Below are 128,986 nucleotides of genomic sequence, written 5' to 3' on the forward strand. Positions count from 1 at the left end.
AGACAGAAAGAAAAAGAAGCAACGCATCAGAGCCAGAGACAAAAATGATATATTCTAGCAAGTATCGACATCCAGAAAAATCATGACATTTATCCACTCATCATCAATCGGAATTGGACCTTTTTGAAATACAGCCTACCCAAACAAGTGTAGAAAAGAGCATGTATGTGGAAGTACAACCGCTATCCGACCATCAACGATACAGCTCCATTGGAATTCTATATAGCTGGTAGCGGTGAACATTACCTGGATCTCAACAATACCTTACTCTATGTTACATGTAGAATACTAAAAAGCAACAACACAGCACCCGCTGATGGAGCCCGTGTGAGCCTCATCAATTATCCTATTGCAACCTTATTTAAAGGGCATGTAAAGTCTAAAATAGAATAAGGCTAGAAATGCTGTATTTTGTATACTAAATATAAACATGAACTTACTGCACCACAAGCCTAATCAAACAAATGATTTATGCTTTCAAAGTTGGCTACAGGGGGTCACCATCTTGTAACTTTGTTAAACATCTTTGCAAGACTAAGACTGTGCACATGCTCAGTGTGGTCTGGGTTGCTTAGGGATCGTCATAAACAAAGCTGCTTGAGTTCTGCTTGGCTGGGAAGTAAGGCAGGGGCTCCCCCTGCTGTTCATAAGTATGATTGTTTCCCTGCTCAGCAGTTAGGGACCATCTGACAATTCCTATTCACAGCAGCAAATGAAGGAAGAATTTCACTGCATACAGTCAGGTTTCCTATAAAAACGGTACACATTTTTTAATTAAAGTATATTGGAGATAGGTTTCTTTTTCATTAAAGAAAGTAAAAATGGGATTTTATTTTTTTGCCTTTACATGCCCTTTAACCAGTTAGATGTTACACTGGGTGATAGACTACAGGGCTTACATTGAGACTATTCTAAATTATAGCTCTGACGTATTATCATCACAATTCACAGCCAGAATGTTTTATAAGGATACAGCCGGACATCATCATACTGGTGTTCTAGGGGGTGATAATGAAGGTTTCACAAAATGTGCGCGCCTAACTGAACATGGGCGGATCTTTGAGTTGCACGGTCCACTACACACAGACTTGTTCTATCAGGATAAATTATTATTAAGTGGTTTAAATTTGAAAATAAAACTTACCAGGAATAAGGACCAATTTTGCTTAATATCTGCCGAAGCTGAACCATTCAAGGTTCAAATACTTAACGCGTCACTTTTTGTTAAAAGAGTACAGGTATCACCCGCTGTGCGCGAAAACCTCTTTTTGGTGCTGGTTATCGTTGATTTTTATCGAAAATGACGTATTTCCGGCTCGCTACATTTAAATCCGTTATGCTTCCATCATAACAACATCAATTTCATTGCCCGATACAGCGACGGAACCCAAATTCCCAGCAAAGCTTTTCAGCCTGTTTTTGAAAATGGAAACGCCATCAGAGAGTACATGGCTCTTGTACAAATTGCGGGAAAAAAGAACATTGATTCTGGTTTTGTAATAGACCGTGAATCGTTTCTTGGAGGCTATACATTATTCAGCTTTGATTTAACTCTGGATCAAGAACGTGGTTGTCATTTTTCATTGATACGTAGTGGTAATCTAAGAGCTGAAATAATTTTCAAGAGCGCTGGACAGAACTGTAAATATGATTGTATATGGGGTGTTTGACAACATTATTGAGATAAATCAGAGACGTGAAGTACTGTATGATTTTCTATAAGTAAAAACAAAATGAATACACTGAAGATTACACCCATTCTAAGATCCGACCCTGCACACAACATGTATTCGTTGGAGTTTTCCTGTGCAATCTCTTACCTGTTCGTAAATTGGAACACTTACCGGCCGCGTATATTATAAACACTCATAATTCTAGACTACCTGGTGAACATTGGTTAGCCGTTTTCATCGATAATAAAAGACGTGTCCTATTTTTTTATTTATATGAAATGTCGCCTCTGAGTGGGTTTTACCCTGTTGAAATTTTACAGTTCATTAATACGAAAGCTGATCAAATTACTTATCATAATGATCAGTTACAAAGTACAAAGTATCATCTGTGTGTGGGGAATTCTGTATTTTTTTTATTCATCAAATTTGTAGTGGTTTGACATTTAAAAATGTATTGAACTACTTCACTGAAGATTTAAAACTAAATGATCATTTGGTTTCCAGATTTGTATGGAAACACATGCGTAGCTTAAGAATTAGAAATATACATTGTAAAAATATACAGAAATGTACCAAATACTGTATTCACTAATACGCATTTATATAAACGGGTTTGTTGTGTATTTTAATATTGTGTATTTTACAATTTAATAAAAACAAACAAAAAAACTTTGAACTATGTATACTGCTAGCTGTTATAAATATATATAAATAAAGGTCGAATTTTTAAAATAGAATTTACTACTCCTATGTATTATTTCGATAATAGGCATTACAGCTGTTCAAATAAGTGACAACTGGCTAAACACAGGTCACCAAAACAGTTTCATGACTAAGGGCTGATTTAATGAATAAGGACAAAGGATTGTGTGTAAATGTAGCTAATAAATGTGAAGGACATTTCAGGTAAACAAATAGGTGACAACTGTCTAAACACAGGTCAACAAGACAGTTTCATGACTAAGGTCGCTAAGGTCGAATTTAATTAATAATGACAATGGACTATGTCTAAATCTAACTAATAAGTGTAAAGGGCATTTCAGGTATACAAATAAGTGACAGCTGACTAAACACAGGCCACCAGTACAGCTTTTTCAATGCTGGGAATGGATCACCATCTGTAATTATAGCTAAGGTTGTTTGAGATAGTAGTCATATATATAAATGGCAGTTGTGGAATGGATTCAGTACATCTACAGTAACAGGAAGACATTACACTTTTGATGGACACTAGAAAAGAAGTTTGCGACATGTCAAAGGTAAAGTATGGTTTTATATATTATTTGGCTTTGTTTTTTTTATTATGTGTGTCATGAAGATCTGTAAAGTATAAATGTTAAGATCAATAGTAACCTGATTGGAACTGGAAATGACGCTTTTTTTTACGTCACAAATAATTTAAATTACTGTGTCGCTACAGACTCGCACAGTTCAGGCGGTGGATCATAATCGAGATGATCAGCTCGTTGGTGATGTACAGCTATGTAAGTGTTTATTTCATTATATATAGATTTTACATAACTATTTATTTTTAAGGATAAATAGATATAAATGTTGTTTATTGTAATTATTCATTTGGTTGATTGTTTAAGTTATAATGCTAAGCTAACTTTGTACATTTGTAAAATCATGGTTGCGGTTTAATTAGTTCTTACGTTCGTTGGCGATGTACTACTATATAAGTGTATATTTCATTATATGTAGAGTTTAGAGAACTAGTGATTTTAATTTAATTTTAACTTAAATAGATATAAATGTTTTGTTTACTGTATTTATTCATTTGTTTGATTGTTTAAGTTATAATGCTAAGATTACTTTATATAATTGTACAATCATATATATATATATATATATATATATATATATATATATATATATATATATATATATATATATATAAAAAGAAGATCAGCACTCTCTGTAGTTTGGTGAAATTGTGTTGATTTATTAATCAAAAATCACATCTTATCCGATGTTTCGGTCCCACATGGGGACCTTTCTCAAGGATCATCCTTGAGAAAGACATCCTTGAGAAAGGTCCCCATGTGGGACCGAAACGTCGGATAAGATGTGATTTTTGATTAATAAATCAACACAATTTTACCAAACTACAGAGAGTGCTGATCTTCTTTTCATATATCAATTACATTTGGATCGTGCACCTCTGGCTTCATCCTTTGGATTGAGTGCAGGCACTGTGGGACTCTATTTATATATATATAAATATATATATATATATATATATATATATATATATATATATATATATATATATATAACAAGGGAAAGTTGTGCTCACCACTAATTTTTAAAACCATTAGGCGGGGGTGCAATGAGGCTGTGACCACAAAATACATATAGACAAATACAAGAGTCCTCTGCACTCAACCCATTATCAATATATTTAAGACAGCGACATTTTGTGCATACTGCTACTGAAAAATGCCTTACCCTTTAAACAAAACAGGGATTGTTTGTCCATATATTGCAATATATTTAAGCTGGCCAACTACGTCAAAGTCATCCCATATCTGGCCAGTCCTACGCTTAATTTTCATTTGTGTCTATATGTATTTTGTGGTCACAGCCTCATTGCACCCCCGCCTAATGGTTTTAAAAATTAGTGGTGAGCACAACTTTCCCTTGTTTGTTATAGTTATACAGGAGCAGTGAACAGCTCCATGTTGTAGCTCCTACCCTTCCCAGCTATAGTCAGGTGATCCCACTGGTGTCTAATAAAAGGGCAGCCAAGTTTGGGAGTTTTACTTTGAAAGCAGCTAGTAAGTTGCAGGTAAAACTTAGTCCCTTTTGTAAAATGTACAATGACGCAATAGAATTCTGAATGAATCAGATGAAAATTGAGTGTAGGACTGGCCAGATATGGGATGACTTTGACGTAGTTGGCCAGCTTAAATATATTGCAATATATGGACAAACAATCCGTTTTGTTTAAAGGGTAAGGCATTTTTCAGTAGCAGTATGCACAAAATGTCGCTGTCTTAAATATATTGATAATGGGTTGAGTGCAGAGGACCTCTTGTATTTGTCTATATATATATATATATATATATATATATATATATATATATATATATATATATATATATATATATATATATATATAAATATATATTTTAAAAAATGATATGACTAAAAAACAATAATTATAATGTATTGTAATTTTATTATGTATTTTTACTGCAGTATCAAAGTTATCATTAACAAAAAGGCGTGCTGCAAAATTACAGGATTCAAAAAACAACAGTACCATTCAAGTAACCACTAGTTCAGCCGATGTTAGCACCTATGTTGAAAGAACTAAAGTATCCACAACACAACTCCTAGATCCTCAAGACACTGGTACGTAGAAACAATATTTAGAATGTGCGCATATAATGGATATAAGACATATGTTTAATGCTTCATGCATTTTTTTTTCAATTCATTTAATTAATTAATTAATTTATTTATTTATTTGCAGCATCAATTCAGTCTCCCACTCAGCAGCCATCTGAACATATTGATGAAATCGAGATACTGCCGCCATTAAATGTGGATCCTACGAATCAGTGCAACAGACAAACTCCGCTGAATATTGATGATTCTGTATCTGGTGAGTCAGCAAACATAAAACCAACACATCAGTGTCCTGTGCAACAAAGTAATCACAGTTTTCCTAGAGTAAAACGGCCTTTAGTGCGTAAAACATTGAATGTCTGGTCTAAAAAACACAGACCGGCTAGTGTTGTAACACCTACTATAGACTCTAGGGACTCAATAACGACCAAATCATCTAACAGTCATAAGTATGATAACAGATCGGATAAGTTGAACACATGGTATACATGTGAAACTGATTTCTGGTATGAACTAAGAGAAGAAGTTCAGACTGCTATAACAGAAATTTCTATTTTATTGGGGTCATCATGTGAAGATGAAATATTAACCAAAGGCATCCCACTTAGTAATAAACTTTATATTACAAATAAAATATTTGGTCGCGGGCTGCAACTTCTTCCTCATGATACGGTTTCAAATTTAGATCTCAGTACCAGTGCATGTAACCCGGTGCCCACTGATCATGCTAGAGATTTACTACTGTGGCTTTTACAACAGTGTAGATTCTGGTATGATTTAAGATCTGTTACTGATACTGTGTTGGATGAATTTCAACGTTTAGTGACACTGACTGATGAAAAAATGAAGGCTGCTGCGGCTTTAGGCCTTAAAAACATGTATGCCGCATCAAGCAAGTTTTTCCGTAGAGGTCTCAGACTTCTGACTGGTCAGGGTTTAAAAAATAAACGAGTCAGTAGACCGTATCTTAGACCCAATGTAAATCAGCGGACTAAAGTTGTAAAAAAGCTATAAAGATGTTGTCATCAAAAAAACACACAACGCAGGCTAAAAAACAGCGTTGCTTAGCTCATCAGAGTGTTACAGGACATACAATAACCACAACTACACCCTGTATTGATACGGACATGCCAATCCCTATTGAGACATCGAACATTGTTGCAGATGAAATACCCCAGTCATATTTGTCCACCTCCCATACTGTACACCAAAACACTAACCATAACTCAAATAATGAAAGACCTGTACAGGCTGAAACGTCGAACAACCATATTTTTGGAACGTATAAATCAATATCATAAGCAACATCCTAAATTTAATTCCACTGAATATTAGAACCACTTTAGATTTGTAAATATAGAGAAAGTATCATCATTTAAGGATGCTGTTCAGTCTGTACAGAGGGGCTATCCAAGGTTTATTAAACGAAATGATGCCTGACATAGGTCATAATGATTTGGTTCAGTTACGACTGGATGGTGACGGCCTCAACAAACCACTGTATTCAATTAAAAGATCTAAGGCCAGCTTAAATGCTGAGTCCTTTTTAAATGATATGAATTTGTTGCAGAGTAATGCTGATCTTATTGGGAATGGATCTTTAAGACTTGTTGTAACTGTTGTGAAAAACAGAGAAGGGGGTGTATTAGCTAGACGGCACATTAGGTCTACACCCTATAGTCGTATTATAGCCACGAAACAGCGCTGGTTATTTGATTTAAATAATGATGACAACAATTTATGCCTAGCTGGTAGTATCTGTGCTGTTTTAGCAGAGCAAGACAAACCCGACAGTGTAATGCTGGAAAAGGCCCGTGATATACATAAATCATTGGGTATCCCTGATGATCACTTGGGGGCACATTTACTAAGCTTGAGTGAAGGATTCGAATAAAAAAAACTTCGAATTTCTAAGTTTTTTTTGGCTACTTTGACCATCGAATTGGCTACTTCGACCTTCGACTACGACTTTGAATCGAACGATTCGAACCAAAAATCGTTCGACTATTCAACTATTCGATAGTCTGTCTCTAAAAAAAACTTTGATTACCTACTTCGCAACCTAAAACCTACCGAGCACCAATGTTAGACTATGGGGAAGGTCCCCATAAGCTTTCTAAGCTTTTTTTGATCAAAGGAAAATCGGTCGATCGATGGATTAAAATCCTTCGAATCGTTCGATTCGAAGAATTTAATCGTTCAATGGAACGATTTTTCCTTTGATCGTTCGATCGTACTAAATGCGGTAAATCCTTTGACTACGATATTCGAAGTCGAAGGATTTAAAGGAAAACTATACCCCCCAAACAATGTAGGTCTCTATTAAAAGATACTGAGTAAAACAGCTTATATGTAAAACCCTGCTTCATGTAAATGAACCATTATCATAATAATATACTTTTTTAGTAGTATGTGCCATTGGGTAATAATAAATAGAAAATTGCCATTTTAAAAAATAAGGGCCGCCCCCTGAGATCGTACGATTCACTGTGCACACATACAAACCACATGTAAGGTCACATGAGCCAATTAACAGACAGAGTTCTGCCTTTTGCTTCCTCACTTCTTCCTGTTACAGTTACAGTTGTAGTATTTCTGGTCAGGTGATCTCTGAGGCAGCACAGATAGAGTCACGAAATGGTGGTTCAAGGCAAGAGATGTAAAAGGGCAATATTTATGTAAATATATATTCCAGTTTGGTAAGATTCTTTAATATGACATTCAATTTGATATAAACTATCTGTTGCTTAAGTATTCATTTTGGGGGTATAGTTTTCCTTTAACTTTGAGGGTCGAATATCGAGGGTTAATTAACCCTCGATAGTCGACCAATAGTAAATGTGCCCCTTAGTAAGTTTTAGTGATATACCCGCTTTTGAGAAACACCGTAACATTACTATTAAGGTGTATTACTACAATCAAGGTTCATCCAGACACCTGAACCTTGTAAAGAAAAGGTCATATTCATATATCATGAAGGCCGCCATTATTATGGTATCAAAAAAATGAATTATTTTCTAGGGTACCCATACTTCTGTTTTTACTGTCACACTCCGTTTACCCACAAAAATGAACATACCTGCCGTTATTTTTGTAGAGCGTGTCTCAGGCGTGAATGTGGTGAGACAGCTTCTGAAATTTCTAGATGCCCCAGCTGTCGTGTTTTTTGTCGATCTAATGAGTGTTTAACTTTAAACCATCACAAGATGCTTGCTCGATCGGGCAAATTACAGTGTCGATCTAAAATTTATTGTGATTCATGTGGGCGTTTAGTAGTTGCTGACAACCACACTAAGGGGCAGATGTATGAAGGGTCGAATATCGAGGGTTAATTAACCCTCGATATTCGACTAGGAACTAAAATCGTTCGACTTCGAATATCGAAGTCGAACGTTTTAGCGCAAATCCTCCGATCGAACGATCGAAGGATTATTCGTTCGATCGAACGATTAAATCCTTCGAATCGAACGATTCGAAGGATTTTAATACAACGATCAAAGGAATATCCTTCGATCAAAAAATCTCAGGCAAGCCTATGGGGACCTTCCCCATAGGCTAACATTGACTTCGGTAGCTTTTAGCTGCCGAAGTAGGGGGTCGAAGTTTTTCTTAAAGAGACAGTACTTCGACTATCGAATGGTCGAATAGTCGAACGATTTTTAGTTCGAATCGTTCGATTCGAAGTCGAAGTAGTAGTCGAAGGTCGAAGTAGTCCATTCGATGGTCGAAGTAGCCCAAAAAACACTTCGAAATTCGAAGTTTTTTTAATTCGAATCCTTCACTCGAGCTTTGTAAATGTGCCCCTAAATGTGATGGTCTCAAATGTCGGGTATGTAATGAGAACATTGAAACTTATGATGGCCATATTTGCTATCTGAGACGTATCAAACCTGAGAATGATCCTTCTGATAAATAAATATTTTATGATTTTTAGTGTATGCAAGAGACAGGCATGCACATCCCAAATTATATATATACCTTAACAATGAACGGTGAAGAACATTGGGAATTTCAGGGTTCTAAGGGGCACATTTACTATTGATCGAATATCGAGGGTTAATTAACCCTCGATATCCGACTATCGAAGTTAAATCCTTCGACTTCGAATATCAAAGTCGAAGGATTTACCGCTATTTATTCGATCGAACGATCGAAGGAACAATCATTCGATCGAACGATTAAATCCTTCGAATCGAACGATTCGAAGGATTTTAATCCATCGAACGTACGAAATTCCTTCGATCAGAAATTTTCTAGAAAGCCTATGGGGACCTTCCCCATAGGCTAACATTGATGCTCAGTAGGTTTTAGATGACGAAGTAGGAGGTCGAAGTTTTTTTTAAAGAGACAGTACTTCGACTAATGGTCGAATAGTCGAAGGTCGAAGTAGCCAATTCGATGGTCGAAGTAGCCAAAAAACCACTTCGAAATTTGAAGTATTTTTTATTCTATTCCTTCACTCGAGCTAAGTAAATGTGTCCCCAAGTATATGGTGCTTTTTAAGAGTCCACGTGATAAACTCCAAATTACGACTCTGACTAGACAGATGTACCCTGGCAAATCACATTTCTTTTTAGAGGCTTTTGAGGATGCTACAGGTAGGCCATATGGCTATTTACTGGTAGATTTACGTTCTGCAACCCCTGATAATTATAGGTTAAGAACAGCTGTTAACATGTCTACACGTTTGAGGCATAATTGCCATACTTTAAAAATATTAATGAATGATAAGCCGAATGTATATCTATGTATATTTATGTATATCTGTATATATGTGTAGAATTGTAAAAAAACAAAATAAATATGTCTGTTGTGTTTTTCTCAATATATATTATTTGGATTTCCAAATTAGTTTTTTGTATATATTTCAAGCATATTTCACATTATGTATGTTGTGTATTTTTTATTGGTTTGTCTTTAATAAAAATATGTTATGTTTCATTACAATATGTATGCTGTGCTTTATTTATTTATAAGTCATTTTTATACATATGATCCACACTGTTCTGGCGGCTACGCAGTGGGCGGGGAATGCTTTGCCGCTGGCTAGCTAGGGTTTATGGGTTTTACACAAAATGGCGGCTTAATTTCACAAAATGGCGGCTGCACAGTGGAGCGGGGAATGCTTTGCTGCAGTGGGCGTGGCTATATCAGGTCAGAAAGACCAGATCAAACCTAGCTCCGCCCATTAGGGGCCATAACACCTGTCAGGGGTGGGGACCTGTCAAGTTGATACTGTAGGGATATACTATTGCCTGTGCATCATGTTTCCCATACATACACACTGCATTTCTGCAACCTGTGCATTGCATTTCCCATAAATACACACTGCATCTCTATAACCTGTGCATCATGTTTCCCATACATACACACTGCATTTCTGCAACCTGTGCATTGCATTTCCCATTAATACACACTGCATCTCTATAACCTGTGCATCATGTTTTCCATACACACACATGGCATCTCTGCAACCTGTGCATCACATTTCCCATAAATGCAACCCTGCATTTCTGCAACCTGTGCATCATGTTTCCCATACATACACACTACATTTCTGCAACCTGTGCATCATGTTTCCCATCCATACACACTGCATTTCTGTAACCTGTGCATTGCATTTCCCATAAATACACACTGCATCTCTATAACCTGTGCATCATGTTTCCCATACACACACATGGCATTTCTGCAACCTGTGCATCACATTTCCCATAAATGCAACCCTGCATTTCTGCGACCTGTGTATCACATTTCCCATACATACACACTGCATTTCTGTAACCTGTGCATTGCATTTCTCATACATGTATGTACAATGTATTTATGTAACCTGTGTATCACATTTCCCACATACAAACACTTTAATTATGGATCCTGTGCATCACATCACACCCAGGAGATCTACGTACATAATCTGTTCATCACATCTGCCAACATACAAATTTCTATGACCAGTGCTTCACATCAGCCTAATATACATTTGTGCATACTGTGCAAATTATATAAATAACACACTATAAGGGTCATTTATAACGCAGGACATCGTTTTCAAAGTGCAAACAAAAAAAGTGTTGCAGGCGTGTTGTCTTTTGGATAGAGTGTTGTCTGAGCTATAACGTCCTACATATCATGTTTTTTTCCATGGCAGGAAGAGAGATTTAGCGCAAATAAAGTCATTCATAACCACCGCCTGCTCTGGCATGGCACCAACATAGTGGTGGTAGTTGCTATCTTAAAAAGTTATCTGCACATTATGTCGCATTTGGGTGGTCGTGTCGTGGAAGGGAATCTACTTTACTTTGCCTCTGAGAACATTAAATCTGCTGGATACGGTAAGTTAGCAATATAAACTGTGTTGTGTTACAATATGGGAGTTTGTCCTTGTTAAAGTTTGAAAAACACAGTCAAGTGAGATACTGTGCACTTATCATTAGTACTGGTTGTCTTTTATGAACAGAATGGTTTCTAAGGGAGTTTCTGTCTTTGCAGTTGGTTGTACTTCTAAGAACCTTGGCATCATGTTTCTAAATGAAGTGGCTTTGGGGAATGAGCAGCACATCACAATGAATGATTGTTTCTTGCGATCCCCACCAAAGGGTTGTGACAGTGTTGTGGCATGTGGGTGTACTCAACCGGGTAATGAAGATGCACAGTATAAATGATGCAGTCGTTTTAAAGGGGTAGTTCAGCTTTCAATTAACTTTTATTACGATGTAGAGAGTGATATTCTGAGGCAGTTTGCAATTGGTTTTCATTATTTGTGTTTTAGCGATAGCAATACATTTGTACATTTACATTTAAAAACTAGAGAAAGTCAGAAGAAGGAGTTAAATAATAAAAAACAAAAGTCAATTGCAAAGTTGCTTAGACTCAGGAGCCATTCTATAACATAGTAAAAGTTAGCTGAAAGGCTAATCTTCAGCTTTGTTACAGCCCAAGTTAATATGTCTGCACCCCTCATTCATTGGTCTTTCAGTTAGTATTAGTTCTGTTTCCTGGCAGCAATCTATTCTGCTTTCAGATTGGCCCTGTCTCCATATACCCAGTGACCACTGTATGGGGAAAATAGGTTTAGAGAATAAATATGCACCTTATTCAGATTATATTCAGTTTATATGTTGCTGAATGCATTAGGCAACCCAAATTCAAGCCTTAGTTCCCCATTACTTGTATAATTCAGGATTCCTGAGGATGAGCACATCACTCACAGCAACTGATATAGAGGCGATTAATATACATTCACCCTTTAGGCTTTTCATGCTCAGTTTTTACACATACATATTTAGGGGCAGATTTACTAAGGTTTGAATAGAAATTCGAATGCGAATTTTTGAAATTAAAATTTAAAACCACCAACTCGAATTTGAATTCGAATATGAGATTTATCACAGCTCGACCCTGGAAAAAGTTCTAATTCCACTATTCTCCACCTAAAACCTGCTGAGTTCATGTAGAAGTCAATGGCAGAGGTCCCTTGAACTATTTGAAGATGTTAATAGTAGTGATGAGCCAAATTTTTTTCAAGTTTTGCTTCAAAAATTACACCCCGTGGACTCCAATGGGAGAAAAAACATGTTGTGCGGCAAAAAAAAAATTGACACACAAAAGCCGTGGGTTTTTTTTTTGAGGAAAACTCGATTAAAAATCGTTTTCGGGTTGGGACTGTACGATCGAATTTTAGACATTTTTCATGAATAACATACCATTCAAATTGTGAATAAAATCAAATTTATTACACTTTATTACAGTTTTGACCTTTGATAAATAATCCCCTTCGTTTTGGATTGATAGTATTTTATGTAGGATTCAGTATTACGAGGAACTGTCTTCTTGTTCTGGGCTGAGAGATCCAAATAGTGTCTCTGGGGTAAATTTATCAAAGAGTGAAGTTCCGCCACTAGAGTGAAATTCCGCAGCTCTCAATTCATTTTTATGGGATTTTGCAAGGCGTATTTATCAATGGGTGAAAGTGAAAGTTCACCCTTTGATAAATACGCCTATAAAAATCCCATAGAAATGAATGGAGAGTGGCGGAATTTCACTCGTGGCAGAACTTCACTATTAACTTCACTCTTTGATAAATATACCCCTATGTCTGAACCCATCTACTCAACACTGATTCCATAATGGCCATTGAAACGTTATAACCATATGTTTGACATAGAATCCCTCTCTATACCAACCATGTTCACACTTTGAATAGCTAAGCCAAGCAAGGTGCTCCTAAACTGTGTCGGATAAAGGTAGTTTCCAATAGAAGTGATTCTAGATGCCTGTTACCAGTCTTCATGTGTTTATCATAAAGGTTCTGCTTACAGACCCTGCTAAGGACCACAGGCTGGTTTTAGATGGGCACAAGATAACTGTATCACAAGGATGTCCTATCAATGGAGAAATACAATGACACATCCTTTAGTCAGAGCGAGTACTTGGTATATAAAGAGAGCCAGGCCCATCTGCGCTTCCTTCTGCTGCTCCAGATCTAAAGGAATTTCCCAAACTTAGTCTCACTTTTTGCTCCTTTGCAGCTACAATGGTATATAGAATTGGATTTTCAGAGGCACTTTATCATGTACTGTAAATACAAAGCAACTATTAAAAATCTTATATCAATATAATACACAAAAGCCATGAATATCCTGTAAATTATATCCTTATAAACGGTGAGTAGTGATGTCATCAGTTATAAACGGTGAGTAGTGATGTCATTTCTGTCACATGACTCACTAAAATTTGTGTATTATAATAAATAAAGTACCCCCAGTTGTAAAATATGAGGATATTAGAAGTTACCTCGGAGTTCCATGACCTGTATAAAAACACTCGGCCTTCGGCCTCGTGTTTTTATATGGTCATGAAACTCCTCGGTAACTAATAATATCCTTATATTTTACAAGAGGGGGTACTTTATTCACTATATTATGCACTAAACTTCTATAATGTTAGAAGCAATAAAGTGCATGTGATATACAGTTCCTCCACTTATTACAGAACAGTTCTGATATATATATATATATTTTGATTACATGAAGGTTTTCATTGGGCTATTTTAAATTGTTTTTTATTGTAAATATTATTTTAATGGACATGAGACTATTACTGTAATATGTTAACTAGATTATCCAAAACCTCCCAAAAGCACTGCAGGTGTCAGAAGTTGCTGTAGCTACATGGCACTGTGTACATAATATGCTGCGGGGATCACGAGGATTCTGTTAGAATAAATAAATAGTATATGACTTTAACTGCAAGATGGAATATAATCAATGTACACAACCTGCTGTTTCTAAGTGTAGTGCCCGCTCCCCGGCTGTAGTATATGTTACTTGCTGCTCTTTTATGCTACCCAGTAGTACTTGTTTTCCTAATCAAGTTTTCCTAATCAAATATGATATAACCCAGTTTTTTTTAAAAAAAAAAATCACATTACTCTGAAATTCGACCTTTGATAAATAACCCCCTAAGTCTCAACAATACCTCCTTTGCCCCTACATGTGTGATTGAAATGCAGACCTAAAGGGTTTTAAAGTGGGGCTTTAGTTATGCTTTTATTCAGATTCATAAAATTGACTCTGTGTCAGTGGGGCTCATTTATCAACACTGGACAAATTTGCCCATGGGCAGTAACCCATGGCAACCAATCAGATTGCTGCATTAATTGTTCTACTTGCAGCTGGTTTCAAAAAGGTAATCACCGATTGGTTGCTATAGGACACTGCCCATGGGCAAATTTGCCCAGTGTTGATAAATGAGCCCCAGTGTGTCCTGCACGGAATCCATAGGTTTTCCCTACCAGTCTGGTGTTTAACATTAGGCTTACACTGGATAAAGTCCACAACAAAAAATGAGCACTACAAGAATCCACATTGTTAGTGTAGGGATCCATAGCATATCTCCCGAAGGTCCCATTTTTAGCGGGACAGTCCCTCTTTTGACAGCTCAACCGCAGTCCTGGATTGTTACTGAAATGCCCCGACTTTCTCTTTGATCTCCTGCACTGAACAGCCAGAAAAAACATACAAAGTTTCTAACTTAATTGGCTTTTGGCAGAGAGCCCAGAACTGCTACCAGATACTGCCTGGTAACCAATCATTGGAAACAAAGAGAGCTGAAAAGCAGGAAGTAGTGTTCTGTTCTGTTACACATCCACTCACTCCAGTCTTTATACATTACATTTCTGGCTAAATAACTATATCAGAATTTTTTTTCATTTTGCATAGACTATCTATTATCCAGTTTTTATTCATACACTGAACAATTCCTTTAAATGATTTCAGTTAACTGTGTCTTTGCTGAAATGTAATCTCTCACTTCTTCAGCATTTCTTCTCCGCAGGGTTAAGGTTAAGGTACAGCCACCGACAGTCTCATATGGAGCAACGTGAGTTTTGTAGGCGCAGCTCCACCGTCGCACAGCACTGCCATCTAGCGTTCAACAGCAGGAAGCGCTTCAGCACGTTTTATAAGGGCTCAACCAATAGCCGGCTGGGGAGGAGTCAGAGGAAGAGAGGCGGTGAGAGAAGGAAACTTACAGCTGGGCGGGGTTAAGCCAATAGAGTGACAGTCGTGTCACAGGGACAGATCCAGGGCACACATAGTCAATATACACACATAGACCAGCTAGACAGCAATGGGTCTGGGCCGGCACAAATTGACTTTGCTGGTTCTGATCTTGTCAGTGTCGGTGCTGCTGTATCTGCTGTTGCCCTCCGGCCAGTCCGACCCAGCGACGGAGCGAGAAAGCGAGTCCCTTTCCTCCGACCCCCAGAGCAACATCACCGTGCGCAGCGCGACCCTCTCAGGGGACTGGCCGACTTTCTACAGGGAGGCGGTGCCGCGCAACGGGGTCGGCTCGGAGAGGTTTGATTTGATCCATTGCTGCTCTATTTGGGCTTCACCTGCTGCTCCCAATATCCCCCTTTGTTTGTAGCTTGGGATTCTGGGAGTTGTAGTTCTTATATGAGCTCCTGGTTCCATAGTAGCACTCATGGATTTCATTCCACTACCTCTGCCTTCTGTAGATTCTAATGAGCAGGACCCACTTTAAATGGACCCACCATCACTCTCCATTCTCACCCACCCCCCACCCATCGTTGGATCTCCCTCTGGGTTTTTAGTTTTAGGGTTAGTCCACACGAGGAGATTCGGGGAGATTTTGTCCCCTGGTGACTAATCGCCTCGTCTTCTGAGCGACTTCTCAGTGAGGCAACTTCGGGCGACTATAGAAAACGCATTAGCGCAGGCGACTTTTCATTGTAGCCTATGGGAAAACACGCTGAGGCAGTTCGGGGACATAGTCGCTCAGAAGACGAGGCGATAAGTCGCCAGGCGACAAAATCTCCCTGAATCTCCTTGTGTGGCCTTACCCTTATCTGTTTGACTGAGACTCCCAGGTTTCACGTGTGACTGTTGTCTCCTCAGGTTTGCGGTGCTGCTGCTTCACGGTCGCTCCTTCACCTCCAAAACATGGCAGGATCTGGCCACTCTGAGCAGCCTAGCGGAACATGGGTACCGAGCTGTGGCCATAGACCTTCCAGGTAATATAAACTACACTGCCACTTATTATATGAAATGATTGTTATTATATGAATTTATTATATGAAATCTGAGAAGGATTGTTAAAGGTATACTGTTATGCGAAAAAATGTTTTTTGTTTTTTAAAAAAACACATCAGTTAATAGTGCTGCTCCAGCAGAATTCTGCACTGAAATCCATTTCTCAAAAGAGCAAACAGATTTTTTTTTAATTTTGAAAATGTGGGGCTAGACATATTGTCAGTTTCCCAGCTGCCCCCAGTCATGTGACTTGTGCTCTGATAAACTTCAGTCACTCTTAACTGCTGTACTGCAAGTAAGGGTCATGGCACACGCTCAGATTAGGGGAGATTAGTCGCCCGGCGACAAATCTCCTCTTCTTCGAGGCGACTAATCTCCCCGAACTGCCTCCCACCGGCAGGATGGCACTCAGAGTGTTGTGTTTTCCCAAAGTCGCCCCGAGGTTTCCTCGTGAGGCAACTTCTGGCGACTTTGGAAACAAAGCGCTCCAAGTGCTATCCCACCAGTGATTTACATTCTAGCCGGCGGAAGGAAGTTCGGGGAAGTCGCCCCAAAGAAGAGGAGATTTGTCTCTTCTTCGCCGGACGACTAATCTCCCCGATGTGTGTGCCCTATATCACCCCCCTCCCTTCCCCCCCCCCCCCAGCAGCCTAACAACAGAACAATGGGAAGGTGACCTGATAACTGCTCCCTAACACAAGCTGCCTGGTAGATGTAAGAAAAAAACTCAATAGTAAAATCCAGGTCCCACTGCGACACATTCAGTTACATTGAGTAGGAGAAACAACAGCCTGCCAGAAAGCAGTTCCATCCTAAAGTGCTGTCTCTTTCTGAAAGCACATGACCAGGCAAAATGACCTGAGATGGCGACTACACATCATTATTACAACTAAAAAAAATACACTTGCTGGTTCAGGAATGAAATTTGATATGGTAGAGTGAATTATTTGCAGTGTAAACAGTGTCATTTAGAAATAAAAAACATCATAAAAATCATGACAATCCCTTTAAGCAGTTCAGTGAGCACCAATCATCACTTACCTGGGACAGGTAACACATTATTCTCTTTTTCTCCTTCTTCATGATCCTCTCCTCTGGTTAACCCATTCCGCTACCCAGATGTGAGTGATACCTGCACTGCATTATGGGGGTTGTAGTCTGTTTCCAGAGTACATGGTGAATGCAGTCTGGGTGGATGAATTGGGCTGAGTGCATAGGATAATGTGGTGCTACTTGTTCTTCTAGGCTACGGAGAATCTCTACGTGCTCAGCCCATGTCTTCAGATAAAGGGCGCACTGATTACCTTCTTCATGTTATGGAGAATCTGGGGACACGTCAGCCAGTGTTGGTCTGTCCTTCTATGAGTGGGCTTTTCTGTCTGCCGCTCCTCATGCAGCACCCTGACCGACTGAGAGGCTTCGTCCCCATTGCACCAGTGGGCACCAAGAGCTTCAAACAGGAGCAGTATCAGCAGATACAGGTGTGAAAAACTTTGAATTTAATTCGATCGAATGCGCTATTCCTTCAATTTGTACGATTCGAATTTGGCCGAATACGGACCTATTCGACCAAAAAATACCTTCAACTTAATTTTGGTTGGTCTTTTCGAATTTCAAAGTTTTTTCAATTTGAAATTCGACCCTTGATAAATATGCCCCTAACGATAAAGTTTAGTATCACAATAGCCTTTGATATTATGTCTGTCCAATAAATCATCCAAGCCATTCTTAAAGGCATTAACTGAATCAGCCATCACAACATCACCCGGCAGTGCATTCCACAACCTCACTGTCCTGACTGTGAAGAACCCCCTACGTTGCTTTAAAGGAACAGTAACACCAAAAAAGTAAAATGCTTTAACAGAATTAAAATATAGTGTAGTGTTTCTCTGCACTGGTAAAACTGGTGTGTTTCCTTCAGGAAAACGACTATAGTTTATATAAACAAGCCATTGCGCTCTAGGCAGGTGCCACATCTGCCTATGCCTAGTTCCGGCCCTGGCTGTGCTGAACATTGTTTTTTTCTTCTGTTTTAATCAGGAAAAATCTCTTTAGTTCCAGAAGAGATCACATGTTCGGCATGTCCAGGTACAATCACATCCCTGGTAGGGTTTCCACCTCACCCCTATTCAAATCAAGCATGGTTGCTAGGGCAATTTGGACCCAGGCAACCAGATGAAGCTGAAATTGCAAACTGGAGAGCTGCTTAATAAAAAGCTTAATAAAACCACAAATAATAAAATATAAAAAACCAAATTGCCTCAGAATATCACTCGCTACATCATACTAAAAGTTAGCTGAAGGGTGAACAAACCCATTTTTTCTATACATTAAACCTCCATATTATACCTACATTTTTTTTGTAATTTACAGGTTCCCACCCTCATTGTATATGGGACTCTGGATACCAACTTAGGAAGCCAGTCCCTGGAGAGCCTTCGGCTACTGCCTCTTCACCGGCTGGTTCCACTGGAGGGAGCTGGCCATGCATGTTACCTGGATAGACCAGAAGAATTTCATGCCACTCTAATTCAATATCTGAGTAATCTTTGATCACCTCACTGCTACAAGAAAACATGGACAGGCAGAGTTGTTGGTGGGTGCAGAAGTGGAAGACGGTTTCAGAGGTATTTTAGCCAGAGAATCGGGCCTACTGGAACGCATAGATATGCAATGGCAAATGCCAAAGAGTTATGGAAGTAGGATTAATGCCCTGTTGACCCAAAGGAGTCTGTGAGTCTAGGGTCTTGCCTAACTAAACAGGAACATTATGGACAATAAGGAAAGCTTGAGAAAGATGTGTATAGAAGGGGTGTATGTAGGTTCTCGTAGGAGTGTACATTATTGTGTCTAACAGCCTAGCCTTTAGTACTTTAGTATTTATGGTGTGGAGATATACAACACCCAGAGTTCATATAGGTAAAAAATTATGTTTTCTGTAGGATGTAAAAAGAATGTATTAAAATCGAGAAGTATTTTTATTGCAATCTTCTGATTCAAAGCGATACCGACACGTTCCTATAAAAATCATAGGAACGTGTCAGTATCAAGTAGTTGCTGCACCCTGAATATTTTCCCTCAAAGCCCCCTTCAAATCCGCCCCCAGCCCCGCGAACCTGCTTTAACCCGACCCTCCGACACTTCTAAAAGATCTTCTGTGCAGTTTCAGTGACACTGGGCTGGGGGGCAGCTAGATCCTTCCATAGGCTAATTACAAATGAAAACAGGACTTGCTCCTCCCCCAGCCCAGTGTCATAAAAGCTAGGCATAAGATCCGTTGGTAGTGTGAGCAGGTCGGCTACGCAAAGGTTTGTGGGGCTGGGAGGCGGCTTTCAGGAAAAATATTCCGGGTGCAGCAAGTACTTGATACTGACGTATTCCTATGATTTGTTTAGGAATGTGTTAGTATTGCTTTAAGGGATGGGGAGAAGTGTACTTTTTTGCACATTGCTCTGTGAAAATATTAGAAGTAGAGGGGGGGGCACTGCAACCATTTCATTTATTAAAGGCAAAATGTCCAGGTTTTTTTCCATGTGCAGCTGTAGCACAGTATTGTTCTTTGTTGTGTCACAGCATCTGCTAAGCATATGAACTGTACACTGGTTTGGCTGAATGTTCAACCCTGTAAAGTGTGTGGCTGAAAGACCTAAGCAACTGAGACTTTCCTAGGTACCTTACATAATATGGTCTCATTTGTTTAATTTTGGGTGACTTCTAATATCAGTGTGTAAGGCAAACATCGAGGCAATATTGTGAGTTACACCAACCTTTCTTTCTTTAATCAGACTAATAGCACAACCTACAGGGGGATCTTAGATCATCAGACCAGCTTTGACATTCACTAAAAATGAGCTTTATAAACTGGGCAAAAATAATGTTAAAATGTATTGAAATACAACAAAAATATACTTTTTTGAAAACATTAAAAATGTTATTTGATTGTGTCCCTTGTGCTGCTTCTACTTACTCCATGTGTATTACACAGCATACTCAGTGTAGGAGAGCAGAGCAAGTCACTAAGATACAACTATAAAGCAAAAGGGCCAGATAATATGGAACAGTGAGGTAAGGCCTGATATCCTTTTTATACAGGGAAAAAAGTTGACATTTTAGAATAAATAATATATACTATATGGCCTTAAGTATCCGGGAGCTTGGGGGTTTTATGGGTGAGCACTCACAAACCTAACATCACCATTCATAATACATAACAGAATGGGTTTGCTGAGATGGGAGTGGAAGAACTTGACTGGCCTGCAGAGATCTCTGACCGTAACCCAGATGAACACCAGTGGGGTTAATTGGACTCCGACTGACAACCCCATCATCCTAGGCCTGATCCCAGTTATCAGTGCCCAACCTTACTAATGGTTTTGTGGCTGAACGGAGGCAAATCCCACCAACAGTGTTACAACATCTAGTGGAAAGCCTTCCCAAGGACCAGCTTCATAGAAATACTCTTAAGGAGGTGTTGGACAGGCAGGTGTCTGTATAATTTTGGTAATGGAGTGATATTGTATAGGTATAAGGAATCTAAAAACTTTTAAGATATTGTAGCATTATACCATGTATCCCACTGGCAAGCAAAATCTGGAGTTGTAGTTTAACTGGCTGCCATGCCCAACACTGAATTCAACTATGGCCATAAGTTTGCATCAGTCTCACCATTTTTTTTACATCCGTCACATTCCTTGGATCAATCCCTATCATGTGGTGTATAATATGCATCATTGTTTTAATGGAAACATTTCTTTCTGAAGGGATCAAACAGAGCTTCTACACAGGCTTGCGGGGGAACAATCCTTCTTAGTTCTGCCACTGGCAGGTAAGTGGTGTCCCACAACAGTTTAGGCCAGAGATAGCAAGTTGTTTGGTAGTGAGGGTGCTTGGGTGAGAAATAAGGGGACACAACCTGTGCAGTACAAACGCAGTATTTGAATCACCTAAGTGTGTCCAAATACAATTGCTAGCTCAGAAGTATGAGCAAACCTTTATGATTTGTATATAAACAAACAAGTGTGCATCTGCATTGTAACCAACTGAGCATAATACTGTGAGAACAATAAATGCTGATTTAGTGCATGGTACACAGTTATACACCTAGGAGATTATTAAAACTCAAATTTTTCTCATTATTTTAAAAAATAACAACTCAACCTAACTCCCAACCATGATTTGGCTTTATTTACTAAAAAATCACAACGAAAATTGTACGTGCTGGAAAAGTCGCGACAAAATCGCGTAAAGACTATTGATTCTTCTTTGTCTCTGATATTAAAAGAAACCTACGTGCTGAAAAATGCATGAAAAACGCATGTTGACGTCCGCGTGTGGTTTCAGTGGCGTATTTACACCCGGCGTTTCTTTTTTAAAAATGCCACTTCTGACCGTGCCCTAACTAGAGCTCAGTGAGGCTACAGTTTTATTGTTACTGTTACTGTTACTTTTTCACACCCTATACTTTTATACTTCCTGTCTTTAAACTGCTGCCTGGGTGCCTAACTTTTTGCACCTCAAAGTTAAGAGCCCCATGCCTTCTCCTTTAGTGTCACTGATGTTTGCTGTCAGGTAAAGGGTAAAAGCAGCCAATACTTAAAAAGGGATCCTGTCATTGGAAAACCTGTTTTTTTTAAAAACACATCAGTTAGTAGTGCTACTCCAGCAGAATTCTGCACTGAAATCCATTTCTCAAAAGAGCGAACAGATTTTTTTATATTCAATTTTGAAATCTGACATGGGGCTAGACATTTTGTCAATTACCCGGCTGCCCCATGTCATGTGACTTGTGCCTGCACTTTAGGAGAGAAATGCTTTCTGGCAGGCTGCTGTTTTTCCTTCTCAATGTAACTGAATGTGTCTCTGTGAGACATGGGTTTTTACTATTGAGTGTTGTTCTTAGATCTACCAGGCAGCTGTTATCTTGTGTTAGGGAGCTGCTATCTGGTTACCTTCCCATTGTTCTTTTGTTTGGTTGCTGGGGGGAAAAAGGGAGGGGGTGATATCACTCCAACTTGCAGTACAGTAGTAAAGAGTGATTGAAGTTTATCAGAGCACAAGTCACATGACTTGGGGCAGCTGGGAAATTGACAATATGTCTAGCCCCATGTCAGATTTCAAAATTGAATATAAAAAAATCTGTTTGCTCTTTTGAGAAATGGATTTCAGTGCAGAATTATGCTGGAGCAGCACTATTAACTGATTCATTTTGAAAAAAATGTTTTTTCCCATGACAGTATCCCTTTAAAATACACCCCTGACAGCTTGCTTGGTGCATTTTATGAGGCTCTGCAGGATTCTATGCAAGCTGTCTGGTTGTTGGATGCTTTCCTGGCTTGACTAGTCATGCCTGGGAGTTAATGTTTATCCGCATGCCTGTGATTGAGTGCACAAGGGAGTGCACGATTGTGCATACAAAGTTCCTTAGCCCAGTGGCGATTCAGCAGAAGCTGCGAAGACTCGGAGGTAATGACAAAGGAGAAAGAAGAGCTATCCGCAGGGGATGCAGCATGACCAGTGAAAGGCAGACAGTATCTGAGGGAAAAGATCTGGGAGAGACAGGCACAAAGGGTATAATGAAGGAGAATCTGTCGGAATCAGGTGACAGGCAGAATGACAGCTCATGGAAAGGAGCAGTGCTGAGAGGGTTCATATTCACATAATACTGACAGGTCTGTTGGCATAGGTTAACTTGCCTGGAACTAGCTGGATCTTATTGAACCAAAGGCAAAGACCTAGCATGCTTTTGTCTAATGGATCTGAAGGTGATAATGGGAGTTGTAGTGCAATGGCAGCTGGAGATTCACACACTGGACAGTGAAATAAGATTCCTTGTCGGGAAGGGGGAAGAGAATCCATAATGAGCTGAGGATAGTGATTTTTGCCTTACAGACAGAGATTAGACAAGCACTGACTCATAGGGATTATTTAAAGACTGAGAATAGATCACTGCAAATAAGTAAGTAGCTTGGCCATTGGCATGTGGAATATCATGTGAAATAATCTTTGTTTACATTCCCTGCAGATGGATTTGGCAACTGCAACCGAGGATCCAGCCACTAGCCTGTTTCGAGAGTACCTGAATATAAGAACAGTGCAGCCGGATCCAGATTATGGTAACAGCCGCTGTATTACTTTATAACAAGGTCACAGATCTTATTATGCTCCATTATTTATTTCATGTAATACTGTCAGACCTGTGGTTTGGTTGCTAAACTACAACTCTGAGGAGTATTGGAAGTTGTAGTGGAAAAACAGCGGAAGATTATCCATTTTATTTTGATTTTGTATCCCTTTATAATACATGTTAATGCTATCATAGTGCGTGTTTTTTTATTTATAGGGAAAGGTTCTCAATTTCATTTTTTCGGTATAGGATAGCAGATATCTCCCAGCATGTTGCCGCCACCTGCAGCAATTAAATGCCACACTTTGCTGTATAGAGGGAGCAGCCAGAACACCACAGTTACGTTCTGTGCCAATCATTATTGGGGGGGAGGGGAGAAAGAACAGGAAAGACTGAATGGTGTTAGAGTAGAGAAGAAAAAACAGAGAAGAGGAAAGAAGGGCAGGGGTGAGTATAAATATGGGATGCAGAAGTAAAGGAAGAAAAAGAGGAAGACAAAGAATATACACTATGCATACATTAGTGGGGTAGTCCCCCATGGGTGCCAAAAGCATTATAGTGAGACTTGGGGTAACTGCTTATTTGCTGTACTGGATATCCTGCAGCCCCATTAATATGCCACAATTATTTTTTTATTCAACTTTGTGAACTAACCTCTGGTAACCTCTACACTACTGGCAGCAGATGCATCCACAGCCTTGTGATTACTGGACTCTGAATCAGGCAGCTTTGCTTCAAGGACTGTGTCAGCAGAATGTAATCTTACAAACTGACAATAAAACTGTACAGTCTGTGACAGCTGCCGAATTCACAACTCCCAGCAGCCCTCTCTAAACAGCTTGTAGTGACTGGTGGTACACAAAGGAAAAATCCTATGGTCCTATTTTTATGGGAGCACTTCTAAGAATCTGTACCCTAATATGAGTGGGTTGAGGGGTTTCCCTCTAATTTCCCCAAACCACTGGCCAATGTGGCTGGGATATAAAGACAGGGTTTTTTAATTATGATTTGTGTATTATATATACACTTTCCAACTTTTATTTTTCCCAGGAACTCCTTGCCTAAGCAGGCATCAGGTAGGAGTTTGGGTTGAATCCAGCCACAAAATTACTCTTACTCAACAGGGTGTAGGCTGTAAGGTGTGTGTTTTAGTACTTACCCCCTAGCACTCCTTCCCTGGTTCTCACTGGTTTTGGTGTAGGGTGCATGCATTGGTGTATAGAATTCAGACAGACTTTTTTATTATACCAAATGCATGACTGTAGAAACAGCACTTGCTTTGGAGCCACAACATCAGTTTTGGCCCTCCAGCTGAAGTGCAATCACCACTTCTATAAGGGGATGCTATGATTTAATAACATCATTTATTTCCCCTTTGTATTAGGGCTACAATGATTCACTGGGGCCCCAGATCTACATAATTACATATAGTTACATAGTTAAATTGGGTTGAAAAAAGACAAAGTCCATCAAGTTCAACCCCTCCAAATGAAAACCCAGCATCCATACACATACCCCTCCCTACTTTTAATTAAATTCTATATACCCATATCTATACGAACTATAGAGTTTAGTATCACAATATCCTTTGATATTATGTCTGTCCAAAAAATCATCCAAGTCCCTCTTAAAGGCATTAACTGAATCAGCCATCACAACATCACCCGGCAGTGCATTCCACAACCTCACTGTCCTGACTGTGAAGAACCCCCTACGTTGCTTCAAATGAAAGTTCTTTTCTTCTAGTCTAAAGGGGTGGCCTCTGATTTGTTCCAGCCAAGCTCTCAGCTTTGCATTTAAAGTGGTTTGTCACCAACCTTGGAGGAGTATAACAGCAGACTGATTTCATGAGAATATTGTAAATCCAGAGAGCAGCTTGCCATGCTAGGCCCATTGGGTTTTTGAGACAGGAACGTAACAGAAATAATTAAATGGCAATTCTTCATGGCATTCCCCATTTCCTACTGAGGAAATAGCCATGTACAATATCCCCTGACTTCATATGTTGGAAGTGAGAAGATAAATGTTATAAATGTATGGGCCAAACCAGGACAAAGTAAGTCTTAACTGCTGCTGCCAAAATATGTATATTAAGTTCATGTGTATGTATTACAGATAAGGGAATACAGTTTCTTATTCGTGTGGCCGAAGAAATTGGATTGGAAAGTAAGACATTGGAGGTAATACAGTAATGTCATCGTCTTTAAATAAAAAAGGATTCAAACTGTCACACTTGGAGATTAAGCAGCTGTGGCCTTTCATAAATTCACACTTACGTCAGTCGTGATTTATTTGTGAAAAGCCAGTGGCCCCAAGTAATGTTTTGGACTTCTCCCAGCCCTTAATCAAGCCATATAGTAAATGTGGACACCACGTGCTTCACCTTCTGGGTCCTCCAAACCTTATGCTGATGGCTCATATACAGTGGGTCACCCAGACCTAAAAACACCTAACATGTATCTATTAGCCCTGAATAGTATGTGTGTTTGATGATGTCACTACAAATGCAAAGAACTAATTCTGGAGAGGAGGTGGTGAAGGGAGCTTGTGTTTCTTTTATTACACAGTGCTGCTACTACAGTTGCCTCCTGGCCTGAATTTTATCGGCCTGGCCAATAAAAGAATATAATCGACCCCAATGTAATTAATAGGGAAAATGCATACATACAGCATAGGAAGGCTGGTATTTTTTTTCTAGAAAAAATGGCAACCCTAGCTGCTAAACATGTTTATACTTGCAGCAGCCCCACACAGTCAAATAAGTTTAGAGCTTAGTGCTCATGTGTCATGTTACTTTTATTTAAAATTTTTGTTTCACATTAAGGACATAGTAACATTGACTTGTTGCATTAAGGGTTGTGTTTCCTGTTCTTTATATCACTGTCTGAGTTACCTGCCATAATGTATAGCAGATATTTGAGTCATAAAAGTCAGAGATCTTTCAGCTAGATGTACAACCGCAAACTGGCTGCTAATTCTTTAGTTGGCAATTTGTTGTTCTGTCTATGGGGACAAAATGACAGACTTCATGTCTGATATCTAATTGGCAACTGGCTGAGATCCTTTTCCAGCTGTTAGAGATAGTTAGGGCAAACAGGGCAAAGATCTGCTCATTTGGTGACCTTATCTACATTGTTACATCATTGCTCTCCTCACAGATTTTAAACTGCAGAAGAAATAAGCCATGGTGATACAATAGAACCCCATTTTACATTCGTCAGGGGACCAGGATGAAAGAGTGTTAAAGCCAGGAAAATGTAAAATAAGAGGAATATTATCTACACAATATATAGGTGGGACCAAAACAAAACAACAGGGTACTTCAGCGCACTGCCCAAGTCTGATGCCGTGGTGCTTCTATCCTCTTAGACCCCACTGCTGGTCTATAGTTTATCCACAAACAATTTAGAAAAATGAAGAGAGCAATTCAAAAGCAGGATTCCTTCTGCAAGGTGCTTTGTTGCTGACTACCAAATACACAGTAAAATGAGGGGGAAATTTAAAGTCAGTAAAATCATGTAAAATTGACATTCACTGTATTAAAATGTGAAATTATATGAGAATTGCATAAGAAACCACAATGAGCAAATTCCTTTTACACTTGTTTAAAGAATATAAATTGGACCATTCAATAATTTAAATCTTTTTTTCTCGTAGTTGCATCCGGGCCGTGTAATACTAATACTGACTTGGAAAGGAACAGATCCCCAGCTTCGATCAGTGATCTTAAACTCTCACACGGATGTGGTTCCAGTATTTGAGGTTAGTGGATTGGGAAGGTGACAGGGATGTTGGGGGACATGTGCGAGTGGAGGTGAGACAAGTGCTTTATAGTTGTTTACGCTTTCCAGGAATTCTGGACATACCCACCATTTTCTGCTCATAAAGACAAAGATGGAAACATCTATGCCCGTGGGGCGCAGGACATGAAGTGCGTTACTATCCAGTAAGTCATGGGCTGGGAAAATATTGTAGAGAAACCAAATAGTCAAGAAGGGAGGTAAGGAAGAACAACAGTATCTGGAAACATCTGAGACTATATTCTGATTGACCAAATACATTTTCTCATGCTCATCACTAAACTTGCTAAAAAGTAACCCTGTCTCTTCTTCCATTACTAAATGCAACAATGATTAACTGTATATTTTAATTATTAACACTTTTTCTCCTTGCCAAGCTTTACCACCTAAATAAACTTTTCTTTTTTGAATATGATTAACATTTTAAACCCCTTTTTCCCCATATTATATTAAACCCCTTCACCCATATTCTTTCTTTGCCATTCAGTGTTTTGGCACTTGCAAAAACATATGTAAAGGTAGGTAGACATACAGTACACTGAAAACTAAATGAAAGTATTACAATAGGAAATTATAGGAGAAAATATTTCAATTAGGGAAATAATGGGATGAGAGTTTCTCTATCTTTGAAAATATGCGTGGTCTCAAAGAATTGCCCAGGCATTTATTTTTTACCATCTAGGTGGAGTACTATAGTGTTTATAATTCCTAAGTAGATTCTGATTGTTGCCTCTGGGCATGATATGGGCAGAGATGGTGGCCATCATATGAAGATTCTCACTGTAGACACTCATACAGGTATCTGGAAGCTGTGTGCCGGCTGAAATCTGAGGGACGCCGATTCCCACGTACCATCCACCTCACTCTGGTGCCAGGTAAGAATAACTGGTAATGGGAGAGTTTGGCATAATAAAGGAAAGTTTGGTGGGTGTAAATGTATTGAATGGAGGGGTGTACAATGCAGATTTGACATTGTGCCGCTCACATGCTGGACCACAGCACACTTCAGAACAACATGCCACAGCCTACATTTCAATGGAAAAGGGTTTAATAATAACCTGTTTAAAGGGGATCTATCACAAAAATTAAAATGTAATATAAGCTTCAGCAAACTGAAAACTGTAGCTTTTTAAATACAATCAATTAAAAATTCTGCACCGTTTATGAAATAATCAAGTTTTTCTCTGTCATCATAGGGGGACACAGGGACGATGGGGTTAAGCTCCACCCTCCAGGAGGCAGGACACTTACTAATAAATTTGTGGGCGTGCCTAACCGGCTTAACCCCCACACTCCAGCTTATCCAATCAGTTTTTTAAGTGTCCTGTTACCAGGAGGATGGACGTCCAGCGATGTTAGTCAAGGATGACTACTCTCTTTCTGTGGTCTTACTCTGGGCAGCGCATGTTTGTCCTTAGTACAGTCCCAGTATTTCTCCGCTCACCGGGGTCATTTCTAGCCGCTATAGGCTATAACGACCACCCAGACGTATCCCTGCTAAGTTTGGCGATGGCAGATGGTCTGGCCGGGATGGGCACGAGGTGAGTACCTGCCTTGGGCATAACAACTCACCTCATAGGTCTGGCTTGGCAGCCTCCCCCCTAGCACGGTAGCCCTCCCCCCGTTCCCCCCCTTATCCTTACTGTTTTGGTAAGAGGTGCAGGGCGTGCTCCTGTACTGGCCGGTTCTTTCCCTCCATGCTGTGTCTGGGCGCTCGCTGCGCCTTCTGTCTAAGTGAGGAGACGGCTGAGGGGGGAGAGGGCCGGATCGCGCTGCGCTGGAACGCATGCGGCGTATGCGTTCCGGCGGCCATCTTGCGCACGTTGTGCGCATGCGCGTATGCGTTCCAGCGGCCATTTTGCGCACTTGTGCGCATGCGCGTATGCGTTCCAGCGGCCATCTTGCGCATAGTGCTTCTGCTGCGCACCGGATGGTCCATTTCTCCGCTCCTGCAAGTGCTAGCGAGTTGTAAGCGGTTGCTGACTGCCCCACACACTCCTACTTACCCAATCTCCATGGCAGAAGGTAGGTCAGAGGGGTTATTCACCAGGGCAGGGGGGAAGGCTGCCAAAACAGCGCAGATTAAATTTTTTGCCTGTGCCAATTGCAATGTTAAGCTGCCTCGAGGGCAGGGGGAGCCGCTCTGTAAGTCCTGTTTAGTGGGGCAGAGTACAGCGCTCATTTCAGAAGATGTTTCAAGCCCTCCAGCGGCTCAGCCAGAGAATCCTTCAAGGGAGAGTATTTCTCAAGGTCAGGGGCTCAGCTCAGATGCTGATGTGCCAGCACCATTGTGGGCCATTCATTTAACACAGTCCCTTGCTTCCTTGCAGGGTCTTCCCTCTATTGCTGACAATTTAGGAAGAATGTTAGCCAGACTTGATCAAAAGACTAGCTCTAAGCGAAAGCGGTCTGAAGAAACTAAAGTGCCTACTACGTCTATTCATTGTTTGTCTGACGAATCTGCAGCTGAGCAGGCATCCTCACAATCTGAGGGAGAATTACTTCCTTCTGAAGTTTCGTCTGGGGAGGAGGAAGAAACTGTGGAGGACCACAGAGATCATGATAGTCAGCATGATGTGGAGGGTATTATTAAGGGTGTTATGGATGTGTTGAATATATCACAAACGCCCAAATCCCAGGATGATTTGGGGTTATTCAAGAGGAAGCAAAAATCCGAAGTTTGTTTTCCTTCTCATGAGCATCTTCTTCACATAATACAAGAAGAGTGGAGTGTTCCAGAAAGAAAGTTTCAGACGACTAGGAAATTTTCTAAGTCTTATCCATTTTCGAAAGATCTGGTAGAAAAGTGGACTAATCCCCCAGCAGTTGATGCACCTGTATCAAGATTGGCCAAGTCCACTACATTGCCAGTCACAGATGCGGCATCCTTCAAAGACCCATCTGACCGAAGATTGGAAGGTTTTCTTAGGTCAATTTATTCTTCGTCTGGGTCAGCTCTTCGCCCATGCCTGGCTTCGGCTTGGGTGGCCAGAGCAATACAAGCGTGGTCCGAATCGCTTGTCAAGGACATCCAGAATGCAGTTTCCAGATCCGATCTGTTATCATCAGCCAATGCGATAGCAGAGGCATCGGCTTATTTGTGCGACTCCGCACTAGACACAGTTCAAGTCACGGCACGTACTTCCGCTCTTTCTGTTGCAGCACGTAGAACATTGTGGCTGAAAAATTGGTCAGCAGATCTGAGTTCTAAGAAGTCCTTGACATCTCTTCCATTCAAGGGACAGCGCCTGTTTGGTGAAGAGCTCGAAAAAATTATTTCGCAGGCGACGGGAGGAAAAAGCACTTTTCTTCCACAGGCCAAAAGTAAAACAACTACTACCACCAGACGGGGAAGGTTTTTTCGTGGCTCAAGTAGACGATACACACGAAGAAACAATTCACCACAGCGGTCACACTTTCGAGCCAAAACAAACGACAAAGGTCGCATGCATTGGAAGACCAATCGACCGGTTATCAAGCCCGCAGCAGATAAGTCTTCGTCAGCCTGACGGGGTACCCCTTCCGGAGTCGGGGGAGCGTATTGGTGTTCCAGTGCCACATTCAGAGAGATTTTCCGGATTCTATTCCAACATTTTCATTGTGCCAAAGAAAAACGGCTCCTTCAGGCCGGTACTAGATCTCAAACAGCTGAACAGGTTCGTCAGATCAGTACGATTCAAAATGGAGACTCTGAGATCAGTGATAAGAGGGATGGAGAAAAATCAACTGCTGATGTCTATCGATATCAGAGATGCGTACCTCCATGTACCAATCTGGCCGCCGCATCACTCCTTCCTTCGATTCGCATTCAGGAACCAACACTACCAGTTTGTGGCTCTGCCATTCGGACTCTCTTCAGCCCCCAGAGTGTTCACAAAACTAATGGCAGTATCGGCGGCGGCATTACGTCTGCAAGGGATTTCAGTCACTCCTTATCTGGACGATCTGCTTCTGAAAGCCAGATCAGAGGAAAAGGCAGAGGAAGATCGGAGCAAGGCAATCAGTCTTCTGCAGAATTTTGGCTGGACCATAAATTGGTCGAAGTCCAATTTGCGACCCAGTCATCACATGACATTCCTGGGTCTCGAGTTCAATACCATTACACAAATGGTGCATCTTCCGTTGGACAAGCAAATGAAGGTCATGAAGCAAGTCCGTCTACTCCTCCGAGATCAGAGTCCAACTGTTCATCTAGGAATGAGAGTACTGGGACTCATGGTTGCTACCATAGAAGCCGTTCCATTTGCACAGATTCACTTACGACCATTGCAAGCGAACATTCTAACGTCATGGAGAGGGGGAGCTCTCACTCGCAAGCTCAATCTATCTCAGTCGACAAGAGTAGCCATCCAGTGGTGGCTGCGACCGACCAATCTCTCCAAGGGTCAATCCTGGGCGACGCAAGATTGGAAGATAATTTCCACAGATGCCAGTCTGAGGGGTTGGGGAGCAACCTGGGACAACTTGTCTGCCCAAGGTCAATGGTCTCCAAGGGAGTCCAAACTTCCAATCAACATCTTAGAGCTAAGGGCAATAAGACTAGCTCTGGCCGAATGGACAGAGTTGTTACAGGCAAGTCCGGTTCGATTACAGAGCGACAATGCTACCGCAGTGGCGTACATAAATCGCCAGGGAGGTACTCGCAGCAAAGCGGCGCTGTTGGAAGCTCAACAAATTCTCAGTTGGGCAGAAACCAACGAAGTACAGCTGTCCGCGATCCATATCCCAGGAGTTCTAAACACCAAAGCAGATTACCTCAGCAGAATTCGTCTAGATCCGGGAGAATGGGAACTTCACCCAGAAGTGTTTGCAAAACTAGTACTCCATTGGGGACAACCACAGGTCGATCTAATGGCGTCAAGAAACAACACAAAGGTGCCTCGATTCTTTGCTCGTTACCGAGAGAGACTGGCAGCAGGGGTCGATGCCATGACACAGAAGTGGCAGTTCAATCTAGCGTACATATTCCCTCCGCTACCCATGCTTCCACGAGTCCTCAAGAAGATCAGACAGTCAGACATCACGGTAATTGTGGTGGCTCCTTACTGGCCTCGGAGGACTTGGTTTTACGACCTTCAGGAAATGTCAATAGCACAACCGATACGTCTCGAGAACAGGCCGGACCTTCTGTTCCAAGGGCCCGTGGCACATCACAACCCAGGGTTGTTCGCTTTGACGGGATGGCTGTTGAGGCAGACATCTGGCGAAAACAAGGGTTAACAGAAGAAGTTATTGCCACATTATTGAGAGCTCGTAAGTCTTCATCTTCAAAATCATACTACAGAGTCTGGCAATCCTATCGGAGTTGGTGCGAGGAGTTCAATCTATCCTTTCACAAGCTTAGCATTCCGAGAGTTCTGTCTTTCCTGCAGCGCGGGCTCAGGCGAGGTCTAAAACTCAGCTCTCTGAAAGTACAAGTATCAGCTCTGTCAATCCTATTTCAGTCCAAACTAGCCTTGAATGATACAGTACGCACTTTTCTACAAGGAGTGGCACATATAGTTCCTCCATATCAGCCTCCAGTTCCAGCATGGGATTTGAATGTTGTTCTTGAAGCCCTTCTGGATCCACCATTCGAACCGATGGGATCTATTTCAGATACTTGGCTTACCTGGAAGGTAGTGTTTTTAATGGCAATTACATCCACTAGAAGAGTGTCAGAACTGAGTGCACTATCGGCAGATCCATCTTTTCTAGTGTTCCACAAGGATAAGGCAGTCCTACGCACAGTTCCGTCTTTCCTTCCTAAGGTGGTCTCGTCATTTCACATCAACCAAGACATTGTTGTTCCCTCTCTCTGTCCGGAACCAAAGAATGATAAGGAACGTCGACTACACAACTTAGATGTAGTTAGAGCCTTACGATGGTATATTGAAAAATCAAGGTCTTTTCGACGGTCTCAAACTCTCTTCGTATTACCATCAGGGCCCAGGAAGGGTCATCCTGCATCTAAAGCTACCATTTCTAGATGGATCAAGGAGACCATCAGACAGGCATACATGGCCAAAGGGAAGATTCCACCGGAGGGAATTCGAGCTCATTCTACAAGAGCAATCGGAGCTTCCTGGGCTTGGCGTAATTCAGCCTCATTGGACCAGATTTGCAGGGCGGCTACCTGGTCCTCTGTACATACTTTTTCAAAATTCTATAAAGTTGATATTTTTTCTTCAGCTGAAGCATCTTTTGGGCGCAAGGTGCTACATTCTGTGCTGAAGTAATGGTTAATTCGTTTTCCCGCCCTGCTGTTTTGGGGGCTGCTTTGTTAAGTCCCCATCGTCCCTGTGTCCCCCTATGATGACAGAGAAAACAGGATTTTTTATACTTACCGTTAAATCTGTTTCTCTGTGATCAATAGGGGGACACAGGGCGGCCCGCCCTAAAACTTTTGTTTATTGACCGTTTGGTCATGTCGGGATAATTCCCTGATTTACCTTCTACGTGGGTTATTATTTTGATTATTACGTAATCTTGTTACAGCTTTTTTTGTGACAAACTGATTGGATAAGCTGGAGTGTGGGGGTTAAGCCGGTTAGGCACGCCCACAAATTTATTAGTAAGTGTCCTGCCTCCTGGAGGGTGGAGCTTAACCCCATCGTCCCTGTGTCCCCCTATTGATCACAGAGAAACAGATTTAACGGTAAGTATAAAAAATCCTGTTATCTTCACTATTCCTCCCTCATTTTCTTTTCATGCCGGAGTTGGGTGTCAGATATTCAATGACTGATAGATCCAATATATCTTATAGGGGGGCTTCTTTTGCCTAGAAGATGTATTAGATTATAATCACCAGAAATCATGTCTCTATATGCATGATTTGTGCAAAAGGCGGTTATTGAATGTTAGTGAATGCTGGCAGTGGTGAACGACAGTTTGAGGACCATGGTTTGTATAAATCATAGGGCTCCACACAAGCTGCATTGCCCTGTGCTGGGCCCCACATACATTAATTGTGGTTTTGCATAGACCTGCCATGCTCAATAACACAGAGATTTTATGGCAGAGGACTAGTTTGGCTGGGGAAATAAGTAACTTGGTATTGACTAACCATGAGTCTCTCTCTGGCACAGATGAAGAAATTGGGGGACACAAAGGGATGGAGCTGTTTGTACAGCACCCAGACTTCCATGCACTTAACCCAGGAATCACTTTGGATGAAGGTGAAAGTCATTAAACTTAACCCAGCTTTTAGTTTATGTCCTGCATATCAAATGCAAATGTGTTTCCTTCTTTGTCTTTCCCTTTCTGTGTAATCCCAATATACACCCTGTGTACATTATGTGTCTCAGGTCTGGCTTTAGGGCGCTCCAGGCAGAGAAAACCGGGGCCCTGTAAATAGTGGGACCCTATAAACAGCACCTCTACTTAGGAAGAAAAGTTCAGCATCAAAAAGTTACATGTTGTCTGTACTAGCAGCACCTATAGTAGCAGTGGAATTAATAGCTTCTGGGAAGGGGCTGTGGTTGTGGGATATCAGGTATACTAAGGAGGGATATGGTGCCTATAGTAACAGTGGGATAATAGTCTCTGGGAAGGGACTGTGTCATGTTATAGCAGGTATAGTAGGGAGAGATGGTCCCTATAGTAACAGTGGGATAATAGTCTCTGGGAAGGGACTGTGACTGTGGGATAACAGGTATAGTAGTGAGAGATGGTGCCTATAGTAACAGTGGGATAATAGTCTCTGGGAAGGGACTGTGACTGTGGGATAGCAGGTATAGTAGGGAGAGATGATGCCTATAGTAACAGTGAGATAATAGTCTCTGGGAAGGGACTGTGCGATAGCAGGTATAGTAGGGAGAGATGGTGCCTATAGTAACAGTGAGATAATAGTCTCTGGGAAGGGACTGTGGCTGTGGGATAGCAGGTATAGTAGGGAGAGATGGTGCCTATAGTAACAGTGAGATAATAGTCTCTGGGAAGGGACTGTGGGATAGCAGGTATAGTAGGGAGAGATGGTGCCTATAGTAACAGTGGGATAATAGTCTCTGGGAAGGGAGTGTGACTGTGGGATAGCAGGTATAGTAGGGAGAGATGGTGCCTATAGTAACAGTGGGATAATAGTCTCTGGGAAGGGAGTGTGACTGTGGGATAGCAGGTATAGTAGGGAGAGATGGTGCCTATAGTAACAGTGGGATAATAGTCTCTGGGAAGGGAGTGTGACTGTGGGATAGCAGGTATAGTAGGGAGAGATGGTGCCTATAGTAACAGTGGGATAATAGTCTCTGGGAAGGGAGTGTGACTGTGGGATAACAGGTATAGTAGGGAGAGATGGTGCCTATAGTAACAGTGGGATAATAGTCTCTGGGAAGGGAGTGTGACTGTGGGATAGCAGGTATAGTAGGGAGAGATGGTGCCTATAGTAACAGTGGGATAATAGTCTGTGGGAAGGGACTGTGGCTGTGGGATAACAGGTATAGTAGGGAGAGATGGTGCCTATAGTAACAGTAGAATAATAGTCTCTGGGAAGGGAGTGTGACTGTGGGATAGCAGGTATAGTAGGGAGAGATGGTGCCTATAGTAGCAGTGGGATAATAGTCTGTGGGACTGTTATATATTGTTGCGATTTAGTTGCATTTGAAGATGAACAGCCATAAGATGGAAAGTCCTACTTTACATAAATAATGGAGAAAGGAAAAGGTTGACCCAGACACCACTAAAGAAAGCCGTATTGCCTCCTTTTTGTCTTTTGTGCCTTCCCAGATACCCTCTCTTTCCTTTGCCAGCAGCAATTTCACTTTGGAATGTGCCATTATTATGTGCTCCTTGCTCCTCACATATCCCTCACTTACTTTTTTCAGGTCTTGCAAATCCCTCAGAAGAATTCAGTGTTTTCTATGGGGAGAAATGTCCTTGGTGTAAGTGTCCTCCCCCTTGGCCCCTTCCATTTCATTCCTATTAACTAGCTCTGCTAACCACTTCACCATGTAACCTTCATGTCTTCCCCAGGGATAACAGTTCATTGTGGGGGAGACCCTGGACATGGTTCCCGCTTCATAGAAAACACAGCAGCAGCCAAATTAGTGAGTGCGCAGGGGTTGGGATGTACAAGTACACAATTTATACTAGGGATTGATATTACTGTGTTATTTACTGAGACATTTGGCCACCAGCTGCTTGTTTGCAATCATGCTACTCTTTAGATATATACACCTGCTAATAAATGATTTTATCTCCTCCACTAACTGCTGTCTCTGTCCCCAGCGCTTTCTCTATATTATCCCATTAACCAAACCTTAAATCAGTATATCTGCTACATACTAATTATAACTCTTCTGACAGCCACTGGCATCTACAGTCTTACCCTAGAAGCTTGCACCCAAAGTCCTATGATGATATACTTTTAAATAAATGATTGTAAATCACATCTCACCATCATAATATTTCACAGACATTATACTCTACGCTGAGGTTCAAGATGCTCCATATTCTGTTCTATAGAGAACACCCTTAACAAAACAAATGTTCTTTCTTGCAGAGTATGTTCTTTATTCCTTTAGTTCTGTCTCAATAACAGATTTTCACATCCTGATTCTGTATGTTTTAACCTCTTGTCACCAACCATACAAATCCTCTCTTGGTAACTGTTTTAAGTCTGTTCATAATTACCCTTTAATGCCCCTGTCTGTTACTTATACGTTCATCGGTATATGCAGTTTCCCTTGTCTTTTGTTGTTTCATGTATCTCCTACTATCCAATTGCAATACTTTCTATATCAATAATAACAATTTATGCAAATCTAAGGCCCTTCTCAAAGTGAGGCCTCGGAGGAGGCCAAAACGCTAGGTTACAAGCTCTGCAATAAATACATTCAAATCACAAATTTCAATATGCATTCAATGGTGGACAGGTCACTCACCGCGATGCCCCGAACCCGCAGCTTGGGGAGACTTTCATAGCTTTCATAGCCAATATCGAACCTTTTCGGCATGCACTCTACAAATCAGCAGGCAGCGGTGAAGTTAAAAAAGCATTTTATTTCCCAAACAATCCTCTTCCTAACGCGTTTCGTGTAGTCCCACACGTACTCATAGGACCACTTCCTATGAGTATGTGTGGAACCACACGAAACGCGTTAAGAAGAGGATTGTTTGGGAAATAAAATGCTTTTTTATCTTCACCGCTGCCTGCTGATTTGTAGAGTGCATGCCGAAAAGGTTCTATACTTTATTAATTTGCCTTTATATTCTGCTTTTCTCTAACCTGAAAATAAAATGCTCGCTTGTTATTGGTGTCACCAATCATAACATTATGTACAGGGTAAAGGGTATATTACAGAATATATAAACATAAGCAGGAGGCTACAACAAATATACAGACCTGAGGAATATGCTGTTGTGTTTTTTTAGATTGCATAGATTGAAGGTGCAGTACATGGGCAGATTGATACACAAAAAAAGGAGCTTAGGCACCAACTCTGTGCCATGGCTGTATTTTAGGTCCAATGCTGCATCAGGCACAGACCTCAGTCTGCCCTCTTTCCTTGAATATCATCCCCCCTCCCTTGCAGCTTTGCACTGGATTTAATTCACAATATAAGCCGCCCTACTAACGCTGCCACCCAATGCACAGGCATTTGTGTGCCTAAATAGTAAATATGGCCTTGCTCAGTGCTTAGAAAAGAAAGTATTGCCAATACCTGTATTTGATTTCAACGGGGTGCTCCCACTTTTATTCAAGGTGCTTCCAGACACTTAACAATGGATCAAACGTTTCGGGACCGCATGGCCCTTCCTCAGTGAGGAAGGGCCATGCGGTCCCGAAACGTTTGATCCATTGTTAAGTGTCTGGAAGCACCTTGAATAAAAGTGGGAGCACCCCGTTGAAATCAAATACAGGTATTGGCAATACTTTCTTTTCTGAGATTTATACTGGCGTGTGGCTAGGCCAGGGCCATATATACCTGCATCCCCTGCTACGATTATTTTCTTGCTCAGTGCTTGAAAGCATGAAAAATAAGTTATTTAAAAAGCAAGTATCGCTGAAAACTTACGTTTATCTTATACTGTAAATAGTGTACTTTCTTAATATTCATACTGATAAATACATACAAATACCTGTGTGTTTTCTAGCACTCAGTAATATCAAGATTTTTGGAGTTCAGAGAAAAAGAGAAAAATAGGTAAGTTTAAACTTGTTTTTTCTTCTTACTATAGTGGGACCTGGTAAGTCTACAACCACACAGAAAATGAATTAGTAACAGCACGGCCGGATTCCTTTGGTGGGCGCCCCTAGGCCGCGCTGTCCGATCAGGCGGCTGCACGTTCCTATCGCCCGCCCCACATTCCCCCTCCCGGCACGAGTATATGTGCACCTGCGGATGCCGCCCCTATTTTTTTGCCGCCCTAGGCACGGGCCTGAGTAACAGTTGAAAGCACACTCTGTCCTTTATAAAGAGGCCTGTATACCCCACAAAACATCATGCACTATTACTGGTGCCATTCATCCTGGAAACACTTACTAGAGCATCACTGGGCTGCAATCATTGGCAGCAATGTGAAGTGTTTCTTATTCAGGTGTATGAGAGGAGGAATGTCATTTACTGCCTTCAATGAGAACCTTAAAAATGAATACAGTATGGTTAAAAATGCCATATTGTATATACTGAACTTATTGCACCAGCCTAAAATTTCAGCTTGTCAATAGCAGCAATGATCCAGGACTTCAAACTTGTCACAGGGGGGTCACCATCTTGGAAAGTGTCTGTGACACTCACATGCTCAGTGGGCTCTGAGCAGCTGTTGAGAAGCTAAGCTTAGGGGTCGTTGCAAATTATCAAGCAGAAAATGAGGTTGGCCTGTAATAAAAGGTAATGCTACAGGGCTGATTATTAAATTCTTATGCTAATTACACTGGTTTCTGTGCTGCCATGTAGTAATTATCTGTATTAATTACTAATCAGACTTATATTGTGACATTTCTATTCTATGTGCACTGTATATTGTGAATGGGTCCCCAAGCTCAGTAAGTGACAGCAGCACAGAGCATGTGCAGTGAATCAGCAGAAAAGAAGACGGGGAGCTACTGGGGCATCTTTGGAGATACAGATCTGTGGTTGCCTTGGGCTGGTACAGAAGCCCGAAACATAATGTACAACATTTCTAGCCTACTTCTTTAGTTAAGCTTTAGTTCTCCTTTCAGGACAAACACCCTGGGCTCCAATCACTCACACATGTTCTGTATCTCCAGGCTATTGTCAGATCCTAATCTCACACTTGGAGATGTCACCACTGTGAATCTGACACGAGTCAGTGGGGGAGTCTCCTTCAATGTTGTGCCATCTGAGATGACGGCAACCTTTGACCTACGTATACCACCTACTGTGAATTTGAAGGTAGGTTTATTGCTACTGCTTTATTTCTGGCCCACATTCTCCTTTCTTCTCCATCAGTTTGCTTTATCAGTTTCTTTACCCACTGGTGATAGTATAATTACCAGTAATCATACCCACATCAACTAAAACCCATAATGTAGTCCTAATTATTTGCATCTGGTCATATTTTACAGTTTGCACTGCAGCTCTTGTTCTCGTTGTGTTTCTGGGGGAAAATCTCTCCTGATATTGGTCTTGTAAACGAATCCTCCAAAACCATTACAAATGCATAGGGCAACTATAAGCTTGTGACTGCTATAATCACACTAAAACTGGGCCTTCCCATATACAGGTATAGGACCCCCTTATCCGGAAACCCGATATCCAGAAAGCTCCGAATTACGGAATAGACTCCATTTTATCCAAATAATCCAAATTTTTAAAAATAATTTCCTTTTTTTCCAGTAGCTTGTACTTGATCCCAACTAAGGTATAATTAATTCTTATTGGAAGCAAAACCAGCCTATTGGGTTTATTTAATGTTTAAATGAATTTCTAGTAGACTTAAGGCATGAAGACCCAAATTACGGAAAGATCCGTTATCCAGAAAACCCCAGGTCCCGAGCATTCTGGATAACAGGTCCCATACCTGTACCCTAAAAAGTATGTTTGTCTTAAGAGATCTCCTCTTTTTGTTGAAAGCTACAGCAGGAGTTTGTGCCAGTCTATAAGAAGTATAATTGGATGTAAATAGTGAAGAGCTTCTTATTTATTTACTTTGATATGGGGGCTTATAATGTTAGAATTATAAACTTTTACTAACATTATGGGCCTAGGAACGGTGCATTGATGAGCTCTTTTGTGTTATCTAGACCTTGCCTTATACAAGCTTCTAGTGTTCATTATATATTCAATCTGTAACCACTAGCCATTTACCTATAACTTATACTTGTGCCCACAGGAGTTTGAGCGTCAGCTTGAGGGTTGGTGCAGAGAAGCTGGAGATAACATAACATGGGAGTATCATCAGGTGAGGAAATTTGGTTTAATGTATCTCTATGAAAGTGGCCAATCCAGAGAACAAGGATAGTTTACGGGACATGAAGATACCCGTCAGTCTTGGTAACAAAGAACAATTCTGACATTTGATATTATTTTTCCTGCTGTTTTGCCATTGAGAAAGGCTTTAAAGTGGACCCGTCACCCAGACACACAAATCTGTATAATAAAAGTCCTTTTCAAATTAAACATGAAATCCAATTTCTATTTTTTATTAAAGCATTCATAGCTGTTGTAAACTCATTTAAAAATCTCAGCTGTCAATCAAATATTGGCTGCCCTGCCTCTATGCCTAGGCATAGAGGCGGGGCAGACAATTGCTTTCACTTTCCATTCAGCACTTCCTACATGTCACTGCTCTCCCCACATTCCCCCCGTTCTCTTTACCATTTAATTGTGTAACCAGGGCATGGAAATGGACATCGGGTCCATCATTCTGGTGCACAAACAAGATTCTGAGATGATACAAGGCTTGTCTTAATAACAGTGTCCACAAAATGGCTCCTGCCTGCTTGCTATAATTATGAATTCCCAGACTGAAGGAAACAAGATTCAAATAATTTATACAGTGTAATTATAGTTAATTTTGCTTGACTAATGTGATAAAATAGGATTTTGAATAATTTTTTTGGGTGACGGGTCCACTTTAAAAGGAGCTGAAACCTGGGTGCTGCTAAATATGAAATGCAAACCTTCACTGGTGAAATATTAGTGTGCCGACAATATTATTGTTGCGTGAATGGAAGAGAAATGCAGCATGCCACTTATTGATCACTACCCTTATTAGCAACATTGTGTATTGTGCCAGAACTTCACACAATAATATGGAACTCTTACTATGACAAAAGCATCAGTATGTCTTTAGGCCAAGGGCACTCTGGGCTGATTCTCAGCCAGGAGATAAATGCAAGCCGAGAAACAGCCCCTACCCTTGAATCTTCTGTGCCTGCACCTGGAACCACTGCATCGGCCAGGATGCAAGTACAAAGAGCAGATTCCCGCAATAAAAGCATGCATTTTGGCAGCACTCAAGGCGGCAAATTCACTAAGATGCGAAGTTGCGCCAGGCGCAACTTCGCCGCACTTCGCCAGGCGTAGTTTCGCCAGGGCTCCGCAAATTCACTAAAATCCGAAGTTGCGCACAGGGGTAGCGTAAGGTTGCGGAGTTGCGCTAGCGTTGATTCGCTATATAAAGCGAAGTTACGCTAGCGAAGGCTAATTTGCATACGGTGCGAAATTCAAATTTCAATGGAGGAACACGTATCTGCACTACAAATGCCTAGAAAACCTTCAAATCAGAAAATACAAATTTTATATTGCCCTACACATGTGCCCACTGTCTAGGTAAGTTGCCATGAGTCAGGAAATGTAGGGGGGAGGAAGGGGAGCCCCAAAAAATTTTCGATCTTTTTCAGCCTATCAGCCATCATGTAGAAAACACGATAGCGTTTTTTGGGACTTAGAAAAAAAAATGGACTTTTTTTAAAACAATCCCTATCTACTCTATTGCGCTTCGCCAGGTCTGAGGTGGCGAAGGAAGTCTAGCGTAAAAGGTAGCGTTCATTACAATGCGCAAGTTAGTGAATTTGCGTAGTTTCGTCGCTAGCGAAAATTCGCCTGGCGTAAGGTTGCAAAGTAACACTAGCGAAACTACGCCAGCGTTCGTTAGTGAATTTGCGCAGTAGCGAAAATGCCAAACGCTAGCGAATTAACGCTAGCGTTCGGCGCTTCGCGGCTTAGTGAATTTGCCCCAAATGTGTGTGCAACTGGGCCAATGCAGTGTTCCTGGTTGCAGACACAGAAGATTCAAGATTCAGCCTTTATAGATCCTCAAGTCATTTTAATCACTTTTGATTGATTGCAAACACACCTTTCCCACAATCCTGTCAATAACTGCATAGTTCATTTGTTTTTCCTAGAAATGTATGAACGAGAGAGTGACTACTCCAGACGATTCTAACCCTTGGTGGAAAGCATTCAGCACCCCATGCAAAGAGATGTGAGTTAAAGCATAAAAAATGACAACAGGAGGAGACTTTTTTTAGAGATGTTATTATGGAAGTAAAAAGCTGCAAGGGAAGAGGAGTCTGCAGTAAAGGTAGCCATACACATATGTTCCAATCTTTCCTTACACATAGTAAAAATAGTATGGAACCTGCTATCTAACACAAATTTCTGCACATATAAGGTGAGCTTTAAAATGAAAGAAGACAAAAATACACTTATATATCACTTTAAAAACTCAAGCATTCAGGACTACTTTTACATTTTAACTGGCCTGATACAATACAAAAGCTAGTAGCAGAATAATGCAATTTTTGGTGGTAAAGTGATACAGTTAATTGGCTAACAGTTAATTGGCTAACTGGTATAAATAAGTATACAAGCCAGGGGCGGAACTACCGGGGGAGCAGGGGGTGCGAGTGGGCCAGGGCCCACACCCCCACAGCTTTGCGGCGCATATTCCCGGGCCAATTCCGGGTGTACGGAGGGGGGCAGGGGCCCGGCTGCGCGTCCTGCGCCAGGGCCCGCCCCCCTCTAGTTCTGTTTCTGATACAAGCTTTTACGAGAGAACAAGGAGAACAAATTCCCAAAAATGAATGTGGCTAAAAATGCCATATTTTATATACTGAGCTTATTGTCACAGGGGGTCACCATCTTGGAAAGTGTCTGTGACACTCACATGCTCAGTGGGCTCTGAGCAGCTGTTGAGAAGCTAAGCTTAGGGCTCGTCACTTATTTCCAAACAGAAATGTTTGTCTTTTTATATAAGCTGATGCTACACGGCTGAATATTACATTCTGATGCTAGTTGCACTTATTTCTGAGCTAGCATGGAGTTATTATCTGTATTAAGTTCTTATATTGTGACATTTATACTCTGTATATACAGTATATTGTCAGCCAGTCCCTAAGCTCAGTAACTGAATCCTTTAAAACAAAAATCTAAGAGTCAAACCAGTATAAAGAGGCAGTTGGAATTTAGATCCTGCACTTTGGACCCACCATTGTTGAATGATCAGCCAAACTGTTAGTCATTCCCTCAACCCTGCTAAACAGTATAACTCGGAGTCTGTGTTCTGTGCTCAGTCTTTAAAGCGGACCTGTCACCTACGCATAAAAAACTGTGTAATGAAAGTCCTTTGCAAATTAAACATGGAACACAAATGATTTTTTTCATTAAAACTTCCATACCTGTTATAAAGGTGTTTAAATATCTGAGCTGTCAATCAAATATTATCTGTGTATTCAATATGCCTGAGGCACAGAGGTGGGCCAGTCCATCACTTTCCATTTAGTAATCCCTAAATGTCACTGCACTCCTTACATTCCCCCTTCCCTCCTCAGGTCCTATAGTTGTGTAGGGCACTGTGCGTGGGCTTTAGGTCCCACATTCTGGTGCATACACAAGATTTTGGGGTGATACACAATTTGTCTTAATAACAGTGTCCAAAAAAAAATAGCTCCTCTCTGCTAGCTGTGATTGTATAAATCCAAGACTGAAGGAAACAAAATGTAAATAATAAATAAAGTGTAAGTAAAGTTCATTTTGCTCAAACTAACAAGATAGAAAAGAATTTGGAATAATTTCTGAGGATGACAGGTCCCTTTAATCAGTGAAATATAATGTTTTGCCATAAAGGCAGCCTGTCATATCTGTCCTGTACCTGTTCAGCCTCCTATAAGACTTACCATAAATAACCATTATAAACCAAATAAGCATAACAGAAGTTGCCACTCATTCCTATAAGATCCTGCACCTTAAAGTGATAGAAGATTGTCCATATATGGCCCAGAATGGTTATTTTGCCCCACAATCATTTATTTGCATAATCATATATAGCTGTTGTCTTGATTGTCTTGGTGCTCCTTAAAGGTATACTGTCATGGGAAAACATGCTGTTTTCAAAATACATCAGTTAATAGTACTGCTCCAGCAGACGTCTTCATTGAAATCTGTTTTTCAAAAGAGCTTTATTTTTTTATATTTAATGTTGAAATCTAACATGGGGCTAGACATATTGTCAGTTTCCCAGGTGCCCCCAATCATGTAACTTGTGCTCTGATAAACTTCAGTCACTTTTTACTGCTGTACTGCAAGTTGGAGTGATATCACTCCCTCCCTTCTCCCCCCCCAGCAGCCCATCAGCAGAACAATGGGAAGGTAACCAGATAACAGCTCCCTGTTAGATATAGGAACAGCACTCAATAGTAAAATCCAGGTCCCACTGCGACTCCTTCAGTTACTTTGAGTAGGAGAAACAACAGCCTGCCAGAAAGCAGTTCCATCCTAAAGTGCTGGCTCTTTCTGACATGACCAGGCAAAATGACCTGAGATGGCGCCGACACACCAATAGTACAACTAAAAGAATGCACTTGCTGGGTTAGGAATGAAATTTTACATGGTGGAGTGAATTATTTGCAGTGTAAACAGTGTATATTGGAAATAAAAACTACAAAATCATGACAGAATCCCTTTAAGGAGTATATTTGTATTACCAAAACCAGTTGGACAGTGAGCAGATAACAGTTGTTTGTATCTTTTTTTTTTCAGGGGCCTAAAGTTGAAGCCTGAGATTTTCCCTGCAGCTACTGACAGCCGTTACATTCGCACGGTGAGTGAGAACAGTATTGGCAAAAATATAGTACCCCTGTTATATACTATACTGTGTGTGTGTGTGTGTGTGTGTGTGTGTGTGTGTGTGTGTGTGTGTGTGTGTGTGTGTGTGTGTGTGTGTGTGTGTGTGTGTGTGTGTGTGTGTGTGTGTGTGTGTGTGTGTGTGTGTGTGTGTGTGTGTGTGTGTGTGTGTGTGTGTGTGTGTGTGTGTGTGTGTTCTCATCAATAAAAAGAGAACCAAGTGCCATCATAGCACCCAATCTTTTCTAAGGATGCACCGAATCCACTATTGCGAAAGATTCAGGCGAATACCGAACCAAATCCTAATTTGCATATGCAAAGTAGGGGTGTGAAGGGAAAAACATTTTTTACTTCCTTGTTTTGTGATAAACAGTCACGCTATTTCTATCCCTGCCCTTAATTTGCATATGCAAATTAGGATTCAGTTCATCCTAGCAGAAGGATTCAGTGCATCCCTAGTGTTTTCTAATGCAAATTGGTAGATATGAACAAACTGTTCTGCAAGTGCAGTTTGTGTCCTTTTGGGATATATAACCACAAATATAGAATACCCCTGGACCAGTGACCCATAGCAACCAAAGACTGGCTGCTGTGATACTGGGTGGCTCCAGTCTCAACTGTGCACCACACATAATCTAAAATAATTTGCATGCAACATTGGATTAATAGCTCATACAGTACAGTATATTGTGTATACGAGTGTTTCCATTGGAATCTCCTAACATCACACTCTAGCTTGTGCATTGCATCTCACTGGCTTCTCCTTTCATCAAACTGCTTTTCTTTTCTTCCCAGGCTGGCTATTCTGCTCTTGGTTTCTCTCCAATGAACAACACACCCATCTTGCTTCATGATCACAATGAGTATTTGAATGAAGATGTCTTCCTTCGTGGGATCCAAATTTACACCAAGATCATTGCCTCGCTTGCCAGTGTTGTGCCACTTGCTGGAGAGCATTGACAAAAAAAAAAAGGAACATGGGAATAAGAGCAAGATTTGTTATGGAATCATCTCAGGGAGTGTCTGTAAACAGCAAGCTACAGTGTACTCAGGGAATAGCAAGTGGTCATTCGAATGTTCAGATTAATGGTAAACCAACTAAAATTGCCATTTTTGATTAAACATAAATCTTTTACAAAAGCAGGTGTAGTGCATTAGATACCGAGTCGCACACTGGACGAATAGAAAGTAACGCTGCAATATTTTGTGTTTGTGTCTGCAATTATTCACTCTGGTTCCTAACAATATTTCTGACTATAATGTCACTGTTTAAAAAGATCCCACTATGATCCCAGGCTTGCTGACTAAGTTCCACACCCTCATGGTATAGAGGCTGGGATCAGCCCACAAGAATGCACTGCAGCCAGCTGGTTTTCATTTAACAGCTAGGAATTTCTGGAGGTTTCAATGCAAATACACTCAAATGCACTCAAGGTTTACATGTATCTGTTAATCAAAGAGTATACTTGTTTATCTTTTTACAGCCTCATTTACTGTTACTAAAGGGAAGAAAATCATTTTGCATAAAATTCTGGTCTTAAGTCAAATTATAATTTTTAAAAGCCACGTTATAATTAGGGTTGAGATTGGTTCAACTAGGCTGAATTTGCCAAACCTCATCTTTAGGACAGAGTAGGCCCTCCTTCAGGTCAGAGTCTCATCTTCTTCAAATCCATTACACCTGCAAAACTCTGTTTCATGAGAAGTTCAAAGAACAGTTAATTTATACATTAGCGGTTCCATTATTTTTAGGATCATTGAAAAACACCCATACCCACATGAACAGTGTGATTTTATCAGTCAATCCGAATTTTCTATCTGACCCAAGATTTTCTTTTTAATACAAATGTTAGTTGTATGTGAATGGGCGTTAAATTCGACCAAAATTATTAGAGATAAAAATTATTTGGCGCAGACTGATTTGACCCTCCGTTGGACTTTATTTGTCCCCAGCATCTGTTTAATCACATCATCAATTAAAAGTACTATAATTTGGCCCCTGATTATTTAGTATACCTGATGTTTAGCATACTATTTAAAGGAGAAGTAAACTATAAAGATAAATATGGCCAGAAAGTATTTTATACACTGAACTTAGACTGCAACAGTTTAAAGGTTCTGCAGCCCTATAACAGTAGCATTCCAGGCCTTCAGAGTTGTCACGGGAGCTTTTAGGAGTGTCAGTGACTCTGCACATGCTCAGTGCTCTGGGCCGTTGTTGAGAGGCCAAGCTTATGGGTCATTGCAAATGATCTAGCAGAAAATGAGGTTCACATGTCATAGAAGCTGGTTCTACAGGGCTAATGTTACGAATGGAGTCCCAAACCCAGAACTAGAAGGTCCCAGTCACTGCTCACTCTTCCACCTATAACAACTGCCAGGTCTTAATGTAAGAGGACCAAGGAGAGAGTTCTGGACAGGCAAAGGAAACCGAACTTTGTAACTGGAACGGAGAACAAGAAGTGTGGTCAAGGGGCAGGCCGGGTCAATACCAATCAGGAGAAGCAGCACAGATTCAAGAGACGACAGAGAAGTCAAGGTCACAGGCCGGGTCAAACACACCAATATCGCAGTACAAAGCAGGATCCAAGAGAGTAGTCAAAACATGGGCAAGGGTCAGGACAAGCAGCAGACTAGACAAGGTTAGGGACAGGCAAGGTCAGGAACAGATCAGAACACTAGTAATCGCATAGACCTTATGTTGGGCAGTGAGTACTTGCCCATGGCCCCTTTAAATAGTTGAATTTCACGCCAAAGCATGATGACGTCAGATGCAGCGGCGCTTTTCATTCTTTGCCCAGAAAAAACTTGACAAAGTAATAAGGTTACTCAGTTTCCAAGATAATAGATCTATATAGTGGATTTGGCACTGCTCAGTCCTTCCTGCCTTCTGTTCCAAATTGGGTACTGCTGTGTCTATTGACACAGAGGCACTTGGAGCTACCCCCACCTTCTTACTAGGTGATCACTCTAGGGATCCCACAGCACCCCTGAACCTCTTGCAATCATTCACAAGGTAAATGACGGAAATTATGGAAACGTTGAAAATATTCAGCACAATCATGGATTAGGTATAGTGATGATATCCTTATTATTTGGGACAGTACACCATAGTAACATACTAATTTAGGTTGATTAAAATACACATGTCCATCAAGTTCAAACCCTTCCAAATATTTAGATGGAACCTCCTTTCTTCTAATCGGAATGGGTGACCTTGTGTCAGCTGGAAAGACCTACTGGTAAATAAAGCATTAGAGAGATTATTATATGATCCCCTTATATATTTATACATAGTTATCATATCACCCCTTAAGCGCCTCTTCTCCAGCTTGAACATCCCTAATTTGGCCAGTCTTTCCTCATAGCTAAGATTTTCCATACATTTTACCAGCTTAGTTGCCCTTCTCTGCACCCTCTCTAATACAATAATGTCCTGTTTGAGTGATGGAGACCAAAACTGTACGGCATATTCTAGATGGGGCCTTACCAGTGCTCTATACAGTGGAAGAATGACCCCCTCCTCCCATGACTCTATGCCCCTTTTAATACAGCTCAAGACCTTATTTGCCCTTGACGCTGCTGACTGGCATTGCTTGCTACAGCCAAGTTTATCATCTACAAGGACTCCAAGGTCCTTTTCCACAATGTATTTGCCTAGTGCAGTCCCATTAAGGGTATAAGTGGCTTGGGTATTTTTACATCCCAGGTGCATGACTTTACATTTATCAACATTGAATCTCATTTGCCACTTAGCTGCCCAGATTGCCAGTTTGTCAAGATCCTGTTGCAAGGATGCCACATCCTGGATGGAATTAATTGGACTGGATAGTTTTGTGTCATCTGCAAACACTGATACATTACTTGCAATACCCTCCCCTAAGTCATTAATGAACAAGTTAAATAAAAGTGGACCCAATACCGAGCCCTGGGGGACCCCACTAAGAACCTTACTCCAAATAGAGAATGTCCCATTAACAACCACCCTCTGTACCCGATCCTGTAGCCAGTTTCCTATCCATGTGCAAATGACTTCATTAAGCCCAACAGAACATAGTTTTGAAAGCGCCTGCATGTCCTGTAACACTTACCTCTCTGTATCAGACCATTGCTGTAGTACTGTGTCTTTGATTGTCGACTGGAAAATTTTTATACAAGTGATTTTCTACCATTAAGAAATAAATCTTTTGTAGGGAGTGAAATGTCGGATTTATGCTCCTATAGTCCTCCAGGGATATAAGGTTCTCAGCCACGATGAGTAAGTCCCTCTAAGATTTGAATAAATACTTACTCAAATCGAGCCTGGCCCCGAAGTTCCCCCTGGGCCTGACTTGAACCAAACAGATTCTCTCAGGAAATTAACCAGACAGCTTTATTTGAGGTATACATTAATACAGAGTATTACAATACAGAGTATTAAATAATAGCTCACGTTTCCTGAAAGCTCGTGAGGACGTTGGGGGACCATAAGCAATACAACAGATGACTATTTAACCATTTCTTCTTCCATGGGGCTGATCCAGAGGAATCCAATCATCATTCTTGTTTTAGCATAACTGTGTCACTATTTCCATCTTAGGGACAGACTCACAGGCTCAGTACAATAGCCAAATAAGGTTCATCTACTGTGTCAGCACAGTATCCAGAATGGTATCTATGCTGTAGTTTTTGTAGTCTTGCTTGGCCTTGCACTATACTTGTGACATGAGACAACAGATGTATTCCTTGTTCTGTGCAAACATTCTAATAACAGAATGGCATTTAACCTTGAGCTTCTTCTACAACACAGCAATTCTGTACTAGTGTCCTGTTCCATAATCTTTGTTCTTTGATAATAACCACTTATGGCTTAAATCTAAAACTCTGATATCTACACCATAGGGTTAATGTGCCCCTATGGCTTTAAATCCCTACACTTCCTGATCTCCCTAGTTGCTGGGCAGATGTCCATGTATCTAGTTATAATTTGCTCAGTTGTATTATTGGCCGAGAGGCGTTATGACCACTTCCTGTCACACTTTGGTATAGTGAGTAAGAAGGGCTGGATCTTCCTCTTTGGCTTCTGGTTGCTGACCCAGCTGGATGTTTCCAGGGAGCCTTGGTATAACAAGGCCAAGTAAAACCACATTCATTAGAGGGACCAGTACTTCTAGTGATAAATCAGGGACCCTGTGAATGAGGCATTAAATAGTGTCAGGTGTATTTCCTGTACTAGTAAATTCTAGGTGTGTAAGTCAGTTAGGGTTGAGCTAAAAGGGGCAGTTCTGAGCTCCAACATAAGAGTGGTAGTTTTGGAGGTGTCTCTCCCAAGCCATATTGCCTGTAGTGTAGGGATCCCAGTGAGAGGGAATCAGGGTAGAATATTTCCCTGAGGTGATCCAGACCAATACAGGGTGTGTCGCAGAGGTGAAGTGACATTCCTGCCAAATGTGTCTGCCGGGGAGTGGCAAGTCTGTGTTACACTCTGCATGTGATGTTGCCTGTACCACTGACCACTGAGAAACATGAGTAAATCCTGGGCATCATTTGTCTTGGACCATTAAACTGTTCTATTTTTGTTGCAAGAACCTCCTGGCGTCCTTGTTTTTTGTTTTTCATGCACAGTAGCATATGGGACTTGTAGTTGCACTACATCCTTACTTCACTGCTTCCACATAGCGAAGGCCCAGCCTGGTGTGTTAGAGTCCAATGTAACACATGCTCTATATTGTTAGCTGGACATTAACCCTTTTGGTCTAAATAGTGTTACACTTTAAACAAGAGTCATTTATTAAGTTTTGTTCATGGGACAAAAGGTTAAACCCTTCTGTGACACTGTTCTATGATTCTCATCTAACTCATGTTTACTTAGATTTATCACTTGTAAATGACTAGTGAAGTCTGGAGTCGCTTTTGGTTTCATCTGGTTCTGTAACCCCTGATATACCGCTACTTCTGATGCTTTAGTTGTTTCCCTTTGAACCTTCTCCCCCTCTTTCCTCTTCTAATGTTTTTTCTTTCTCTTCTCTCCACATATTGCTGTTTTTTCTGTCTGGAAAAAAAAAATCTTTCCATCTACTTCTGTTCTCTCTTCTCCCATTGTCACTTTCTCTTATTTCCTCCTCTAAAACACCTTCTTCTCACATCAAATGTTTTTTAAGGAAATAATAGTTAATGTACTGTTGCCCTGCACTGGTAAAACTGGTGTGTTTGCTTCAGAAACACTACTATACTTTATATAAACAAGCTGATGTGTAGCCATGGGGGCAGCCATTTTAGCACAGGACACACAGTAGATAACAGATAAGCTATGTAAAATCCCATTGTATACTATGGAACTTATCTGTTATCTGCTGTGTATACTGTGCCTTTTCTCATTTCTCAGATTTGATTGGCTACACAGCAGCTTGTTTATTTAAACAATAGTAGAGTTTCTGATGCAAACAAACCAGTTTGTTCAGTGCTGGACAACAGTACATTATATTTTTATTACTTTAAAACACGTTGTTTGTTGTCACTGTTCCGTTAACACTGAATTCATATTCCTGATTGCATGGAATTACTCTACACGTCATTCTATATGTTTTTGTCCAGGACGTCTAGTTATCCAACAACTAGAAAAGATTTTGTCCTTCCGTTATTGAGATTAATATTAACTCACAGTTTCATTGTGTTTCCAAAAACATGTTATCTTCAAACAAAAGAGAACGCAATGGGAACATCCTGTGCCCGCTCCGATGCAACCTTTATTTGGGATGGCTGAGATACAAGAGGTATTTTAGATAAATGTTCAAGGTATAAAGAACACATTTTTATTAATTTAGAAACAATCTTTATAATATGGCAAATCTGCATTGCCTTAATAATAACAGCTATAATTTTGTTTTCAATTCTTAGAATTGAAAATTTATCGTAATACAGAAAATGTTATTAACACAGACATGTAGAGGAAAGAAGACTTTACTAATGGTACTTTGCACTGGGATAGCCATCATCCGAATTTCATGAAAAGAAATATACCGATTGGGGAATTCCTGCATTTAAGAGAGATTATAGTGACAACTCTACCTATAAGCATGTATGTATTGAGTCAGAGGGTTTGGTAAGGAATGGGTATATGCAGGACCGCCATCAGAAATTGCAGGGCCCCATACGACAAAATTTACTGGGCCCCCTGGGCTGCACCCACTGCAAGCCCCACCTACAGTTCCCCCCCCACCACACAGTAAAAAAACAAAAAAAATATTGGTGGCTAGGGTTCCCACATGTTAATTAAAAATAAAAAGATGTTGGTGGTCAGGGCCCCCCATTAAAAAATATTGGTGGCTAGGACCCCACATGAGAAAATAAAATTGGGCCCCTTAAACGTCCATGCCTTCCCGAAGTCAGCAGCTCTCAGAAAGATGGGGGCCCTGGCTAATCAAGTAAGTGTGGCGTGGCCGGGCCCCCCTTAACCTCGGGGCCCCCTACAACTCTCCCCCCTGTCCCCCCCTGATGGCTGCCCTGGGTATATGCTCAAGAAAAAAGAAAGGGTTAGAAAATGGGCAAAAAAAAAGTGTCATCAATAGATTTTTAGGACAGGAATCAACTGTGACTTTTAGAAGATCACCAAATTGATGCGATCCATTTTTGCGATACATATAAGAAACAAAGGACAACTGGATCATTTCTTCGTAGCTACTGCATAGCATGCCCAGTTATAGCAAAGAGAGACAGCTATACTTTGATAAACTGATATCAATTATCAGTTGATGGTGAGTCAGAATAGAAAGCCAATCCACATAGCCAGTCATTTCGCCTTGTGCCAGAAGGATGATAATGGAAGCCAGTGTTGACAACCACACACACTTTAAACCACACCCATGTTATCTCATGAACTTTTAATACCATGTCCACATTAATGGTGGTAACACACAGGTTGGTGCTCACTGCAGGGATATCATATGTGAAAAATGTAAGTCATACCCTTAAATATACCATAAACATACCCTTAAAGGAACAGTAACGTAAAAAAATAAAAGTGTCTTAAAGTAAAACAAATATAATGCAGGGTTGCCCTGCACTGGTATAATTTCCGTGTTCGCTATAGAAACACTACTTTTGTTTATATAAATAAACTGCTGTGTAGCAATGGGAGCTGCCAATCAAAAATGAAAGGGGTCTGGTTACACAGCAGATAGCAGATAAACTCTGTAGAACATAATGGCGTTATCTGTTATCCACTATTTAACCTGTGCCACACACAGGGAGCATAGGGAAGGCAGAGTGTGGCACACACAGGGAGCATAGGACAGGCAGAGTATGGCACACACACAGGGAGCACAGGGAAGGCAGAGTATGGCACACACAGGGAGCATAGTGAAGGCTGAATAGAACAGGAGAGACAGGGAAACCTATCAGTATTCATACTGAGCTACATACAGTGATACAATGCTGTGTCACTATGCTCCTTCAGCAGTTTGTAGTGTGAACTGGTGAATAACATGGGGAGTTCCAGTCTGGGTCTGAGGTGTGAACAATAGAGATGTTACAGGTGTGGAATACAGGTGTGAACAGTGCAAGAGTTTACAGTCTTAATTTGTGGAGTAAAGAATGCATGAGCCGGTTAATCTCAGTACGGACACTTTTTAACCCTTTGCCTGCCAAGCACGTACGCCTTACATGCTGGTAGGCAGGGGCTCTATCTGCCAATGACTTCCTATGTACGTTCTTGCGCAGATGAGTGTTTTTCTCTGCACCGGCGGCTTCAGTCTCCTCTGCAGAGAGTGTGCGGCATTGACGGCCCCCGGCAACGAGGCTGGGTAGGTGTCATGTGACTGTCGCAGGGCCGACCTCAAAGCAGCAGGTGCGGCTAAGGTTTTTAAAATGTAGGGTCTAAATGACCCCAGCAACAATATACTGATTTGAATAAGGGACTGGGCTATGTATGGGAGAGGCCAGAACAGAAAGACGAGTAGTATAAAGTAGCAATAACATACCTCCCAACATTTTGGAAGTAAAAAGAGGAACAAAAAAATGTTTTGCATGTAGAACAGCGAAAATGTTGTGACCACGCACCTTTCTGTGGCCACACCCCTTAACTACCACGTTCATTTTACATAATTTGGCAGGTTATGAAACTTTGAAAATATTTCTCCTTATCTAAACAGTTTTTTTTGTGTCTCAAAATTGTTACAAAGTATCTTATTTGCACCTGCTAGCTGTTTCTAAGTGAGAAACTTTGTTTCTTTTTTTGGCTGTTCAGTGCAGAGAAAGTAGGGACTTTTCAGTACAAATGAGGGACTGCAGGTTGAGCTGTCAAAAGAGGGACTGTCCCTCCAAAAAAGGGACAGTTGGGAGGTAATACACGTGTAGTCTTATTGATCATTCTACATGGGGCTATTTGACAGCTGGAAACATTCAGAAGGCAAGTAATTAAACTATTAAAACATGAATGAAAAGTCACATAGGATTAGACATCAGTAACATTATACTAAATAGCCAAACACTTCATTTTGCTTCTTTCATAGAAACAAGTACCAGCTGAAACACAGCGGCCAGTCCCAGCCACGCACGCCGCTTGGAAACATTTGCAAATAAAATGAATCTTCCACGACGCTTCCGACTTCTGGGAGGATCACGTGACACGCGGGAGGCCAGAACGAAACAATAACAAATGCTTCCGTCGCGCTGTGATGACGTCATAGCCTTGGAGGTATGGAGGCGGCAACATGAATAAAGGCTGGTTAGAGCTGGAAAGCGATCCAGGTACGAGTTTTTAATCGTGCCCAGCACTTTCCGCACTGTCGGGGTGATTCATGTGTGCGTGTAACATAAATAGGACAATGATGCTCCATTACGTGCCGCTGTAGGGCTCAGGCCTGGGCGGATTCCTTTGTGTTTGGCACCTGCGGGCGCACTAACTCTGCACAACTGCAGCTTCCTGTGTGATAGGAAATCTGTCTGTGTAAGAACTGCTGCTGCAGAGCTCTGTGTCCGGTTTTGTTTCTGTTGTGTTTGTCTGTGGGCGAGCTGACCCATTGAATCTAAGTATGGATTGCAAGCTCTGTAGTAGGCCAGGGGACCAAAGCAACCACACACTCACATTTACTGTCAGGGATCTGTCTATCCATAGAACATTATTGACTGATGTATTCAATCTCTTCTAAAATACACCAGCCAGTCTTCATCACCCTGTCCCCTTGTAGCGACACCCTCGCCCCCTTGTAGTGTCACCCTCGCCCCCTTGTAGCGTCACCCTCGCCCCTTGTAGCGTCACCCTCGCCCCCTTGTAGCGTCACCCTCGCCCCCTTGTAGCGTCACCCTCGCCCCCTTGTAGCGTCACCCTCGCCCCCTTGTAGCGTCACCCTCGCCCCCTTGTAGCGTTACCCTCGCCCCCTTGTAGCGTCACCCTCGCCCCCTTGTAGCGTCACCCTCGCCCCCTTGTAGCGTCACCCTCGCCCCCTTGTAGCGTCACCCTCGCCCCCTTGTAGCGTCACCCTCGCCCCCTTGTAGCGTCACTCCCGCCTCCTTGTAGCGTCACCCTGCCAATGTTCCCTCTAAGGCCGAGGTCCCCAACCATTTTCAGCTGCGAGCAACATTCAACTGTAAAAAGAGTTGAGGAGGAACACAAGTACAAAAATGTTCCCGGGGTGCCAAATAAGGGCTGTGATTGGCTATTGGTAGCCCCTATGTCAGTGATCCCCAACCAGTAGCTCATGAGCAACATGTTGCTCTCCGACCCCTTGGATGTTGCTCCCAGTGGCTTCAAAGCAGGTGATCATTTTTGAATTCCAGGCTTGGAAGTAAGTTTTGGTTGTATAAAAACCAGGTGCAGTGCCAAAGAGAGTCTCAATGTATGTTGACAATCCACATAGGGACTACCACATGGCCAATTTACAGCACTTATTTGGCACCCCAAGAACATTTTTCGTGCATGTGTTGCTCCCCAACTCCTTTTACTTTTGAATGTTGCTCACAGGTTCAAAAGGTTGGGGATCCCTGCCCTATGTGGACTGACAGCCTACAGAAGAGTCAGTTTGGCAGTACATCTGTTTTTTATGCAACTAAAACTTGCCTCAAAGCCTGGGATTCAAAATTAAGCACCTGCTTTAAGGCCACTGAGAGCAACATCCAAGGGGTTGGAGAGCAACATGTTGCTCGCGAGCTACTGGTTGGGTATCCCTGCTCACAAATCGTGATGCACACAAAGAATTTTGTGTTATAACATAAAATTATGTATAAATTTTGACCTGAGCACACCGTTTTTAAAAACTGCTAGCACAAGTCTGAAATGTGCGCACAGAAGAATTATTTTGTGCACATAGCCGAGAAGGATTTACACTAAACATTGCACCCAGGCCAGTTATAGCGTCGCCCAGGCCCATTCTATACCTACTGCAAGTAAAGAACTTTGTAAGATAAAATCAAAATAGCTTTGGAAGTATAAACAGTCAATGTCCTGCTGCCCACCGTTATGGCAGCTGTCCTGGATCACTGGTTCAGTATCAACATCATCATTTTATATGGTGCCAGAAAGTTATCACAGCATTGCACCACAGGGCTTGGAATAAATTAATAACTGGAGAATGTAACTGGAGGCTTGTGCTTCTATGTAATGCCTGAACAAATGAACACATATGTGGTTGCTATACTTTACACTGTAAATGCCCAGCCCTGCAGCCCACCAGCTGGTGTTTCAACTGCAATATCCAGTGTCCACTTACAGCTAAAGGTAGATATTGGTATGGGAGTTTAAAAGAGAACTAAACCTTATAAATGAATATCTAAAAATACCGTATTTTATATACTGAACTTATTGCACTAGCCTAAAGTTTCAGCTTGTCAATAGCAGCAATGATCCAGGACTTCAAACTTGTCACAGGGGGATCCCCATCTTGGAAAGTGTCTGTGACACTCACATACTCAGTGGGCTCTGAGCAGCTGTTGAGAAGCTAAACTTAGGGGTTGTCACATATCATCAAGCAGAAAATGAGATTGGCCTGTAATATAAGCTGATACTACAGGGCTGATTATTAAATTCTGATGCTTTAGTCCAAGTAATTGTCAGAAAAGGTCAAACGCAGTATTAATTCTGCAAATTCAGGGTGCTTTTATTTCCACACTACACTTGGAAAAAGTGCTGTTGCTCGAAACATGTAGTGTGGAAATAAAAGCACCCTGAATTTGCAGAATTAATACTGCGTTTGACCTTTTCTGACAGTTACTTGGACTGAATTATATAGCTTCACTGGACGGAAGCAGTGAGAATTGGTCTTAAAGGAGAAGGAAAGCTACGGAGGCATTTTATTGCCAATAGATTAGCTGCAATAGTGCAAGCTAGAATGCTATATTTATTCTGTAGAATGTTTTACCATACCTGAGTAAAAAGCTCTAGAAACTCTCTGTTTGTTTAGAATAGGAGCTGCAGTATTAACATGGTGTGACATCACTTCCTGCCTGAGTCTCTCCCTGCTCTGGACTCAGATTACAGTAGAGAAGGGAGGGGGGGGAAGAGGCGCAAACTGAGCATGCTCTTGCCCAGGGCAATGAGGTTTAAGCTGAAGACAGGAAGTCTGATACAGAAGCCCATGAGTACATAATAGAAGGAAAGAAATGCAGTGTTTCTTTTGACAGGGGACTCAGAGCAGCACTTCTTTGGGGGTTTACTGGTATATTTAGATGGACCTTTCTGTTAAGGCTTACTTAGTTTTAGCCTTTCCTTCTCCTTTAAAGTGTGAGTGAATCCATATCCTGCTTTGTTGGTAAATTCTGATGCTAGTTGCACTGGGGTTTGTGCTGCCACGTAGTAATTATCTGTATTAATTACTAATCAGCCTTATATTGGGACATTTCTATACTATGTGTACTGTATATTGTGAGTGGGTCCCTAAGCTCAGTAAGTGACACAGCAGCACAGAGCATGTGCAGTGAATCAGCAGAAAAGAAGATGGGGAGCTACTGGGGCATCTTTGGAGACACAGATCTTTACTGCTAAAGGGCTGTGGTTGCCTTGGGTTGGTACAGAAGCCTAAAACATAATGTACAATGTCTCCCCTACTTCTCTAGTTAAGCTTTAGTTCTCCTTTAATCTCCAGTGCCCCTAGTAAATATCTGTAGGGGCTCCTCTTGTCCCAGCAGCATCCCAAAACTGATGTAAGTTTTATGGGATGGCTCCAGGGTCTTTGCCCTGCACATAATATGTATAATGTCTTTCTATTTCAGAATAACCATTGTTCAATGATTTCTTTTTGTCTCTCAGGACTTTTTACACTGCTGGTTGAAGATTTTGGTAAGTAAATGAAAAAAGCTTATATTGTAGCATCTACTTGAGAAATAAGATATATATATATGGCCGATTCTAACTGTTACTGGTCAGGAAATGGGTGTTTAGTGAAAGGAAAAGTTACTGTGGGCGGGTTAGAAATGGTGTGCACTGTTTATTATTCTGTTTTTTGTTTTTCCTGCAGGTGTGAAAGGGGTGCAGGTTGAAGAGATCTATGATCTTCAGAGCAAGTGCCCAGGGTATGATATCACGGGAAAAGGCATCTCTTTCCTTCTTATTGTAACTTCCCTTCTTTTCTGTCCTTCCATTTAGAAGGCCCAGTACACAAAATGACTCTAATTAGAGTGAATCCGGTGACAAAGCTAATAAAATATCGAGCTTATAACTGTCCCAAACTAATTTTTTACCCTAAGAGGATAAACACTATATGAATATTAGATGGCTCTGCAATAAAGACTTTGGTTCCTTATTCCCCTGTAGATCTTATAGATATCTGAGGGTATCCCTAATGTATGGAAATTACTCTCCCTAGAAGCTTTGATGCTGTTGTTATACTTTCCTCTGGATCATGTAGGAAATACATAGGGGATTATGAGTGTAGAGTTAAATCAATGGTTCATCTTTTTCCACAGGCCAGTGTATGGCTTTATCTTTCTATTTAAATGGATCGAAGAGAGAAGGTCACGCCGGAAAGTTTCCACTCTACTGGACGACACGTCCGTCATGGAAGATGAAGTTGTCAACAACATGTTCTTTGCCCATCAGGTATGGTGGAAGATAATATATGTGAAGGTATAGACATTATGTGTGACGCTGTTTGTTAATATCACACGCTGCTCCTTTTTATTTCATGTTCATTCTAGCTGATCCCTAATTCATGTGCTACTCACGCCCTACTGAGTGTGTTACTGAACTGTAGTGGGGTTCATCTGGGGCCCACACTGAGCCGGATCAAGGAATTCACCAAAGGATTCAGCCCAGAGGTACTGCATTAGTCAAAGTTTAGTTTCTTAAACACTGGCATGTGTTACCTTTGGCAACTGCATGGGGTAGTTTAATAAATAGACTTATCTTGCATGACAACAATTGATTGGGTGTGGTTTAGGTTTTACAGAAGCACTTCAAAGTCTGAAGGGGGGCTACAGGAGATGAAGATGGTTGGGAAACCCTGGTTGAATGCATAAGCTTGTTTTTCAGTGATACTGTAGTTGGAATGTGTATATATGATGTTGTGGAGGAAACTTGTTACCTACTTTCCCGCTGGTGGATATAGGTGCAGTATTATCTGGAATATGTATAGAGACAGTTAAGCTGTAACTAAGAGGATATAGAGGTACATCATTACCATCTTTTCTTTCCCAGAGTAAAGGTTATGCAATTGGGAATGCTCCAGAACTGGCAAAAGCTCACAACAGCCATGCCAGGTAAGTAAAGCTAAAAAAAAAAAGCCTTTTCCTGCGAGGCCATCTTTCTGCGGCAGAGCAGGTACAAACTCTTCTGCTGCCTTTCCTGCTAATCATTTACACTGACAACCTTTTACCAAAGTTATTTTTAAAGGTGCAGTGTACACCCTCCAATAAACTACACTGACGTTGGAAGGTGTTCTGCTTATTTTGTTTCTTTCTCAGCAGTGCACATGGAGGATGAATCGTAAACTCGTTCGGTATGATTTGTAGAACCTCATATGATTTGGTCATACTCTTCCTCCTAATACAGGAGGGATAATAATCTCTCTAAATGTACCTTCTCAAATGACATGTTTTACTGGGGAGGACACTTTTTTTTCACTTCTCCCCAACTCCTGGCCTGAATTGCTTTGGATGCTTAGGAACTATGGCTTTAGATAGTTGTAGAAGCTGCATATGAGAGCGCTGTCTGCTTTCAAGTTTAGGAATTATACTAATTTGTTAATAAATTAGAACCACCATCAACTTCGTTTATTAAGAAATCATGTAACGTGCATTTTATACTCCATTTTCCCCCAGAGGTAGTACCCCCCCCCCCAGTTTTTGCCTCTTTTCACAAGTTTTGCTAACCTTTCTCTCCTCCGTGCCCTATGCACATTTTGAGATGCTAAATTTTCCTTGACTTCTACAGACCAGAGCCCCGCCACCTGCCTGAGAAGCAGAATGGGATCAGTGCTGTTCGGACCATGGAAGCGTTTCACTTTGTCAGTTATGTTCCTATTAAAGGACGACTTTTTGAGCTTGATGGGCTAAAAGTCTACCCTATTGACCATGGTAAGGAATAGACAAATGCAGGAAAAAAAAAAAGTACATTTACTTCCATATCATTTTGCATAGCTGTGCAACATGCTCTACAGTTAATCTGGGTTAACACCTTCTATACTCCTCTGTGAGTGGGTACTGCCTTTCTTTTCTTTGTAGAAAAAGTTCACTTCCATACCAGTACATTTATAAATAGTGGAGAATGTAGTGTTGAAACTACTTTGAAAGTAAGCAATAAATTAATTAATTATTCTATTGATGTATGAATCTGCCATCTTATAAAACCTCTGCATTTGATAAATTATCCGTTTAATAGACAAATAGAAGCGGTCCTTATTGGAACCATTATCAATATATTTAACGGGTTGAGTGCAGAGGACTTTTGTATTTGTCTGTCTGAATTTTGTGGTCACAGCCTCATTTCACCTCTACTTAATGTTTTAAAAATTAATGCTGAGAACAACTTTCAGTTGTTTGTTATTAGTATCTGCATTCTGCAGGGGTGGCACCTGCCATTAAATTAGATGGAAAGATGTAGAGTTGGCAGCAGTTCCATTAGCTTTGCCCTCTTAATTAGGTCCCTGGGCAGAGGATGAAGAATGGACAGACAAGGCACGCAGAGTCATCATGGAGAGGATCGGGCTAGCTACAGCAGGGTAAGGGGTTGGGATGTGTGCAAGTAGGTGGGGTACTGGTGCACATATCTGTGTGTTTCTAATAGAAGTGTATTGTATATGCAGGGAGCCATATCATGACATTCGGTTTAACCTGATGGCGGTGGTACCAGATCGAAGGCTAAAATATGAGAGCAAACTTAACATTTTAAAGATGAACAGACAGACTGTGCTGGAAGCATTGCAACAGGTAAATTATCCTCTATCCTCCTCTGAAAATCCCCTCTCCAGAGTTGGGTTATTTACAAACAATGAATGTCAAACTTTGTGTGTTTCTTCACTGGCATTCTACTGCACAGTGGTAATTTGTAGCAGTGGGAGTGCACAAACCCTGACCCAGATGTCCACAGCTTATGGTTCTTTAGACATATACTGGGAGCTGCAGTTCACTAACACCTAGAGAAACAAATGTGGTCATTTCCCCCATGACTGCCTTTTTCTGGAGACCTTCCTTTCGCAATTATTGGCAAAACATAGGCCCCCATTACTTTTGATTATTTTGTCACTGGTTTGGGATATTAACAACATGCTATTTTGTCACCTGCAGTTGATAAGAGTAACTCAGCCAGAACTGATTCAGGCCCAGAAGCCTACTGACAGTCTGAACACAGAAGAAACCAAGAGTCCTGCTTTAAAGGGTCCAGTATCCCAGGAGAGCCACCGGGCGCACCCTGCATCACACAGGAGTGCCACAGGTATTGGGTTTTTTTATTTAAAGGGGAAGTAAAGTCTAAAATAGAATAAGGCTAGAAATGCTGTATTTTGTATACTAAACATGAACTTACTGCACCACAAGCCTAATCAAACAATGATTTATGCTTTCAAAGTTGGCCACAGGGGGTCACCGTGTTGTAACTTTGTTAAACATCTTCGCAGGACCAAGACTGTGCACATGCTCAGTGTGGTCTGTCCTGCTTAGCGATCGTCATAAATGATCAAAACAGCACAAGTCAAATAATATGCGAGAAGCCGATACAGCAAGACTGCACTGGGTCATGTGTTGTCATGTAATCTAATGTGGATTTTATCGTTTTTGTATTGGTTAATACAAACTTTTTCCAACTCTGCAGAACCAATGGCTGCAGAAAAATAATCCTCCAAATAGAATCCAAGTTTATCTGTTTAAATCTGGCTCCATGATCTTTGTCTCTGCAGCTGGAGTTGGAAACAGTAAAGAGAATGTAAAAGCAAAAATAAAATCCAATACTAATCTCTACACAGTTGCAGACTGCTCTACAGGGAAACAAACAAGGGGGCTCCCCTGCTGTTCATAAGTATGATTGTTTCCCTGCAGAGCAGTTAGTGACTGTCTGACAATTCCTATCCACAGCAAGTAAATGAAGGGAGAATTTCACTGCATACAATACGTTTTTTTTTTAATAAAAACTGTACATATTTTTAATTAAAGTATGTTGGAGATAGGTTTCTTTTTTATTAAAGAAAGTAGAAATTTATGCCTTTACATGCCCTTAAAACACTATAAACACTATAAACATTGAGCCAGACAATATATATTAATGCAGCTCCTTTTTTCTAAACTTAGGTACAGAACCAGCAGGGGCCCTCCTCCGAGGTCCTGTTATGTCTGCTTATAGTAAATCCAACCCCCTACCCCAGAACGGAGGTAATGTACCTGTTCCAGCTTCACGACTGCCAGCCTTCCTTGATAACCATAACTATGCCAAGTCACCTATGCAGGTGAGAGTAATATTAGAAACACAATTTCATATCAGTATCAGATTATTACAATTTTAGGGGTTTCAGAAATACAAATGTTGTTATCAAAAAGTGGCAACATCTGAATGTCTGTGATTACAGGAAGAGGAAGACTTGGCTGCAGGGGTGGGTAGGTCACGGGGTGTCCCTCCACCGGCTCCTGATACAGATGAAGAGGAAGAAGAGGAAACTAAGAATGTTAGAAGAACCCTTACACCGCCAGGGTGAGAACATGTTCAGTTCTACCTACCCAATTTCATAAACACCTGAATTGCTAACCCTAATTTATCTGCATCTTCCCTTAGATTCAAGAGAAGAAGTTCAGAGTCTTTGCCTCCACCCCCAGGGCCTGAACCTGGTGTTTTGGCAGAGAAACTAAAAGAGACACAGAGGGAATTGTGCTCCCCCCTTTCCATAAAAACAGGAGCCCCTACTGCTCCCCACTCTCAGCCTTCCCCTACTCCAAGCAATGAGAGCACAGACACTGCCTCAGAAATTGGCAGTGCTTTTAACTCTCCGCTTCGTTCTCCTCTAAGATCTGCCAACCCAACCCGTCCCTCCAGTCCTGTCACCTCTCATCTGTCCAAAGTTCTCTTTGGTGAGGAAGAACCACTATCGCGCCTCGATTGTGTGCGATATAACAGAGCAGTGAGGGAACTGGGACCACATATCAGCACTGGGATTCTGCATTTGAGCAAGGATGGATACCTGTGCCCTCTTAGCAGGCTAGGTAAGTTTTGTTGTTGTTTTTTTAACTTTTTTTTTGTGTATAAAGTGTTTCTCCTCCCAGAAGACCAATGTAATAAGCCACTCATAATTTTTGCTTTGAAGAACTCCCAGCCACACACACAATGAATTTGGAATCGGATCTCCCCTGCCCCCCCCCCCTGGAGGGCACAAAACACGTCTGGCTTTTTGTAACACAACATGTAATATTTTTTGTTCATAAACTTTTTTTTAAGCAGACTGGGGTCTGGTTTGTACCATCTGTTCTCTGCTATTATTGCTTACATTGGTTAGGAGGTATATGGGCAAGGTTACATGTGTAAGCAGAGTGATCAACCTTTAAAATAAAGGGAAAAAGTAAAAATATGTTTACTATGCCATTTTAGCACTTAATTGGTTTGTTACTTTATTCATACCAGAGGGAGAGACTATCTGGAAGTAATTCTGGAATAATGAGACATAAAATACTGGTGTTTGTCAATTGTAACTATTGATGAGTCAAGGTTTTGGGATGAGACTAAGGGTTAGGAGAGCCAATAATAATTTTGCTATTTGCAAAGGACCCATTTACTGTATACAGAATGGTTTATAATAATTGTACTGTACCTAGAGATGGGGCTTTAAAGATCACTGCTGTGCTGGAGAAGGTAGCATATTAGCACAGATAGATTTGTTTGTGAGATAATTGGGTTGTTGAATCTATGATTAAAGGTGGAAAGGGACCTACTGATGATACTTTCACTTCCGCCAATTCAGACACGGGTAAAGTATCCCCCAAGAACCACAAAGTAGAGGAGCCAAGAGAGAGTTCCGAGCCAGACTCAGAGCGTGGCAGAGTCACAGAAGCTCCACAAGGGGAAAAATTTTCTCCAAAGGTAAGGAACCCAGTTAAATAATGGAAAACCTATCAGCACCTTCACATAACTTCAGTTATAATTAATACGGGATGCATATAAGAACATATAGGCTCAGAGAGAGACTTTGGAACCAAAGAGCTGAAATTTGACTTTCCTTCCATGTTATGTCATGTTAGTTATAGTAGCTTAATATCTTTGTCCCCAGAGGAATATTTGTGTAGTCTGACGTTACAGATAATTGCTATTTCTCTATTTAATGTAAAAAAAAACCCTAGATTGCTTGCTTAAAGAGCTACCCCTGTATCTAGACTGTTGTGGAAAGCTATGCACTGCCTATTCTTTTAAGAGACCATATAACTTGGCATTAACCTTAAACATGGTGAAGACTGTGGTATTCTAAGATTGTTTACAATTGGCCTTCGATTTATTATTGTTTGTGGTTTCTTAATGGTTTTCTGCAGCTCTCCCTGTACAGTATGTTTTCTGGTTGCTGCAGTCGTTTTTGCCCTAGCAACCAGACAATGCTTGATCGATGGACTGGAAGTTGAATAGATCAACAAGTGATAAATAAACAAAGCTAGCCTCAGGATTTAAAATGTTTTAGTTGCTGCAATGACCCAAGCAACCGTTTTATATTTCAGGGTGGTTATTGGCAGTTTAGAAATCCCAATAATAATTTTTTTTTTAAAAAAACACAAAAAAGTGTTGATGTCTGCATTATACTAGAGATAGTTTGTGTTTTTATATTAATAGGAGATGCATTACAGCTTCCTAATTTGACTAAAATATATGGTTGCTGTATAATATACATATTATGGAGTTATTCTATAATGCATCTCCTTACTAGGCTGGATTGTGTACTAATTTAATTTGGTGGCTTGGTTTGTTTAAAGGAGAACTAAACTTTAACAATGAAGATGGCTAGAAATGCCATATTTTATATATTGAACTCCGTGAACCAGCCTAAAGATTCAGCATCTCTGTAGTAGTAATGATCCAAGTCTTCAAAGTTGTCACAGAAGTTTCCCATCTTGAAATTTGTTGGAGTGTCTGTGGCACTCACACGCTCAGTGGGCGCTGAGCAGCTGTGGAGAACTTGGAGGTCTTTGCAAATCATCAAGCAGAAAATTAGGTTGGCCTGTCATATAGGTCATATAGTATATTATAAGTTGGTCCCTAAGCTCAGTAAGTGACAGCAGCACAGAGCATGTGCAGTGAATCAGCAGAAAAGAAGGTGGGGAGCTACTGGGGCATCTTTGGAGACACAGATCTTTACTGCTAAAGGGTTGTGGTTGCCTTGGGCTGGTTCAGAAGCACAAACCTTAATGTACAACCTTTCTAGCTTCTTCTTTAGTTAGGCTTTAGTTTTCATTTAAAGGGAGAGGTTTGGAAAATAACTGTTTGTTATTTCAGGAGCTGCTAGCTTTGCTGAAGTGTGTTGAAGCTGAAATCTCTGCATCTGAAGCCTGTCTGCGGGAGGAACTTGAAAAACGCAAAAAATTCAAGGTCTCTTTGTTCCATTTACCATCACTATACTGGCACTTTCTCTTTGCATTTGACCATTTCTTCATGACTTTATCAGCTAATTCCTTGTGTTTGAACTCTGTCCTGCAGATTGATGACCAAAGACGGACTCATAACTATGATGAATTTATCTGTGCATTCATCTCAATGTTGGCTCAGGAAGGTAAGTGTAGTGGTCAGCTGACTTTGCTGTGCAACAGAAGTCCATAGTATAATTGTTTCCTTATGTTCCACTCTTTTCCTGCACAAGGAATGCTGGCAAGCTTGGTGGAGCAGAACATCTCTGTTCGTAGACGTCAGGGGGTCAGCATTGGCCGATTGCACAAACAGAGGAAGCCAGACAGGCGCAAACGATCCCGTCCTTACAAGGCCAAGAGACAATAAACAACCCAAAGCTATGGGTTATGTGTCATCATCAATAGGTTTGTGTAGAAAGAGCTGATAGCTGTGCTGTTGATATTGCCATTCCCAAGTTCTAAAATCATTGGCTTTTAAAATTGTTGAATAGTGAGTTGCTCTGTCACACCCAGTGTTTGGGTTTATATGTTTAGTGATCTGACATTTCTCATATGTATACAATGCCCTGTGTATATGATGTACATAGCCAGTTTTTTATACCCCCTTATAAATACTTTGTTATATAATTTCTGTATAACATTCAGTGGCTTTAGTTCATGTCGCACAACACGTTTGTCTTTTATTCAGTATTACACATAGGCCAGAAGTATCGTCTCATATGAAGATGATGATATTTGTTTTCTGTATTGGCTGTAGCCTTGAAGTGAATCATGTTAAAAATAGGTTGCAACCCACTTTCAATTATTGTCTGAATGTCACTAAAGGTTCATAAATGCTGTTACCCCAACAGCTCTTTCATCATGAAATAAACAATGAAGTAATAACTGTTTCAGCCGTTTAAATGAGTGGGGCTTATTCTTTTTGCTAGTGGGGTTGGAGGATGATTGTAGTGAGTGGGAGTTGGAGGATGATTGTAGTGAGTGGAGGTGGGAGGATTATTGTAGTGAGTGGGGGTGGGAGGATGATTGTAGTGAGTGGGGTTGGAGGATGATTGTAGTGAGTGGGGGTGTGAGGATGATTGTAGTGAGTGGGGTGGGAGGATGATTGTAGTGAGTGGGGTTGGAGGATGATTGTAGTGAGTGGAGGTGGGAGGATGATTGTAGTGAGTGGGGGTGGGAGGATGATTGTAGTGAGTGGGGGTGGGAGGATGATTGTAGTGAGTGGGAGTTGGAGGATGATTGTAGTGAGTGGGGGTGGGAGGATGATTGCAGTGAGTGGGGGTGGGAGGATGATTGTAGTGAGTGGGGGTGGGAGGATGATTGTAGTGAGTGGGAGGATGATTGTAGTGAGTGGGGGTGGGAGGATGATTGTAGTGAGTGGGAGGATGATTGTAGTGAGTGGGAGGATGATTGTAGTGAGTGGGGTTGGAGGATGATTCTAGTGAATGGGGGTTGGAGGATGATTGTAGTGAGTGGGAGGAGGATTGTAGTGAGTGGGGGTTGGAGGAGGATTGTAGTGAGTGGGGGTTGGAGGATGATTGTAGTGAGTGGGGGTTGGAGGATGATTCTAGTGAGTGCGGTGACAAATTAGGATAAATCAAACAAGTGATTTTTTATTTCATTGCACTACATGTTTCGGATCTAACTAATCCTTCCTCAGGTGTTCACGATCAGTTAGATCGGAAACATGTAGTGCAACAAAATAAAAAGCACTTGTTTGATGGCTGTGTTATTTAGTGATTTATCCTAATTTGTGAAGACAAGGAAGTTTTGGCGGCTCCTAACTGATGAACCCGATACAGTGAGAATGCAAAGAAAGTTTTTACCTACACCATTGATCTGGTGAGTGTGGTGTCCTGAGGGCGAAATAAAATGATTTCCCAGAAGCTGTAATCATTTTCTTCAAAAACTGCTGTTTTATAATTGTAGCAGATACATTGGATAGCTTCAAGAAGGGGTTAGATGGCTTTTTAATTAAGTGAATACAGGGTTATTGAAAATAGCTTTTGTACAAGTTGATCCAGAGACTGATTATATCATCCAAACTTTTAGACGCCTTCCCCGCAAAACTTGTTCCGCGAAAATCTTTATAACTTACTGGAGGTGCTCCATGCAGCAAACAATGCCTTCTTGTACTCAAATTCAAATGAAACAGGCACACTTGAAAAGTGCTTCTTTATTCTAGTGAGATCCCAGCAAATGTTTGGGGACATCAAGTGCTACTTACGCAAGGGTAAACCTTTTGGGGAGCCCAGAAAATAAAAGGAGACAGAATACTGCAAAGAGATTACCATTTGTTACAACGTATAATGCATGTTCTGATAGGATAAAATCCATTGTATACAGACCCTGGGAAATTCTGGAGAAGGATAAACACTTTGGGACCCTTTTTAAAGAAAAACCCTTGTTTTCATACACGCGAGCTAGATATCGGGGAGACCAACTCACTAGAACAGATATAGGGGTGAGTTATAGTCGCCAACCTACATATTTTGCCTATCATGTCAATGCTGTAACAGCATTAGAAAGGGTAATAAATTTAACCATCCCTTGAAGGGGTATGAGATTGATTTGAAAGATTTTGCCACATGTACAACTGTGGGCGTTATATATATAATTACTAAAGTGCCCATGCTGTAAAGCATATGTTGGGAAAACAAAGAGACAGATCAGAGTACGTATTGGAGAACATAAAAGGTCGATTGATAACTGATTTGGACAAAGTGAAATATGTTACTCCAGTAAGCAGACATTTTAAAACCCATGGACATAATAGTAAACAACTAAGATGCCAGGTAGTTAAATTCCCCATTAGAGGTGGTGATCATGATAGAATATTGTTACAACAAGAGGTCCTGTGGAAAGAGAAATTGAATACACTAGCTCCAATGGGATTAAATGAGGATTTAATTTATTCTTGCTTCTATTGATGGGAGAGTATGTATTGTGCCTGATTTTGTAAAATTGAGATTGTAATAATTTCTCGATTTTTTTTAAATTTTATATACCTTTTTTACACTTTTATCACAAAGGGATTACATGATTATATGGACTATGAGCCCCAAGGGACTTTTAATAGTATTGAATAATCACCTTATTAAGGTATTATGTATTATGCTAATGTCAGCCAATTTGATGATGTCACTTCTTTAATTACGGATCTCTTTTTGCACATTTCGTAAGTAGCACTTGATAAAAGGGCATGTCTCCGAGATGTTGCTGGGATCTCACTAAAATAAAGAAGCATTTTCAATTTTTGCAGAAGCATTGTGTAGAGTGTGCCTATGTTTCATTTGAATTTGATGCAGAGACTGGTCCGATTGCCATCTTGGTGCCAGGAAGGAATCCCCCCCCAGGCAAATTGGCAGAAGATTTTTTTTTGCCTCTGATCCTCTGGATCAACTAGCAGTTAGGCAGTTTATATATTTTATATATAGACATAAAAGGTTGAAACTTGCTGGATGTGTGTCTTTGTTTCAACCTAACTTACCATCTTTTATCACAACTGAAAGAACTGAAGTCGTTTGAACTGACAAAGTGAATCAGAATGAATCAGTAGGATATTAAAAGGCACCAGTCACATATTATTTCCGTTTACACCAGAGATTCCATTTGAATCATCAAAAAAAGCAGTGTAGAAGTTTGTATTCTGTCTAGTTCTATACGTCGGTACTTTTATGGGTGTTTAAAAATCAAGTGTTTATAATCGAGAGCACAGATGAGTGCCACTCCACGCTTAAAAGAAAACTTTACCCCCAAAATTAACAGATCATTTATGTCAAATTAAGTGGCATATTAAAGAGGTTGTTCACCTTTAAATTAACTTTTAGTTTGATGTAAAGAGTGATATTCTGAGAAAATTTGCAATTGGTTTTCATTTTTTATTATTTGTGGTTTTTTAGCTTTTTATTCAGCAGCTCTCCAGTTTGCAATTTCAGCAATGTGGTTGCTAGGGTCCAAATTACCCTAGCAACCTTGAACTGCTGTAAACAAGAGACTGGAATACATATAGGAGAGGCCTGAATAGAAAGAGAAGTAATAGAAGGTATCAACAACAATAAATGTGTAGCCTTTTGAGCATTTGTTTTTTAGATGGGGTCAGTGACCCTCGTTTGAAAGCTGGGATGGGTCAGAAGAGTAAGGCAAATCATTTAAAAACAATAAAAAATAAATGATGGAGACTAATTGAAAAGTTGCTTCGAATTTGCCGTTCTATAACATACTAAAAGTTAACTTAAAGGTGAACCACTCTGTTAAAGAATTTTACCAAACTGGAATATATATTGAAGTAAATATTGTGCTTTACTTCTCTTTCCTTGAGCCACCATTTTGTGATGGTCTGTGTGCTGCCTCAGAGATCACCTGACCAGAAATACTGCAGCTCTAACTGTAACAGGAAGAAGTGTGAGAAGCAATAGACAGAACTCTGTCTTTTAAAGGAGAAATAAACCCCCGCTAATCTTCAATCCCCATTCCCTTCCATCCATTGACCCCCCTCACTGCTTTCTCCCTCCTTCCTAACTCAGTGGAAAAAGTGTCCCTGTCATGTACCTTGGCATATTCATTCAGAGTAGAAGCGGAGCTCTCCGGCGCCATCTTCTGGTTCCTTGTGGAAGTGAGCGCTGGCACAGAGCTTTTTTGCACATGCGCAGTTGGGACCATTCTGGTATTCGTGCCTACTGCGCATGCGCGGAAAGCTCCGAAGATTGCTGAAGGAAAAGAAGAGTATCCGAAGATACAGAAGATGGTGCCAAAGAGCTCCGCTAAGCCAGTCTGCATAATTATGTCGCTAGCGTTAGCCACTTCGCTCTTCAGTGAATTTCTCTCTTACCCAGCACCCCATTTACATCTGCTGCAATGCTTGCTCACCTTGTAAGGAATGTCTGAGTCTTCCTCAAGGAACATCTGAAACTGAAAGATACAGATACTCAGATCTCCATCTGTGAATTCATTTGGGACGTTTAAACCTAAAAGCCCAAACGTTTGTCTTTCCAGAGTGCTTCCATGGAACAGAGAGAGTGAGAGCAGGAGAGCCTTAAACTGAGGGGCCTGTTATAACGATCCATTAATAAAGTCAGGGAACAGTTGGTAAAATACAGTATCTCTAAGAAATGATTACAAGCAACTTGAGAAAAGATGATAAATGCCTGGTAGGATAGAGGTTCACAGTCACACCATCATTTCCCAACATTAACCCCAGACACAACCCACAACAGAATAAAAAAAATAATTAAGAAGATGAATCATTTCTTGAAGAGACTGAAAGGAGAAATGGGGGCTGCACCGGGGACAGGAGGTTAGAAAGCAGGCACAGTAGCTATTAGAGCTCCCTATCAATGGGCAGCATGCCACCCCTAAAACTTTGCCACCCTAGGGCCAGGCCTTTGTGGCCTTCCCACAAATCTACGCTTGTGTATAAGAAATTTAGTACATTTCTTTCCTATACACCATAATTCCATGGTTGCCATGAAAGCTAATTTTATGGCTAGACTCCATGTTTGCCAACAAAGACAATAAGAACTGTTTTTTTTAAATATGAATTCTAAGATATTCAATATGTTGATATGAAATGCATGAAAAGGCCTGAAGTAGATTTTGACACCGGATTTGAAGGATGTTTATTAATCCTCTAAGAACCCCATCACATTCAGAACAATAAACTCCCAGGCTATGATCAGCGAAGGTCTCTGGTATATTAAGGTGCCGATTTATTAAGGTTCGAATTGTAAATTTGGATTTTTGGTCAAAGCTCACAAATTCGAGTTGGGAATAATCCAAATTCGAATTCAAGAATTATCATAGCTTGACCCTGGGAACAACTCAAAATCGACTGCTCGCCACCTAAAACTTGCCGAGTTCATGTAGAAGTCAATGGCAGAGGTCACGTGACCCAACTGAAGATCTTAATAGCTTTCCTGACATTCGAGTTTAATCTAATATGATTCGATGTTTTGGGTAGGTAATATTTGTTCGAGTTTTTTCTTAAATAAGATACTATTTGAGTATCTTGGTCATGCAAGTTCATTCAAGGTAAAAAAAAAACCTCTATAACTCGAACTTTGATAAATCTGCCCCTAAATGTGAACAATCTCACTTGCTTATGTTAAATATTTATGCATATAAGGACTACTTTTTTTTAGACTCATTTGCAAGAAAAGGGGCAATGTGCAAAGCTCTTTGCACACTGTCACGTTCTTTGCACCCAAAATCACAACTCTTTGTCCTCCTGAATGAAGTGCAAAGACTTGTACCCTCCTCTGTATGCAGTTATGCCAGCATTAGGACTGCCACACAAAAATTAGAGCGCTCACCTGTTACTCCATCAGCCTTTTCAGGTATCTGGTGCTAAACAGCATACAAGGCCCCCTGCGAAGAGCCAGTACAATTGCAACAAAGTCCAAAGTAGCTGTAGCACACAATCCAGTTTTGAGAAAGGGCCCTGTGCGGCCCGAAACGTTGCCATGTTTTTGAAGTCTGCAATGAGCCAATAAAAGTCACTTTTAGCATTAGGACTGCCTGCAGAAAGGAGCAGGAGGTGGGTAGCAGGAACATGACCGCCCTAGAACACCACTCAAGCTTGCACAAGCTGCGGTGCTCTTTCCTCTAGACTTATAATGCAGTTTATTTTGCTGCAGCCACTGGTTCTGCAGAGTTGGAGAAAGTTTGTATTATACCATACAAAAACTATAAAATCCACATTAGATTACATGACAACACAGGACCCAGTGCAGTCTGCCTATTCTGATTATTAATCAGTCTTGCTGTATCTTCTGGCAGATATTATTTGACTTGTACTGTTTTGATCATTTAAGACAATCTCTAAGCAGCCCAGACCACACTGAGCATGTGCACAGTCTTGGTCTTGCAAAGATGATTAACAAAGTTACAAGATGGTGACCCCCTCTGCCCAAGTTTGAAAGCATAAATCATTTATTTGATTAGGCTTGTGGTGCAGTAAGTTCATGTTTAGTATACAAAATACAGCATTTCTAGTCTTCTTCACCATGCTGCAGTGTATGGATAGTAGCCAACCTTAGTATCTTCCTAAAGGTAGCCATACACGGAGAGATCTGCTCGTTTGGCGATGTCCCAAACGAGTGGATCTCTCCCCGATATACCCACCTTGAGGTGGGCAATATCGGGCTGATCTGATCGTGGGCCCTAGGGCTCAGTGATCAGATCTTAATGATGGGTAACGTGCGGTCGGATTGCGGGACCACATCAACGAACAGATGCAGCCGCGATCTGACAGGATTTTTAGTCCCGTCCGATCAACATCTGGCTTCGGCCAGATATCGATCGGGGAAGCCCGTCAGAGGGCCCCATACTCCGTCCAATAAGCTGCCGACTCGGTGTATGGCCACCTTAAGAGTGTGTCAGTTATTTGAATTTAGGGTTGCCATCTGGCCGGCCGGTATTTTACTGGCCTGGCTGGTAAAAATGATGCTTGATCCCAATGTTATTAATAGGGGAAAAAAGATAAGGCCGGTATTTTTTTTCCGGAAAAGGTGGCAACCCTATTTGAATTGCACATATTTGCAGTTCTTTCTCATCAAAATTCCACAATAAAAATGCAAAATTGGAATCAGCTTGGTGCCCCCTGGGGAGGAGAGTACAAATAATGTAAGAATACATTTAGTAAACATCAAATGTATTGCATTTTGTAATGTTTGACGCACTTATGTGGCAAATTCCAAAGTGTAATCGCCAGTAATGTTTCAGTCCTTAGTCCTAGTTAGTACACCAGGTCAAGACTGCAGTCTAGGAGCTGTAGCGCACATAATGCTTTAGGAGATTACCAGCATTCCCATGCATATATAGCTGTAAATCATCCTCCTGCCACAAGTAATATGGCGACATCTTTAAACCACTTCCGCTATGGCGCTCTTCTGTGGGCGTTTCTTGTAGTACGGCCTGCGCAAAATGCCGGAGACGGAAACGTATGGCGTCTCCCCTTCGAATCAGCCAATAGCAAACGACGCTTAGCCAGGAGCGCGCTGTCTCCTTCCCGGCTTCAGAAATAACATGGCGGAGACAATGAGAATGTAGCGCGTGATCCTTAGGACTAAATGTCGCACAAGTACCTAGCGGCGATAACCTGGTGATCGGGAAGGAACGTATAAAGTGGGTTTCCTTAGTTTTTGGGAGGGGGTGAATAGTGACATTTGTAAGGCCCGCTCCTCCTGAAAACGTGGCTCGACTGACAAGGAACTGCTCGTGCTAGCTGGCCTATCTCTAACAGGTTGTTTATATCGCTGCCATACTGGCGCCAACTCTATATGCCCCGCGCCTCTGTATTTTGTGTTGTCTGTTTGTATGGGAGCTTGGCCCTTACATTGTCTGCTGTAGGTCACTAATATTATTTCCAATCAGCTGCTCAGTCTATGTATGTTATAAGTGTTCGCTTTTAATGGCATGAGTGCACTCAGCAGTCAACATCACATGGATTCCACAGGGACAAATTCCAAAATATACACTTCATCTTTTCATCAGTTCTATGTACTGAAAATATCTTGCATCAGGGATGTCCTGTCTCTGTGTGACTGCAGTCAGGGGTGATGAGAGTTGTAGTTCAACATCACCTGGAGGGTAACCAGTTGGGACATCTGTACCTTACATACATTTGTTGGGACTCTTTTTTTTAAATTTTTTTTTTCATGCTCAGAGCCATGTCTGGACTGGGAATCAAAATAGTAGGGATGCACCGAATCGACTATTTTGGATTCGGCCGATTCCTTTACGAAAGATCGGCCGAATACTGAACCAAATCTGAAAATTGCATGCGCAAATTAGCAAAGGGAAGGGGAATACATTTTTTACTTCCTTGTTTTGTGACAAAAAGTCACATGATTTCCTTTCCCGCCCATAATTTGCATATGAAAATGAGGATTTGGTTCGGCTGGGCAGAAGGATTCAGCCTAATCTGAATTCTGATGAAAAAGGCCAAATCCCAAATCGGTGCATCCCTGCAAAATAGGGTCTGACATTACAAGTACACAGAGGCCCAAATAGCCCACTAAATAATAGTAATGCACCGAATTCGGGATTCAACCTTTTTCAGCAGGATTCGGCCAAATCCTTCTGCCCGGCTGAACTGCATCCTAATTTGCATAATGTGAATATGCAAATTGGGGGCGGGCGGAAATCAAATTACTTTTTTTTACAAAACAAGGAAGTAAAAATGTTTTCTGCTTCCCACCCCTAATTTGCAAATGCATATTTGGTTCAGTATTCAGAATCTTTCACGAAGGATTCAGGGGTTTCGGCCGAATCCAAAATAGTGGATTCAGTGAATCCCTACTAAATAGTGACGGTCTGTGGAACCTTACAGTAGCCCCTCTGGCATTTCACAGAAACCAAAAATTGCCATTCCAGGACTGCTCAGAGCCCCCCTCCCCTCCTATCAAAATATCACTTGAAAGAGGAAACTACCTTTGATGTAAAAATGTGGACATCTGGATTTTACTCTTTACACATGGGAAATTTTCACAAAGCCCCACTCTTTAAATATCAGTGTTGGCATTTCAGGTTGCTGGGAAAAGTGTAAGAAATGGGAAACCACTGCAACCTGAAATGGCTTTAGGAAATCATATTTTAGGAATTTCCAGATTAGCCAACTGGATCAGAAGCATGTAACAACCCATATAGATTAGGGATGCACAGAATCTGCCTTTTTCATCAGGATTCGGCCCGAACCTAATCAAAGTCAAAGTAAACTTTATTGTCATCTCAGCAGTATACGAATATACAGTGAGACAAGACGACGTGGCACCAGCTAGTACAGATTTGCATATGCGAATTAGGGTCGGGAAGTGAAATCGTGTGACTTTGTAACAAAACAAGGAAGAAAAAATGTTTTTCCCTTCCCAGCCCTAATTTGCATATGCAAATTGTTTGGCAAAATCTTTCATGAAGAATTCGGGGGTTCAGCCAAATCTAAAATAGAGGATTCGATGCATCCTTAAAGGAAAACTATACCCCCAAAATGAACACTTAAGCAATAGATAGTTTATATCAAATTAAGTGGCTTATTAAACAATCTTACCAAACTGGTCTAAATATTTAAGTAAATCTTGACCTTTTACATCTCTTGCCTTGAACCACCATTTCGTGAGGGTCTCTGTGTTGCCTCAGAGATCACCTGACCAGAAATACTGCAGCTCTAACTGTAACAGGAAGAAGTGTGGAAGCAAAAGACAGAACTCTGTCTGTTAATTGGCTCATGTGACCTAACAAGTATGGTTTGTTGGTATGTTTGTGTGCACAGTGAATCCTACGATCCCAGGGGGCGGCCCTTATTTTTTTAAAAGGTCAGTTTTCTATTTATGATTACCCAATGGCACATACTACTAGAAAAGTATAATATTATGAAAATGGTTTATTTACATGAAGCAGGGTTTTACATATGAGCTGTTTTATGCAATATCTTTTTATAGAGACCTACATTGTTTGGGGTATAGTTTTCCTTTAATACATACACTTACTAAATTACGCAGTGTTATTACTTGATCAGTGCTGGATTGCCCTTGGTGACATGATCCTTCTGCTGTGGGTGCTTAACATTTGGCTAAAAAGTTTTGTATTCACCTACAGTCAAGTATCCAGGCTCCTCTTTTTTATGCATCAAATATGAGCAAAATTCCAGTTTTCTGTTATGAATATGAATCCCCATTGACATGCCATTAAAGCATGCGTACATGTTTCAGGGTTTACATTGCTTAAGTTTTGGCTTGTACCTAGGAGTTCATATGTACAGCCGCTTTCTTGAACATTTGCATGAAGAAACGTTTCATAGTGCAAATGGGTCTGTAGTTAAATGCTGTGAAAAAACTGACCCATCTGGGTTGGCTCATAACAGCCTGAAGCACATTGTGGGGCTCTAATGAATATTGCTGTTGGCCTATTGTGAGATTGAATGTGTGCCTGCCCTAAGTAAAGGCCTAGACTGTTTATTTTAGCTTAATTGGGCCTATGTTCAATGCCATGCAAAAGCTGTAAAGACACCAACTAGTGTAATATTATATTCTAATAATATATAATATGCCAGGCTCCTCAACCTTTTTTTACCAGTGACATTCAGATGTAAAAAGAGTTGGGAACAATGCAAGCATAAAACAATGTTCCTGGGTGACCTTAAAGGACCAGTAACAGCAATTTTTTAAAAAATTCATTAGTATACAACGAAAAAAAAACCCCACAGAGACAAATTAAACGTTGAAATCGCAAAGTATTTATTAAAAAAAACACTGAAACTCCCCTTCAGAAAAGGTGACAGGGCGACGATCCATCGTGCGTCGCACAATTTCTCCTCCCTGACTAACTCCTATAAGGAAAGCAGGGGGGAGAAATCGAGCGCCGTGTGATGGATCGCCGATTCGTCTTTTCTGAAGAGGAGCAAGCGGATTTTCGGGGAGTTATTTCTTAATAAATACCTAGTGATTTCAAAGTTTAATTTGTCTTTGTGTTTTTTCTTCGTAGTATACTAACGATTTTTTTTTAAAAAAAAAAAAATGTTTCTGGTGCTGTAACTGGTCGTCTGATTTTGCGTTCCTGTTTGTCCACAACTTTAAAGACTTGGCATCTGTTTGGCAGTACACCTGTTTTTTATGTAACCAAAACTTGCCTCCAAGACAGGAATTAAAAAAAAAAATAAGCACCTGTTTTGAGGCTACTGAGCGTAGGCGTAGAAAGGCCAGTAATTTAACCATTAGACTAATCCAGAGGTATGATATACATTCATGCAACATACACTCGTATCCACTACTGTACAATATAGAACTTTGTCCTTACTTAAATATATTGTCTCTAAGGGCCAATTAATCATTGTCCTAACACCCTTAAATGTGTTTTTTTTTTCTTTGTAAATTACAATTTCTTAACCATTCACCTCCTTCCTTATTTCAGAGGCCTAGTGTTTCAGCACATTGGGGCATCATGAAACTCACCGATAATGTGCTCCGAAGCTTTCGCGTGGCAAAGGTATTCCGGGAAAACTCGGATAAAATCAATTGCTTTGACTTCAGTCCAACCGGTGAAACGGTGATATCCAGCAGCGACGATGATTCTATTGTACTTTATGATTGCCAGGAGGGGAAGTGAGTACATTTGATATTTCATTATTAAAGCACTAGCACTGTGCAGTCATACCTTTCTGTGCTGTGAACTGATATGTATTAGTATGTATTCACACTGGTTGGACACTCCTGCCCAAGCAAAACATTGACTTAAAATATTAGTAGTAAGGCACAAATTTGCTTGGTTTATAACAAATACAGCAGTCCTATGCATGTTATGTAAGGGAGATCAGTGGGTTCAACATACCATCTGGGTTGCTTTTTTTTTTCTCTAACTGTGTGCTGCAATAAGCATCCTACGATTGCCACATACCTATTGGGACAGAAATCTGCAGCCTTGGGCAGCACACAGTGCAGGTGCTAGAGAGTAGATGTGCATATGATCGAGGAATTTATGATCGAGGATCAGTGGGGCATAACTTTATAAGCATAGTGTCAATGGGGTCATTTATATACACTGGGCAAATTTGCACCTGGGCAGTAACCCATGGCAACCAATCTGATGCATGCTTTCATTGTTCTACCTGCAGCTGGCTGAAAAAAACTAATCCCTGATTGGTTGCTATGGGATATTTCCTGGGTGCAAATCTGGCCAGTGTTTATAAATGATCCCCACTGTATCTGGAAACTTGTACAGCAGCACTGTTCATCTTTGCTGTTGTAATAACAGCAATTTTGCTATTTATCTGATGTTATAGATATAATAGGCCGATTGTTTACTAATTGTTGCGTTTATTTTTTATTTATATGTATATAATATACATTTTTTTTTTTTGTTCAGGCCCAAGAGGACATTGTACAGTAAAAAATATGGTGTTGACCTCATCAGATATACACATGCAGCTAACACAGTGGTCTACAGCTCCAACAAAATTGATGGTATGTTTTCTAGTAGGTTGGGGAATAACAAATGAGCTACAGATATGGGACCAGTTAACCAGAATGCTTGGGAATGCTTTTCGGATAATGTATCTTTCCATAATTTGGATCTTCATACATTGTCTACTAGAAAATCATGTAAACATTAAATAAATAAACCAAAATAGGCTGGTTCTGCGTCCAATAAGGATTCATTATATCTTCGTTTGAGTCATGTAAGGTACTGTTTTATTATTACAGAGAAAAAGGAAATAATTTTTAAAAACATGGAATATTTGGATAAAATTTAGTCAATGGGAGACGGCTCTTTCTGGATAATGGATTTCCGGATAACTGAACCTTACCTGTACTTGTTACTGTGCTGTAAAATGTCTTACTTGTTGTTTCTTATATAACAGTATATTTTTAGGTGCTGTAATACATTTATATGGAGAAATCAATTACTTCAGACAGACTGCTTGGATCTGGGCTGAGGTAGTTGTTTGTACAGTTTAAGGGTCTGTGACACCACCCTCTATTGGAGATAACTGTACAGGCCACTGCCTTGCCTAGGACAGAGCACACTCGCTAAAGGAATCTTTTCACCCAGACAACTGACCAGCTAAGACTTTAATTTGGGCTCTTTGCATTTTGGAATGAAGCTGTTTGATTTGTCTTAATGAAGTCATACTTGCAAATATTTTGTTGCAAACTTTTTTTTTTTTCCTTTCTGCAGACACAATACGATACCTCTCTCTTCATGATAATAAATACATCCGTTATTTCCCTGGACACAGCAAGAGGTGAGTGTGCTTTCTAAATAAGTACCTTTCTTTTTAGCGCTTTAGGCAGATGCGCCAGGTGGCAATGTGTTACTACAATTCGGAAAGATAGTTCACTTGCCCATACCCAGATCCATTGACTGTTATGGGAAACTATTTAATCAGGTTGTTAGATTATTCTATCATCACTTTTCCCAGAAATAGTTTCCCTAGTCAGAATGCCTAGTGTTTTATCATCATTTGTGTTCCTTTATAGTCAGCATACTCTGATTTTTTCCTGGAATATTTCTAAAGCTAACTGTAAGATACTTTATTCAGTAATTTGTAAGGAATAAGAGAATGTACCAAGAGTTGTTTAACCTCCATTTACTTTCTACTGATAACTTTTTGCTCTAAGACCATTCTGCTTACCATTTAGTATGATGGTGCTATTCTGAGAAGCTTGCAGTTGGTTACGCTTCACTCGCTTCCTCTTAGCAATCTCAGTACTCTCTGCACACAGGCTTTGGGATTGAGTCTGTAAATTTGAAATAGTTATGTCTTAAAGGGGTTGTTCACCTTCAAACAATTAGTTGTTTTCCGATAGATCACCAGAAATAACGACTTTTTTCAATTACTTTCTATTTTTTATGTGTCGCCGTTTTTCTAATATTCAAGTGTAAGGTTTCATTTTTCACCTTCTAAAGCAGCTCTGGGAGGGGGGTCGCCGACCCTGTAAACTGTTCTAAATTGATACATTTAGTTGATACATTTCTTATCTTTGTCCCTGCTGAGCAGAATCTGTGGGTTTCATTACAGGCAGCTGTTTGAATTGATACAATAGTTGCTAATACTCCAGAGATGCTGCTGAGAAATGTATCAACTAATTTTATCAACTAAATGTAGCAAAATTGTAACAGTTCAGAATCTGCACCTGAATTACTGAGTTGCCAGACTCAAACGCCAGAGACACGAACTTTAAACTTAAATTTTGGAAAAACTGTAAAAAATAAATAATGGAAAGTTATTGAAAAAAGTCTTTATTTCTGGGGAGCAATCTGAAAACAACTGAACTGAAGAAGTGTTTGGAAGGTGAACAACCCCTTTAATATATTGTATAGGCAAAGGGAGCCTAGGCCTATATATACATTATCACTCAAAATCTGACTCGGATTTCTGCATGAAGAAAGACCTTGCTGATTGATATTTGTGTTTATGAATGTCGGATGCTATATTGCTTTCCTAAGCCGTTTCATTACAGCCCCACGGCAGTCCCCTTAGTTGGTAAATAATGTTTACTTTAAGCCTAAATGTAGGCTTCGTAGTGGTGAAGTTTACAGAACTGTAAAGAGTAAGTGCTCTGTCCATATTATTAGCCATGCCTTCATGCTTTATGTTCTGCTCTCTCTTTATAATTGTGGCATTAAAAAATTCAGACAGCAGCAATATATTCATACCTTTTAAGTAACTAGAGACTGGGCTGCTCATGTTAGAAAGAATTTAAATTGTTTGGTCCAGTGTGTCACTAAATTCTTCAAAAAGCTAATCCATTTGCTCTTTAGGTGACATTATTTCATAGGTACTGGTATAGCTTATGGGGCACTAGTTTATATTTCTCCTTTAAAGTCAACCTGGTCACTACACTACTATTTCATTATGTTTTGGTTGTTCGTTACAGAGTAGTTTCTCTGTCTATGTCTCCTGTGGATGATACATTCATTTCTGGGTCATTAGATAAAACCATCCGGCTATGGGATCTTCGATCTCCTAACTGTCAGGTGAGTAACTGTCTGAATAATATTCTGGTATTTATTGAGTAAAAACCTAAATGCTGAAAGTTAACTTTGGCTTGCTGTGTCTTTCGTGCAGGGTCTAATGCATCTTCAAGGGAAACCAGTGTGTTCATTTGATCCTGAGGGTCTTATTTTTGCAGCTGGAATAAATTCAGAGATGGTCAAGTTGTATGATCTTCGCTCTTTTGATAAAGTGAGTATTTTGAGATCAGTACTTAATCCAGCTCAAATTTCTGTTCTCACTGCTAGCAAATACTAGGACTTTTTGTGTTGCCACTAGTCACATGTGAGAGAGATACAGGTATGGGACTTGGGTTTTTCGGATAACGAATCTTTCCGTAATTTCTATCTTCATACCATAGTCTACTAGAAAATCATGTAAACATTAAAGAAACCCCATGGGCTGGTTGTGCTGTCAATAAGGAACAATTATATCTTAGTTGGGATCAAGTAAAAAGGTACTGTTTTGTTATTACAGAGAAAAAAGGACAGAATTTAAAAGAAAAATTTGGATTATTTGGATAAAATGGAGTATATGGGAGACAGCCTTTCTATAATTCGGAGCTTTGTGGATAACTGGTTTCTGGATAATGGATTCCATACTTTGAAATCCTGTGGCCCAGGAATCCCGCTACAAAGATCTATTTTGTGGAAAAGAAGGTAGAAAACTTAATGGGCCTGAGCTGACCATGCTTATTCTACGAGGCCATCTGAAGATAAAAGTAATGCCAATCTTCTAGCACTGTAGGTACACTGGGCAGTAACCCATAGCAACAATTAGCTGTTTTTTGGGTTTATTTTTCTTTTTTCCAGACAGCTGCAGGTAGAAAGTAAAAGATTGATTCTTTAAATGTTGGACAATGACACCAACACTAATACTTTGGCTGTGTATTATGTTTTTATTTTAAAACAAGTGATTGTGTCCCTTTTCAACATAAATAACCAACTATAGTTTTTACATAACCCTGATAAATGATTGCTTATCACAGGGTCCATTTGCAACCTTCAAAATGCAATATGATCGAACATGTGAGTGGACTGCTCTGAAATTCAGCAACGATGGGAAACTTATTTTACTTTCGACTAATGGCGGCTTCCTTCGCCTAGTTGACGCTTTTAAGGGGGCTGTCATGCACACATTTGGGGTGAGTGATTTTCCTTTGAATAATCTGTACAGGCCAGACCATTATAACTTAGCTCTGTGGAATATATTGTCATTTTATAATTAATATTTGTCAACATGTTAATAAGTAAACATATGTGTATTTTCCCTATATCAGGGCTACAACAATAGTAAGGCTGTCACTCTGGAAGCTTCCTTTACTCCAGATTCACAGTTTATTATGATTGGTAAGTTAAAAGAAAACATTTTTTTAGTATCCCATCTATTGTGCAATATCCACTCTTCTCACTGGCTCCTTTCACACTCTGAAGGCTCAGAAGACGGCAAAATTCATGTTTGGAATTGTGAGAGTGGGATGAAAGTAGCAGTGCTGGATGGCAAACACACAGGTCCTATCACATGCCTGCAATTCAACCCCAAGTTCATGACATTTGCTAGTGCTTGCTCTAACATGGTAAGGACATGCATATTTTCTAATTGTTATAACTGCCAATTAAACTTGCTTTATTGAGTTAATATCTTGTAATATCTTGCTATGAAGCTGGTTTGAAAATACTGTTGAGCAAAGACCGCCTTGGTACATTGATGTGGTCCTCGCCCAATGGGTGCCCCAAGGCCTGCTGAAATTATTGGCTCAGCATGAGTGACCAAGTTGGGCAAAAGTTTAGTGATCTCCCAAAACTACAGCCAGCTTTACAATGTAATGCAACTTTTGTGGCTAAAAAAATTCTACATAAATAACAATCTTTTAAATTGCAGGCTTTTTGGCTACCAACTATTGATGACTGATACACCCATCAGAAGCATTTAATGAAAATCCCATTGTTGAACAATTTCCCGCAAATAGTTCTTCATAAAGCCCGGATATATGAAGAATCACAAAATGGTTTTTTTTTTTTATTCTTTATAAAAAAAAAAAACCCCAGTATTGAGCCGATGTTTCTCATTGCCAAAATAAGAACTCTTCTGCAGAACATATCTTGGTTTGTGGACTTCTGTTTCTGTCTTCCGTACTGGGCACTTATTTTGTGGAATGTATATATTTTTTTTGTTATGTTTCTCCTAACTGAGGAACCTGCATTTGAGAAACCTGCTACCAATCTTTTTTTTTTATATATCATGTATCTACTATGCCATCTTTATTTGTTCCTTGGGCCAGGGTTTAAATGTTCAGTATGTTAAAAATATTGTACCAGATGTTACACCCCACCAGTTTTTACCAGAGGTAGATTGCATGGTGCACTAAAGGCTAGAAAGAATGTACACCTGTTATATTGTTTTGGTTAATTTTAAGAGCAGTCCCCCTTCTTATTAGTCCCTCAACACACCTCCTGTAGTTCGGATATGTGCATCTGTTATACACAGGAATACAATATTTCTGTAACACAATCCCACCTCTTTTGACTTTGTCTTCATGCAGTTAATTTAAATTTGTATCTCTTTCATTTAATGTTGATATCTGTACTTTCTGTGCCCGTTGAGAGATGCTAAAAGGCTGCAGGTTGAATATATTCCCTATTTCCATGAATGAACTATAGTGGCTTAAATCCAATACTGACCTCTTTGGGCAAATGTATTTCTTTAATGCTGACCCCAATATATTAAGATCAGGGCTGTTATTCTCTTGCATTTCTTCAACTGAATACTTTTTTCCCCCTATTTGGTTATATAATTGATAAGTGGTTGTGTTGTGCTAGTATTCTGTAAGCAGCAGGCTCTGCTTTAAGGTTAAGAAACTGACTCCGTAAATTATAACACATTCCAGTTCATCTTCAAACCATTATCAGTAACTTTATATGGGCATTATTAAAGGAACAGTAACACTATAAAATAAGTGTTTTTTAAAGTGACTTATGTTCCTCTGCACTGGTAAAACTGGTGTATTTGATTCAGAAACACTACTATAATTTATATAAACAAGCTGCTGTGTAGCCATGGGGGCAGCCATTCAAGCACAGGATACTCAGCAGATAACAGATAAGCTCTGTAGTATACAATGGGATTCTCCAAAACTTATTTATCTACTGTGTATCCTGTGCTTGAATGGCTGCCCCCATGGCTACACAGCAGCTTGTTTATATAAACTATAATAGAGTGTCTGAAGCAAACACACCAGTTGTACCAATGCATGGCAACACTACATTATATTGTCATTCCATTAAAACTATTAATTTTTACTAGTATTAGAGAGTCCACATTCAGAGAACCTGTGATGAACAAATGAATGCACCTGCACTGGCCTGGCTGGCATGGGTCAAGTAGCTGCTGCATCTCCCACAGACTAATGTCTCTCAAAGATGGAGACTTGGGTTTAAGGGCAAATTGCACAGCGTTCAGATTTTAAGGAAACCTGTCTTATGGCGTTTAAATGTTCCATTTACTTTCCCTCAAACCTGGGATTATTAACTTTTAAAGTTAATAATAGTTTTTAAGTTTGGTTGGGTAAATTGTTTGTGACACAAATATATACATTTTCTGTTGTAGGAAGAAACATTATCTTTAAAGGGAGTCACACAGACCCACCCAAAGCAGAATGGGGTCCTAAACTATAGGTTATAAATCCCTGCCTTAAATATAAGGGAGTGTTGTTAGTTTGTTTTAGCTGAAGCACCTTCCATAAATTAAAAGAACATCATCATCTAGGGGCCATAAATAATTTTGTTCTCTTGATATCCTCCGCTGGGTTAAAAGATTATGGCAAAAAATAAAAACATGCATTACAGGTATGTTTTATCTAGGGCCCCAAACGTTACTATCAACTTAAAGTAAAATGTATTTATCCTTTTTGGAAACCGGGTATGTTTTGCCCTGTAAGGCCTCTTCGTTTGTTTCCAGGAAGCATTAGAACAAAAGAGTTTACACTTCAGAATATGCTTGTTTCTTTTTAAGCACACAGTGGAACCTTTTTGAGAAAAACAAATATTAATATCTGCTTCCTCATGTCAAAAAACCTTGCAGTATTCAATAATTCAGAATAAAGATATTCCAAAGCCGAAAGGATTTCTCACTATGACATATACATATTGATACATTCAGTGTTATGCGTGTAAATACGAAATAGATTAAACCATTTCTGGGGAGGTAAGCAGCTGTTTCTTGTAAATTATGTTTTTTACATAAATAAAAATCAAAAACAATTACTGACTACCTTTTTTTGAGAAACGTGCTGCTTGAATACTTTTGTTGTAGAAAGTTTGCCTTTTCAATAGATGGGTGATGGGCACTTGACACCTGGGTGATAAAGCAAACCAAGGGAAAGGTTTTCATATCTAAAGTCGATAAAGGAGAAGGAAAGGTGAAATCACAATACTATGTACCTTTTCTGAAATCAAATTACTTTCTCCTCTCCGCAGTCTGTCTCTACTTGCAGCATTGCGTCTAATGCATTGTCTTGACCAGGGGTCCCCAACCTTTTTTTTTTGCACTGGAGCCACAATCCATTATAAAGAGTTGGGGAGCAACATAAGCATGAAAAAAAAGTTCCCGCAGTGCCAAATAAGGGTTGTGATTGGTTATTTGGTAGCCCCTATTTGGACTGGCAATGTAAAGGAGGTTCTGTTTGGCAGTACAGCTGCTTTTTATTAAGCCAAAACTTGCCTCCAAGCCAGGAATTGAAAAATAAGCACATGATTTAAGGCCATGTTGCTTATAATTCACTGGTTGGGAATTACTGGTCTAAACAAAGGGAGCACTGACCAGTAATGTGTTTGACTAAATGGTCCTCTGAAATCAAACTTCAACTGCATATAGAGAGGCACTGCTAGTCGGGGGATAGGGTAGGGTAATTTTATTATGTTTGAAACATTATTATAAAGTCTTGATTATATTCAGAAAGTTTTTTTTTTTCCATGAGCTAAAGTTTACATAGTTCCCCTATAAAGGACAAGAAAACCCCAGCCACAAATGATGTTCACCTAAAAGGGTTCATTCAAAATAGCAGTTAGGCTCTCACAAACCCTGTCCTCTGTCCCTGGATTTATAGCCACTTAATAAGAAAGAAGCGGATTCAAACAGCTTGAGCTACATCAAGTCAAGTTTGAGACTTTGACTAAATGCTTGTGCAGAAACGATGCCCACAATGCTGCAGTACTTTGCTGTTAGAATTATGTTGTGTGTATTACCTAAAAAAACGGTATTTAGGGGGTTTACTTTAAGCCTTATTCACAGGGGGTACTCCTGTACCAGGCCTAAAGGGGGGCCTGGCTGTGCTGCATTTTTACAAATAGCTGGGGCCCCTTGGCAGCGCCAAAGCTGTGCTGCCTTCTGAAGTCCAAAACTGCAAAAAGACCCGAAGTCACAAAAAGAGCCAAACTTGAAATCCTAAAGCCGCGAAACGAACCAAAGTCACAAAAAGAGACGAACTTGAAGTCCTGAAGCCGTGAAAAGACCCAAAGTCACAAAAGGAGCCAAAGTTGAAGTCCTGAGACCTCAATGTGTTTTTTTTTTTTTTTATATATTCTCTGGGGCCCCAATGTTTTGTTTTTTTACTTTAAGGGAGCCCTTTCGCCAACCTTTTTTTTTAACTTATGGGAGGCTCTGACCACCAATGATTTTTTAAAAACTTTTATGGGGGTCCCTGGTGCCAATGTTTTAAAAAATAAAAAAAAACCTTATGGGGCGCCCTGGTGCCACCGGTTTTGTTTTTTACTTATAGGGGGGGGCCTGATCATCAATGGCAATTTATAACGTGTGGGGGGGGGGGGGTTCAACGCTTTTAGAGCTGATGTCTGTGTGGTCGTTTTACTGTGGTGTGGGGTCTGTAAAATGTTGTTGTATAGGGCACTGTGATATCTAATAGCAGCCCTGCTTATTAATAACCAACGTATTACCCAGTTATATATGAAAAATGTCCATTGTTTAAAATAACCCCCATCAGCTACATCGGAGTCCCATTTGCCTGTATGTTTTATGCCCCTAGTACATGGCATTTTGTTGGCTGCTGCTGAAACTGCACAACAACAGCACAAAGTCCACGATAGGCTGACCTTGTGTCCGAAACACTCCGCTCCATCAGTCACTGCTCTGTGTTTCAGATAGGGAAAGTTACTTTCAGTAGTATAGTGGGGGTACTTAGAATGGTGCAAATACAACCAATAGGATTCAAGCTCAGGCGCTAACCAGGACTCCTTTACATCCAGGTGAATTAGTGGCCACACCTCTGTTTTAGGCCACAGATAAAGCACTGCATGCCAGACACTATACATAGAACATAACTAAGAATTATTTGAACATAAATTGTATTTGCAATGCCCCATAGTGGGCCCAGTTTCCTCTATCCTACATCTATCTTCCCCTGCCTTAGGAATAAACCAACTGGTCTTGCAAAACCATTGGTACCATACAGTATAGTAACTAGATGTTACTGGGCACCCCAGCAAATTCATTTTAGACAAATTGCTTAAAGAGAAGAATTCCATGTTGAGGATAGTAAAGATGGGGGTTAACTTACTAAAAAAAGGGTCCAGGTGCTCAAAGGAGAACTAAACCCTGAAAATTAATAGGGCTTAAAATGCCATATTTTATATACTGAACTTACTGCACCAGCCTAAAGTTTCAGCTTGTCAATAGCAGCAATGATCCAGGACTTCAAACTTGTCACAGGGGGTCACCATCTTGGAAAATGTCTGTGACACTCACATGCTCAGTGGGCTCTGAGCGGCTATTGAGGAGCTAAGCAAATCAGCAGAAAATAAGATGGGGAGCTACTGGGGCATATTTGGAGACACAGATCTTTTCTGCTAAGGGTAGGACTAGGCTAAGGGGAGTCCTACCCTAAAGGGCTGAGGTTGCCTTGGACTGGTACAGAAGCCAAAAACATAATGAACGACATTTCTAGCTCCTTTTAGTTTAACTTTGCTTGTCCTTTAAGCCCCAGACCTTTAGCTCGTGAGGCAAATGATATACAAGTAAATATATCACATACCAGACCACACTCCTTGGATTAATGTAGTTAAAAAGTATTTATTTACGAAAAAAATATTAACAGGTGTTATGTTTTTTGCCTAAATAAATAATTTTTAACTACATTAATCCAAGGAGTGCAGTCTGGTTTTTGCCAGCTCTTCATATTTACTTGCAAATTAATTTTAGGACCCTCAACATATCCAGAGGTTGCCCTATTTTACCAATATATCTTGAACTTGCCCATTATATGGGCCTCATGGGGCCACTATACCTCCCCCCCCCGCCAGGTCTGGACATAAAAATAGGCCCTGGCGTGGCCGAAACAGCTCCCAATAGTGACTGTCTATGTGGCAACCTACAGCAGCCTCTCTGGAATTTGCCAGAACCCCCAGATTGCCAGTCAGGGCCTGGCCCCTGCAGCCACAGGGTCTGCTTCCTCTGTAGTTACACCCCTAGTACCATAGCTATTAAAGGAACAGTAACGTCAAAAAAAGTGTTTTAAAGTAATGAAAATATAATGCAGTGTTGCCCTGCACTGGTAAAACTGGTGTGTTTGCTTCAGAAACACTACTATTGTTTATTTAAATAAGCTGCTGTGTAGCCATAGGGGCAGCCATTCAAAGTATAAAAGGCTCAGGTTACACAGCAGATAACAGATAAGCTCTGTAGAACATAATGGTGTTATCTGTTATCCACTATTTAACCTGTGCCATATAGCCATTTTTCAATTTCCGCCATTGCTCCACATCAGCTAGTTTATATGAACTATAGTAGTGTTTCTGAAGCAAACAGATCGGTTTTACCAGTGCAGGGCAACAATACATGATATTTTCATGAATTCAAAACACTTAATTTTTTTGGTGTTACTGTTCCTTTAAAGGCTGATATTTTCCCGCCCCTATGAGTTCTAACCAATCACAGCATTACCCCCAGGTCACATGAGAACTATCCATCCCAGTTGACTCTGCTGCAGGAGCATCCTACCTAATACATATTGCAGCGCAGTTTAGAGTGTCTTCACTGTTTCTGTGGGGACAGCAACCCCCTATTCTCAGCACTCGGTCTCCTTCAGTTCTTGCACAACGTTGAGTCAAGTTCAGAGCATACGCTCCACCCCTCACAGAGAGCGGAAATCGATATTTGCTATGCCCACGAAAGGAAGAACTGGCTTTTATTAAATAGCACTGACCACGCCCTTAAGATTGACGCACGCCCCCTACGTAGGCCCGCGAGCCGCACCCCGAACCATGGCTCATCAAACCGGAATCCACGGTAATTACCTTTTCACTTTGTTCCTACAGACGCCAGTTCACTGACACGAGTACTGTGGGTGTCACTGGGTGAATGTGGGTGTCACTGGGTGGGAGTATTCGCTGTGTGTGACTGTTCTCTGCTAGTGCCCTGAGGCTACAGTGCTGCTCATATATACCTGCTGCTTGTGTGTCTCTCTATCCCTCTGTGTATGTGACTGCTGCTCCACCACTAAATGCCACACACTCTATTCTAGGCACTCATAATGGAAAAGGACCAGAGGAAAACAATGGATTTTGCTTCTCCCATTAATTTGTGGGAACAAAATGCATCTCGCTGGGACATTACAGGAGAACGCCACCCATAATCTGCTTTTATCACATAATGAAAGAGAAAGTAAATCTCAGCAACTATCCATTTTACATCCATTAATGGCTTTAAATTTATTTGGACTGTTGTATCTCTGTTCTCTGGCACAGAGGCGTCAAACTCTGCCGTTCTCCCCCAGATCTAATTATGCTTTGCTGCAGTTTCATGTGTCAGAACCAGCAGTGCAGAGAGTATTAGCCTGCAGCTTTCTGTAGCAATTACAGTTAAAGGGGGACTCCAGCTTACAAACCAAAATTTGATAAAGATGCCCAAATAATACAGAATCTAAGGATGCACTGAATCCACTATTTTTGGATCCGAATCGATCGCGAAAGATTCGGCCGAATACCGAATCCTAATTTGCATATGCAAATTAGGGGTGGGAAGGGGGAAAACTTTTTTTACTTCCTTACGATACACAGATTGGACTGGCACTTAACAACAGCTGGTAATTATTGCCTATTCCTTATTGTAACTCCGCCCAGGGTACGGTATTCAATTGAGGTTTACAGAGTATAAGGAATGGCCAGGAGGCAGCTTAACTACTCAAAGTGTTTATTGTAGGCACAACATGTTTAAAACCTTTCGAAAGAACCGAAAGGTTTGAAACATGTTGTGCCTACAATAAACACTTTGAGCAGTTAAGCTGCCTCCTGGCCATTCCTTATACTCTGTATTTTTTACTTCCTTGTTTTGTGACAAAAAGTCACATGATTTCCCTCCCCACCCCTATTTTGCATACGCAAATCCTAATTTGCATATGCAAATTTGGATTCAGTTCAGCCGGGCAGATGGCCAAATCCTCGCCAAATCCCAAACCGAATCCTGGATTCGGTGCATCCCTAAAAATGAGATCATGGTGCAGGTTGTGGTATAGATTCCTCTTCTTCAGGCTGGGCATCTCTACCAGCTGCTGCAGATGCACTGCACACCAGAAACATGGCACTTCAGTGGGTATTCACTGTCATCAAACTTGGCACCTTTTATGTAGATTATAACTCCAGGGTTGGACTCGGCCGGCGGGACACCGGGGAAAAAACCTGGTGGGCCCTAGCTCTTGTGGGCCCAACCGACCCAGATCCGCACCCTGTATTTCTTCCATCGTGGCAGCTTTCCCCCAGCTAGTTATGTTACTGGTTTTAATTTTTTATTATTTGTGTCTTTTAAGTTATTTCATTTTTTATTCAGCAGCTCTCCAGTTTCCAATTTCAGCAATCTGGTTGCTAGGGTCCAAATTACAATAGCAACCATGCACTGATTTGAATTAGAGACTGGAATGTGAATAGGAGAGGACTTGAATAGAAAGACGAGTGATAAAAAGTAGCAATAACAATAAATGTGTAGCCTTACAGGGCATTTGTTTTTAGATGGGCCCCCCCATTTGAAATTAGAAGACAAATGCCAATATTATGTGCCCTATAGAAATAAAAGGCCGGCTGTTGATGTAATGGTGCCCAAAGTTCTACTACTCCACACTGCAGTCCTGTATCCCTTATTTTCATGTCAGTATTATAAATATCAATATTCTTTTATAAAGCACCAACATGTTACAAGTATGTTTCTTTAAAGATATTATACATCAATCACATCAGTTCCCTGCCCCAGAGGTGCTTGTAATCTAAGTTCCTATGACATTCACAGACATGGCTCTTTTGGCTCCTTCTCTGTGTCTGTCCCCAGCTTTCAGTTTCCTCTTATTTTACTTTCAACCTTGTATTTTTGTTTCACTTCCTCCATGGCTTATCTTGGCTTTAATGCTTTCCCTATCTTTTATTTTTATGTATCTGTATTTATAGTGCTCCATAATTGTCCCTTTAGTCACTCTTGTCTCTATCTTTCTATTTTCACATATATAGTGTTTTGTCCCATTTCACTTTGCGGTGTGACTTTCTGCCTGCTTAGGAATCCTTCAGAATTGTGCTGGCTAAGCAAGATCTAAAGGATTCTCACTTATGGCAGTGTGGTCTCTGTCTAACACTCTATCTGCTTGTGCAGCATTGAAGCATTCAACATTCATACGACTGCCCTGAAGTTCCAGAATCGTTTCTGTGTGTGACATTACATAGCAGAGAGCCAGGGCCGGAACTAGGGGTAGCGGGGGTGCGCCAGGCACGTACCTCCTCTGTCGCCTACCCCATGTCCAGTCCCCTCTCTCCCTGACTGTCGCTGCTTTCTCTTCGTCTATTTCGCTCCTGAACATGCGCACACTCCGTTTTTGTGCATGCGTGCACGAGCGCTACTGCATGTGTGAGCGATAATGCGTGCACAAGCACCAATGCGCGCACTCAGCCAGCGCCGTGGCCGGCAAGGCTCTCTGCAGAGAGCACTAAGACAAACATGGGTAAGGGAGTTATAGTTCTTTGACTAAGTACTATTTATAGCAGGAGAGCTCATACTTTACTAGTGCGGGGTCTGCTTTTAGTGATGTTGTCCTATTATGATCTACATCCAAAAAAGCATTGTTAGCATTCTGTTCCATGGAAAATATTACTTAAATATTACGTATTGCATATTAAACCTCTTTCTTATGTAACCTTAACATAATAAAAATCTGAATGAAAAACATTAAACAGGAGGGTGAATCATCCTCCTGTTTCATGCTTTTCATTCAGATTTTTATTATGTAAGGTTACATTAGAAATATAGGTTTTTTTTTTTTGCTAACAGTGTCTTGAGATCTACTGATCACCAGCTAAAGGTCTACTGGTAGATCCCGATCTACCTTTTGGGCACCCCTGTTTTATAGTATTATAGGTTTTTATATAGTAATATAGGTTTTGCTCTTCGGCTGGCCACAGATGTGCAGATTTTTACCCTTGTATCTGAAGAATGATCGCACGTTGCAATCTTCCGGCCTGTTACTAAAATTCAGATTAAATAAAGTAGTAAAAGAACAAATCAGACGATGTTCTGCCCATGACAGCAATCGTACGACAGTTATGTCTGACAAATTCTAGTGACAGTCGCCCATTGATACCGTCAGCTAGGCAATACATGCAGAGATATTATCATTTGCTGACAGAAATTGTTTAACCTGTCCGATCAACAAAACGACTAATTGACATGGTATGAAAAATGTCAGGACGATCCACACATGGTCAGAAAATTGTACGAAACTTCGATTCGTATGATTATATCTTTGCACCTATGACCAGCTTCAGATTACAGTTATGTTCAAAATCAGACTGTTTGGTAATAATGTATCTCCTCCTAAAGGATTTGCATTGAGAGCGAGAACTATAAGCACATGCCCTTTAGTAAGATGTTTCTTATGTTTATTGTCCAGCTGACAGTACGCCAACAGATTTGATCATGAAGCTGACTATCAATGTTGCCAACATAATGTGAATAAATGACCAGTAACATCAATTTTAAACAAGGACAAATTAAACTTTTAAATCGCTAAGTCTTTATTAAGAAATAACTTACCGAAACTCCGCTTGCGCTCCTCTGAAAGCCAGGGAGGAGAAATCGAGTGCTGCATGATGGATCGCCGGATCACCTTTTCTGAAGAGGAGCGCGAGCGGAGTTTGGGTAAGTTATTTCTTAATAAAGACTCAGCGATTTAAAAGTTTAATTTGTCCTTGTATTTTTTTTTGTTCTATACTAACAATTTTTTATTTTATTTTAAAAATTGATGTTACTGATCCTTTAATACACATCTCTAAAAATGCAAATCTGCATATGTTTTTGTTACATGTTTGCAAAGCAGACATTTTATTTAGGCGAGGGTATCCCTTTAAATGTATGTCTTTTCTTTGAAATCTGAGATGATAATGATTCCTGCACATGTTCAGTGAGCATTCAAAGGATAGATGAATGCACATGGCTGTGTCATTTCTTAATTCTATGTATGTCCCTTCAGTAAAATTCACAGCCCTATTTTTATAGTATGCATGGTTTGCCCAGCCTGCAAAGTAATGCAGAGTTCTTACTGGAAGGCAAGGAGTTCCACATAAGGAATGCCTTGTCCCTGATCATGTATTGTGTCAAATGTCGAATACAAAATCAAATGAAGACATGCAAGGAACAAATTAAACTAGCTTTACACGATTCTGTTCAACAGCAAATGAAAACAAGTAGGAGCAGGTTGTCATAAAGTCCATGTGTTGATAATGTTGCAGGCAGTGGTAACATAGTAAGTTAGATTGAAAAAATACACATGTCCATTAAGTTCATCCTTTATCCTTTTAAAGGGGACCTGTCACCCTAAGAAATAATTTCAAATTCTTTTCTATCATGTTAGTTTGAGCAAAATAAATTTGACTTACACTGTATTTATTATTTAAATTTTGTTTCCTTCGGTCTTGGAATTATACAATCACAGCAAGCAGGCAGCAGTCATTTTGTGGACACGGTTATTAAGGGAAATTCTGTATCACCCCAAAATCTTGTGTATGAACCAGAATGGGGGACCTAATGTCCATGTGCAGTGCCCTACACAATTATAGAGCCTGAGGAGGGAAGGGGGAATGTGAGGAGAGCAGTGACATGTAGGAAGTGCTGAATGGAAAGTGAAAGTAATTGACTGCCCCTCCTCTATGCCGCGGGCATAGAGGCGGGGCAGGTAATATTTGATTGACAGTTTAGACATTTAAACACCTTTATAACAGGTATGGATGTTTTAATGGAAAAAAATTTTGGGGTTTCATATTTAATTTGCAAAGGACTTTCATTATGCAGCTTTTTATGTGTAGGTGACTGATCCACTTTAACATGGCGTTTTATGGGTCGAACAGCACTGTGGTGCTTCATATATTTAAAGGGATTGTTCACCTTCCAAACACTTTTTTAGTTCAGTTGTTTTCAGATTGTTCACTATTAACAAAGACTTTTTTCAATTGCTTTCCATCTTTTATATTTTACCGTTTTCTAAAAATGTAACTTTAAACTTTAGGGGTTTATTTATTAAAGTCCAAATGCCAAAAACATCGATTTTTTTTTTGATTTTTTTTAACTATAAAATCCGAATTTTAAGGTGAAAAAAAAACTATCTTTTTTTCGAGATTTATTAAACCCCGATGATGGAAAATGTCCAAATCCAAAAATCCAGCTTTTCAGACCTGCCAAGGTTGTTTATATGACAATGGGAGAGGTCCCTATCCTATTTGGAAGTTTCAGTGGTCTGCACTGGAATTAGCCCAAAAATCCAACTATTTCAGACTTTTTGGGAAAAAGCCCCGAAAATATCAAGCAATTGGGGAAAAAAAATCTTATTTTATCACATTTGTCCCCAATCCGATGAAATTGTGCTTTTTTTCCACTCAAAATGTTTTTATTATTGTCCTGGTTCAGCATATTAAACAGTTGTACAACATGTCTGTTTACATCATTATATTACTTATGTAGTAATGCAAAATATGTTGTCTCCTCATTTACTAGTAAAAATAAAAGAAACAGGTAAAATTAAACTAAAAAAAACAAGGAAGAAAGGAAAGCTTAAGTGCATGAATTGAATCCCACAATCAACTTATTATATACACATCATACATTTTGGGCCTAATAATAAATAAGGTCCAATTGTGGATTCTAGTTTGGTCGAAATTTTTTTTATTGAAATACTTGGATTTTGATAAATATGCCCCTTAAAGTTTGTGTTTCTAGTGTTTCAGCCGTTGATTCAGGAGCAGATTCTGAACTATTACAGTTTCATACAATTAGTTGATACATTTCTCAGCAGTATCTGTGGAATATTAGCAACTATTGTATCAATTCTAACAGCTGCCTTTAATGAAACTCAGGGATTCTGTTTAGCAGGGACAAAGATAACAAATGTATCAACTAAATTTATCAATTTAGAACAGTTAAAGAGTCGGCGACCCCCCTCCCCAGAGCTGCTTTAGAAGGTGAAAAATGCAACTTTACACTTCAATATTACAGTAACAGTCACACATAGAAAATAGAAAGTTATTGGAAAAAGTCTTTATAAACCTGAAACCAACTGAACCCGTTTTGTACATGATGCATCATTATTATTCTATACTATAATATATGCTATATAGTTGTATGTGCACGATCTGCACACTCGATGAAGAAATTATTTGGGTCAAGGATATAGATGTGATACCTGTGATATTCCACTCTGGTCATTAGAAGTCGAACAACTAGAAACCATGCAAATGCTTCGTTATAGAATCTACACTAGAATTAGTCTCTATGGAAATACAACATATTTCTGACTTTTACAGGCCTGCCACAAATACTTCCACTGCACCATTGCGGCTCTTTGCCTCTCCCATGAACACTGTTTGAATGAACCTCATGTCAAAACATCTCCCCCATTGCCATTTTCCTTTCTGAGGTATAAAGAACTGGACCTCCATACTCCTCCATGATTCTCCTCTATAGAATATAGTATTTCAGACCCCTCCTCCTCATTCTCATCCAGCGATTTTGCCAGTTCTTCATAGCAGCAGTCAGGTCCGGACTGAGAATAAAATTGGCCCTGGCATTTCAGGTACACAGAGGCCCAATCAGCCCACACAGAGGCCCAAACAGCCCCCACCAGCCCACTAAATACCCCCTTTCTATGGCACCTTATAGCAGCCCCTCTGGCATTTGCCAGAGCTCACAGATTGCCAGTCTGGGCCTGGCAGCAGTTCCTGATCTGTTCAATGCCATGTACCTTCTGAAAATTGCCATTTATCAGCTTTTTTTCATTCAGAACAATGTACTTGTTTTATAAAGAGAGCTACATTCAGGCTTAATGCCTTAGTGGCCAGACGAGCCGCATTAATTTCCCACACTGAGCTTCAATGTGGCACACCATAAAATACATAATCGATCCGAATTAAATAAAGCATGATGGCAAAGCTCTTTAGTATAACTTTAACTACAGTGTGTGTGATGGATGGTTATTGTACAAGCCCTCATTCAGAATTTAAAAATATTGGAAGTCGCATATCTAAAAGGCACTGCAGCATTATATGAGCCACTTACATATATTTTTTCTAAAATAAACTGTTAATTATTCCCTGTATTATTATTTAGTGTTGTTAAAGCATCAATTTGTCTGCAGTGCTATACTGTGAGATTATTGTATAAACATAAAACACAGATTTATATGTAAAGAAATACTAATATAGAGGGGGAGTAAAGGGTGCCCTGCTCATTAGCATTCTTAAATACACTTTAGATCAGGGATCCCCAACCTTTTTTACCCATGAGCCACATTCAAATGTAAAAAGAGTTGGGGAGCAACACAAACATGAAAAGGTCCCTTAGGGTGCCAAATGAGGGCTGTGATTGGCTATTTGATAGGCCCTATATTGACTGGCAGCCTACCAGAGGCTCTACTTGGCACTATACTTCATTTTTATGCAATTAAAACATGCTTCCAAGCCTGGAATTCAAAAATAAGCCCCTGCTTTGAGGACACTGAGAGCAACATCCAAGGGGTTGGAGAGCAACATGTTGCTCACGAGCTACTGGTTGGGGATCACTGCTTTAGATTGTGTGTGTGTGGGGGGGTGATTGCAGGCTTGGGACAATATGCTGCAGAATGTAGGGGGTGTTACTGCAGGCTTGGGACACTATGCTGCAGAATTTTGGGGGTGCCAATTTCAGGGTTTAAACCGTCACAAGGGGATGTGAGTTCATACTTAGTTCAGTTCACTGTAGAATGTAGGGGTGTGATTGCAGACTTGGGGCAATATATTCCATAATGTTGGGGTGCGAAGGGGGTGTGGTTGCAGACTTGGGACAATATACTCCATAATGTAGCGGTGCTATTGCAGGCTTGGGACAATATACTTCATAATGTAGGTATGTGATTGCAGGCTTGGGACAATATACTCCATAATGTAGCGGTGCGATTGCAGGCTTGGGACAATATGCTGCTGAATGTTGGGGTGTGGGTGCAGGCTTGGGACAGTATGCTGTAGAATGTAGGTATGTGATTGCAGGTATAGAGGGGGAGTAAAGGGCGCCCTGCTCATTTACATTTTAAAATACACTTTAGATTGAAGGAGGTTTGATTGCAGGCTTGGGACAATATGCTGCATAATGTAGGGGGTGCTATTGCAGGCTTGTGACAGTATGCTGCAGAAATTTGGGGGTGCCATTTCCGGTTTTAAATAGTCACAAGGGGTGTGAATTCAGGCTTGGGACAATATACCCAATAATGTAGGAGTGTGATTGCAGGCTTGGGACAATATACTCCATAATGTAGGGGTGTAAATACAGGCTTGGGACAATATACCCAATAATGTAGGAGTGTGATTGCATGCTTGGGACAATATACTCCATAATGTAGGGGTGTGAATAATGGTTTAGGAAAATATGTTGCAGTAAGTAGGGGTTTGATTGCATGCTTGGGACAATATACCCAATAATGTAGGGGTGTGAATACAGGTTTAGGAAAATATGCTACAGTAACTAGGGGGTGTGATTGCAGGCTTGGGACAATATACTCCATAATGTAGGGGTGTGATTGCAGGCTTGGGACGATATACTCAATAATATAGGGGTATAAATACAGGCTTGGGACAATATACTCCATAATGTAGGAGTGTGAGTGCGTTGGTGATAGTGTGCACACACGTCGGGGGTAGGGTGCGCAGGAGGCAGCCGGCCTAGGGCCGCATTAGATAATCTGTGGTATGGGATCCATTATCCAGAAACCAATTATCCAGAAAGCCCTGAATTACAGAAAGGCTGTCTGCCATAGACAAATAATTAAAATTGTTATAAAATTATATTATCTATAATTAGCCATTTTTAGAGGCAAATCCAGTCTATTTGATTAATTTTATGTTTAAATTATTGTTTTCGTAGACTTTAAAATATGAAGATTAAAACTATGAAAAGATCTGTTATCTGGAAAGCCCCTGGTCCCAAGGATTCTAAAAGATCAAATTTTTGTACTAAATAGAATATTATCAATGGTGTGATCAAGCGTAGAGGCTCCAGGCAACACACTGCAAAGGGGTTGTTCACCTTCCAAACCTTTTTTCAGTTCAATTGTTTTAAGATTGCTCCCCAGGAATAAAGCCTTTTTTCAATTACTTTCCATTTTTTACCGTTACCGTCTCTTGAGTCTGTCAGCTCAGTAATTCAGGTGCAGACTCTAAACGATTACAATTTTGCAACATTTAGTTGATACATTTCTCAGCAGCATCTCTGCAGTATTAGCAACTATTGTATCAATTCTAACAGTTGGCTTTAAAGGGCACCTGTTGGGTAAAAATTTTATCAATGAGGGCTTTATTAGCCCGCACCTTTGGTTGGGGATAACATTTTTACCCAACAGGTGCCCTTTAATAAAACTCAGGGATTATGCTCAGCAGGGACAAAGATAACAAATTTATTAAGTAAATGTATCAATTTAGAACAGTTAAAGAGTCGGTGACCCCTCCCCCCTCCCAGAGCTGCTTTAGAAGGTGAAAAATGAAACTTTACACATCAATTTTAGAAAAAGGGTCACAAATAGAAAGTAATTGGAAAAAGTCTTTGTTTCTGGTGAACAATCTGAAACCAACTGAACTGAAAAAGTGCTGGAAGGTGAACAACCCCTTTTAAGGGCACCATGTAGCACAAGGCCAGCAAAGATATCCTAGCGACAACAAATAAAACAACCCAGGGGTGCCAGGTAGAATAATGGTAACATAAGATAACCCTGGGAAACCAGGTAGCATGAGAGAACCCCGGGAAACCAGGTAGCATGAGAGAACCCCGGGAAACCAGGTAGCATGAGAGAACCCCGGGTAACCAGGTAGCATGAGAGAACCCCCAGGTAGCATGAGAGAACCCCCGGGAAACCAGGTAGCATGAGAGAACCCCGGGAAACCAGGTAACATGAGAGAACCCCGGGAAACCAGGTAGCATGAGAGAACCCCGGGAAACCAGGTAACATGAGAGAACCCCGGGAAACCAGGTAGCATGAGAGAACCCCGGGAAACCAGGTAGCATGAGAGAACCCCGGGAAACCAGGTAGCATGAGAGAACCCCGGGAAACTAGGTAGCATGAGAGAACCCCGGGAAACCAGGTAGCATGAGAGAACCTCGGGAAACCAGGTAGCATGAGAGAACCTCGGGAAACCAGGTAGCCTGAGAGAACCTCGGGAAACCAGGTAGCATGAGAGAACCTCGGGAAACCAGGTAGCATGAGAGAACCTCGGGAAACCAGGTAGCCTGAGAGAACCTCGGGAAACCAGGTAGCATGAGAGAACCTCGGGAAACCAGGTAGCATGAGAGAACCCCGGGAAACCAGGTAGCATGAGAGAACCCCGGGAAACCAGGTAGCATGAGAGAACCCCGGGAAACCAGGTAGCATGAGAGAACCTCTGGAAACCAGGTAGCATGAGAGAACCCCGGGAAACCAGGTAGCATGAGAGAACCCCGGGAAACCAGGTAGCATGAGAGAACCTCGGGAAACCAGGTAGCATGAGAGAACCCCGGGAAACCAGGTAGCATGAGAGAACCCCGGGAAACCAGGTAGCATGAGAGAACCTCGGGAAACCAGGTAGCATGAGAGAACCCGGGAAACCAGGTAGCATGAGAGAACCCGGGAAACCAGGTAGCATGAGAGAACCCCAGGGAAACCTGGTAGCATAAGGGTGGTGGCAGACTTGGCTACTTGGGGAGTTTAGTCGCCCAGTGGCGAATCACCTCTTCTTCGGGCAACTAATCTCCCCTAAATGCCTTCCCGCTGGCTAGGATATAAATCACGCTTGGCGGCGTGATGGCACTCGGATCGATTCGGCTTTCTAAAGTTGCCCGAAGTTTCCTTGTGATGCGACTTCGGAAAAATTAAGAGATCCGAGGGCCATCCCACTAGCGATTTACATTCTAGCTGTGGGAAGGTATATGTGTATATATATATATATATATATATATACTCCGGTGTACAGAGTGCGGTTGCTTAGCACAGCATATATATATATATATATATATATATATATATATATATATATATATATATATATATATATATATATATATAATATATATATATATATATGTCAGTACTGTGCTAGTGCAGATAGCTCAGGAGTACCACTAGCAGTCAACTCAGATATATACAATAAGGCACTTTTATTATAGATAACTAATAGATAACAGTAGACTTAGTGCTTTTGCTAGCATAGATAACAAGGGCACCAGCTAATATAATGGCATAAATAACTCCCAACACCTCAACCAGTGCACTACTAGCATACAGTACATTACTGATAGACTTCAGGTATCAAACTGCTAGTACAGATCATTCACGGGCTCCCAGCAATTAACATGTGGCACAGACAGCTCCAAGTAAAACATAATGAATCTAGAGGGCACTGTTACTGCAGGAATGGACCAGCAGGACATTTCAGGAAAATTGATATCAAATCACTTGATCCATGACGACATGGCTCCAGATATGATTTCTTTTTAGTTCTAAGTTAAAGGGGTTGTTCACCTTTCATTTAACTTTTAGTATGATGTAGAGCAGGGGTGTCCAAACTTTTGGCTTCCCTGTGCCACATTGGAAGAAAAAATATGTTCTGGGGCCACACTCAAAATACACACAAACACAAACACTAACTTTTGATTTATTTTATTGTCGCAGGTTGGACACCCCTCATGTAGAGAATGATATTCTAAGACAATTTGCAATCGGTTTTCATCTTTTATTATTTGTGGGGTTTGGGTTATTTAGCTTTTTATTCAGCTGCTCTCCAGTTTGCTGTTTCAGCAGTCCATTTCCTAGGGTCCCAATTCCCCTAGCAACCATGCATTGATTTGAATAAGAGACTGGAATATGAATAGGAGAGGCCTATATAGAAAGACGAGTAATAAGTAGCAATAACAATACATTTGAATCCTTACAAAGAATTTGTTTTTACATAGGGCCAGTGACCCCCATTTGAAAGCTGAAAAGAATCAGGCAAATAATTAAAAAACTATAAAAAAAAAAAAATACAAAAATTAAGACAAATTGAAAAGTTGCTTAGAATCAGCCATTTCATAACATACTAAACGTTAACTTATAGATGAACCACCCCTTTAATTCTTCTATGTCTTGAATAAAAAGGAGGCTAAAGTACCAGTCTCTTATTTTTAGCTGGTACTAATTATTACATCTTTGTCAGCATATGTGCATTGCCTTTTGGTCTGAAAGCAGTGCATAGTGCCCACACGCACTCAGTAAGCCAAAAAGGGCTATTTATTTACCACATTGTGGTTACAAGTCTGCAAATTTGCTCACAAGAAAATCACATTTATTAATAGGTATTTGCATCAACATGCGCTCCTTGCACGTCCATATAGTTGTGCTGCTGCCCTCCTCCTGTTCCTAACTGAGAGTTAATGCTGCCCGCTGTGGGAATCCTGAAGCTACCCCCTAGTTCCAAGTCAATGGGCGCAGTCCAGATACAGCAGACGCATTGGGCACACGTCACTCTCAAGCTGGACATTATTTCAACTGAACTTAGAAAATTATCAGTGTAATTGTGGCTGATTCACATCGAAGTGCAATCTCCAAAGCATCAATTTTAACATAGACCAAAGTTGTGTCAAGTACATCTCCTCCTGGCAACTTCACAAATGTGTATTAGATGTGCCTTGTCAACCATTTCTTGTAAAACTGGCTCATATTAGGATTTTATGTCAAATGACCCCCACCCCCACCCCTCAAAGGGGAACTATTGCGAAAATTAAAATTTAATATAAGCTGCAGCATAATGAAATAAGAGACTTTCTAAATATAATCAATTAAAAATTCTGTACTGTTTCTGAAATAATAATAAGTTCATCTTCACAATCGCTCTCTCAACATCTGTTTCTCTTCATTCTCTCTTCATGCAGCAGTTGGGTATCAGATAATCATTGACAGTTAGATCCAAAATATCTTATAGGGGGTTCCTTTTGCATAGAAGATGTATTAGAGCTCACTCTATTAAAATCACCAGACATTATGTCTCTCTACATGCAGAATTTGTGCAAATGGCAGTTATTTTGTTTGTACTGGAATCAGTTATTTGAGTGAGATCTAATTCATCTGCTAGGAAAGGAAGCCTCCCCTATAAGATATATTGAATCTAACTGTCAATGAATATCTGACACCCAACTCCTGCATGAAAAGAGAATGAAGAGAAACAGGTGCTGAGAGAGGGATAGTAAACATAACCTTGATTATTTCAGAAACCATGCAGAATATTTAATTGATTGTATTTGCAAAGTTTCGTATTTCAGTATGATGAGTATATTAAATTTTCATTTTCACGATAGTTCCCCTTTAAGGTGGCTCTATGAGGTTATCATTTAGCTTTGAAAAGAATGAAGCCATTAATTTGATCCAGCAGTTTGTGGAGCTGGTTGATCAAATCCTACCGTTTAGTCACCCATTATATTGTAACACTGAATCATGTGTATATTATTGTTCTGGATAAAGATCTTAAAGAGATCTAAACCCTGATAGAAAATGAATGTAAAGGGTGCTCATCTGATAACATTAATTTTCTCGAGATGTTAGCAGTTTTATAATATTAAAACCAGACTTTCACTTCAGCAAGCTGTCTTTCAAAGTCAGTGGGGCATATTTATCAGAGTGAAGTTCGAGATAGCCAGAGTCTGCTAGGGTTAAATTCCGCCACTCTCTATTCATTTCTACGGGTTTTTGAAAGGCATATTTATCAAAGGGAAACCTTTCACCCACTGATAAATACTCTTTTAAAAATCCCTTAGAAATGAATGGAGAGTGGCGGAATTTCACTTTAGCGAACTCTGGCAATCTCTTTGGGTTTAGCTCTGAATCCTAATGGATTGCTATTGGTACAGACTTGCAAACCTTAAGAGACTAGGATTCCTCTTCTGTGACAGTAAGGAGCTGGAATGTCATTTGTGCTGCATTGTGCAAGTCACTCGCTTCTTTGCCCAAGGAGCTAATATTAGTCTGGAGGTCAGCTGGAAGGAAATCATCAGCCATTTCTTAAAGGAGAAGTAAAGCTTAACTAAAGAAGTAGCTAGAAATGTTGTACATTTGGGTTTCTGTACCAGCCCAAGGCAACCACAGCCCTTTAGCAGTAAAGATCTGTGTCTCCAAAGATGCCCCAGTAGCTCCCCATCTTCTTTTCTGCTGATTCACTGCACATGCTCTGTGCCGCTGTCACTTACTGAGCTTAGGGACCCACTCACAATATACAGTACACATAGAATAGAAATGTCACACTATAAGGCTCAGTAAGCATGTGAGTGTCACAAACATTTCCCAAGATGGTGACCCCCTGTGACAAGTTTGAAGTCCTGGATCATTGCTGCTATTTACAAGCTGAAACTTTAGGCTGGTGCCATATTTTATATACTGAACTTATTGCATTTGTGGCCGCATTCATTTTAAGGGTTTAGTTCTCCTTTAAAGGGAAATAGCAAAGCAAAAACTCCTTAAAGGGGTTGTTCACCTTCCAAAACTTTAAGTTCAGTTGTTTTCAGATAAAGATAAGAAATGTATCACCTAAATATATAAATTTAGAACAGTTTACAGTGTCGGCGACCCCCTCTCCCAGAGCTTCTTTAGAAGGGGAAAAATGACACGTTACACTTCAATATTAGAAAACTGTGACACATTGAAAATAAAAAGTAATTGGAAAAAGATGTTATTTCTGGTGATCTATCTGAAAACAACTAGATATTTGAAGGTGAACAACCCTTTTAATTGGCAGGTTTAATTCCTATGGGGTAAGGTGGGTGGAAGTAGGGTCCCATCCTGCAGAGAGGAATGGAGAAGACCTGGTCAGAGACATACAAGTTATAGTGCGTTCCTTATCAATCAAATATGATGTCCCTGGGCAACCGCAAAATAAATCTTAACCGATAATAAATGAGACGTGGGAAGTTATAAGCAGCAGGTTCTGCTTGAAGGAGTTGTTTACCTTTGCATTTACTTTCAGTATAATGTAGATCTGAGATAATTTGCAACTGTTTTTGATTTATTTATTTTTAAATTTATTTAGCATTTTGTTCAACAGCTCTCCAGGATGGAATTTCAGCTGGTTGCTAGGGTCTAGATAACCCTAGCAGCCAGGTAATGGCTTCAAAGACAAACTTGAATATGAAATAAGAGAGGGCCTGAATAGAAAGATACATAATTATAAGTAACTATAACAGTACAACTGTAGCCTCACAGAGCTGGTGGGGTCAGTGACCCACATCTAAAAACTGTAAAAAGTCAGAAAAAAGTTAAAATAGTTATAGCGAAACTATAAAGAAAAGACCAATTGAATAGGCCATTCTGTAATATACAGAAATAAAAGATAAAGGGTGGTTCATCTTTACATTAACTTTTAGTATGTTATAGAATGGCTCATTTTAAGTCATTTTTCAATTGGTCTTCAGTTTTTCTTTTTATCATTTTTGAATTATTTTCTCACTTATACTGACTTTTTCCAGCTTTCAAATGGGGGTTACTGATCCCATCTAAAACAAATGCTCAGTAAGGCTACATATATATTGCTATTGCTAATTTTCTATTACTCCTATTTCTATTAAGGTCCTCTCCCATACATATTCCAGTCTCTTATTTAAACCAGTGCATGGTTGCTAAGGAAATTTGGACCCTAGCAACTGGGTTGCTGAAATTAACAACTACTACTACTAATTGTCTCTACATCCTACTAAAAGTTCATTTAAAGGTGAACTACTCCTTTAATAGATCATCTTGGATTGTTATAATACATTTTCATTAATAAAAGGCCAATCTGTGTTGCAGTAGTTATTCATTATTCAGAGAGAAAAGACCCAAGCTATGCCTTTGCATCCCTGGGGCGACATATTGGGGCTCTGCTTCTTTGTTTTTCCCTGAACAATTCTGCAAGATCTAATGAATGAATGATCAGACAATCCATCTAGTCATTACTATAATTACATTACTATTGATCTGCCTTCAGTACAGCACATACAGTTCAACCCAAACAAACCCAGCAGATATCTATATTTCATAAATAATTAAAAGGTACGATTTATTCAGATGTAATTACAATCAGGATATAGGAAGTCAGTTACGTATCACAAAGACCTTCTTTAGCTTTGTATTTGTACAGTAGATTTACAGTCAGCAAGTCTGCTGGGAATCTCTGGCAGTTGCATATAGTTACATAGTAGTAAGTCAGGTTGAAAAAAGACACATGTCCATCAAGTTCAACCTTTTAACTCTATTTTAACCTGCCTAACTGCCAGTTGATCCAGAGGAAGGCAAAAAAAACCATTTGAAGCCTCTCCAATTTGCCTCAGAGGGGGGAAAAATTCCTTCCTGACTCCAAAATGTCAGTCGGACCAATCCCTGGATCAAATTGTACTGTGAGCTATCTTCCATAACCCTGTATTTCTTCACTTGCTAAAAAGCCATCCAACCCCTTCTTAAAGCTACCTAATGTATCAGCCTGTACAACTGAATCAGGGAGAGAATTCCACATCTTCACAGCTCTCACTGTAAAAACCCCTTCCGAATATTTAGGCGGAAACCTCTTTTCTTCTAATCGGAATGGGTGACCTTGTGTCAGCTGGAAAGACCTACTGGTAAATAAAGCATTAGAGAGATTATTATATGATCCCCTTATATATTTATACATAGTCATCATATCACCCCTTAAGCGCCTCTTCTCCAGTTTGAACATCCCCAATTTGACCAGTCTTTCCTCATAGCTAAGATTTTCCATACCTTTTACCAGCTTAGTTGCCCTTCTCTGGACCCTCTCTAATACAATAATGTCCTGATGAGCTCTGGAGATCAAAACTGTACAGCATATTCTAGATGGGGCCTTACCAGTCCATCTGCATTTTATGCTGTATTTTTATCCACCACAATGCAGATCCCATGCAAATGCAACCTGTTTTCTTCAGCACAGCAGTTTGCATAAGTTGTACAGTATGGGACCTGTTATCCAGAATCCTTAGGACCTGGGGTTTTCTAGATAACGTTTCTTTCCTTAATTTGTATCTTCATATATTAAGTCTTCTAGAAAACCATGTAAACATTAAATAAACCCAATAGGCTGGTTTTGCTTCCAATAAGGATTAATTATATTGTTGTATGGATCAAATACACCTTATTGTTTTATTATAACAGAGAAGGAAATAACATTTTAAAAAATTTGGATAAAAGTGTTTCCATAATTTGGAGCTTTGTGGATAATGGGTTTCCGCATAATGGATCCCATACCATATAAATGTTGTTATGGTTGGCACCCCTGCCCCTCCGTCAGCCTTATAGAACGGAACTAAGTGCATCTGGGTATGTACTGGACCCTTGAATGAATGTTTGGAAAATTGCAAGGTACAGCTGACCCTCCAAAACAGAAATGTAGGATAGTAGATGGGACAAGTGTGGAGCCACTTGGCTGATGTGTATCCCCAAAATCACCCTGTTACTGCATTAGAAGAAAAGAATTTGCCTTTGTGGTGGCCATTTCCCTTTCTGCACAAATACAATAAAGGAATCAAATGTGCTTTTAAAGAGATACCAACACCTATTTTACATCTATCATACGGTTGTCTTTTAATGCTATTTATAATTTTGCCATAAAGGTATTTGTCCGATGCTTTTACATTACATAGCTGATCCCCATGTTCTTTGACGAGGGGGCTGCTATATTTGTGCAGCAGTAGTCCTTTAGCATCAAAAACACTAACTGGCAGTTTGAGAAGGGACAGTCAGGTTGGCAAAACAGTCAGTTTTAGGAACTTCAAGTAACAATTACTTAAAAAAGCAGACCTATCGGCACAAACAGTCAACGTGACCTAATGTTTTGAAGAATAGCTTTTTAGTGTCAGTATCACTTGTGTTTCCTGTACAATGGCCGTTCATACATACAGGGCAAATACATCTGGAAATGGGAATGCGATATTTTAAGTCACATACTCCTATTTCGGACAGAAGGTTTCTCTCTATGTTCCATGCACAAACAAATCACATGCTTATGCTCGTACAGAACAGTCCCGAATATATATATATATATATATATATATATATATAAAGTTACACTTGCTTAACAGAGTTAGGCAATCAAGATTTCCACATCTAGGGCAATATGTCAGGGCCAATTAAAGGGAAAGTATTGCATTTTAGCCTAGTGTTTCTAGGAGATCATTTATTGCAAGATGATAGCAATTGAAAAATAGTATTAATAGTTTAGATCCTTGCAGTACCATGCCTTACCAGTTTGGCTTGCTGGTGAATCTTTCCCATAGTGTGCCATATAATCCCATTTTATTTGTGCAGCTTTATATTGTAACATGCCTTTTCCTATAAATGTCATAGCTCTTATTGCCATGAGCTAGATGATAAAGTGTAAGAGTGACAGGTTGTTGCATCTGTATGAAGTCAGTTGACCTTTGTACTTTACTTTCCTTTGTGTATTCAAATTGTGAATCTTACAAAAATCACATTCTTCCTATAAAGACATTTGGGGGGTTATTTTCAAAGTCCAAATTCCAAAAACTTAAAATCTGAATTTTTAGTGGGAAAAAAAACCTCCACATTTTTCAAGATTTATTATACCCCGAGGATGGTAAAAGTCTGAGACCTACCAAGGTTGTATATAAGTCAATGGGAGAGGTCCCTATCCTATTTGGAAGTTTTTGTGGTCTGCGCTGGAATTAGCCGGAAAATCCGAAAAGTCACATGATTTTTTCGGTTTTGCCAGGCACCCAATACTTGGAGCTCATGGAGGGGGAAGAGAGTGCACATACAAGCGTGCTGCAGAGTGCCGGTGGGAGAGAAAGGGTCCGGACCAGGGGTAGGCTGAAAGAAAAGGTACTTGTTCGGCGACTCCAATTGCGTTGCGCCCTAGGTACGTGTCTCTTCTGCCTACCCCTAGTTCCAGCCCTGGGGGATATTGCTTGAATAAAAAGGTAAGCAATAAAAATAAGCCGAAAAAATATTTTCCGTTGCAGGTCAGAAAGAGAGATAATAGGAAGGCTAATAATTCAAAGAACACAAACTATAAAAAATAAAATGAAAAGCTGTCCAACTATACCATGCTGAAAGTTATTTTAAGGTGAGTGTCTCCTTTAAGCGAAGGGCAGGAGAGAGGGTAATAATCACATTATAACTACCTATTACAGGTGGAATTTTATCATAAATCACTTACATTTCAGAAACTTCATTGACCTTTTAAAACTTGCTTTGAAAAAGCACATTTTTGTGAACTTTTAATAACCGGGGATACCTGTGTGGTGGCAGTGCTCCTTTCCATTGCTTGAATTAATGCTATATACAGAGCACTGCACCTCCTAGGGAAGCTGTGTCCAAAAAACACTGTCAGATGTGCTCCCGCCCCTCCTGCTAAAGAAGTTTCAGCTATATTTGGCTGGTTATGCCGTCAGGATAGTGTTCATGTTTAGCACATGCTCTCATACATTATTCTGCACCCACAGATGCTTCGCTTTGCTCTCAGGGATTCACTCAGCTGTTTTTTTATAGAGGACTTTATTAGCCCATTTTTTTCTTTGTGACATTAAACAATATGTTCTTGGCTCTTGTAGCTACCCCGGAGCTGAAGGAGTTCTTTGCAAAGGCTCGCAATGGATCTGTCCGGCTCATAAAGGTCATCATTGAAGAAGGTAAGTTCTGTAGGGACTAAGATGTTTCTGAAATGGAGGGAGAGGGAAAGAAATATAGGCAGCTGGTATAAGTCATTGTGCATCATAAGCACTGTAATTGTCTGCCTTCAGGGATCTCAGTCCTGGATATAATGGGGTGACATTTATGGCATGGCTTTTATAAATATAATTAACTTTGTTGCTGGCCCTATGTAAATAAATTATAATGATTAATGTGAGGTAAACGGTGAAGCCTCCATGTGGGACAACTTCAAACCTTAAAGAAACCCATCTCAACAAAGTTAAGGAGAAATATGCATTGTACATTCTGTATACTTATGTTTCAAGAGATATACTATTAAACTTTATCATCGTGAGAAATGTTGTCATATTGAGCACTTTCTACCAATAAGGCTCAGACCAAGCATTTTCTCTGCTAGTGAAGAAATCACTCATGGCTCATGTGCAGTGACACTTGAAAAAGGGCCTTTGCTGCCCGAAACATGTCGTGTGGACGTACAATAAAGCACTGATTAGCAGGTATTTTGCTGTTTGCCTATGATTTCCATATCCCATGATTGAATTAATTCCAGTGGTGGCTTGATGGAACACCAGAGGGAATGAAGGCTTTCCAATAACGCTTGGCTTTCTGTGTGTTACCCTGTGAGTGATGTCATGTGCAGTGACAATGATATACCATTCATGTCCGTTACTGCACACATGGGGGGTAAGTGGGCAGCATTGCTGCTTTAAAAATGCCCATACAGCTGGTGCCATGGGTATCTTGCTGTTATGAGAGTATACATAGAATATCCCTGAGAGTGTACATAGAATATCCATGGAGTGTACATAGAATATCCCTGAGACTGTACATAGAATATCCCTGAGAGTGTACATAGAATACCCCTGAGAGTGTACATAGAATATCCCTGAGAGTGTACATAGAATACCCCTGAGAGTGTACATAGAATATCCCTGAGAGTGTACATAGAATACCCCTGAGAGTGTACATAAAATATCCCTAAGAGTGTCCATAGAATATCCCTGGAGTTTACATGGAATATACATGGAATGGCCATCTTCTCACATCTTCTTTACAGCTCATCAAGTGTTTGGCCTTCCAGAATGCAGGCATGGTAGATATATAGTTGGAGTCTTGTGACAAATGCTCAAAATTGCCTGTGCTATTTATTATGACTTTAAAGGAGAAGGAAAGTCGTTTAGCACTTGGGGTGCCAAATGTTAGGAATTTATCTACTTACCCGAAACCCCGGGCCGGTGCTCCTATCAGCAGAAAACTGCACCAGCCCAGGGTTATTTCAGTGAGCTTCACGGAGCAATCCTCTTCCGGCTTCTTCTTTCTTCAAATTTCCGGCGGCAGACACATGCGCAGTGGAATGAAAAAAACAACTTTTAGTTAAAGTTCGTATTTTCACTCTAATGCGCAAGCCGAGCGGCGAAAAGAAGCCGGAAGAGGAGTGCTCCGTGGTGCTCACTGGAATAACCCCGGGGCGGTGCAGTTTTCTGGTGATAGGAGCACTGGCCCAGGGTTTCAGGTAAATAAATACATTCACTTGGGGTTGCCTAACATTTGGCACCTTCAAGTGCGAAACGACTTTCCTTCTCCTTTAATGGAAACAACCTGACATGACGAATACATGTGGATATCCGGCTGAAACGCTTTATTGCTTTATTTTCAGGCCGAGATCTGTCACAGTAGTGTCACTTTTGGTGAATTGTATAGGTGCCTTGAAATATATTGCGATATATGGACAAACAATCCCTCTTTTGTTTAAAGGGTAAGGCATTTTTTAGTAGCAGTATGCACAAAATGTCTCTGTCTTAAATATATTGATAATGGGTTGAGTGCAGAGGACTCTTGTATTTGTCTCTCTCTCTCTCTCTCTCTCTATATATATATAGTGTATTATATATTACAGGTCTTTCATTGCTGAATATGTTACCTGCTTACCTGACAGTTGTTTTCAGACTACAAATCCTATCTTCTTTAGCTGTCATACAAGTGGCTGCTGCCAGTCGTTTAGTTGCATTTGGAGGGCAAAAGAAACGGCATCCCTAATCTAAACCACTTAAGTAACCAAGAAGTCACTCCAGACAGGGCATAACATTTATTTATTTATAGCTCAGTAGCTGTTTCTCCTAAGTGAATCCACTTCAACGTCTCTGTCAACTCCTCATAGCCATTAGCCAGTGGCATGACTGGGCACTTGGTACGTTTTACATGGATGTCCACACATCTGAATTACACCATCATGGTTGCATCACATTGTTTCATGCTGTTCTCAAGCATGGTCAGAATATATATACATAAGGTTTGAAAGGATAGATGTGGCTTAGCTTTGCACCTATATGGTAAGCGTGATAGATGGGAAAGGTTCAAGACTGGGCATTTTTCAGCCATCTCTGTTAGGATAGCACTAAGCCATGTACTGTATGTCTTCCATTGTTGATAATAAAAATAAACTTCTTCATGAATTATGACCAAAAGGCAGTGCCACAAAGAATGGACTAAAGGTAGCTATGGGTCAAAGAGCAGAACACGCTGAAAGAGAGTCCATTACCCAGAGACTGGGGAGCGTTTAATGAACTGCTAGTAGAGCCCCAACCACTCTATGGTGCAATACATATGTCCGTTAGATGCGCACCAAGAAGCTCACCAAGATACACAATTAGGCGAGTGTAAAAGTTAAATCCAAGTTTATTGATTATTCCATAAATTGTTGTTGATTGGATCATATCAATTTGTCTCAATTCAATGGCAGACAAGATGGGCTAAAGATCTGCTTGTGTGGCCCAGCTTTAGACACTTGTGTGGACTAACTTGAAGAAAGTATTATTTCATTACAAGGTTTCACTAGATGACCAGTAAGTACATGTAACAACTTAATGAAAGAAAACAGGAAAACAGTCACCTTGGCTGGTCTTTATTCTATAAGCACATGAGATCAGCTTTAAAATCAGTGGCTAAGTGTTTGAGTGTAATAGGAAAGCACCGCTTGTTACCCATAGCTCCACTCTGGGTACTTACTTCTGCTTACTGTACATCTGGTGAAACCACCTTAAAGGAAAAGGAAAGCTGCAAAGGCATTTTATTGCCAATATATTAGCTGCAGTAGTGCAAGCTGGAATGCTATATTTATTCTGTAGAATGTTTTACCATATCTGAGTAAAAAAAGCTCTAGAAGCTCTGTTTGTTTAGGATAGCAGCAGCAGTATTAGCTTGGTGTGGCACCACTTCCTGCCCGAGTCTCTTCTTGCTCACTCATAGCTCTGTGCTCAGATTACAGCAGAGAATGGGGGGGGGGGAGAGCAAACTGAGCATGCTCACGCCCGGGGCAAGAAGGTTTAAACTGAAGGCAGGAAGTCTGATACAGAAGCCCATGTTTACACAATAGAAAGAAATGTGGTGTTTCTTTTGACAGAGGACTCAGAGCAGCATTACTTTGAGGGTTTAGTGATGTATTTATATAGACCTTTCTGATAAGGCTTACTTAGTTTTAACCTTTCCTCCTCCTTTAAAGGCACATTACTTAATTAGTTGACTTGTGAATACACATATACAGTTGAATCTCAGCAGAGATAACCTTTCATTATCTTCTGCCAGATGGAACGACAAGCGTTTGACAGCTCTGTAAAAGAATCTACAGTTTAGTCTTTATAAGAACAAATTTCCCTGCAGATGCTGAACCACAAAGTTCAACAGCACATTGACAGCTTATGTCTGGCTGTGGGTTTCTGGGAGTTGTGGTTGGGCAACACAGGGAGGGGGTTCTGTCTGCCCATGCCTGAAAATTAACCTGTGTTTCTTATGAACTCCACAATTTGAAATATAAAGAACATACCTTATATTAGGTACAATCAGCCACAATTATTGTACTTTATCGTAAGGCTGGTTGTAGATTTTAGATAAGGTGTAATTGCACAAATAAAAGAAAATACTATTATAGTTAGAAAAATGGGTTTTCCTTTTTTTGTATTTTATTTATATATTCTTGGCTTGAAAGTGTATACAGTATATGTTTGTTTGGGAGTATGTGTAATATGTATGTGATCTGGAGCGGGATAGGGACATTGCAATTTTGTCTCATTATGTATGCATTTCTTTTTTGTATGCAAAAGAGATGACAAGAATTATGACTATTGTACAAGTATGGGACCTGTTATCCAGAATGCTTGGAGCCTGGGGTTTTCTGGATAACAGATATTTCTGTAATTTGGATCTTCATACCTTAAGTCTACTAGAAAATCATGGAATCTTTAAATAAACCCAATAGGCTTGTTTTGCTTACAATAAGGATTAATTATATAGTAGTTGGGATAAAGTGCAATGTTCTGTTTTGTTATTACAGAGAAAAGGTAAATCATTTTAAAATATTTGGATAAAATGGAGTCTACGTGAGACAGCCTTTCCGTAATTTGGAGCTTTCTGGAAAATGGGTTTCCGGATAATGGATCCCACACCTGTACCTTATTCCAGGCGCATGCTGTAAAATGAAGTTCTTGGGCACAATGATGGCAGGAGTCTGAACCTGGGAAGTTTACATGTGACTTGGGGGGTAAATAAAAGACAATGAATTGGAGTGGGCAGTAAGCAGAGCCAAGAGGCAGCACATGGAAAATACTTGTAAGACTGTCTGGAATGTGCCAGTTTAGAATAGCTGAGCAGCGGAGAGCGATAAACACATTGGCCAATTCAATCACAGGGACAAGGGACAGTGACTGGGCTCAGAAACAGAGCAAGGACGTAGGTTCTGCTGTTAGAAATCTCTGAGCTGATATGAACAACAATGTGAACCAGTCAGCTGGCCGAGGATACTGGGAACTGTAGTTCATAACCACTGGGAGTTTTACAGTGGATTTTAAAATGAATGGCACACATGTTCTCCACTGGTAGATTTCATACAAATATGCATTTTTGGGTGGGAATCTGCCTGTACCAGGGTTGTTGGGTGGATTTTTTTTCTAATCAAATAAAAGGCCGTATGGCTGGGACCAGGCTTTGTTATTCTAAAATGTGGCATGTGACGTAGGCTTATGGAACACATGACTTTTTGACCACCTCTACTGTCTGGCGGGTAACACCGGCAATCAATATGGATTCTGTCAGCCTTTCACCACTTCTAATATTAATCCAGAAAATGTGCACAGAAAAGGGACTGATGGACCTCCGTAGTGTGACAGTGGGTGCAAACTGCCTGTTTGTACTAAAAGGGGTAGAGACTGGGATCCTATGTGATCTTATGATTTACTGATTTTTATTCTTTTGTGCCTGCAGAGCAGCTGGTGTTGGGATCACACAAAGAACTGAAACATGCCTGGGACCAAGACTACGATGCGTTCGTTCTTCAACTCCTTGATGAATCTCAGCCATGTTACATTCTCTATCGGCTGGATAGCCAGAATGCTCAGGGGTATGAGTGGATCTTCCTCTCCTGGTCACCTGACCATTCCCCGGTATGATTTGTTCTCTCTATATGCACCTCTTTAACCACCAATCACTGCCCGTTATTTTTATTATTATATTGATTAGAAACTGCAGTAAGCTCTATTCATCATTAAAGTGGTGAAAACCTTTCCCACCTTTAAAGGAGAACTAAAGCTTAACTAAAGAAGTAGCTAGACATTTGTACATTATGTTTTGGGCTTCTGTACCAGCCCAAGGCAACCACAGCCCTTTAGCAGTAAAGATCTGTGTCTCCAAAGATGCCCCAGTAGCTCCCCATCTTCTTTTCTGCTGATTCACTGCAGATGCTCTGTGCTTCTGTCACTTACTGAGCTTAGGGACCCACTCACAATATACAGAACCCATAGACTATGAATGTCACACTATAAGGCTGATTAGTAATTAATACAGATTATTACTACATGACAGCACAGAAACCAGTGCAATTAGCATCAGAATTTAAAAATAAGCCTTGAAGTATCTGCTTATATTACAGGCCAACCTCGTTTTCTGCTTGATAATTTGCGAAGACCCCTAAACTTAGCTTCTCAACAGCTGCTCAGAGCCCACTGAGCATGTGAGTGTCACAGACACTTTCCAAGATGGTGACCCCCTGTGACAAGTTTGAAGTCCTGGATCATTGCTGCTATTGAGAAGATGAAACTTTAGGCTGGTGCAATAAGTGCAGTATATAAAATATTGCATTTTTAGCCACATTAATTTTAAGGGTTTAGTTCTCCTTTAATAGGAAAATGTAAATGTCCAGTTCTCCACCATGTGAAGATGGAGATATATATGTATATATTTATGTATGTAAATAGCTATGACACGAGCTGCACATAGCAGTGGTGGAGGATCATTTGTTCTTGGGAGTCCTTTGGTGTGGTCAGCAATAAATGCATTGGAGCAATAAATAACAGGAATAATTAATGTCAATAAGGGCACAGGTATATGCCGTTGTTAAACATAACTAGCAGCACCAAGGGAAGGGAAGGCTTTTGTTGGGCATCTTGTGGCTGGACCCATTTATAGTAAACAGTCTAGTGCTTTTATCTTATGTTTATCTGCCATGTGTTTCTTTACCATTATTTGGAACTGGGAATCTGTATCAGTCAGGTTAATAAATACAATGCAGAGCAGTCAATTCGCTGTAGTAATTTATAGATCCGGTTTCAGTATAAAGCAGAAGCAGACATTTCCAACAGCTGTCATATATGGCTTCTGTGTAGTTGCTTCTCGCCTTTCAGTCATTACAGGAGTAATGAACATAATCCCTCAGCCAGTTTATTGCCTGCAGCATATATTCATCCAGCATACAGGGACACATTTCTGTCCAGACCACTGTATTGCAGACATTGGAGTGGGCGATATCCGGCTGATCTGATCGTGGACCCTAGAGCTCAACAATCGGATCAGAATGGAGGCCAAACGGGTGGTCTGATCACAGGACCGCATCGATAAAAAGATGCGGCCGCGATTGAACGGGATTTCTTACTCTGCCCGATCGGCATCTAGCCTTCTTTCAGCCAGATATCGTCCGGGATAGCCCGTCGGAGGGCTCTACACACGTGCCGATAAGCTGCCGACTTGGTCTGTCGGCGCTTTTATCGGCCCGTGTATGAGGGCCTTTAGTCCAGATCAACACATGTTTGTATTTCTGACCTTTTTTAGTCCACATAACATACCCCTGTGGCAAAAACCAAAGTAAAACCTGCCCAAACATTAGAGAAGTACAGCATCCATGGCCACTACAAATTCTTCTTCCAATGTGGTGTACTTAATACAATGCACTATGTATTATGTATTGTATTATGAACTTATCAGTGGGACTGTATATAGGAGAGACTGGGCAAAGTCGGAGAGAGAGAAATACACACCACAGATTCACTGTAACCAATAAAAAACTGGACACACCAATAGGATTTAAGAATTTTGGTTCTTAAGGGCAATTTTACAAAATTAAACAGGTAATGAAAGAAAAATGTGGGAGTACAAACTAATGGAAACTTTCATTTCTCTGGAGAAGAAACTAAACCTGAGCCTTGGGTTTATGGCTAATTATGTGGACTAAGAAAGTCCTGCACCAGGTCAGAAATACCAACATGTGGATCTGGACTAAGAGATCATATGGAATTCCTTTGATTCTACAATCTTACCTCTTACCTTATCTGCTTGTCTCTTGCAGATCCCCTCATAAATGACTTTTTTTTATTTTGTTGGTCATTTGACCTATGAGCTGAATGTTGTATATCTATTTAACAGAGAGCTTCCTTGTAATCCGCTTCGAAGAAGGAACTAAAATGTTCTGACAGCTTGCTATTATATTGGTTAGCCAATAAAGGTATCACCTTTATACCACTTTGTTATTTTATAAATTTTAAAAGGGTTTCCCTGAAACATATGATCAGCTATCAAATATGCAATAAGGTTGGAGCTTATTTATATATATATATATATATATATATATATATATATATATATATATATATATATATATATATATATATATATATAGTCAACTATATATTGTCCATATATTGCAATATATTTAAGCTGGCCAACTACGTCAAAGTCATCCCATATCTGGCCAGTCCTACACTCAATTTTATCTGATTCATTAAGAATTCAATTGCTTAATTATACATTTTACAAAGGGACTAAGTTTTACCTGCAACTTACTTGCTGCTTTCAAAGTAAAACTCCCAAACTTGGCTGCCCTTTTATTAGACACCAGTGGGATCACCTGACTATAGCTGGGAAGGGTGGGAGCTACAACATGGAGCTGGTCACTGCTCCTGTATAACTATAACAAACAAGGGGAAAGTTGTGCTCACCACTAGTTTTTAAAACCATTAGGCGGGGGTGCAATAAGGGTGTGACCACAAAATACATATTAAAAGGGTTTCCCTGAAACATATGATCAGCTATCAAATATGCAATAAGTTTGGAGCATATATATATAAAATTGTATTGGCACATACTGACGTTTCGGCTGCTGCTGCAAATAACTAATACATCCTCCATGATAGATACAAAATCTTGGCGCAAACCTCAAGTGACATCACCGACGTGAGTGAAAGTGTAAAAACGTGTACCTCCCCTATTCATTCATAAAATACTCAAACCACCACCTGAAAGTGAACCGAAACGTCTGTATGTGCCAATAAAAATACACTGACTTTTTTATAAGACCTGAGCAGTGCGGGTTTTCTCACTATATGCATTGAACTTTTTTTGGAACCTGCCCCCAGGCATCTAAATAATTAGTGCCGATATACTAGAGAACACCACAGTTTCATAGTAATCAGCTTGAAAAATGAACTAAAATGTTCTGAAAGCTTGCTATGATTATTTTAGTTAGCCAATAAAGGTATCACCTTTATACCACTTTGTTATTTTTTATTTCAAAAGGGTTTCCCTTTAACATTTTTACTTGCCAACAACTTTACCTGCAATAGAAACAGCCTCCAAGTTTTCATCTGTTTGTATTTTGTTTTCAATAGATTTGTGTCTTGCCATATCAATCTGCATCCACTCCTGTTGTTTTAGTCTCTCTCTCTGCCCCACCACTATATATCCAGTGTTATCTGCTGGAATTCTCTGTGTGCAATTCATAGAGGACTAACATCTCTGTGCTTTTGTTACAGGTGAGGCTGAAGATGCTGTATGCAGCTACAAGAGCAACTGTCAAGAAAGAATTTGGCGGGGGACACATTAAGGACGAAATCTTTGGAACACTAAAGGTTTTTATATATTTCCTTTTTTTTCTGTAGACTAATTAAAGGGCAAGTATAACAATTATATATTAATTGTCATGGTTCACGTCATTTTTTTTTTACATTTTTTGTGTTAGGCAGTTTATTGGTCTGATTGCCAATGATGTTCACTGAACTTCCATTTAAGTTGGTTATAAATTTTAAGATCCAGATATACACAATCTCGGCAAACATCCGAATCCTAATATTTCTGCCGAATATGCGTATCTCAAGTTAGGCAGAAATCTGAAAGGGGTTGTTCACCTTTCGGTTAACTTTTAGAGGCACATTTATCAAGGGTCAAATTTCGAATTCATGTACGTTTTTTAAAACTCCCATGAACTCGAAATTCAAAATTTTTTTATGAAAAATCACATTTTTTAAACTCGTGTGATTAGGATGGAGCCGAAAACTCGATTCTAATTGAATTCAATTCGAATTTTAAAAACATAATCGAGTTTTTTTCTCTGAAAAAACGTGAATGTCAGAAAGGCTGCAAACAGCACCAAATTGATCCCTGGACGTCTCCCATTGACTTAAATAGGGATCACAGGATTCACGGTGCACACAAACAAACCATAAATGTTAGGTCACATGAACCAATTAACAGACAGAGTTCTGTATTTTGCTTCCACACTTCTTCCTGTTCCAGTTAGAGCAGTATTTCTGGTCAGGTGATCTCTGAGGCAGCACACAGACCATCACCAAATGGTGGCTCAAGGCAAGAGATGTAAAAAGGCAAGATTTGATTAAATATATATTCCAGTTTGATAAGATTCTTTAATATGGCACTTAATTTAAAATAAACTATCTGTTGCTTAAAGGGATCCTGTCATCGGAAAACGTTTTTTTCAAAACACATCAGTTAATAGTGCTACTCCAGCAGAATTCTGCACTGAAATCCATTTCTCAAAGGAGCAAACAGATTTTTTTATATTCAGTTTTGAAATCTGACATGGGGCTAGACATTTTGTCAATTTCCCAGCTGCCCCTGGTCATGTGACTTGTGCCTGCACTTTAGGAGAGAAATGCTTTCTGGCAGGCTTCTGTTTTTCCTTCTCAATGTAACTGAATGTGTCTCAGTGGGACATGGGGTTTTACTATTGAGTGTTGTTTTTAGATCTACCAGGCAGCTGTTATCTTAGGTAGCTGTTATCTGGTTACCTTCCAATTGTTCTTTTGTTTGGCTGCTGGGGGGGGGGAGGGGGTTATATCACTCCAACTTGCAGTACAGCAGTAAAGAGTGATTGAAGTTTATCAGAGCAGAAGTCACATAACTTGGGGCAGCTGGGAAATTGACAATATGTCTAGCCCCTTGTCAGATTTCAAAATTGAATATAAAAAAATCTGTTTGCTCTGTTGAGCAGCACTATTAACTGATTCATTTTGAAAAAAAATTTTTTCCCATGACCGTATCCCTTTAAATATTCATCTTGGGTGTATAGTTTTCCTTTAAGGGGCCAATTCGGCATTTTTTATTGACCAGATTTGCATATTCAAAAGTCACAGCCTTGGATCTGAATTTAAACTGAGTTAGGTACAGGTTAAGTGGCTGGGATTTGAACTGAAATCAAAATATAGTCTTGGGGCTTTTACAGGCTTTAGCAATGGACTCATTGCTTCACTGGAATTTGTACTGAGCCAGGTTACAAGCTTAAAGGATAAGTAAATCTTAAAAATAAGTGAAATTGATGAGGGTGCTATTCTAAGCACTTTTGCAATGTACATGCATTATTTATTTATTTTAAATTCCAAGATATTAAAGGATACATGTACTGTTAATATGAATACATTTTGTTACAACAGAAAATAACCAGCAGGTGGTGCTGTTGTAACAAATGTATTTATATTAACAGTACATGTATCCATTCACTTATTTTTAAGGTTTACTTATCCTTTAATGGGCAGGTCATAGGTTTAGACTGGATTTTGATTGCAGGACACGGCCCAAGTATAGACACAGTTTACATGTAGACATTTAAAGGGCAGTTACAAGACTGGATCCATCTAACCTTCAGGTTGAAAAAAGTCTAAGACACCGATAATATGCAGAATGTTTTTGAAGTAACTGTGGAATCCAATGTTACAGGAAGATGTTGCTCTCAGTGGCTACAAGAAACACGTCTCCTCGTGTGCAGCCCCAGCTCCTCTCACTGCAGCAGAAAGGGAATTACAGGCAATCAAGATAAACGAGGTGAGTTACTGAGAAAAGTATTCAGTCCCTTATATAGATATACATACACGACACCCAACGACAGCCATTGCCTGACACATTTAGTATCCACAAGTAATTATAGGCTTATGACATCAGTGGATCAAATTCAGCTGCTGGAGCACTTGCCTGTTGTTTCTACAAAGAACGCATTACTAGAGCAAACAGCAGTGCTCTTTTATTTGCAGTTGTTTTATTTATTGTTTCCAAATCCATCTGAATTTGTGGAAGATATTTGTGATCTTACAGAGGCTGGTCACTGGCAGCTGATTTTCTTGAAGTGTTTAAAGAAACAGTTCAGTGTAGAAATAAAAACCGGGTAAATAGATAGGCTGTGCAAAATAAAAAATGTATCTAACATAGTTAGCCAAAAATGTAATGTATAAAGGCTGGAGTGACTGGATGTGTAACAGAACAGAACACAACTTCCTGCTTTTCAGCTCTCTAACTCTGAGTTAGTCAGTGACTTTAAGGGGGGCCACATGGGATATATCTGTTTGCAATTGATCAGCATTCAGCTCAGATTCAAAAGCAACAGATATGACCCACATGTCCCCCCCCCCCAAGTCTCTGATTTGCTTTTTTGGTTTCCACTGATTGGTTACCAGACCGTAACCAATCAGGAAGTAGTATTCTGGCCATTATGTTGCACGTCCAGTCGCTCCAGCCTTTATAGATTGCATTTTTGTCTAACTAACTATAATAGGATTCACTAAATAAATAATGTTTCTATCTATTTACCCAGTTTTTATTTTCACTGAACAATTCCTTTAAGTGCAGATGATAAAATGCTGTATGGCTGCAGCCAGCCTACAAGCTCCAGCTTAGACACTGCTTAATAAAAATTGCATGCAGCAAGCGTAAAGGAACAGTAACACCAAAAAATAAGTGTTTTAAATTAATGGAAACATACTGTCGCCCTGCTCTGTTTAAACTGGTGTGTTTGCTTCAGAAACACTACTATAGTTCATATAAACAAGCTGCTGTGTAGCACTGGTGGACATTGAAAAAAGGCTATATGGCAGAGAATAAATAGTGGATAACAGATAACACCATTCTTTTCTACAGAGCTTATCTGCTATCTTCTTAGCAGCCTGAGCCATTTCTCCTTTGAATGGCTGCCCCCATGGCTACACAGCAGCTTATTTATATAAACAATAGTGGTGTTTCTGAAGCAAACACACCAGTTTTACCAGTGCAGGGCAACACTGCTTTATATTTAATTACTTTAAAACAATTTAATTTTTTGATGTTACTGTTCCCTTAAAGCTGCCCTTAACTAGACCAAGCAATAGGTTGCACCACAGCTGGTCACACAGATCCTGTCTTTGATTTAGCACCCCTTGATTGAATGCTGTTCTATAGCAGCTAGTATCGTTTTCTCCATGGAGTGTTGTCCTCACTAGAGTAAGTTACATGTAATGAGGCCACGTTGAGGTGACCAGCCAAGCTGAACTTTGACCCATCAGGAGAGGACCACATTAATGCTGTTTTATGTAGTCCTTGCCCAATGGGATTTCCATCCTATTAAATAAAATTGGACGGATGTCTCAGTTATTTCATTTTCATTTTGTTATAACTCTTCTCCCAGCATTCACCACAGTTGGTCAGTGCTCAACAGAGGGTATTGAGAACTGCAGTTAATTACATTTTGAGTTACATTGGCTAACTGGGCAGTTATTACTTACAGTACCTGTAATTCTAGTGGCCCTACTCATAAAATCTTGGCAGATTGGTATGTTTCTGTAAGGGCAGAGACACACACTAAGATTCGGGGAGATTAGTCGCCCAGCAACAAATCTCCTCTTCTTCGGGACGACTAATCTCCCCGAACTGCCTCCCGCTGGCTGAATGTAAATCGTGGGCAGGATGGCAATCGGTATGCTTCGTTTTCCGAAGCTGCCTCACAAGGAAACTTTGGGCGACTTCAGAAAATGAATTGCTCCGAGTGCCATCCTGCAGCGAGTGCCTTTACCCTAAATCACACTGTTAGACAATGAAGTTCCCCATTAACTATCTGTGTCTTTGTTAAGGTGAAAACTGAAATCAGCGTAGAGAGTAAACAACAGACCCTGCAAGGACTCTCCTTTCCTTTGAGGCCACAAGCGGAGGAGGCAATCCTGCTCTTAAAACAGAAGAAAATCAATTATATTCAGCTGGTAATTCTGTTCTTACTTCTTTGATAAATCCTTACATAATTCTCACACAGCATGATTCCTAAAACTTTCCCGACTCTGCAAGTGAAAGCTTTGTATGTAATGCTCTGTTTTTTCCAAGAACTTCTAACATCTCTTTGTGGCTGCCTTATGTGTTCTCTGCCGTTTTCATCTAGCTTTAAATCTCAGACCAAGCCCTCCTTCTTCCATTGAGACCAGTGCAGTCATACAGTAGGTTCCATATTGTACTACAACAGTGGTGTTATGCAAAGACATTTTAGAAACTTTTGGAAACCATAGCAACTCTTAACAGGGCCCATTACTTGTTGGACAGCCCTGACTTAGGTCAATTACTCTGTGGTCTGTAGAATCCTTTTCAATACCCGCTTTCTGGCAGTTTATGTAAATGATAACACACAGGTGCTTTTACCACTATTGACTGACATTGTATTTTGGCTAACCTGTTGTGTAGAGATTGGATCTAGAAAAGGAGACTGTAGACCTGGTCCATACAAAGCACACAGAGATACAAGACCTTCCAGGAAGAATACCACAAGACACAGCTCGTTACCACTTCTTTCTCTACAAACACTCTCATGAAGGAGACCACTTGGAATCTGTAGGTAAGGCCACAATTGTTTGATATGATATTAGGCTTTACTCTGGGAATGGACAACCTGCAGCCCTGATGTTATTGTTCTGGTGCAGTTCAGCAGGATCCAGCATTGCTTTTCTTGCTGTTTTTACATTCTTCTTCAGTTCTGGACTGGCCTGCTGAGGCACCAGGATTTTTCCTGGCCTGAGTTGGGCCATTTGCCCTTTCTATCTTTTCCAGGGCTGCTCTTGTGTTTTCATTTATGCCCAGCAGTGATGAAACATAGCAAAATGTTACTTTTGGAGTCTGTGGGTCAGGAATTGACTGATGCCAAATGTATTGCCACAGATTAACACAAGAATCCAGGCTGTTAATTTTACAGTATATGGCAGACATGCCCAGTATAAATGGAAGAGCAAACAGATTACACAAAACCACACTATCGATTTGGCCTGCACACTGCCTGTCTGTGCTGCCCTCTGCAGTCTGTCTGTATCCACTGCATTGCTTGGTGCTCTTATGTTTAATAGAAACATAGACCAATGGAGGGCACTCTAATATAGCAAAGAGCTGTACAATATTTGATAATTAATTCAGGTGCATAAAACCAAAAGCGCCCTTCATATAGATCACCCAAAAAATAACATTTTTCAATAACGTACACTTAAGAAGTACAAACAAGGTGGTATTGCATAAAGAAATCTCTTTATAAGAAGGTAATTCATTAAACAAAAGTTTTTAGTATATACAATACATCAACCAATAAATTAACAATAAAATGTAAATACATACCACTACAGTGCAAAAAATGTATAAGGAAGTGGATATACTGGCCAAAGATTTAGACTCTAACGTGGCCACAGGCCGATAATCAGCCCCCTCCCTGTGTGTGGCTATAGCCATACTGGGCTAAGCTTGGTCCCATTACACAGCTTCTACCAGCAATAATTCAATCAGAGCACAATGCAACAAACAGAACACACAGGAAAGCCCCAGTGTCCACAAAGCATTGGTCCTAAATCTAGAATTTTCCTTAAACTTCAGAGAAATTGCATCTAGTGGGCAAATTGTTTTGAAAAACTGCTTTCTTGGCTACAGTATATCCGTTACCGTAACAATGAATCTTCAAATGTCGGGATATCAGTGTTTTTCTCAGCAAAAAGATAACACGATAGGGCTCCTACTGGTGGGTCCTTAGTGCCCCAGTCTGGCACTGTTCTTGATATAGTATCAGTTTTTACCAGTGTTAACTTGTCTCTTTTATTTCAGTGTTTATCTACTCCATGCCGGGCTACAAATGCAGCATTAAAGAGCGAATGTTGTACTCTAGCTGCAAGAATAGACTTCTGGATTCTGTGGAACAGGATTTTCTAATGGAGATTGCCAAGAAGGTAAGAGCTACACACACACACACACACTTTTTATTCCAGCAATATCACTGAGCATTACTTGCATGCTAGGATACATAGTGCAGAACAAAACACTGTAGCACAATTCATTTAACATTTTTGGAATCAAACCTTGGTACAACTGTGAGTTAGAAAGTGCACACCCTGAAACAAAATTAAAAGGGGAGGTTCCAATTCAAATCAGAGTCCTACATAGTACAGATATGGGATCCATTATCCGGAAATCTATTATCCGAAAAGAGATTCCATTTTATCCAAATAATTCAAAATTTTAAAAAAGGATTTACGTTTTCTCTGTAATAATAAAACAGTACTTTGTACTTGATCCAAACTAAGATATTATTAATCCTTATTAGAAGCAAAACCAGCCTATTGGGTTTATTTAATGTTTATATGATTTTATAGTAGACCAAAGGTATGAATATCCAAATTATGGAAAGAACAGTTATCTGGTAAACCCCAGACCCCAAGCATACTGGGTAACCGTTCCCATACCTGTACCCACAAAATACCTGCAATAGTAAAGGTTTGAGTAGAAAAGCTGTGATGTCCTGACTGTGTTAGTGGTCTGCAGTTAAAGGGAGATGGGTGCTGATAAGGCTTGGGTCAGCTTTTGTCAGGTTCATGTAAACAGGCATTTTAGGGTCAATTCATGTGCATGGGTCTGGGTCAGATTGCAAGTCTAAAACATGAAATTGACAACTCCATTTACAAAAATAAAAATACATGGAGAACTGCACATTGTCAAATCAAATTTGGTAATTTCATGTCAGACATTAACACAGAGTTTGTTAGCCATCTATAGTCATAAAAAAATAGTGAATAAAGGAGAACTAAACTCTAAAAATTAATGTGGCTAAAAATGAAATATTTTATATACTGAACTTATTGCACCAGCCTAAAGTTTCAGCTTCTCAATAGCAGCAATGACACTCACATGCTCAGTGGGCTCTGAGCAGCTGGTGAGAAGCTAAGCTTAGGGGCCTTCACATTTTATCAAGCAGAAAAGGAGGTTGGTCTGTAATATAAGCTGATGCTACAAGGCTGATTGTTAAATTCTGATGCTAATTGCACTGGTTTCTGTGCTGCCATGTAGTAATTATCTGTATTAATTACTAATCAGCCTTATATTGTGACATTTCTATTCTATGTGTACTGTATATTGTGAGTGGGTCCCTAAGCTCAGTAAGTGACAGCAGCACAGAGCATGTGCAGTGAATCAGCAGAAAAGAATATGGGGAGCTACTGGGGCATCTTTGGAGTAACAGATCTTTACTGCTAAAGGGTTGTGGTTGCCTTGGGCTGGTACAGAAGCCCAAAACATAATGTACAACATTTCTAGCCTATCTCTTTAGTTCAGCTTTAGTTCTTCTTTAAAGGAGGTACAGAAAAAGGGGCAGATTCTAGGAGCCCCTTTCCAAAGCGGCCATGGATTCCTGTAGACAGGGGGTACTATTTAGAAATGTGTTAGGGGAAGTTTTTGAGTGGTGGAGCAACTTCCAGAATAACAATAGCTTTTCCTTTTGTCTTCCAGATTGAAATTGAAGATGGCGCTGAACTTACGGACGAATTTCTGTACGATGAGGTTCATCCTAAGCAGCATGCCTTCAAACAGGCTTTTGCCAAACCCAAAGGACCTGCGGGTAAACGTGGACAAAAGCGTTTAATTAAAGGTCCGGGTGAAAACGGGGAGGACAGTTAAACACAGAATCAACATGGTCGTTTTTCAAAATTGCAGATTGTCCTTTTACAATATTCAGGAAGTGTTTTGGTTCATTTGCTTTTCTACAATGAGACAAGAGGACCTGGTGTGCGGCCCCTGGAGGGGATTCCTGCTTACCTCTTCTCTAGTTACATAGGTTTGTTACATTGAGATGGTCCGGACTGTGTTTATTTTTGTTGTTTTTTATTTTAAGCTTCTGCATTAGCACCCGTTCTTCCCGAGCTTGCCTATAATACACATTTCCTGTGCCAATTTCACAATTTAGTTGGACAATTTCACAGGTAATACATATTTACTGTACCTGTTTCATGCCAGTGGGGACATTACAGTGCCTACTCCATCTGTATATACAAAGGCAACTTGGCCAGTTTATTGAATTGCAAGTCACTTGGCTTCCCTACTTTTGTTGTGTTCGTTTAGTAACATGCCCTCAGTATGCCCTGTGCTGGTCTGCCTGTGTTACAGTGTTGCTGTAATTTACATTTCTGGGCAACAGGTATCATCCAGCGTTAATTAATATGTATTCGACCCAAATGTTAAAGTGCAATAACATCAAGGGACAGAGAGACTGGGCTACACACCCCTTGGGAACAGCAAGGGTTAACAAAGGTCTGCCCTTTCTCCTCCTTGGTGCTGAAATGACATAACACTGCACTTGAATAGATAGGTTGGCTCTCCATGCTTTAGCTTGGCACATATTACAGTCCTTCTTATGACATCTCATACTGTTACATTAGTCCCTGGGAGTGATGATGCACATTCCAGACAAAAACATTAACAACGATCATAGTCTACCTGGAGGGAAATAAATTGTCAGTATATTCTTACCCTTAGCTCGAAATTTTCTATGAATATATATTAAAAAACAAATAAAAAAAGGGAATAAAAGTGATACTTTTTTTAAATACAAATGATTTATTTTGTTTTTGTTGGTGCATGGAGCAATGTGCTGTTGTGTTTCTGTTCTTTCCTACTGCAACTGTCACTCTGTGGCCCCCCACCAGCGGAGACTGGTTGGCTGCCAGTTTCAGTAGAACCAGTTAAGGCTAGATCTGAAGTGAGTGATGATTAAGGCTCAGAGGAGAAGCTCAGCGCAGAGTAAAGGAATGTTTAATAAGAGGGAGAATTCAGGTTGCTATTGGCCGATGCTCAAGTTTGACCGTAAGAGCCAGGAAAAGGATTTCATAGCAACTGCTGCAAACAGGCAAATGTTCTGCAAAAAGTTCTTGGTAAAGAACAAGCCCACTGCTAAGGTGTTTGTTTGGGTGGGGAGGCCTGAGATCTCTCTGAGATATAATTTAATGGGTTTGAGCTTAAATATCTGTGCCAAGGGACTGAATCATGCTCCACTGGCTGCTGCTTTTGTGTTCTCTGGGGCTAAATGAGATGCATGTTGAAAGATTGTAGAGATTAAATGAGCAACTGCTTTCCTGGAAGGGATACCTGCAGTTCGGGTGACAGGGCCTGGGGCATAATAGATTTTGCAAGGCCCCCACTGTTGAAAGTATTGGATGATCTGA

The 128,986-nt window shown here is 40.3% G+C and overlaps 6 protein-coding genes across 12 annotated transcripts; all 6 read left to right on the forward strand.

Moving 5' to 3' along the window:
• Nucleotides 1–2,773: 2,773 nt before the first annotated feature.
• Nucleotides 2,774–7,005, forward strand: LOC108715837. 2 transcript variants are annotated; one of them, XM_018261326.2, is made up of 4 exons: nt 2,774–2,932; nt 3,094–3,157; nt 4,922–5,033; nt 5,155–7,005. In XM_018261326.2, exons 2-4 carry the CDS (start codon nt 3,128–3,130, stop codon nt 6,042–6,044), a joined length of 1,032 nt encoding a protein of 343 aa, XP_018116815.1. In that variant the 5' UTR covers nt 2,774–2,932; nt 3,094–3,127; the 3' UTR covers nt 6,045–7,005. The 2 variants fall into 2 exon arrangements, with proteins under 2 accessions (XP_018116815.1, XP_018116814.1); XM_018261325.2 differs by having other exon boundaries at nt 2,784–2,932; nt 4,878–5,033.
• Nucleotides 7,006–15,484: 8,479 nt separating this feature from the next.
• On the forward strand, nt 15,485–20,532 carry abhd14a.S (abhydrolase domain containing 14A S homeolog). Its single transcript, XM_018261327.2, has 4 exons — nt 15,485–15,892; nt 16,454–16,569; nt 17,834–18,069; nt 18,962–20,532. Exons 1-4 carry the CDS (start codon nt 15,663–15,665, stop codon nt 19,139–19,141), a joined length of 762 nt encoding a protein of 253 aa, XP_018116816.1. The 5' UTR covers nt 15,485–15,662; the 3' UTR covers nt 19,142–20,532.
• Nucleotides 20,533–22,898: 2,366 nt separating this feature from the next.
• On the forward strand, nt 22,899–46,659 carry acy1.1.S (aminoacylase 1, gene 1 S homeolog). 4 transcript variants are annotated; one of them, XM_041591342.1, is made up of 15 exons: nt 22,899–23,050; nt 23,610–23,700; nt 25,827–25,891; nt 27,369–27,473; nt 27,563–27,657; nt 28,310–28,386; nt 34,579–34,668; nt 36,310–36,366; nt 36,458–36,531; nt 38,582–38,631; nt 39,699–39,843; nt 40,784–40,852; nt 42,801–42,880; nt 45,436–45,496; nt 46,315–46,659. In XM_041591342.1, the coding sequence occupies exons 2-15, from the start codon at nt 23,610–23,612 to the stop codon at nt 46,477–46,479; spliced, it is 1,224 nt and encodes a 407-aa protein (XP_041447276.1). In that variant the 5' UTR covers nt 22,899–23,050; the 3' UTR covers nt 46,480–46,659.
• Nucleotides 46,660–55,116: 8,457 nt separating this feature from the next.
• bap1.S (BRCA1 associated protein 1 S homeolog) lies at nt 55,117–67,389 on the forward strand. Of its 2 annotated transcripts, none has more exons than XM_018261329.2 (17): nt 55,117–55,245; nt 58,739–58,768; nt 58,947–59,001; nt 59,395–59,527; nt 59,626–59,745; nt 60,125–60,186; nt 60,860–61,002; nt 61,568–61,646; nt 61,731–61,854; nt 62,212–62,359; nt 63,208–63,362; nt 63,483–63,604; nt 63,686–64,110; nt 64,818–64,981; nt 66,377–66,469; nt 66,578–66,650; nt 66,738–67,389. In XM_018261329.2, the coding sequence occupies exons 1-17, from the start codon at nt 55,209–55,211 to the stop codon at nt 66,869–66,871; spliced, it is 2,097 nt and encodes a 698-aa protein (XP_018116818.1). In that variant the 5' UTR covers nt 55,117–55,208; the 3' UTR covers nt 66,872–67,389. The 2 variants fall into 2 exon arrangements, with proteins under 2 accessions (XP_018116818.1, XP_018116819.1); XM_018261330.2 differs by having other exon boundaries at nt 64,863–64,981.
• Nucleotides 67,390–74,439: 7,050 nt separating this feature from the next.
• wdr82.S (WD repeat domain 82 S homeolog) lies at nt 74,440–84,084 on the forward strand. 2 transcript variants are annotated; one of them, XM_041561694.1, is made up of 10 exons: nt 74,440–74,628; nt 78,409–78,599; nt 79,360–79,457; nt 80,173–80,239; nt 81,876–81,975; nt 82,067–82,183; nt 82,980–83,135; nt 83,271–83,340; nt 83,425–83,567; nt 83,873–84,084. In XM_041561694.1, exons 2-10 carry the CDS (start codon nt 78,439–78,441, stop codon nt 83,900–83,902), a joined length of 942 nt encoding a protein of 313 aa, XP_041417628.1. In that variant the 5' UTR covers nt 74,440–74,628; nt 78,409–78,438; the 3' UTR covers nt 83,903–84,084. The 2 variants fall into 2 exon arrangements, with proteins under 2 accessions (XP_041417628.1, XP_018115263.1); XM_018259774.2 differs by having other exon boundaries at nt 74,441–74,746.
• A 6,124-nt stretch (nt 84,085–90,208) lies between these two features.
• On the forward strand, nt 90,209–128,373 carry twf2.S (twinfilin actin binding protein 2 S homeolog). The gene is given in 9 exon segments (NM_001094452.1): nt 90,209–90,289; nt 110,096–110,173; nt 115,449–115,627; nt 119,264–119,359; nt 121,461–121,565; nt 123,617–123,742; nt 124,212–124,362; nt 125,604–125,725; nt 127,278–128,373. Coding segments are annotated over 9 exon segments (1,050 nt in total). The 5' UTR covers nt 90,209–90,264; the 3' UTR covers nt 127,446–128,373.
• The last annotated feature ends 613 nt before the right edge of the window (nt 128,374–128,986 follow it).

The sequence above is a fragment of the Xenopus laevis genome, chromosome 4S (assembly GCF_017654675.1).
Source record: "Xenopus laevis strain J_2021 chromosome 4S, Xenopus_laevis_v10.1, whole genome shotgun sequence".
In the NCBI taxonomy this organism is placed as follows: Eukaryota; Metazoa; Chordata; class Amphibia; order Anura; family Pipidae; genus Xenopus; species Xenopus laevis.

Coding starts and splice junctions, on each gene's coding strand:
- LOC108715837 (XM_018261325.2), top strand. CDS start 2,897: ATGGACACTAGAAAAGAAGTTTGCGACATGTCAAAG. Junction 2,933..3,093: donor AAGTTTGCGACATGTCAAAG/GTAAAGTATGGT, acceptor GTGTCGCTACAG/ACTCGCACAGTTCAGGCGGT. Junction 3,158..4,877: donor CGTTGGTGATGTACAGCTAT/GTAAGTGTTTAT, acceptor TTTTTACTGCAG/TATCAAAGTTATCATTAACA.
- abhd14a.S (XM_018261327.2), top strand. CDS start 15,663: ATGGGTCTGGGCCGGCACAAATTGACTTTGCTGGTTCTGATCTTGTCA. Junction 15,893..16,453: donor AACGGGGTCGGCTCGGAGAG/GTTTGATTTGAT, acceptor TTGTCTCCTCAG/GTTTGCGGTGCTGCTGCTTC. Junction 16,570..17,833: donor TGTGGCCATAGACCTTCCAG/GTAATATAAACT, acceptor TTGTTCTTCTAG/GCTACGGAGAATCTCTACGT.
- acy1.1.S (XM_041591341.1), top strand. Junction 25,892..27,368: donor TGGAAAGTAAGACATTGGAG/GTAATACAGTAA, acceptor TTTTTCTCGTAG/TTGCATCCGGGCCGTGTAAT. Junction 45,497..46,314: donor ACAGCCGTTACATTCGCACG/GTGAGTGAGAAC, acceptor TTTTCTTCCCAG/GCTGGCTATTCTGCTCTTGG.
- bap1.S (XM_018261329.2), top strand. CDS start 55,209: ATGAATAAAGGCTGGTTAGAGCTGGAAAGCGATCCAG. Junction 59,528..59,625: donor ACATGTTCTTTGCCCATCAG/GTATGGTGGAAG, acceptor TGTTCATTCTAG/CTGATCCCTAATTCATGTGC. Junction 59,746..60,124: donor CCAAAGGATTCAGCCCAGAG/GTACTGCATTAG, acceptor TTTCTTTCCCAG/AGTAAAGGTTATGCAATTGG.
- wdr82.S (XM_041561694.1), top strand. CDS start 78,439: ATGAAACTCACCGATAATGTGCTCCGAAGCTTTCGCGTGGCAAAGGTA. Junction 78,600..79,359: donor TATGATTGCCAGGAGGGGAA/GTGAGTACATTT, acceptor TTTTTTGTTCAG/GCCCAAGAGGACATTGTACA. Junction 83,136..83,270: donor CTGTCATGCACACATTTGGG/GTGAGTGATTTT, acceptor TCCCTATATCAG/GGCTACAACAATAGTAAGGC.